The 144,179-nt window shown below is 40.6% G+C and overlaps 2 protein-coding genes across 5 annotated transcripts in view; one reads left to right on the plus strand and one right to left on the minus strand.

The window, feature by feature from the left end:
- Positions 1–60,168: 60,168 nt before the first annotated feature.
- Positions 60,169–117,942, minus strand: Sec23a (SEC23 homolog A, COPII coat complex component). Its single transcript, XM_070026944.1, has 20 exons — positions 117,822–117,942; positions 114,150–114,391; positions 110,787–110,844; positions 110,512–110,598; positions 107,297–107,533; positions 102,411–102,490; positions 99,366–99,510; positions 96,735–96,893; positions 94,715–94,830; positions 92,850–92,973; positions 89,612–89,692; positions 88,269–88,358; positions 86,262–86,368; positions 81,648–81,801; positions 77,643–77,720; positions 74,618–74,779; positions 72,018–72,104; positions 71,112–71,267; positions 69,189–69,254; positions 60,169–61,529 (listed from the first exon to the last, which is right to left on the minus strand). Exons 2-20 carry the CDS (start codon positions 114,368–114,370, stop codon positions 61,440–61,442), a joined length of 2,298 nt encoding a protein of 765 aa, XP_069883045.1. The 5' UTR covers positions 114,371–114,391; positions 117,822–117,942; the 3' UTR covers positions 60,169–61,439.
- A 12,944-nt stretch (positions 117,943–130,886) lies between these two features.
- Gemin2 (gem nuclear organelle associated protein 2) overlaps positions 130,887–144,179 on the plus strand; it is a 17,779-nt gene continuing 4,486 nt past the window's right edge. The window contains exons 1-9 of one of the 4 annotated variants that reach the window (XM_070026954.1): positions 130,887–131,074; positions 131,297–131,444; positions 132,577–132,666; positions 132,899–132,958; positions 135,664–135,777; positions 139,645–139,689; positions 141,318–141,386; positions 141,914–142,024; positions 142,667–142,725. In XM_070026954.1, coding sequence (XP_069883055.1) covers positions 130,890–131,074; positions 131,297–131,444; positions 132,577–132,666; positions 132,899–132,958; positions 135,664–135,777; positions 139,645–139,689; positions 141,318–141,386; positions 141,914–142,024; positions 142,667–142,725 — 881 coding nt within the window. In that variant the 5' untranslated portion in view covers positions 130,887–130,889. The remainder of the gene's footprint in view (positions 131,075–131,296; positions 131,445–132,576; positions 132,667–132,898; positions 132,959–135,663; positions 135,778–139,644; positions 139,690–141,317; positions 141,387–141,913; positions 142,025–142,666; positions 142,726–144,179) is intronic. The other 3 variants (XM_070026972.1, XM_070026962.1, XM_070026980.1) reach the window with 3 other exon arrangements.

Genomic DNA, 144,179 nt, shown 5'->3' on the forward strand with positions numbered 1-144,179 from the left:
CTTTTTGTGCTTATTGTGGGCTTTTTGTTGTTTTGGGGGAGTTGTTATTTTGTCAGTCCTGGGGCTTGAATTCAGTCCAGGACCTGGGCATTGTCCCTGAGCTTCTTTTGCTCAAAGCTAGCACTCTACCACTTAAGCCATAGCGACATTTCCAGTTTTTTCTGTTTATGTGGTACTAAGGAATAGAACCTCAGGCTTCATGCATGCTACACAAGCACTCTACCACATTCCCAGATTTTTGTTGCTGTTTTTTTTATTTCTGTACATTTTTTCTTGTCTGTAAGTTTATCTGTTTTATGGATGGTAAAAGGAGCACTGAAATGGAGAGACAAAAGGTGAACAAAATGCAGCAGTGACACTCAGCAGACACTGTTAAAAATGAACTATGCAATTTGTAGGGAAAGGGATTGGGTGGGAAAAAATGGGAGAAAACAAGGGAAGAGGTAACATTGCTCAAAAAGAAATGTACTCATTACCTAACTTGTGTAACTGTACATCACCTTTACAATAAAAATTTGAAAAATTAATAAATAACATCAGATGAGAGCATTCTGACATAGAACTATAATCCCAGCACTCAGGAGTATGAAGCAGAAGGATGATAAATTCAAGGCCATCTTGGGCTATATAACAGGTTCCAGGCCAATATGAGCTATATAGCATGATTCTTTCTCAAAAAAATGAACAAACAATACATAATGTATATGATTTTTTAATTCAGTAAGCCAAATGCTGGTAGTTCATGCCTGTAATTCTTGCTATTCAGGAGGGGGAGATAAAGGAGAGCAGGGAGGGAGGAAGGGGAGGGAGGAGGGAGGAAGGGGAGGGGAGAGAAAGGAAAGAAAGGAAGAAAGAAAGGAAGAAAGAAAGAGAAAGGAAGGAAGGAAGGAAGGAAGGGAAGGAGGGAGGAAGGGAGGGAAAGAAAGAAAGAAAGAAAGAAAGAAAGAAAGAAAGAAAGAAAGAAAGAAAGAAAGAAAGAAAGAAAGAAAGAAAGAAAGAGGGAGGGAGGAGGGAGGGAAGAGGGAGGGAGGGCAAGAGAAAGGAGAGGGGAAAGAAGGGAGGAAAAGGGAGATGAGAGGGAGGACACAGAGGAGATGGGAAAGGCAGGGAGGAGAGGGAAGGGGAGAGGAGGAGAGGGGAGGAAGAGCGGGAGAGAGAAAGGAAGGGGAAGGGAAGGTTAGGGCAGGGGAGGGGAGGAAAGGGGAAGGGAAGGGAAAGGAAGAGAAGGGAAGGGAAGGAAAAAAGAATCCATGTTTCTAAATAACTAAATTGTCAAATTCCTTCAGCTATTAGTCATAGCTAAGATTCAGGTCATCCTGTTTCATAACCTCCTTTTATTAAATCACAACACCATATGAGATTTAATTAACTGATAACAAAAAGGTAGTGTTTGGTAGTTGTGATATTACTAAATTGTCATATTTTGCTGGTTACTTGTAAAGCTGTTTATCCATCCATGGTTTTTTTTTCTATACCATTGTAGACTCTACAGACATAGCATAAAATAGACTGAGTAAAAATAGACACAGGCTCTTATCTACTGGAAGACATGGTCCAGATTAAAAAAGGAGCAAACTTGAGTTACAGAAAGAACTACAGGCAAGGTCAAGCAAAGATTTGATTTAAATCCATTGCCAGTAGTGGTAATTATGGAAGCTTATGGACAATAGAGAGGTTTTGAAGCGTCCAAGGCTGGTCTCTGTAATAGATTGAAGAGCCTCACTCTAAGCCCTGCAGCTCAGCTATAATCCCACTCCCATGACTCAAGCACAGGAGTGAGCACTATCGTACAAGCAGGGACTAGGGATAAATGCAACGATGCACTTTCCTGGCATAGGAATCTTTTTATTTTTTAATTAATAAGTTTTTTAATTGTGAAAATACCATACAGAGGGGTTACAATTACATGAGCAACGTAATGAGTACATTTTGTCAGTCGTGGGGCTTGAACTCTGGGCCTGGGCTCTGTCCCTCAGCTCTTCAGCTCAAGGCGAGCACACTATGGCTTGAGCTACAGAGCCACTTCCGGTTTTCTAGTGGTTTATTGGAGATAAGAGTCTCACGGACTTTCCTGCCTGGGCTGGCTTTGAACTGTGTGCCTCAGATCTCAGCCTCCTGAGTAGCTAGGATTACAGGCGTGAGTCACTGGCACCCAGCTCTGGCATGGGAATCTTGCAGAGTTTTCTGGCCACTCTTCCTGACAGAACCCCAATCTATGATCACACGATTCAATAGACTAAGGGTACACTTTCCTATGAAATAAGGAAGGCACACAGTGGTCAGTCACCTTTCCAAGACAACCTTACCAAGACAACCTTTGTCCTCTTCAGAAGAGAGCCTCATTCCTATAGACCCCTTACCTGCAGAAATCTTGGGCTGCCCCGCCTAAACAAAAGCATCATTTTACAGAGAGGAAAGCAGCATCTCTAAATCAATAATTTTATAAGCACCGTGAGCTTTGATCAATCCTACCATCAGAGACTGAATGAAATAGGCAATTAAGAATGATTTCTTTAAAATTAAAATCCTGTGGTCAGTCACCATGAATGGAATACAGAAGGTTTCAGCAGGACAGACAGATGAAGAGAAGCAGCCACACCAGAGCAGACCTGAACGTCATCTCACACTCACCAAGGAACTGTCCTTGTCAGCTACTTGGTGTAAGAAACTACAACTTGGCCAGGTGATCAATGGGTAGCCTGTATATATTATCTGTACCACTGTTTAGCTAATGTAAACTCAAGAGTATAAAAACATTCGGAAATATAACTTCAATCATGTTCATCAAATCATTCTGTCACCTTCCTAAAATCCAATCTAAGGACTATCTATCCCCCCTCCCCCCGAAAAAAAGTGCTATTTTATACAGATCCCTAGATAAAGAAATCAAGATTCTGTTCCCTACCCCAAAATGAACAGAAGGAGATGCATAACCTGTCATACAGACTGTGGCCTCACAAGTTGATTTCTCCTGGGCAAGCTCCATGACTCTTTCATATCTTTTTTTTTATTATTTCTTCCCTACAACAGACGTAGGAATTATACTGGGACAGATATTATTAGGCCCTCATTAAAAAAAGATGGAAAGATGCAAAGTGGATGGCTTGTCCAAGGACACACAACCTTGAGACTATGAGAGTCTGGCTGCTATTCAAGCACAAGCTCAGTTCTTTTTCATTTTATCAGGCTTTTTTACATTTTACCATACCATTGAAATATATATATGTATATATGATGAATATATATATGTAATTCCGTTCAATGAGCTTATCTTGAAACTTGCTTTTCAGAGTGGAAGAATCACAATTGGTCATGGAGGCTATAAAAACTCTCCTCATGGCTTTGAAAACCTGTTTACCGCTCATTGATCGCCATGACAATGCAACCATAAATAACCCCAGATAGATTGCTATGTATAATCACAGAAGACATCCATATGCATGAGTCACCTGTCAGCTCTCCAATCCCGTCATTCCCAATACCTGTCAACATGTCATCAAGAACTCTCTGAGTTGTGATACAAACAAAACTTACTCCCTCGGCAAGTGGAAATTCATGCTGCATTGCACAGACTTCAGGTTGAGGAAAACCAAAGAAGCAATAACCACACTACTGGGGGGAAACAAATGGGGTATAGATTTGTGGGGTCATTCAACGCTGTTCTTTTTCCCACCACCACAGTGTAAGAATACAGCCTTAAGGATGGAAACTCACTGGTAGTCACCGGCTCACATCATGTGAATCCCAAGCATCAAGACATAGAACTCTCTTTCAGTGTCTTCCAGGACAGCCTACCAAATGGCAAATTACCCAGATGTGTGCATCTCAGCCTCAGCAATTTTTCAGGAAAGATAGATCACATAGGCAGGATTAGCTGTGATGGTCAGGATGACAGAAAGATTAGACTGACGAGATCATTGATATCATTGGAAGTTGAGAGGAAGGGCCAGCTTCCAAACTAGCAAGATCAGCAGTAATTACTCAAGCCTAGGAATAAGAAGGAAGGTGAAATTCCAGCAAGGAAGAGCAAAGAATCAAACAGCTAACCAGAGTGAGAGGGAAGCAAGTAGGAAATCACTCCTGTACATAATTCACAGGTAAGAAGGAGCAAGTAGTAGAGGTCCCAGCAAGAAAGAAATTCAGATCCTGGGGAGACAAGGGTGTCAGCTCAAGGCACCATGATGTAAATTTGATTCTGATATGAGCTTTGTTTCATCCAAGAAGCTGTTAGCTACTGGCTGCCAAGTCTCAGTACACAGCTGCTGAGAGATAAATGGATTCACCTGTCTAGACAGCTTCTGGTAGTTCTGAAAACATGAGCCAAAAATAAAACCTCAAATAAGAGTATTGTTTGCATATTAATTGATCTACTAAGGATATAGGAATAAATAAATCTACTAAGGATATGTAAATAATGCATATCTACTAAAATATATGAATAAATAAACATCTAGAGATATATGTGTCATTTAAATATAAGGCTAATGAATGTTCAGTCTGTATCCTCGGATCTATTTCACTTGCATCTATAGAAATTGACCCATTTGGGTAACAATAACAATGACAGTGGTAATAAGAACGAACACTGCATGGGGAGGGAAGGGATGGTAGGGGAAAAACAAAGTATGAAGTAACAATGTGCAATAGGAAATGTACTCATTACTCTACTTATGTAACTGTAACGCCTCTGTACAGTATTTTTACAATAAAAAGTTGCTTTCCTGATTAAAAAAAAAAAAGAACAAACACTGCTATGTCTTAAGCCCTTTAAGGAGTAGTAAGAAAGTAACAGTAATAATTGTACTAGCCAATTTTATTGAGCACTTGTTGACCATCAGGCTCTGTTTCTAGTTGCTTTGCCTGTGACAGCTCTTACTGTTCTCAACAATTCTCAAAAAGATTCTGTTAGATTCAGTAGACACACACACACACACATACATACATACATACACACACACACACACACACACATACACACACACACACACACACACTGGTTTTACCTTTGATGTTGGCTACCCATATTTTATATATATATATATATATATTTCATAAAAATTTATGAAATAAGCAATTCATAAATTTTAAATTGTGGGTAAGAATGTTAAAAGGAGTAACAGATCAAGATGTATTTTATTCATGAACTGCTTTATTAAGTGGCAACATCTTTGTATACCTAATAAATACAATCAAATCAAAAAGAATTCTTTAAGCACATTAAAAAAAATAAATGTAGTCTGGTTTAACTAGCTTAATGAAATCTCACATTGTTGCAATCCATCCCATGAATCAGCCCATTGACCAGCCTTGTCTACAGACCCATCACTTAGCAGCCCCTGGTTATCAGATAAGTGGTAGATATACCAGTGCTTGTGTTCAAATAAGATGGTTCAAAGGAGCCTAAGGCTACATCACAGTATCTATGTCCTTACATCCCATTTTACCACAGGCATTTTATCAGCCCACATCATCACAAGGAGGTGAAGCACAGTATAGTATGATACTCTAAAAAACAGAAACATTCATATAACTATTATTATAGTTATTATTCTGCTAGTAATGATTTTCAATCTCTTAATAGTACTTAACTTATAAATTAAACCTTAGCATCAGTACTTATGCAGAGGAAAATAGAGAAAGCTGGGTCTTAGAATGCAACCTTCTCAGATAAGAGGAGATTATTAAGCATGAAGGTGCTACAGAATTTTTCTCTAGGCCACATAATTTCTGGATTTGAAATCATATTTTGTAACCTCTGCAACCAGGTCTAGAGCAAACAGGACTGTGATGCATCAAAAGAGAGAGAAAAATGCACACTCCACACTCCAAAATTACCATTCTTTTCAGTTTTGATTTCATCTAACAAGAAGTTGAAAACCCTCAATTAGCCTCCATATCATTTCCGTCTTCTGACACATTAAAAAAAAGTCAATGCTAAATGTAGGAATGTGGCAAGGAATTAACATTTTCAGAAAACCTACTCAGTGTCAGGCCTTACGCTCAGTACTGTATGTGTGATCCCTTTGGATGCCTTTCAAATGTTCAGTCCTTCCCCTCAACTCGCTCCAGAAACAAGAAAGATCAAAGTGTCCCATTACTAACACTACTGTTGCACAAAGTCAGAAGACAAATACCAAACCAATGTCCAGTGGTCATGGCCAGAAAAATGAGTTTTATAAGGTGAATAGGTCAGGAATGGAATATAAAACCAAGGAATATGTGACATTGAGCAGAACAATGAAACCTCCAGAGAATGAGCTGGAGAGTGAAGGCCTACACACTTAACTGCTCATGAGAACTCTCAATTAAAGCACCTGTAATTAAGCTGCCAAGTTATTGGAACTTCTAAAGATTGGGTCAAGCTTTCCTTCCACATATTCTATGTATATGTGAGCATTCCTTCCAATGACCAACATGTGAGGACAGAAATTCTTTGTCCATAATTAAGTACTGAAAAATTATAACTGATAGGGAATCTATTGAAAAGAAAATGAAAATCAACTATTACTGTAGAGAGTGAGAGCCAGGAATAGATTTGTGACTTTTTTCCATTCAATCTGTCTACTGTAACCTTTCTCACAAGGACATCTCACACATGAAGAAGGGACAAGAAAGCAACCAATTAAACATCTGTCACCACTTTCCCTTTAGTGTTTAATTTAAAACAACTTTCCATTTCCTTCTAAATGAGAGTTGATTATTCAAAGGAGAGTTGGTTGCACTGTACATGACTTCGGTTTGGCCCACACAGCATTAATCAGCCAATGCATCAAGAGAGAAGCTTGAAGTATCAACAAGATGGAAAGGGAGCGTGTTCACAATGGTTCCCTGAAGCTGTCTGTGCAAGCACTACGTTCATTGATAGCAAGAAGATGAATGGATTTAGCTAGCTGCTTGACACTTTGCACATTCTGTTCACGTTAATTTCAAAAACTGCTAACCAAGGAGCATCACACAATGAAGTATGTCATGTCTGATGTCCCCATAGCAGTGGAGCTCAGCCTATCGGTGAATGTGGGAAACACGTCGTTTTTCACTTGGATCTCTTTTTCAGATCACTATCAGAAGGGAGTGACTACCCCAACTGACTGTGTCATACAAATCTGCTTAGAACTCTAGCTGTGACTCCGTAACCCAAGCGGGTATCCAACCAAAAAGCCATTTTCTTCACAGGCATTCACAGAAACTCAAAAAAAGGCACTCCTTCCTCCTCTCCACCACATCCCCTTCCCGTGTTTTCATCCCCAGCCTCAAGGAGATGTTCATCTTTCCCTACATACATCAGGTCCACTCTACCTTTCCTCAGTATGTTGGTCTGCAGGGCCTGCCATGACAAAATACCACAGGCTAAGTGGCTTAAAAGACAGGAAATTATTTTCTTACACTTTTGAAGACAAGAATATCAAACACCAAAGTGCTGCGAATTTGGGCTCCTGATAAGAACGCTTTTCCCAGCTGGCAGATGGTTGATGGTCCCTTCTCACTGTGTCTTCACACAGCTTCTTCTCAGCCATACTTGGGGAATGAGTTTTATTTATTATTTCTTCTTCTCCTTCACCCCATCCTCTCCTCCTCCTCCTCCTCCTCTTCTTTTTCTTCTCCTTCTCCTTCTTCTTCTTCTTCTTCTTCTCCTTCTTCTTCTTCTTCTTCTCTTCTTCTTCTTCTTCTTCTTCTTCTTCTTCTTCTTCTTCTTCTTCTTCTTCTTCTTCTTCTTCTTCTTCTTCTTCTTCTTCTTCCTTTTTCTTTTTCTCCTTCTTCTTCCTCTTTCTCCTCTTCTAAGAACATCAGTCTTAATGATTAAAACCTTATGACCGGGGCTGGGAAGGTGGCTCAGTGGTAGAGCGCTTGCCTTGCATGCATGAGGTCCTGGGTTCGGTTCCTCAGCACCACATAAGCAAAACGAAAAAAGCTGGAAGTGGCGCTGTGGCTCAAATGGTAGAGCACTAGCCTTGAGCTGAAGAGCTGAGGGACAGTGCCCAGGCCCAGAGTTCAGGCCCCACGACCGGACCCAAAAAAAAAAAAAAAAGTAAATAAATAAATTAAAAAAAAAAAAAACCTTATGACCTCATTTATCTGTAACTTTCTCCTTAAAGTTTCTATCTCTAACTCGAATCACCTTGGGGATGAGGACTTTCACACATGAATTTGTCCGGGGACAAACGCACTATCACTTAGCTTCTCTCTCTCCGCCACTGAGAGACCTTCCACTTGGGCTTCCAGTTCCATCCAAGTGTTTCCTCCTTCTTGAGAAGTTTTCCTCAGTCCATTCCATTGTAACACATACTTCATTCTCCCCCACAGTGTGTATATGCCTCACTCCCGCTAATGTACAGTGAACTCTTAGAAACAAGGCTTCTGTGAGATTCGAAACACCTTGACAGTCTGGTCACTCATTCGTTCTGTTTCTGCAGTGGCTAGCCAGTGATAATACAGAGTACCCATTCAATAAATAAGAATAAATGAGGTTTTCTTTGCACTAACATTCTCTCATTTCCCTTTAACACATTTTTCATCTTGCTGAATTCTCTTCCTTTGCTTCTGTAATTCCCACATCAGTTACCATTTTTAACCGCCTCCTGAAAATAAAATTTCTTCTCTGCTCCCTTACTCCAATTCTTGTATTCTTTACAAATATTGAAAGCCTCAGGTATGAAGCTGTACCTGTATTCTAACAATTCCCAAGTGTGTGGGCAGCCCACACTTCCTGCTAAGCTTCAGTTCTACTGACTCAGATCCCTGCTTGCTGTCTCAACTACATGCCTATAAGCAGCCCAAACTCAACCATCCATCCAAATATAACTCTTCCCACATCAAGTCGCACTCTAAAATCAATAGATTTGATTATCTTAACGCTTCTCTTTCTTCCATTCCCTTTATTGAAACAGAATGCAATAACAATGATAGTGAGCAAAGACAGTATCAGAAATCATAAATGATCATGTGATGATGGTGATGATGATGATGATGATGACAGCGACGACAATGATGATGATGTCAACAATATAACATTTTTTTTCTAAATTGTGAGCCTGAACTCATTGCTACCTCTTCGTTGCATCCTCTTTCTGATCAGATCCCCCAGGTATGTGTGGTATTCTTGCTATGTTTCTCTCTATACAACTTTTTTCAGGCAGCAGTATTATCCTTCATCTTCTGCAGTTGGTTAACACTAACACATTCTTCAAAACTAAAGTTAAACCATCATCTCCTGTAACATGACTTTCCAGAATATCCTTTTGAGCTCCAATGGCAGAGCCAACATAGTTCTTCCAGTAAGCTTGTGTAGGGAAAAATTTGGGAAGCTAAACTCAGGCTTTTTCTTGCTGACTTTCTTGACTTTCCTCTTCCTCCAATGAGTCTATGTTTCTCCTTGCCTCTGAAAAGGAAGCACACGTTTCCCTGCGCGTGTACGCATGAGCGCACATACACACACACACACACACACACACACACACACACACATACCACAAACTAAGAGGCCTCATAAATGCCAAGAGATATCATATTGATTGCTTCAGAGACCACTAATATGGATTATTCATAGTATATTACTTTTGGCCCATGTTTTAAAACATAATTTCCATATTCAGTTATACTAAATATTTTCTTCCTTATATAGACTAAGTAGTGAACATCTCAGATACGGTCTTTCTTGGTAAAATGAGAGAGGTGAATCTCAAGTTATTTCTTAATACTGGGCTATTCTTAGGACTATCACAGTTACAACTAATCTGAAAATAAGTCTGAGAGCAATAGAAAATCTAATAGAGTCACAAGATACTTTAGGTTGAGTCCTGTAGGCCAAACCACTTATGTTTAAGCTCCAGTGTGACTGTAAGATCTACAACTACCGCTGCTGACTCATATGGCTCCTTTGGACAGTTTCATCAATGTTGCTAAACACTCGATGATGAAACAGATCACCAATACCAGGGGCCTGAAATGTAATCAATACTACAACACAGAAATGAGGTTTATTACATTTCGAAGTGACTGGGTTTAAATGGATAGCCGCAGAATACAAAACAGTTTTTTATGTACTTTTCTGAGCAGACACAGAAGAAACCCTTGACAAATGGGCAGAAGGGCAGCCTCACCAGCAAGCACAAATTTTGATTAAACAGCCTTTCTCCACTCAAGGACTCCTCTAGTCCTAAGATCTTAGATAACACTAAAAAAACAAATGTCAGCCCAAGCAGACCAACCCACACTGGTAAGGAATGTGGAATGTGTGGGTTCTGTGTGACAAAGATTCCACACTGACTACTCACAATGCAGCTTGAGAAAAATAGCCCTTAAAAGAGCTACACAAGAGTTGGAAAGGTGGCTCAGTGGCAGAGCATTTGCCTTGCATGCATGAGGCCCTGGGTTCGATTCCTCAGCACTACATAAGGAAAAAGAAAAAAAGCTGGAAGTGGCACTATGGCTCAAGTGGTAGAGTGCTAGCCTTGAGCTGAAGAGCTGAGGGACAGTTCAGACCCCCCCCCCAAAAAAAAAAGCTACACAAATGTCAGGGTTTGGGGATACAAATTTCAATCATCTCCCAATTCATTACAAAAACAACTACTTACTGACTAAGAATTGGGGAATTTCATTTCATTACACCAACTACTTTCACAATAGTGTTTGATTGCCCTTAACCTACCTTATCTTTTACTAGTGGATTTACTAAGGCAAAGGAAGACTGAGCAGCTGTGCTGCAAAGAGCAGCAGCCTACAGTTGTGATGACTCAAAAAAAATCACCCTTCTGGGAGCCAAGTGTGGAAGTGTTCCCACAGCCTCCCTTCTCTGTGCATAGAATAGTAATTATATGTCACAAATCACCTTCCCACACACACAGAGTAAGAGATCTGTGTACATAGAGAACAGAGAGAAAAACAAAATGACAAATACAGTTTCCTTGCCATTTTGGAATTGCAACAGATAAATCTTATACCAAATCATCCCAATCAACATCATGGCCTTCAAATTACTAAGAATTTTCATAGACATCATCTCAGGTGCTTAGAACATCAACCAGAGTTGGTCTTATCTCTAATTTCAACTGAAAAAGCCAAGTGGCTTGTCCAAGGTCACACAACCCATAAGGACTGAGCTGCAACTTCAACACTAAATCTTCTAAATCTGAAACATTTTCCCAGTGTATTGCTGATTCTTCAATATATCAATGCCTTTCCAACCACGTGTGTATCCTTTGAACACACTTCTTCAATAGACATTCCTTGAGCCTTTACCAGGTGCTTAGCGCTGTGTTATATGCTGTGTTATATGTGTTATTCAAAGATCAGTCAGAAACCCCATTGGCCTCTAGAAGTACAAAATCTCCTGGGAAGACAGTAATATCATGAACATTATCAAAAGGCCAGCTTTTTTGGTCTTTTTAGTATATAGCATGTGCCAGGCACTGTTTTAAACTCTTAAAATATTAATTTAATCTCTCAAAAACTTTATGATTTTGCTATGTTGAAAATGAACTATACAACTTGTAGGTGGGGATGGGAGGGAAAAACTAGGAGAGTCAAGGAAAAAGGGTGACATTGTCCAAAAAGAAATATAACTGTAATCCCTCTGTACCTCACCTTCATAATAACAATTTCAAATTTTTAATTATGATTTGGGTAGTATTAATAACACCAATTCTTTTTTTAATTTTATTTTATTTTATTTGTGAACATACTGTACAGAGGGGTTACAATTACATGGGCAGGATAATGAGTACATTTCTTACCAAGCATTGCACCCTCCTCCTTTGATTTACCCTTCACATCCCTTCCCCGCCTCCCCCCTCCCCCCCAATCCCAATCCTTCTCCTTCCCCCCCTTCCCCCCCCCCCACACCGACGTTGTAAAGCTCGTTTTGGACATGACAACTTGTTGCAACAGGTCCACCTGTATCCTTAAACAACTGGTTTTTCCCCATCTCCTCCACAAGTTATAATGACATCAAATATAGTGAAAGCAGGGGTTATACTGAATAACACCAATTCTTAAATGAAGAAACAAAGGCTTTCAAATAAAGGGTTCCAAAGATTAGTTAGTGACAAAGAAAGGTGGTAAATACCTGTAATCACAGTTACTCAAGAGGCATAAGAAGGAAGGAAGATCATTATGTTGAGGCCAGCCGTGGCCTATCTGAAAAACAAACAAAGGCAAAGGACTTACTCAAGTATTAGACGTATTGCTTAACAAGCTCAAGGCCCTTAAAGGTAAAAAAGAAGGCAGATATTGTAGGCAAAGGTATAGTACAAGAAATGATGGCAGGACTAGGGAGCTCCTCAGACATTCTTTGTGCTCTTTGACCTTCTTACCTTTGAGTTCTTTCTCTTGTCCAACCTAATATAGCAGTCATGGCTTATTGATCAATTCATTGTGATAAAGAAGAAGAAGGAAGTCAAGGATGATTCCTCACCATTTTCATGGAGCTGCATCTAACTTCAGTAGAAGGTGGTAGGTGCTGCTGTGTGAAGGGGAAGATAGGGAAAGCTAGAAATGTTCATGTGCACAGGTCAAATCCAAGTTGACCACTCAGCATTGGCTACTCTTGCCTAAAGGAAATTTGCATTAAAATGTTATGGTAACTCCTAAGAAAAATCAAGTTGGGTTTCAGACATATTCAGGGACCTATTAGATGCAAGCCATTTGTCAAGTAAGCAGTTGGATAAACAAATCTGGACAGCCCTGAATAGTTCCAGAAGGAAACTACAATTGGGAAGTTGCCAGCCTAATTGCACTATTTAAAACCATGCAACTGAATGAGCTCATCAATAGAGAGGGAACGAATAAAGGAGAGATCCGAAGACTTGTGTCTAGAATGTTCAATGTTAGAAGCTCAGACCATTGAGGAGAAACCAACCAACAAGGCCAAGAAAGAATAACGAGTGAAGCTGAAGGAACTCCTGGAAAGAAAAAGGAAAGGAGTAAAGTCAAATGCAGGCAATGGATCAAGGAAGGTAATAAGTGGGAAGTCACTTCTGCTGTTAACAAGAAATCTGTCAGTGGTGACTCAACAGGAGCAGTTCTGACGAAATACCAAGGAAGAAAACTTAATTGAACTGGATATAAGAGAGAATAAGAGAGGAATTAGAAATAATGAGAAAAGATTCTCTAAATGTTTTGCTATTTTTTAAGAACAGAGCACTTGTTAATAATAGTCATATTAACTACTATTTGTTATGGTTTGGAGGTTGTGTGCTAAAGAATGTGATCTGGTAGGAAGGATAAAAATGATGCAAAAGAAAGAAGAGAGAATTAGTGTAGTGCTATCCCTGAGCCCATAGAAGAGGATGGAAGTTAGGCCACAAGTGAGATAATTGGCCTCTGCTAAGAGCACAGACCATTCTATTCCTCCTAGATAATCGAGATGGCAGAAAGCAGGGCCCACTCATGCAGGTAGGCAGGCAGAAGGACAAGAGGAATTGGGTGTGTCTATTCAATTCTATTTTCTTAGAAAAATGGGAGGTAAATCAGTAGATAAGAGCAAGGCCTGCAAAATATCATAAGCACTACTGGAAAAAGAAATTAGTGAATTTTTTTGTTGGTCATGGGGCTTGAACCCTGGACCTAAGCACTGTCCCTCAGCTCTTCAGCTCAAGGCTAGTGCTCTACCACTTGAGCCACAGCACCACTTCTGGTTTTCTGGTGGTTTATTGGAGATAAGAGTTTCACAGCTTTTCCTGTCCAGCTGGCTTTGAACAGCGATCCTCAAATCTCAGCCTCCTGAGTAGCTAGGATTATAGACGTGAGCCACTGGTGCCTGGCTAGTGAATTCTTTTTATTAAAGGCAAACATACACATAGCTTATGACCCAGCAATGCCATTCCTAGTTATTTATCTTATAAAAATTCCATGTGTGCCAGGAACTGGTGGTTCACGCCTGTAATCCTAACTACTCAGGAGGCTGAGATTTAAGGATCATGGTTCAAAGCCAGTCCAGTCAGGAAAGTCCGTGAGACTCTTTATCTCCAAGTAAGCACCAAAAAATAAAAGCAAAGAAAATTAAACAAAAAAAATAGAATTAGAGCTGTGGCTCAAGTGATAGAACGCTAGCTTTGAGCAAAAAAGTACAAGGACAGCACCCAGGCCCTGAGTTCAAGCCCCATAACCTGCCAAAGAAAAATCCATGTGTATGTAATCATAGTTTCTGTTTTTGTTTTTGTTTTTTTGCCAGTCCTGGGGCTTGAACTCAGGGCTTGGGCACTGTCCCTGAGTTGCTTTTTGCTCAAGGTTAGCACTCTACCACTTGAGCCACAGCACCACTTCCAGTTTTTTTTCTGTTTATTTGGTATTGAGGAATCCAACCCAGAGCTTCATGCATGCTAGACAAGCACTTACTGCTAAGCCACATTCCCAGCCCTGATCATGGTTCTTTAAAGTGGTTAATTATGGTTTGCTTTATCTTATAAAAAGCCATTTTAAAACTTTTGAGCTGAGTGCTGATGTCTCATACCTGTAATCCTAGCAACTTGGGAGGCTGAGATTAGGGGAATTGTAGTTCCAAGCCAGCCCACCAGAGAAGTCTGCAAGACACTATCTCAATGGAAAAGATGATGGCATGATCTATAATTCCTACTATGATTGAAAACAAAAAACAAAAACAAAAACAAATGGATGGCTTGAGGTCCAGAGGTGCACCCAAACAAAAAGGCCCTATCCCAAAAATAACCAGTAAAGTAGGGAGGTCAGGTCTGGCTGGCACCATATTGGCCTTGTGGTGAATGGTAGGGTCTGGCATCTTGTCTTCATGCTGGGGAAGGTGATGCCCTGACTCCCAGGTGATGGGCGTGCCTGAATCCCTGGAGGCAGGGATGGGCACTTGGCTGATGGGTTACTGAATATATCAGTCCAGTGCCTGTGACTAGGAATTTCCTGTGACCTTGCCCCCTGCCCTAACCCTATTTAGGCGTAGAACAGCATAAGTGTCATTATGCCATCCCACGCATCTCCCGTCCCGTCCTGTCTCCTGGCCCTTCTCCAGTCATCATGGCATCCCAATTCAGCTCTCCATCAGAGCTGCATTGGTTTGTTGGTATTGTTTTTTTGTTGTTCTTTCTTTCCCCTCTGGCCTGTTTCCTAACTGTGTTAAGTGCATTTGTGGGCTGCAGGGCCTTGTAACCATTGGCTGCCTGCAGACTGCTCCTGCTCTAATAAAGACTCCAAAATTCGATCTTTCAAAATGTGGCTTCTCTGATCATTTACCTTATTACAAAAGAAGGACTGGCAAGATGCCCTACAACTGTGAGACTAGACTTCATCGAGAAGAATTATATGTAATTTTTAGAAAGATGGATGGGCCTAGAAGAAAAAAATCCTATTGAGTAAAGTAAGTCAGGCTCAAAGAGGGCACATGGATTCCTTAGATGTAAATTACAAACATATGTGAAAACTTATACAGGACTTTATGCACACAGATACCATCAGACTGAAGTGTGTATGGTATATGTAGGGGTAAATTTCTATGGTGCCTTGACAGTCTAACAAAATGAATGTAGGACACTGAAACATGTCTTGACTAGGGGAGTTGGGCCTAAAAGGATAGGTGAGCTGAGATGAATGGAAGGTGAATATCGTCATAATAACTCAAGATACATACGTAAAAATGGAGCTAGGAAACTTGAGACAGATGGAAGATGGGATAGATGGGAGGGAAGAATGATCAAAAATCCATTGTACACATAAAAGGACATGCTAATTGAAAACCTTCTATAAAATAATGAGAAAAAAAGAAAGGGAACTGAAGTCACGACTCATCAGTAGCATGCCTCTCCAGCAAGTGTGAGGCCCTGAGTTCAAACCTTACTAACACCAATTTTTTTCTTAGTTTAAAGACAATGTAATGCTTACCTCTAGAAAGAAAAGAAGAGCTAAAATCATGAAGTCCCGTGTCATTCTGGAGTACTGGCATTTCCTGTTTCTTAAACTTGATGCTTTGTTAAAATAGTCATAGTTTATGCATTTTTGCTTCAACTTTTTTTTAAACAGTACTGGGGATTGAACCAAAGATCTCAAGGTTACAAGACACATACTCTACTATTTGAGCTATGGCCTCAGCCTTTAAACATCGTATATGTTTGATTTCAGCATTGAAAATGATCATTCATTAACTTAGTCTCCTAATGTTAACTCAATTATACTATATGTGTGTGCACACACATGCATGTGCACATTCTTATACAAAGGCCTCAGCTCTTACTCAACTTTCCTGCTCAGGATTGGTGCTCTATCATGCCTATCATACCCATTCCTCCAATCAGCATGTTGCTGATTAATTGAGGATCAGAGTCTCTCCAGACTTTTCTACCTGAGCTGGCTTTGAACTGACATCCTCCAAGTCTCAGTCTCCTGAATAGCTAAGATTACAAGTGTGAGCCACTGACACCCAAATCTAGTCATTTTTCTGGTCAGGTCTAAGGCTTGAACTCAGGGCCTGGATACCGTCCCTGAGCTTCTTTTACTTTACTCAAGGCTAACATTCTACCACTTGAGCCACAACACCACTTCCAGATTTTCTGTTTATGTGATACTGAGGAATCTACCACTGAGCCACATTCCAAGTCACTTTTGATGTAGAATTGTCTCATTGGATAAAGATTCCATCAATTCAATATCCTTCTACTCTCCTGCACCTTCCTTCTCTGAAGATGGCATAATTTCCCTGGGAGAAGAGTAATGAGATTTTGACAGCTGGAAAAGGTTATCTTGTTCACATATCATAATCACTAGTACCAGTAAAGAGTCGCTAGCCCCACCTAGTCTATAGTTGACAACTCCCCACATAGGTATCTATGGGTTCAGTTGAAGCCTTGGCTCTATGTCAGTCTCCAAAGCAGTGCACACTGAATCCTCACTGAGACCTAGACCTTCTTCCAATCTGACAATTGTCTCTGCTTGTTTACTTAGACTCTGAAGACTCAGGGCATTGCAGCCAGTTTCTCTGCATTACCCTGCTGGAGCCTGAGTACCTGGTGAGGCTGCTGTAGGTGTATATCATCTAGCCTTCCTGCATCATGACATGGAAAACAAAGCACAACTCATGCCCTTACCTTCACTCCCTATGTGCTTTTCTCATCCCCATCAAACTTGTTTCTAACAGCATTCTGCATCCCCAGTGTTCAGGTCTATGTTCTAAATGTTGTCCTCTGAGTCCTTCAGACTCTGACTTAATATTTAACAGCTCTTGATCATCTAGAAGTGTCCAGTGTGTGCTATGACCCTTAATTTTGCCAGTTTTGCTTCATGTACTTTGAAGGCCTGTAAACAGACACTCATTTGTGATTGTCGGTCTTCTTATGCTTGACCTTTTGTTTGTTTGTTGGCTGGTTGTTTGGATGAAAAGGTGATTGATAGAGGATTGTGTGTTTGGTTGGTTGGTTGAGTTGTTAGTTAGTTGGTCTTTTTGTGACAGGGTTTTGCTATGTAGCCCAGGCTGCCTTCAAACTTGCAATCCTCCTTCCATTCCCAAATTCTAGGATTACAGGCATGAGCCACTATGACCAGCTATGTGGTCCTTGCTAACACTACAGGATTTATCTTAGGGTTTTACCTGATACTGATACAATTTACTCAACTTTTTCAAGCTTATCACCTACTTATCATGTATATTTCTATCCATTTACTTTTAAGTTGTTTTCGTATTACCCTATGGGTTATTGAAGCTCTGTTCACTTGTTCGCTCCAATCTTTTTTCTGTCTTTCAGATTGCATAATTCCTATTGATCTGTCCCTCTTACTTATGTCATCTTCAATCTACTCCTAAATCCATTCTGTAGATTATTTCAAGGTACATTTTTCAATTTTAAAATATCCATTCTGTTCCTTTGTATAGTTTCAATTGATTTCCTGGGATACATTAGCTACTTATTTATTTATATGCCACACACCTGCAAATGGCATACAAAATACATATGTACTTGTTCTGGTTTGATCTCTAATACTTTCAGATGATTACATTGTGCACACGCACACATGTGTGTGTGTGTGTGTGTGTATGTGCGTGCGTGTGTGTGTGTGTGTGTGTGTGTGTGTGTGTGTGTGTATACAAGGGCTTGAACTCAGGGCCTTTAAATCTCTTGTGGCTTTTTTACTTAAGGCTGGTACTCTACTATATGAACTACAACTCCACTTTCAGCTTTTGCTAGTTAATTAGAGATAAGTCTAACAGACTTTCTGCCCTGACTTTGAGCCTCGATCTCCAGCCTGCTGAGCAGCTAGGATTATCGGCATCAGCCTGGCACTCATTTATCATTTATGCAAATGCATAATTTTTTTGAGATGAAGTTACTATAATAGGACCTGCCATTCCATTACCAAAAACAAAAACTTGATTGTTGTTTTGGTTTGGTTTTCTTTATCTAGTTGGAAACACAATGAAATCTTTCTCTCTGTTCTTTTTTTTTTTTTCTGGTCAGTTGTAGGGCTTGAACTCTGGGCCTGGGCACTGTCCCTCAGCTCTTCAGCTCAAGGCTAGCTCTCTACCACTTGAGCTACAGCACCACTTCTGGTTATCTGGTGGTTTTTATTGAAGAGAAGAATCTCATGGACTTTCCTTGCCTGGGCTGACTTTGAACCGTGATCCTCAGATCTCAGCCTCCTGAGTAGCTAGGATTACAGGTATGAGCCACCAGCACCCAGCTCTCTCTGTGCTTTTTTGTGTCCTTTCTTTCCTGGGGCTAGAAGATTCAAACTAATTTTAATACTGAAAAGCTAACCAAAATAAGATACATACACAACTGAACCAAGGAAGATATAAAACATTAAAACAGTCATTTCATTAATAACTCATATCTGTAATCTTAGCTACTCAGTAGGGTGAGATCTGAAGATTGCAGTTCAAAGACAGCTGAGGCAAGAAAGTCCATGAGATTTTTTTTTAAATAAGTTTTTTATTGTGAAAATACTGTACAGAGAGGTTACAATCACATGAGCAAGGTAATGAGTACATTTCTTATCAAACATTGTTGCCTCCTCCTTTGTTTTTCCCCTACCATCCCTTCCCTCCCATCTCCACAACTTCACTACCTACCCCCTCCATGAGATTCTTATCTCCACATAAGTGGAGTTATGGCTGTATGTGGTAGAGTACTAACTTACCTTGAGTTTAAAAAAAAACAACTCAGGGACAGTGCCCAGGCCCTGAGTTCAAGCCCCAACACTGGCAAAATGAAAGGTCATTTTAACCGATTACCTGGCTTGTCAGAGTAGCCCTGAAGAAAAAGTACACACTAGAATAAAAAATGCAGAGGTGTTATAAAGACTAACACCCACACCCCAGTGAGCCGCAGATTAGACTGAATTTCTCCCATGAGGTACAGATGGAAAGAGATTTTTTTTTTAAATCCAGAAAGTAAACAAAGTGCCTCAAAAGGAGCCCAGATGAGCTTTGGAGAAACCTACATTTTAGATCTATTGCTGCCTGGCATTTGAACCAAAAAAAAAAAAAACTTGACAGGTCACCTAAATCCAAAAGCTTTATTTTAGAGACAAGGGAAATTAACTCACATTTGTTTCCCAATTTAGCCAGTTGCTCTCTCTCCTCAGCACACAGTGGGTACCATCTTATTCCTAGCAGCGTGTTTACTGAGCCATCGATGTTGTACAGGATGACTTTAGGCTTGAACCACTTATGCTGCACTTACACATGATAGAGATTGTAAGGCAGCACTTTTTGTGCTTTTTTCAGGCATATCAGAGTTGTGACTCTGATGGGTGAATGGAACCGGATGGATGCCTGTGTGGCAGATGGAACTCTACCTCTCTTTTATAATTATGATAAAGCTATGTGCCCTGGCTTGATAGAGTGTCCAGTATTCCCGGAGCACAGAACTCCTCAGAGACTCATGTAAAGCTTATTGAAGGTAGCATCTAGTGGGTGTTCCTGTCTGTCCTTGTGAAAGCTATTGACAATAATGAAGCAATAAGAGTTTCAGACCCCCCTCACCATGCTGCTTTCAGCTTTCATTAGTAGTGAGAATCTGCATCTTCACTGAGGTTTCTTTTATCATCTCACATAAGGATGCAAGCTGAAATCAATGGATCTTCTTTTGGGGGGAGGGGTCTTGGGGGGTTGTCAGCCATGGGACTTGCTTGGGCACTACCCTTGAGATCTTTTGCTCTACCACTTTGAGCCACAGCACCACTTCTGTTTTTCTGGTGGTTAATTGGAGATAAGAATCTCATGGGCTTTTCTGCCGGGCTGGCTTCAAACCAGGATCCTCAGATCTGGGCCTCCTGAGTAACTAAGATTAGAGGTGTGAGCTACCAGCGCCCTGAGGATAAGAGAAATTTTATTTACATTCTGCTTCCAGATTCACATGTTAATCCTCTCTTCTCAATGTTTGGATTATAAGAAAAGTTAGCCTCTTTTGGACACATCAATATACATTAAGATAAGAATTGTCTTTTTATGCAAAGGACAACACACGCTTCTAAAGACAGCAGTAGCTAAGAAAAGAGTAAACCATTCAAAATCCAAAATCAAAAATGCTAGTTTCTTTTAAAATGATAATAGAGGGGCTGGGGATTTAAATCATTGATATAGCACTTGTATAAGGTCCTGGATAATTTCTAACAACACAAAAATTAAATTAAATTAAATCATGATGTAATTTATCTCTGTGCCATTCAAGAGACTTTGTATGTAGATTCTATCACGTAAGTACTTATTGTTTGAGTGATAGCTTATAATTTGGTTCAAATTATTATTATTATTATTATTTTGTCAGTTGTGGGGTTTGAACTCTGGGCCTGGGCTCTGTCCCTCAGCTCTTCAGCTCAAGGCTAGCACTCTACCACTTGAGCCACAGCACCACTTCCAGCTTTTTCTGTTTATGTGGTACGAGGAATTGAACCCAGGGCCTCATGCAAACAAGATAAGCACTCTAGCACTGAGCCACCTTCCCAGCCCCTCAAATTATTTTTAATAAAAAAGTGACAACCACAAATTATTGTGGGGATTAGATAAATATAATCATACAAGATTTTTACATGGAAAATGCATTTTTACACATGTCTCAATGGTATTAGTACATAAATGACAGGTAAACACAATAAATGACAGAAACAACAGAAGTATTGATAGAATCTCAAGATGAATCATACTTTATTATGAAATTTTTTTATTCAGAGCCTGTCTTACCCTCTGAATAAGAGGCCTGAATAAATAGTCTTCAGTAAGATACATGTAATTTTTGCTCTTTTGATGCTTTAATGCCAAAACAAAAATCTGCTTTTCATCAATCGTAATTCTTTTAAGACTTTACTAATCCATCTTGAAATAAAATAGAAAATAAAATTGAGAGCTATAGTTGGTTGATTGGAAAAGAATACATTTATTTGTAGTTTGGCATTATAATTATATTTGTAAGTGCAGTGAATCCCTGAGGATATTACTTCAGAAAATATCCCTGAGAGTATACCTCATGATATTAATATATATATACACATGCATTTGTTACTAACATAGTACTAATAACATTAAATTATTAATAATATATTCATGAATGTAATATCTTACGTTTTAAGCAAACAAAATTAATTTAATCCCCCTTTCTTACATGTTATCTTTTGTAAATACTCTACAAAATGGTTCTAAATGTAATATTTATTATAAAAGTAAGAAATAGCAATTAAAGCAAAACTACCACAAACTCAACTTCTCAATGGTAAATTAAAAAAAAAAATAGAGACTCAAGCACCATTGGCTGAAATCCTAACTATTTAGGAGGTTGAAATCTAAAGATGCTAGTTCAAAGCCAGCTCAGCAGACAAATCTGTGAGAGTCTTGCCTCCATTTAAGTAGCAAAAAGCCAGAAGTAGAGGTATGGCTCAAGTGGTAGAAATCTACCTTTGGCGAGTAAAGCCAAGCAAAAGCACAAGGCCCTGTGTTCAAGCTATAGTATAGGCACAAAAGAGGTAGGGGAATAAAGCATGCTACCCTATTTCAGGTAGAAGCCAAATATGTACAGTGTTTAGCTGTTCCTACCACATATTTCTAAAATCAACTGAACAAGGAAAGGGAAGAAAGGGATTTCCTGCAGACAGAAGCAGGTTCTGTGGCAGGCCCTGGGGATTTTAGCAGGAAACAGAGCCAATATGCCCCCCTTCAATTCATGTGAGAGAGACTGAGAGAACTGAGAAAATACAGTATCACACTGCAAAGCAAACAGATTCAGTGAGAATAAACCATGAAATATCTGCTTTCAATCAGGACTTAGTCCTAGCTACCCAAGTTAACCCACAGAGCCTTTTCCATGCCTGTTTTAATGGGGGTTTCTTGTTACCATAGAGGGTATAAAAAATAAATGATACTGTGAAACTTTAAGAAATCTTACTTTGATCTTACCAACACTGGCTCTGAAATGTAGTTTCTGACTCCTTTTCTTTTTAATCGTTTTAATGAAGTCATACTGTGGACTTCATGCTGAAAATAGATTCTGTGAAGAAGCATAATCCATTTCAAGGATGGTTTGGATATATATGTAACATTGTAATAATACCACAAGGAACATATCACCTTTGGCCAACAAAGAATGGGCATCATATCATGTCTGTAGAGTTCAACCTGGCCTTTTAACCATCAGTTCCAAGCTCTGTAAAATTGATTCCATGAAGACAAATATTGATGGTGAAGACAGCTAAAGCAAAGAGATCAACTCCACTCATTTCTCCTCCTTTTCCCAGGAGCTTCTCCAAATCAGAAAATATGTCTGCTTCATTCTGTAAGTCTTCATTAAGCCTGCCACAAAGCAGGTGCACAAAGGGAGCCCTTTTTGGTGCCCTTGAAGGAAGAGCAGGTATTAAAAGCTTCAGTGAGTTCTTTCCACCTGAAAGAAACTGAAGCATCCTGCAACCGTGGATAGATAAGTCTGCAAATGAGTAGGGGCAGAAGGGAGAATGGAATGATGGTTGGTGGGGCCTGTCCAGGGAAGGCCGAAAAACCCAGGACAAGGAGTTGGAACGCCATAGGAAATGAAGGGGATATTGTTGGCATGGTTGTTTGGTTTGGGTTTTGGTGGTTGTTGTTGTTGTTTGTCTTTTGGAGGAGAGGAAAAGGAGTACAGGAATGGAAGGAGGAATGGTAAACAAATGCAGTCATGGCATTCAATATACACTACGTAAAAAATGAACTCTGCCTCTGTGGGCAGGGATGGGAGGGGGAAACTGAGGGAAAGCAAAGGAAGGGGTGACATTGTACAAGAAGAATTGTACTCATTACCTGACTTATGGATTTGTAAACCTTCTGCACAACTCCTTAATAATAACAATGAAAGTATATTTTTAAATGAAAAAAAGCAGAAAATGAAAGGGATTTCTGAACGTGTTTTGTTTCAGCTGGAAAGAAGCTACAGAGACATGGGATTTAGCTAGCCAACAGGATGTGACCAAAGAGAATATAAAAAAGGATGTAGGCCAGAGGTAATGGTCTTGGAGTTATAAAAACTAATGGTAAAAAGGAATCCAGAGAAGAAGAGGAAACTGAATTAACTCCTAAGCTCCCACTGGCTTTCCTGAAACAGTGGCAAGGCCACAGCCCTGTGGGGTATGAAGAAGATATCAAGAGGGTAGTTGGTTTGGAGTTGGGGGAGGGAAGAATGAGTTTTAAACAAATCTAAAAATCAAAATGAGAATACTCAGCAATTCGTTTTGCCTCCTTTTTGAAAAAAAAAAGACAGAGTTGTCTTGGTTAAAATAACACACCACAAGGATGGGAAGGGGAAACAAAGAGGAGGCAACAATTCTTGATAAGAAATGTACTGGTTATCTTGCCCATGTAATTGTAACCCCTCTGTACGGTATTCTCACAATAAAAAGAAAAATAACACACCACAAGGTACAATTGTTTTCTTTTTTTTTTTTAGCAGCAATACAAAAACTCACTTAAAAAATTAGGTAAATAAACTCACCAAATTAGGTCAATGACCATTACCAATTATCAATGAGTTATTGAGGAAATGATTGGAAATTCAGAGCTTGAGTACAAGAAAGGAGGAAGTTTGGAACTAAGTCTATCAATGTGATTTATGCACCCATAATCCTACCTACTCAGAAAGCTGAGATCTGAGAATCTTGGTTCAAAGCAGTGGGGGGGGGGGGGGGGAGAGTCTGTGAGACTCTTACCTCCAACTGACCAGCAAAACATGGGAAGAGGAGGTGTGCCCCAAGTGGTATATTGTCAGCCTTGAGTGGAAAAAGCTAAGGGAGAGTCCCAGTACCAGCATTTAAGAGATGGGAGAGGCGGGCAAGGAGAGAGGGGAAGAGAGGAGAGGGAAGGGGGAGGGAAGTAGGGGGCTTGTTAATACAGATTCCCAGTCCCTACCCCCAAAATTTCTTCCAGATTATCTCCCATCAGGAAACAATACCTTCCGATTTAGTCATTTGAAGAGAGTTTAATAAAGAGACTCGAGTAATCCCTGAGCTAGGAAGCCTATCTCCAAAATCTTTTCTGCCCCATCTCCCTGCCTAAGACTCCCTTTACAACATACAAATTAAACCAAAGATGGTACCCGTGGGTTTAGTGCCAGCGTTCAGAATTCACTGAGCTTTGATCTGGGGTGTTTTCTGCTGCATTATAAAATTCAAATTGTTTTTGCTATCCTGCATGATCTGCCTGGAAGGCATGATACAAATTAACCATAATGTAATTGCAAATGCTCTCACTCCAGTTAAACATACTTTTCTTTTCCAACAGGCTCAGGTAAGAGCGCTTGTTCTGGGTAATTTCATACACTAGCATAAAATTTGTACCATACTTTAGTCCCATCTCTTGCAGCTAGGGGCTTTACACTGGTAATTTCAGGGTATGTTCAGCACCATAGTTGTGAGTATTTTTAACAAAACTTCTGTATCCAAACAAGGTTTAGCTTTCTAAAACATCACTGTAAGAGGTCAAATACTTGGTCCACATGGCAGCATTTTTATGCCTGTCTGCAAATTTTCAGTAAAATACTATTGATACAAGTTAGAAGCAAAGCAGGCCTATCTAGCTTATAGTTGGCAGGAGACAAAACCTGCCTGACAAATAAATGAAAGCAGATGGCTACAAAAGAATGAGCGAGTAAGTAGGGCAATAAAGTTGGGACAGTAAATCTTTGGCCTCATAACCTTATAGGAAACAACAATGAGACCCACTAATCAGAAAGCCATCCAATTCTCACTGGTTAACCTGACGTCAAGCTCTGTAACAAGGAAGACAACCAAGATGGCTGACATGGATTGAAGTGCTGTCTTCCTGTGGCATGTCAATACCATAGGCTCTCTTTTCTCTGCTGTACTTTTTTTGCTAATAAATTTTTCTATTACCTTTACTTATGTTCATGTCTGCCTTAACTCATGTCTTTCCAGGCACAAAGACTGAGATTGTGTAGCTGCCCTAAACTTTCTAGTAACATTGTCTAATGCATGGTGCAGGAAGTTAGGGATTAACTTTTTCTGACTTGGACTCATTGAATGGTTACACTATACAAAGAAAAATCATGCAGAAGAGGCATCATCAGACAAAGATGGAGTGTTTCAGTTTGGGCAGCCAGTATAAAGGCCAGATGTATTCAGCCATCACAGGCAGGAGGACTGAACAGTGAGAGGACCCTTGGTTCTACTTTACCATCAGCTCCTTGACCTCCTTGACTGCTCCCTGCTGTGACTGAATGAAATTGTTTATTAATGGAAGTGTTTTCAAATAAGAAAAGTGGGAGTTACAGAGAAGGGATGGAAGTAGGCTTGGTATAGATCTAGATTCACTGACAGGGAACATTGTTAAGTGAAAAAGGCAGGTTACAGAATTTTACATGTGTATAATGTGACCTCATGTTTAAAATATATGTACAAGTAGCTGTGAATAGGTACACAGAGTGTGCACTGTGTGTTTAGGTGTCTAGAGAGAAAAGGAGAAAGCTACAGAGACAGAGAAGGACTCTACTAAACATCAAGATGTAAATAGGACTTGAATTCAGGGCCTCATGCTTTCACTCAGCTTTCTTGCTCACTGCTGGGGCTCTGCCACTTTGACCTCATCTCCAGCCCTAAGTGAGTATTTCTGAGAGGTAATAAATATGGCTGGGAGCCAGGCACAAGGGTCTCACACTTGTAATTCCAGCAAATTTTAGGAGGCTGAAACCTGAGGATCAAGGTTCAAAGCCAGGCCAGGCAGAAAAGTCCAGAAGTGCAAAACTCCAGAAGTACAGCTCTGGCTCAAGTGATAGAGAGCCAGCTGTGAGCAAACAAGCCAAATGAGAGCACAAAGTCCTGAATTCAAACTCTGTACCAAAAAAAAGATAGATCAATACATACATACATACATACATACATACATACATACATACATACATACATACACATACACATTTATATGAGTGGCTTTTTTTCTTTTTGCTTGTCTGGGTCCTAATTTTTCTACGAGACATATGACATAGTAGTGAAAAACTAAAGCAGGTTGTCAGAGAGAAACTGAACAGATGTGGCTAAAGTTTATCGTTCAATAGTTCCTTAGTGTTTCCTCTGTCCTTTCTAAAAGCCGGCACCATTATACCACTGACACAGCAATCTTTAGAGGGAGCCTCCAGTGCTCTTTTAGAATCTGATGATTCTTAAAGAATCCTCAGCATGCATCATTAACTGAAAAGCAAGATGAGCTTGCATTGTTTACCAAAGGACAGGGAAACCATTGACTTGTACATGCCTAGAAATTCTCTGCAAGTGTTCATAGGAAACATGTAGCAGGAGTTACTCATAGGGAGTGGCAACTGAGCAAAGGATGGGGATAAATCTCTATTTTATTGTATTGTCATGTATTAATTGTTCAAGCAAATGGAGCTAATGGTGACATGGTTATACCTGCATATAACCTAGTTCAATGATACCTACTCCTTACTCCCCTCTCTCATCCCTCTCCCTCCTCCTCTTGATCCCTATGTCTAACAGTCTCTGTTTTACTTTCTGGTTCTTTTTATTGTTTAAGATTATGCAAATCCAAAAGCATGATATATTTGTCCTGCATCTGGTTTATTTTGCTTAACATGATGGTCTCCAGTTGCACCCATTTTCCTACAAATGATGTGATTTCATTTTTATTTATGGGTGAATATAATTCTGTTGTGTTTATATACTATTTCCTCTGGCTTAAGTTTTTTATTGGTATTCATTAGTTTTTCAAGGAAAGGGACCATGGTGACATTTCCATGGAAACCTGCAATGAACCCTGTCAACATCACCCCCTCCTATACTGGCTCCCCATTTACTTAGAACAATTTCAAGTGGATGCATACAAAGTACTTAAAACCATATTCACCCTCTCCATTGGCCCTCTCTCTCTCTCTCTCTCTCTCTCTCTCTCTCTCTCTCTCTCTCTCTATATATATATATATATATATATATATATATATATATATATATATATATGTCACATGTGTGTGTGTATATATATATTCAGAAAAGCCCTCTTTTGTACTCTATTTCCCCATCCCCTCTGCCCCCTGTTGTTCAACACCTTTGGTGAGATTACTTATGCCATTTTTATATATAGAAACAACGTATTTCCATATTATTCACTTTCCATCATTCTCTTTCCATTTCTCCTCACCCCTTGAACCCATACCTGGTCCTGTGGTTCAATCAAGTTATAGATAGACAGATAAATGTGTTAGGTGTGTTATATGTGTGTATCTGTGTTTCATATACATATGTTATATATGCATGTATACCATATTCTCGTTACCTGTTTGTCCACTGATGGGCATCTACGTTGAGTCTGTAACTTAGCTATTAAAGTTAACTGACTTTGATCCTTTTGCATCTATACCCAGGAGTGGTATAGCTGTATTATATGGTAGTTCCATTTTTAATGTTTTATTGTCAAGGTGATGTACTGAGGGGTTACAATTACATAGGTAAGGTAATAAGTACACTTCTTGTCAAACTTATTACTCCTTTCCTCATTTTTCTCCTACTTTCCTTCCCCCAACCTCCCCCACAAGTTTTACAGATGATTTCTAACATATTGTCTTGTGTATATCACGGTTGCATTAGTTCCCCCCTTGTTCTTTGTCTACTTTTTAATTTTTAAGGCATCCTTACTGATTTCCATAGTGGAATTTACCCTCCTACCAACAGTATATTAAGTGCTCCTTGCCCCTGCATCTTCATGAACAAGAGTTTGTTTCCAATTTGACTGGGATGAAATGGAATCTCAGTGTAGTTTTGATTTACATTTCCTTAAGGCTGAAGACATGTAACAAGTTTTCATTTATGAGTTATGTGTATTCCTTCATTTGAAAAAATGTTGTTTATTTGTCCATTTCTTGATTATTTGTTCTTTCAGTTTTTGAGTACTTTCTGTATTTTGGATATCAATTCCTGTTCTGATAAACAGCTGTCAGATTTGCTCCCATTCTACGGGCTAGATCTTTATTCCATTGTTTCCTTTGCTATGCAGAGACTTTTTAATTTGATGCAATCCCATCTGCCAATTCTGTGTGTGTGTGTGTGTGTGTGTGTGTGTGTGTGTGAGCACACATGCACCAGACCTGGGACTTGAACTCAGAGCTGGACCTGGTGCTGTTCTTGAATTTTTTTTGCTCAAGGCTAGTACTCTACCACTTGAGCCACAGATTTACTTCCGGGTTTTGTTTTGTTTTTTAATGTTTAATTGAAAATAAGAGTCTCACAAACTTTCCTGTCTCAGCTAGCTTTGAACAGTGACTTTCAGATCTCAGTCAGCTGAGCAGCTTGAATTACAGGCACATGAGACACTGGTATCTGGCCTCTGTTCTATCCTTCTGAATGCTAGGTTAACCAAAAAGTTCAAATAGAAAATAACCACAACTGAGGTTTAGTTGTTAGCAGTCATCTAGAAAGCACATGTTCTCATTCATTATTCTGTTTTGGATTCAGTATTAACTTCTGTTGGATCATAATGTTGTCGCTATTGTTTCCCTATTAACATGGTGCATCCAATGGGAACATCTGCCCAACACTAATGAGCTATTCACAGGAGAAACAAGAACAGGGTATCAGGAGCCAAGGTAAAACAATTAGGGAGCAAGGGAGATGGTTGGCTCCTGACCTAAATTGAATTGCCTTTAAGAGACAGAAACAGATTTTTAATTATGTAATCCCTTTGTTTCTCATTTCCTCCAAAATGTAAAGGTCAAATTCCCCTTGTGAATGCCAAGAGCAGGATGGGCTATTGATTGTGCCTGTCTGACTGGCTTGACTAAAACCAGAGGAGATACCTCATGAAACCTGATTGGGACAAAGCATATATTTCTGTTTTGTGATCCAAAGCGCTGTTTAAAGTAACATGAACAACTGTTATCTTTCTCCCTTTCTGTCTCATTTTTATTTTTCAAATACTATTCTAAAGGAAATCAAGTCTGCCTTTACAAAGAACTGCTTTCATGCATAAAGATTTGAGATAAGCAGAAATCTTGTTAACCTACTTTTGCAAGACTTCACTCCGCTTTGAGGTTGCTTTAAGCTACACTTTTCTTTCTCATATTTTATTAAGATTGCCTTTCGAAAAAGGAAGAGAGTTCCCTCCTCATACATTTTTCTGTGCCCTTCATTCCATCTCCTTCTAAACTTTCCAATGCAGCCCTCTAGCTCCATCTTGCAAGGCCCAGCTAAGTCCACCCTTTCGAAACAGCTCCATTGGCTCCTCCCAACTTGCTAGTCTATGATTTCCTGTGTATTTCTGCACATACCACCCATTCTGGCACTTCAACCCACATGGCCTTGGCAAGAAATCTAACAAATGGGGCTGCACTGGGTCACACCATCAGCAAGAAAGCACAGCTGTGTCAGGAGACTTGGTCATTGTCACGGACTGCTTCCCTCCTCCATGTCTTGGCTTGCTTTCCCTTTGTGCAGATTCTGTGTCAACAAGCCCTCCCCGCCCCACCCCAGGTGGCTTCTATAAATCCCAGCACTTGGAAAGCCCAGGAAACAGAGGACATTGTTGCTTTATAAAAGATACTAAGACAGACTAGCCCTGAAATACCAGGTGGTTTCATCCTCTCCTCCACTTTGCCAAGTCCTTTCCTCTTGGCCTTAGCTACACAATACTTTCCCTCCTGTCATAGCCTCTGCTTCATAAATCAGCAGTCACATGCCCCAGGTGTGAGGCATGAACTGTTACAGGGCTCAGTAACCCTGAAGGCACACCTCTGCCTTCTCCCAGTCCCTCCAGAATCATGCCATTCACCAACATCCCTGACCTCATCCTAGCACTCGTGGTGCATAAAGAGCTCTTAGCAGACACCGGGCACTTGAATAAGGCTTGCTAGCCTTAACTGTTACTTAACAGCTCCTGTAAATGCAGTGTCACCAACTAGAAGGTACCTTTAGATACCAGTTTTACTGCCTTATATTCCAACCACTTTGTCAAGATCTCCCTCAGCAGGAATCATTGGGACTGCCCAACACACTTGTGGTCCTTAATGATCCATAACTCCCAGTATCCACACACTATGTGCTTTTCTCCCATTTAATTGAGGGCTCACCTTACAGCTACTTTTTTTTGGGGGGGAGGGGGGTCCAGTCATGGGGTCTGAACTCTGGACCTGGGTGCTGTCCCTCAGCTCTTCAGCTCAAGGCTAGCGCTCTACCACTTGAGCCACAGCGCCACTTCCGGCTTTTTCTGCTTATGTGGTGCTGAGGAATCGAACCCAGGGCCTCAGTCATGCAAGGCAAGCGCTCTACCACTGAGCCACCTTCCCAGCTGTTACAGCTACTTTTAATCACAGAATGTATCCTGATTCTAGGTATCCAACCTAAGACTTGAAAAGACCTGCACTTTCAGTTTATGAGCCCATGGGAGTTCTGAGCTACTGCAGTAGTAGGGAAAGCAGTAGGGAGAACGCTCAAAAGACTACACATAGAGTTCCCCTATTGACCCAGCAATACCATCTTTGGGCATTTACCCAAACAATCACAAAGAAGTCCATACTAAAGCTACCAGCATAACCGTTTCTTGCAGCATTATTCACCATAGCTAAAATATGGAACCAACCCAAATACCCCTCAGTAGATGAATGGATCAAGAAAATGTGGTATAATGGTATAACCTCTGTTTTCACTGTATTTGATGTTGGTGCCCTGCATCTTGTACATATACTTTTCTAATTTGGAGAGGAGAAGGGAAATAACAAAATGCTGAAATAAGTATACAGGTTGACCCATTGTAACAACTTTACAACTTGGGTGGGGGAGGAGGAATTGGGGAAGTGGGAAGGGAAGGGATGGTGGGGAAAAACAAAGGAAGAGGTATCAATGCTCCATAGGAAATGTACTCATTACCTTACTCATATAACTGTAACCCCTCTGTACAGTATTTTTACAATAAAAAATATATTAAAAAAGAAAATGTGGTGTATATATATATATGTGTGTATGTATGTGTGTGTGTGTACACACACACACACACACACACACACACACAAATAGAATTCTATGCCTACATCAGAAAGAATGACACCACCCATTGTTAGGAAATGGAAAGACTTGGACAAAATTATATTAAGTGAAGTAAGGCAGGCCCAAAGAACCATATGTCCTATAGTTTCCCTTATTTGCAATAACTAGTGCATATGTAGGACAAGCAGAAAAGGGCAAAAGCTATGTACATATGACCATATAAGATGATGTTAAGCAAAATGAACCCCAAGATAAGGACACAAGAGGTTTTGTCTTTGTTGCTATTGTTTTTAATGTGCTTATACTTAATGTAATTGTAACTATAATATAATATAACTCATTACCTTATTTACATAACTCTAACTCATACATTAAAAAATAAAACTGAGGCTGGGAAGGTGGCTCGGTGGTAGAGCGCTTGCCTTGCATGGCCCTCGGTTCAATTCCTCAGCACCACATAAGCACAAAGAAAAAAGCCAGAAGTGGTGCTGTGGCTCATGTGGTAGAGTGCTAGCCTTGAGCTGAAGAGCTGAGGGACAGCGCCCAGGCCCAGAGTTCAGGCCCCACGACCGGACCCAAAAATAAATAAATAAATAAATGTAAAAAATTGATAGAGAAAAAGTAGACAACTAAATGAAAAAGATGAGAAAATAACGGTTATTGAGACCTTCCTATGTTGAGATGCTATACCAAAGCATTTTCACATATACACTTCAATTTCTCACCAATAACTCAATAATCATATAATTATTTCCCTAATTTGTGGTGGTTGTTTTTGTTATTATCATTGTTAACTATTTATACAAACAGGTTTTGATTTTTGATTCAACATGTCTGATTGTGAGTGCAATGCATCTTGGTCAACATCACATCTTTCATCGTTCTCCTTCATCTCTCCCAACCGCATCTATCCCTCAAATTACCTGTTTCGTTTTCATTAAATATTATGTATATTCACCCACTCTTCCTCTCTCCATTTGTCAGCCCTCCTCCCCTTGACTTCTTTCCCATCTAACAAACACATGTTGCAACTTCCTAATGTTCATCTTGTTAAGCTGTAGGTTAGTTGTTCTAAGGAGTTGTACCATTGGAATCCTTCCCTGAATGTATCATATTTTAGTTAATATGTCTGTGTATGTATGTATATGATCCTGTACATGTTTTATATGTTTATAATTTAGATCTCACTTCCACATAGGAGAGGAAAACATGCAGCCTTTGTCTCTCTGAGCCTTACCTACTTCACATAATTTTTTCCAGGTCCATCCATTTCCTTTAAAATAACATAATATTATTCTTCCTAATGGATGACTAAAATTTCATTGTGTGTCTATTTTTTTTTCTTGATCAGTTTGTTCACTGTAAGGAATCTGAGCTGCTTCTGTAACTTCAGTATGGTGAATAATACAGCAATGAACATGGGTGTGCAAGTGCCTTTATTATATCCTGAAAATCAGACAGTTTCAAGGTATAAAACTTTGGCTTCAGCCGGGCACCAGTGGCTCACACCTGTAATCCTAGCTACTGAGGAGGCTGAGACCTGAGGATCATGGTTCAAAGCCAGCCCAGGCAGAAAAGTCCATGAGACTCTTATCTCCAATAAACCACCAGAAAACTGGAAGTGGTGTTGTGGCTCAAGAGGTAGAACGCTCTCTTTGAGCTGAAGAGGGCAGGGACAGCGCCCAAGCCCAGAGTTCAAGCCCTACAACCAACAAACAAACAAAAAAAAAACTTTGGCTTCAAGCCAGACATGTGAAGCCTATAATCCTAACTACTCAGAAGACTGAGATCTAAGGATTTCAATTCAAAGTCTGAAAAGGACAGTCCATGAGACTATTATCCCCAATTAATTGCCCAAAACAAACAGAAGTGGAGCTGTGGCTCAAACAGTAGAGTGCTAGCACTAGCCTTGAGCACAGAAACTCAGGAGTAAAACCCAGACTTTAAACCTAAGAACCAAGGGAAACAAATTCAATACAGATCTTCTGCCTACAACACCCATGTCTCCACCCCAGTATTGTGCTGTCTTCCTAAACATGTGTGGCCATCACTCTAGCCTCACCACTGTTTTCCATGGCATTCTGAGCTTGTCCCATCCCCCACATGCCCAATAATGCACTGGATTATCTAGTCCCAATTTCTGAATGGTTATGAAATTCTAGCAGCTCTTCAGTAAAGTCTGGCTCTAAAGAGTCCTTGGGACCAGTTCAGACTTGAGACCTGATTCAGTGATGCTTCGTGCCAAAATGGAGCTATGCTAAGAATGGTCTAGAAGTGGGGGTAGAGGTGAAGGCATGAATAGGGAGCATGCCACTGTCCAATGGTACCTCTTCAAAATGCACATTTATCATGAGGGCACACCCATGTAGGTACTGGCTCCATAAGCCAGTATAGCAGCAAATAATCATCCATGTTGACAATTAATTCTGACACATATCCAAGTCTGCAAAGCACTATGCCAATCCATTTAAAAATACAAGTAACTCTGAAAAAATTTGAGTCTTTACCCAGAAATCTGTCATTACAGATGGTATGTGAAAGGTGATACATTTTTAATTACATGGATTGCCTCTCTTGACATCTTCAATTCACTAGGTGTCATCAAACATATTCTTTAATGCTGACTTACAAAAATCAGTTTAATATCTGAAAATGTGAGTTTTTAAGAATATCAGTAGTCATCCTGAAAGTGATGTCGTTAGCTTTTATTATGACAAAGTACATTCAGATTTTGGTTCTTTGAACAGATACTAACATCTTTATTGCAATGGGTGTAGCCATATGCCAGGTGATTGTGTAGTTGTATGAACATCTTAGTGTACTTACACAAACCTCGACAGTATGGCCTACCACATATCTGGCTGAAGAGTAGTCACCGTTGTGTATGGGAACCAACACAGCCTGAAGATCAAGGTTCTAGCTAGCCTGGCCAGGGGGAGAGGGGGAGAAAAAAGGGGGGGTCACAAGTCTCAGTCTTAATAAAAAGAAGCTGAGTGTGGTGGCACATGCCTGTCATCCCAACCATGGACCAAGTGCATTCCTAGGCAGGAAATAAGACCTTATTTCAAAACTCACCAGTCAAAAAATGGCTGGATGTAAGACTAAGCAACAGGGGCTGGGAAGGTGGCTCAGTGGTAGGGCGCTTGCCTTGCATGCCAGCGGCCCTGGGTTCGATTCCTCAGCATCACATAAGCAAAAAAGAAAAAAAAAGGAAGTGGCGCTGTGGCTCAAGTGGTAGAGCGCTAGCCTTGAGCTGAAGAGCTGAGGGACAGCACCCAGGCCCAGAGTTCAGGCCCCACGACCGGAAAAAAAAAAAAAAAAAAAAAAACTAAGCAACAGAGTTTCCTTTATGCTTCTCTACTTTGCTAATTAAATGTTATGATGTCCAGAGCAACGTGAAATCTGGCTAGCATCCTCCAAAAAAGAAGCTGCTTCTATGTTTGCACAAAAAATATCTAAGAAATTATATGATATAATCTATAGCTGAGTCATCAGTAACACATGCACAGCTGAGTCATCAATCAATAACTTCACACCAGAATTTTAATGGAGACTATAGAAAGCCGCGGGGTTTGCATTTGCACTGAGAAAAACCTGCTTATTTAGTACATTGAATTCCTTGATTTACATCATGAAAAAGAAGCCATTTGAAGGTTAAAACAGTGCACAAACAAGCCATTGTGTGTACACAATGTGTGTGTGCTCATACATGCACGTGCGCTGTACTCAGGTTTGAACTCAGGGCCTGCGTTTGCTAGACAAGGTGCTTCACCACTGGTCCATGTCCACAGCTCTTTCTTGATGTAGTGATTTTTCAGATAAGAGCTTTAATTTTTGCCCCAGGTTCACTTCATCCCATAATCCTGCTACCTATTCTCCACATGTAGCTAGGACTGCAGCAGGGCTTCACAATACCCAGCTTCTGGGTTTGCTGAGATGGGAGTCTCAACAAAAAAACTGGAATCTCCCCTGCCCACCCCACTCTCCAATCTCTTCATCCAGACAAAGATGGAAGAGTCAAGAACACAGTGGGCAGCAGCGTTACTCAGTAGACACTACATCGAAAATGAACTATATACAACTTGTAGGCGGGGACAGAATGGAAAAACTGGGAGAAAGCAAAGAAGAGGTAACAGTGTCCATAAAGAAACGCACTCACTATATGACTTATGAACGGTAACCCTTCTGTACATGACCTTATAATGTTTTAATTTAATAATAAAAAGAACACAGTGGGATGATAAACATGTATACAGAAGCAAGAAGAGATAAAGGGCAGATTGGTGGTAGCTGTTGGCTCCTGCTGTGGGACAGTGCATGCTGGGTGTTACAGCTATCATGCCTTGCAGTGGTTTACACATCACAGAAGCAAGCATTGGAGATAGATACAATGCCAGCTGAACAAATGTCTAACCTAGAAAATGAGATATTGAGCTAAAAGCTCAATGCATTGAACTACCTTTTGAATTCCTGAGAAAAAGGTCATAGTAACACATAAATGCATTGCTATGAAAAATACAGGGAAGAGAGGACAAAGGGTCTACTTATTCTACCTCAGTACAGAGTCTGTTCATCTCACTTTATTCAAAGAAAAACAGACTGAAAATCCAAAAATGGACCCATGGAGGAACACTATGAAATAAGAAAAAGTATGTTAGAGGTCAGGAAAAATAATTTAACTTGAAGAGTCTTTAATTCTCATTTCCTTCATGAGGAACAGGAAACGCTTTTCCCTCTTCCTATTTCTCTCTACTTTAACTCTGAAATACTAAAATATGTCCTTGCAAAAACTTTTTAAAAAAACTAACCTGAATCTAAATTCTTCTATTCCAGGAAAAAGGATAAGGAGCAGTGAGAAGATGGGAAAATAGAGACACAAATAGAGACACGCCTTCACTTTGTTAAAGCTGGGCTCTGGTAGCTCATACCCGTACACTTAACTATTAGGAGGCTAATATCTGAGGATCACAATTCAAAGCCAGCCCAGGCAGGAAAACCTGTGAGACTTTTATCTCCAATTAACAACCAGAAAACCAGAAGTGGCACTGTGGCTCACAGTGGTAGAGCGTTAGCTTTGAGCTGGTGGCTCATGCCTGTAATCCTAGCTACTCATGAGGCTGAGAACTGAGGATCACAGTTCAAAGCCAGCCAAGGCAGGGAAGTTCATGAGATTCGTATTTCCAATAAACCACCAGAAAACAGAAAGTGGCACTGTAGCTCAAGTGGCAGAGTACTAGCCTTGAGCTGAAGAGCTGAGGGACAGCGCCCAGGCCCAGAGTTCAGGCCCCATGGCCAACAACAAAAAAAAAAAAAGCTCAGGGACAGCACCCAGGCCATAAGTTCAAGCCCCATGACTGAAAAAAAGGAAAAAGAAAAACCTTTAAACAAAAAAAAAAAAAATAATAAAACTTTTAAAACTAAGCCCTACTAGAATAATTTAAGTGTGTATCTTCCAAAGGAAGATGAAAGCGAAGAAAATGAGATGCATATTTCAAAACAATGGAAGTACAAAGGAATATGTAAACAAAACATGAAACAAGATGGCAAGTAGCACTAACGGGATTGGAGTCAAAGGGCTACAGACTGAATGCAACACCGCTGTGTGTAAGAGAGCCATGGAATATCAAATAATGGAAATGAGATACAAGCAAAAGAAGAGCAAAATATAGGAAGATGAATGGACACAGAGATGCAATGATGAAGAAATACTAATAAATTATCAGGACGTTAGTTAGACATTGATGGCTCACAACTAAAATCCTAGCTGCTAAGATCTTGGTTCACAGTCAGCCCAGGCAGACAAATCAAAAATACACTTATCGCCAATTAAACAGCAAGAAATAAAAAGCGGAGGGGTGATTCCAGTGATAAGGAGCCAGCTGATCAAGTAAGCTGTGCAAGTGTGAGGCCCTGAATTCAAATCCAAGTACCACCAAAAAAGGAATTTTTGTATTTAACCTTATATTAAAAAAATGACAAAAGTATTACATATGAAAGACATGGTAAATTTATAGTGTATTTATGATAACTGTATCTTTTTTGGTTGATTTGGTGGTATCTCTCCTCTCTCTCTCTCTCTCTCTCTCTCTCTCTCTCTCTCTCTCTCTCTCTCTCTCTCTCTCTCTCTCTCTCTCTCACTGTGTGATCAATCTGACTAAAGTACAGTATATGCATGTGTGATAAAGCCCATTTGGACACTGAACATGTAGTTCAACAAAAACAAATATGAGAAAGATTAAATGTTTCTTGTCTGGGGTGCAGGCATTAGTGGAGAAGCAGACAAATGGTGAGGGTGAAGGCGAACAGACAGACAAAACACTTAATATACATGTGTGAAAATGGAGCAAGGCTGGTTTGGGAAAGAGGAGGTTGGAATAGAAAGAATAGTAGAGGAGTAATTAAAATCAAGAAACACTGGAGTGACACTGATCATGATGCATGATACTCATAGACATGTTGAATAGAAACCCTTTTGTACTTAACAATAATATAAATAAATAAATAAACACAAAAAAAGCACTCTATACATCAATGGAATTGTTACAATGAAACGACCTGTGCAACTAATTGATGCCAATAAATTTCAAAACTTAATATCTAGCCATGTGTTAGCAAACTCTTTCTGAAGGAAAAAGAAAAAGGAGAGAAGAAAAGAAGGAAAGGAAGGAACAAAGGAAGGGAGGGAGGGAGGGAGGGAGGGAGGGAGGGAGGGAGGGAGGAAGGAAGGAAGGAAGGAAGGAAGGAAGGAAGGAAGGAAGGAAGGGAGGGAGGGAGGAAGGGAGGGAGGGAGGGAGGGAGGGAGGGAGGGAGGGAGGGAGGGGGGAGGGAGGGAGGGAGGAAGGAAGGAAGGAAGGAAGGAAGGAAGGGAGGGAGGGAGGGAGGGAGGAAGGAAGGGAGGGAGGGAGGGAGGGAGGGAGGGAGGGAGGGGGGAGGGAGGGGGGAGGGAGGGGAGAAAAAGGGAGAGAAAGGAAGGAAGGGGAAAGAGAGAAGAAGGAAGGCAGGAAAGAAGGAGAGAGGGAAGGAAGGAAGAAGGGAGGGAGGGAAGAAGAGAGGGAAGGAAGGAAGAAAGGGAGGGAGGGAGGGAGAGAAGAAAGGGAGGGAGGGAGGGAAAGAAGGAAGGAAGGCAGGCAGGCAGGAAGGCAGGAAGGCAGGCAGGCAGGAAAGCAGGCAGGCAGGAAGGAGGGAGGAAGGGAGGGAGGGAGGGAGAGAGGGAAGGAAGGAAGGAAGGGAGGGAGGGAGGGAGGGAAGTATAGAGGGAGAAAAATCTAATGTTAATCTACTGGTAATTAATGATTATTCATTTATTTATCCTATAAAGCAAAAATTGCCTCCTTAAAACTTTCTACATAAAAGAAACCTTCAAAATTGCCATGAAGATTAATTTAGAAATAGCCCAGATGAGAGCACTACTTGTGAAAGAGTGTGACATCAGTGGGGTAGCTGATTATCCATGAACACTTTAAATAGGAAACAGGAAAGTGGCAAATGACTGAGCCCTTGTTTTACAAATGCAATAAAGCAAGTTAAGAGTAAACACAAGGAAGAAATTAATATGAGAAGTAAATTATGAATAAGGAAATCGAAAAATATTGAAACTGATAAATAGCCTCTAAAAGATGGCTCATTGAAAGAATCAATAAAATAGACAAATGTCTACGGAGCCTAGCCAGCAAGCAGACAGAAAGATAAACACAGAGGATTGGAAATACAGATATAAAAACACTCTTAAATAAAAGATTAACATCTTTTATGAAAATCTGAATCAAAATAATAAAAGCCTTTCACACTGAGTAGCCTAGCAGAAGTCACAAACATCTCACAATTCAAAAGATGTGTTGTTAGATGCTCTGCCCAAAGTAGTGAAGAAGGCTGGACACAGTCTACCTGGGAGGCAGTGTCTTGTGGCTCTAGGTCACTTCCTGTTCATTCCATGATGACACACTGGAATTTCAGCCCAGAGGTCAGAGGATCATAGCAGGAAAGGCTCCCCGATCATCCCTCCCACCTACCCAATATTCAAATCCAGAAGCAATGTTCCTTATCAGGGCTTCAGGATTGAGCAGTTTTCCATCTATGTCTGATCTGGGGATTTTTGTGCAAAGACTTAGATGTCATCATCTTTCACAAGGTTTCACTAAGCGGGGCACGAGTGGCTCATTCCTGTAATCTAGATACTCAGGATCTGAGGATCACAGTTCAAAACCAGCCTTGTCAGGAAAGTCCATGAGACTCATCTCCAATTAACCACCAGAAAACCAGAAGTGGCGCTGTGGCTCAAGTGGTAGAGCACTAGCCTTCAGCTGAAGAGCTCAGGGACAGCACCTAAGCCCATAGTTCAAGCCTCATGAACAATTAAAAAAAAAATTAAATAAAGAAATAAAACCTCCAATCTCTCTTCCCTTGTTTTTTTTGGGGGGGTGGGGAGGTTGTTTGTTTGGTCTTTTTATACTAATTATATTCACTCAATGCATTCTACAAATATTTGCTGGTCTCTTCTATTACAGCAATGTAATAAGCCCTAGACTACAAAAGCTTTGGGCAACAATAACTACCCTAAGTAGACAGCCCGTTGGCATAGGAAAGACGTGTATGCAGAATAAAAGGTTTCTAATATTGGCTGTGTATAGTTAGCAGCAGGAGCAAGGCTGGGAAGTCAGCGTGGGCTTCGCTGGGGACACATCTCTGAGAATATGTTTGTGGAGAGGCAGGGGAGGGAGAGAGAAAGAGGAGGCATGGGAGGAAAGCAAGGGGACTGGGGACAGGAAAAAGGAATTCTCTTGCTGAGTGAAGTGATTCCAAGAAGAGCATCCTTTCTCTTCTCACAATGAATCTCCAGAGCCTCTTCCTTCCAAAATTATCCCTCTGGTCTAAATCACCACAGGATCCTTCAAGACAGCCTGCTTGCTGCTTACTCCAGCCTTACCACATTTTGGACTTTTCCCTCTATGATCATACATGTCCCTGTTTAAATCTTCCATAAAATTCTCATTACCTTCAGCCTGAAAAATCTAAACTCCTTAACTTGACTTGGATCTTCAAGACCTGACCCATTTTTATCTCCCAGTTTCAGAAATTGCCCAATTACAATGAACTCCTGCAGTCTTGCAGTTGAACTAATGAGTTAGACTTTTCCACTGGCACTAAAGTTCTACCAAAGAAGAGAAGCCAGGTGCAGGTAGCTCACATCTGTAATCCTTCCTACTCAGGAGGCTGAGATCTGAGGATTGAGGTTCAAACCCAGCCCGGGCAGGAAAGTTTGTGAGACTCGTATCTCTAATAAACTACCAAAAAGCCAGAAGTGGAGCTGTAGCTCACATGGTAGAGAGCTGGCCTTAACCAAAAAGAAGTTCAGGGACAGCACCTAGATCAAGTTCAAGCCCCAGGATGTGCACCAAGGAAAAAAAAAGAAGTTCAGGGACAGCACCTAGATCAAGTTCAAGCCCCAGGATGTGCACCAAGGAAAAAGGAAAGAAAGAAAGAAAGAAAGAAAGAAAGAAAGAAAGAAAGAAAGAAAGAAAGAAAGAAAGAAAGAAAGAAAGAAAGAAAGAAAGAAAGAAAGAAAGAAAGGAAGGAAGGAAGGAAGGAAGGAAGGAAGGAAGGAAGGAAGGAAGAAAGGAAGGAAGGAAGGAAGGAAAAGGAAAGAAGGAAAAGGAAGGAAGGAAAAGGAAGGAAGGAAAGGAAGGAAGGAAGGAAGGAAGGAAGGGAAAGGAAGGGAAAGGAAAGGAAATAAGGAAGGAAGAGAAGAGAAGAGAAGAGAAGGAGAAATGGGTAGGAATAAAAGAAATTTGGGAGGTGAGTATGAAGCCTTACTCCTCAGTCCAGCATTGGAATACTTGATGGGAGAAATGCAGAAAGCCTAGAGTAACATGGGAAGTCCTTATCAAAAGGAGTTTGGAAGCTGAGCACCAGTGACACATCTGCAATCCTAATTATTCAGGAGGCTGAGCTCTAGAGGATCATAGTTCAAGGACAGCCTAGACAGAGTTTTCTGAACTTCATCTCAAAGCAATCAGCAAAAATCTGGGACAGAGTTATGACTCGAGTGGTAGAACACTAGCCTAGAAAGAGGGAGGCCCTGAGTTCAAACCTCAGTACGATTTTTTTTAAGGGAGCTTAGATCTTCCTGTCTGGAATTCTTCTATTCTTCCCACAGGCAGTTAAAGCAGAGAGCAATGCAGAGGCCTCAGAGAATTTCTTCTACCACATTGATGTGCACAGGGTGTAAGCAGGAAACTAGAGAGAGCTTTAAGAGGTTTCAAAATCCTTAGTAAAGGATGAGGAGGGTATCTGAAAATTATGAGTCAACATGTGAAGTTGGGATGGCAGGGAACAGTCCATGGCCAGCAGCCCAGGGGCCATCTGGTAGCAGCAGAGGCAGAGTAAGTGATATGATCAGCAGGGTCATCGCTGAGCTGTCCTGAGCATCACCGAGAGAAACAATCCGCAGAGTACTAGGGCAACAGTGGGTAGGCTGATGGCTAACGGCCAATTTGAACAGCCTTCTAGTCAGAAACCAGTGGCCACCAAATGCTAGCAACTAACACCTGCAAGCACCAGGCGATTTGTGGTTATCTTCAAAGAAAAGAACAGGAAAAAAAAAGTCTGTCACCAAGTAACTACTGGATCCAAAGCAAGTTACTTAATCACTCTTTCTCAGCTTTCTTGTTCATAAAATGATTACCCTTAGCACAAAGAACCACAGGCATTTGGAGCATAGAAAGTGCTAGATTTGTATTCAATTACTATTATAGAGATGTGGATAGGCCAGGCAGCCATGGCTCACAACTCTACTCCTAGCTACTTGGAAACCTGAGATCTGAGAATCCAGACCAGACAGACAAATTCACCAATTAACCAGAGAAGGGGGGGGGTGCTTAAGTATTAGCGCATCAGCCATGAGCAAAAAAAGGCAAATGAGAGCTTAAGACACTTGAGTTCAAACCCCAGTACCAGAAGAAGAAAACAAAACACATGAGCAGTTTGCACTTTCTGGTGCATTTGTATTTGATCTGTACTGTGTAATCTGTAAGCCTTGCTCCCTACCACTTGCCCAATCTTTCATAAGGTCTTTAAGCCTTCATTGCCTTTTCTAGAAAAGGCAGGTGCTAATGGGGGCAGCCTGATAATGCTGACCAAGGCCCCCACCACAGTGATAGCAGTCAACACAGACTGGACACTTAGTAAGTACCAGGCAGTGATCAAAGCATATTCCAGACCCTCCACCATCTAATCCTCACATATATCAGTCGCGTAAGTGCTATGATTTACAGACAGGTTTGGACATGTACTCCCAGAGAAATTTAGCGAGATGGCAAAGCTGGGCCTTGAACCCCCAAGGTGTCCCAGAGTCTGTGCTCTTTGAGTCATGTTCCCTTTGCATTTGAGTAGAAATCATCATCCATGCATTTTTTTTTCTTTAAAAGATAGGGATTTGAAAAGAAAAAAAGATAGGGATTTGATCTCTTCTACACTCCTTGCTAAATGAAAATATGCTTGATTATATATATTTTTAAAGGAAAATCTCTGACTCTAAACTGCTGTGATGCCCAGATTGAAAATGGCCAATACTCAGAAACTGATGTGAGAAATGGCCGCAACACCCACTGCTTCTAGCATTTACCAAAGCTGCTTATCTGCACGGAAGAGAAGCGCCACTCACAAGATAAGTAGTTCACCTGAGCATGGATTTTCAGCACTCTGGAATCATCTGCTAAATATAACTTTCACACGTGAAGTGCCCTGGATATGACTGTAAACTTCTGCTGAATAAAGAATATCACCATACCTTAAACCCATATTTAGGGAGTGAAAGATGAAAATGTAGTCAAAATATTAAGTATTTTATAAGAAAGTATACATCAAAAAATAGTGTCCTCAAGTTTCCGCTTTGTTCTTCTTTGTTCAAGGCTGCCTCTCTGTCACCTGAGTCACAGCTTTTTTGCTGGTTCTTTGGAGATAAGAATATCACAGACTTCTCCACCAGGACAGGCTTTGACAGCAATCCTCACATCTCAGCCTCCTGAGTAGCCAGGAGTGTAGGCATGAACCACAGGGCCCCCAGCTTCAGGCAAGCCTATCTTATGCTAGCGTTGATCAGTTCCTACTTTTAAAAGAATCTGCTCCTCCAGCAAATAAAATGTTGTGTATTTAACATATCTTCTGTAAACTCAGACTTTGAAATCTTTCATGCATGGTATGGACCTTTTTTCTCATTTTCAGCAAACTGGTTTTTTTTTCTTACTTTTGGTGTCTAATTATTTCAGACAGGAAGAGGGATTGGTTTCTAAAAATCAAAGACTAACAAAGCATGTATTTGATAGGGGAAAAAAAATCAAAGAATTAGAAAAGTTCAGAAGTAGAGAAGGATCCTTAAAGTTCCCTGCTGTGTAGTAGCTACTGCCCCCATGTGGTTAAAAAAAAAGTTTAGTGCCTTCTAAGTGTATTTTTAACTCTATCCAATCAAGAGTTTAATTTAGTCAAACTCTTAAGTAAAACTCTTAATCAAACTCTTAATCAAAACTCTAGTTATTTCTCTTTGAGTACTTCATTCCTTTGCTTTTTCCTTAAGCAGTTCTATCTTTTGTTCCCTGAAGGTTTAGTAATACAAGAACCAGAGTACACTAGGCAAATCCTAGCTATTCAGGGGGCTGAGATCTGAGGATCAAGTCAAAGCCAGCTTGGGCAAGAATATCCAAGAGACTTTTATCTCCAATTAGCCATCAAAAAGCGGGGGCTTACCTGGGCACCGGTGGCTCACTCCTGTAATCCTAGCTACTCCAGAGGCTGAGATCTGAGGATCACAGTTCAAAGCCAGCCTGCGCAGGAAACTCCGTGAGACTCTTATTTCCAATAAACCACTAGAAAGCCAGAAGTGGTCCTGTGGCTCGAGCGGTAGAGCAGCTCGCCTTGAGCTGCACCCAGGCCCAGAGTTCAAGCCCCACGGCAGACAAAAAAAAAAAAAAAAATGCTGGGGCTTTTTGTGGTAGAATGCCAGCCTTGAGCAAAAAAGAAAGGTCAGAAACATTGCCCAGGCCCTAGTTGGTTGGGCCCTAGTGTCAACACCAAGAAGAAAGAAAAAGAGAAGGAAGAAAGGAAGGAAGAAAAGAAGGAGCGTGTGAACTAAAATGCTCACTCAGTTTTAGAGCTATTTCAGCAGTTTTCCCCATACATAAACAGTGGAAATAATAGAGAAACAGAATGACATGTCTCCCAACAGAGCAAATGAGCACAGAATAATCTGTGTCTCTTGACATGTTTTGTTTTACAATCCTTCTAATAGATAATAGTAAAGACAACTTGGGAGGAAATAAATTGTAGTACTCATTTCATCAAATCACAGGATTCAGAAATAAAGAACAACATATATAATTCATGAGTCATCTAACACATGAAAAAATCCTCAACTGATTATTTGGAATGAAATTATGAACTTCTTCTCTGAGAGTTTCGGGGAAGATAAATGATTAAATACTTTATGCCTATCTAGGCAGATAGCTGACTGGTGGGTTGATTCTATTTCTGACTTTCTAGAATCATCAGCAACTGATATTTTTAGCACAAGGAACTGCTCTGAAAGTCACTTTTACCTCAGCACTTATGCAACTTACATATTATTGTATATAAAGCGATTAAATAACATGATTCCTGGTCCATTTTTTTGGCCACAATTGAAAAACACACACACAAAAAAGCTGATGTTACTTAAGGTCAAATAGTGTTGTGCCCAGGATACTCCAAGCAAGGAGGGTCTTCACTGACATAGTATTCCCAGCCCATGGAGAATCTTCACACCACAGAGCGGATTCAGTGGGCAGAAAGATCATAAACTCCTTTCTGAAGAAAGTGGCAGCATGATGTCTCTATCTTTGTTACTAACAAGAGCATACAGATACCCTTGCCCCACATTTGGCTGGCTAGTATACACTTTTATTAAGTTGATAAAAGCCAGGCACTGATGGTTCATGCCTTTGATGCTAGCTACTCAGGAAGTTCAAAACCAGTGCAGGCAGGAAAGTCCATAAGATTCTTATGTCTAAGTAACCACCAAAATCTAGAAGTGGAGCTGTGACTCAAGTGGTAGAGTACTAGCCTTGAAAAAGAAAAAAAAAAAGCTCAAAGACTAGAGCCAGGCCCTGAGTTCCTATATACACACACACACACACACACACACACACACACACACACACACACACACACACACACACGCACACGCACACGCACACGCCAGGCCCTGAGTTCCTACATACATACATACATACACACACACACACACACACACACACACACACACGCCAGGCCCTGAGTTCCTACATACATACATACACACACACACACACACACAAATATACATTAGTTCTACATTGTCTGTACCTGCATTATCTGTGCCTACTTTCATTTTTTAGTAACCTGTCTAAACTTTTTAAATTATTTAATTAAATTATCTTTAAGTAGTTGTAAAGGGGGTTTCACTTCAACATGTGAGTTTCTGAGTACAATGTATCTTAAATCATACCATATTTTGTCTTTTCTCATTTCTCACCCTTTCCATTTTCTATGTCACATATTTCTGTTCTACCCTTTTATGTCTTGCCTTGCTTTATGTTTTACTCATATGCATATGAATGTGAGTGTGTGTGTGTGTGTGTGTGTGTGTGTGTGTGTGTGTGTGTGTGTGTGCTAGTTCAACAGATTGAATTCTTTGGGTATTGTTCTCCTGTATAGCTGATGCTCTACCACTTGAACCATACCTCCAGTACCGGTAAATTGGAGCTAGAAACTCACAGACTTTTTGGTCTTAGCTGGCTTCTAACCTTTATCCTCCAAGTGTCAGCCTCCTGAGTAGTCTCTAACACCTGGTGCTTTTGCCTGTGCTATTTTTCTAACATCATAAGTAGGTGGATAGTGATTTCTCCATCCCAAATAATGATTTTGTCTTTTATATAAAAATACAGCTTCCTTTCTGTTGATCAGGTATTATTTTATTTTATTCATTTACTTCCAAACATTTCTTGCCATCCTGTGTTGAATAGCTTTTGGAGCAATTTAAAAAAAAAAATTAAAAGCCAAATGCTGGTGACTCACACCTGTAGTCCTAGCTACCCAGAAGGCTAAGATCTGAGGATCAAGGTTTAAAGCCAGTGTGGGCAGAAAAGTTCATAGACTCATCTCCAATTTAACCACTAAAATGCTGGACGTGGAGCTGTGGCTCAAGTGGCAGAGTGCTGGCTTTGAGTGGAAAAAGCTCAGGAACAGTGTAAGCCCTAAGTTCAAGCCCAGTTCCAGCACCAACATACACATAAATAAATAATCAAATAATTCACTAAAATTCCAGTTACAGTTAATTAATTTAATTTTAATTAATTTACTTACAATTACTATTTTTATTCATGTTTAAACATTCAGGTTTTCTTCCCCTGGTACTGGGGTTTTGAACTCAGGGCCTTGAGCTTTCTCAGGTAACATTCTACCACTTGAGCCATGCTATCAGCTCTGATTTTTGCTGGAGATAACATCTTGTGGGCTTTCTTCTCAAGCTGGTTTCAAACCAAGTTTCTCCAGATCTCAACATCCTTAGTAGGTAGGATTATTGTACAAGCCATTGGTGTCATCTTTTTTTTTATTTGGCTCATTCTTCTCTTGTATTTTTTTCTTTTCAAGTTTTTATTTCTATACTTTTCTTACTATAATAAAATAATAATGTTAGCAAACACACATAAACAAAGTTAGGAATAACAAAAGCTCAAGCCAGGACATAAAATTTCCAAACCAAAATGTGTAACTTTCAAATCAGTAGAGAAGAGGGAGTAAATGTAATTGAAGCAGTCAAAAATGTCAACGAAATCTTTCCTTCTCTTCTCTTTCCCAGCTCTCTTCTCTTTCCTAGCTCTCTCTTTCCCACCTTTCCCAAACACCCTCTCTCTGCTCTTTCCTCTCTCTTTTCTAGCTCTCTTCTCTTTCTCAGCTCTTTCCCAGCTCTCTCTCTTTCCTAGGCCTTTCCCAGCCGTGTGGAGGGCCAACCTGGCCTGGTCCCAGCAGGTCTACTGAATAAACCTACCCCTTATCTGAAAAAAAAAAAAAAAGTCAACGATAAAGAACAGGAAAGGAGCAGTGAAGGAAAGGCATGGTAAATAAGCAAAAAAAGAAAAATAATGGACTGATACTTTTTATTTTTTTTATAAATTAGAAAGATTTGTAAGGTTCCTACAATAATAAACAGTAGTACTGCATTCACTCTTTTCCAGTCTTCCGCAAATTTCTTAAGACTTCATAAAATCAGTCTTCTCACATACTTATGTGATTTGCCAGTCTATCACTGCTTATAGTGAATAGCATTTTTCAATACTTTCAAAAATTTTAAGCAATAGTTACTTTTAGTTTAAGCAATAGTTACTTGAGTTAAACAAGACATCTGTAAATTGCTGGATTCTGAAGGACATTGAGACGGCTTCATGAAATATGAGGAAATATTTAAATCAATCTTACATGACAACACATTCTTGTAACTGCTGCCCTATGAAGTAATCTGGTACTCTCTGATTTTCTCATTTAAAGAAATGGTGACATGGAGCCTGGCGCTAGTGGCTCCCGCCTGCAATCCTAGCTATTCAGGAGGCTGAGATCTGAGGATCACAGTTCAAAGCCAGTCCAGACAGGAAGTCCATGAAATTCTTATCTCCAGTAAAAACCACCAGAAAACCAGAAGTGGTGCTGTGGCTCAAGTAGTAGAGCTCTAGCCTTGAGCTGAAGAGCTGAGGGACAACACCCAGGCCCTGAGTTCAAGCCCCATGACCAACAAAAAAGAAAAAATAATAATAATACTAAAGAAAGAAATGGGGGTATGGGCTAGGAAGATGGCTTATTGGTAGAGTGCTTGCCTAGCATGTATGAAGCCCTGGGTTCCGTTCCTCAGTACCACATACACACAAAAAAGCTAGAAGTGGCACTATGGCTCAAGTGGTAGAGCACTAGCCTTGAGCGAAAGAAGCTCAAGGACAGTGCCCAGGCCCAGGACTGGCCAAATAAAGAAAAAAGAAAAGAAACAGTGGCATCTGATAGTCCAGGTGTGTTTGCTGGTTATGAAAATGTTTCCAATCAGAACATCTTAGACCCACTGTCTGCAGAACTATTCTTTTCCCAGCTGCAATAACCAGAGGATTTCAACAGAGGAAAACCAGTAAAGCCTGGTATGATGAATGTGTTTCCTGTGGGAAATGATTCCCTGCTCTGCTGAGGAAGGAAACCAGGGTTCTCTGATCTGTAAGCTCTTGCTCACCTGTCTGCAGGGAGGAGATGCTTCTCCACAGAGCTCCTGTGTATACATTTAACATGGGCTGAGGACAGTACTGTTTGTTTTGGATAAATAGAGAAATCCATAAGATCAACAATTTTCACAGGAATTAGAAATTTTTTCCCATCAGAAACTCTAGAGATTGCTGATGAATAAAGATTACTTCTGAGCTAAGATATCACTGAGAAATGAGGAGCGTACCAATGAAAGAACTGCAGATTACAGGGTCACATTTTACTTTATTTAGTGGCTTAAAGTCGTTTCTCCAGAGCAATTTAAAAATAACAATCTTCAAGTGTCTAAAAATTAATCTTAAGGAAATCCTTGTGAGAAGCTGAGGTTAAGTATTCTGTGTGTTTGAAAACATACATGAAGACGTGAAATCTAGCAGAGAAGACAGAATTTCAATGCTTCTCAGACCTGACCATGCATTAGAACACCTATGGATCGTGATGAAATGATCTTCACCATTAAGACTGAGATTTGGCATTTCTGATAAGCTCCCAGATGATATCAATTAAATGTGATCTTTGCTATGTTTGGGGACTTTCAAAGGAAGAAATTCAGCAGTTTAGTGGCAAAAGTACATTTTTTAATTAGAGACTCCAGTTTGGGAACCATAAAGATGGAGTTGACAGCTTAAGTTATGGGAGAGAGAGATGCTTGTTTTACTATTCACTGACTATGAAGAAAACTGTCACTTTTAGCAAATTGTCTTGCTTAAAAGTTCCTGCTTTGGCCTGGTGGCTTGGCTCTTGTTGAGGAAAAAAGGAACTGCTTTGTGATAAAAAAGGATTTTTAACCTGTGAGGTTTTGTCTTAAACTGATTTCTTTTCAAGATAGAAATAACAGGGGGTATGAGTATGCTTTGAGATTACTTGTGAAGGGCTGGGAAGGTAGCTCAGTGGTAGAGTGCTTGCCTTGCAAGCATATGAGGCCCTGGGTTCGATTCCTCAGCACCACATAAACAGAAAAAGCCGGAAGTGGCACTGTGGCTCAAGCGGTAGAGCGCTAACCTTGAGCTGAAGAGCTGAGGGACAGCGCCCAGGCCCAGAGTTCAGGCCCCATGACCGGCAAAAAAAAAAAAAAAAAAAAAGATTACTTGTGAACTATCCATCTTATTTCAAAATTACCTTATGTAAATACAGACTACCACATTCAAACTAGCCAATCATGAGAAGATTGTGAACCTGAGCTCAACCAATCTGAGCAGAGGGGTGGGGACTGCTGCATTAGAAATAAATATCATGGCAGCCTGCCTGCTCTGTGTACTTGCTTGCCTGACCTTCGGCTGCACCCTTCTGGGAAGAAGTAAATTTTGCCATGCTGAGATAGTTCTGTATTTTCATATCTATCTTTGTGACTCCAATGGTTCTTGCAGAGCATATTTATAACATGACAAGGCATGTAGAGAGCAGTATTAGTCTTTTACCATGAGCATGGATTCAGCCCTCAAGTATGAGTCCTAAATGTTTAATTCTCAATTTTTTATTTTTTAATGAGAACAATAAATCTCTTTATTTTTTTATTGTGAGAATACGGTACAGACGGGCTGGGAAGGTGGCTCAGTGGTAGAGTGCTTGCCTTGCATGCATGAGGCCCTGGATTCGATTCCTCAGCACTACATAAGCAGGGGGGGAAAAAAACCAGAAGTGGCGCTGTGACTCCAAGTTGTAGAGTGCTAGCCTTGAGGTGAAGAGCTGAGGGACAGCGCCAAGGCCCAGAGCTCAGGCCCACGACTGGACCCAAATCTCCCTCCCTCCAAAAAATATATATATATTTGTGATAATACCATACAAAGGAGTTACAATTACATGGACAAGATAACGAGTACATTTCTTATCAAGCATTGTTGCCTCCTCTTCGTTTCCCCTTCCCATCCCTTTCCGTACTCCCCCCCTCTCCACACCCAACGCTCCCCCTACCACCCACCAAAGTTGTAAAGTTCATTTTTCGACATAACAACTTGTACATCTCATTGTTGCAGTGGGTCCACCTGTATCCCTAGTTAAACAATCTGTTTTTTCCCTTCCCCTCCACAAATTATATCAACATCAAATACAGTGAAAGCATGGGTTATACCATGGGCGAGGGACATACAAAGCAACATAGAAATCATCTTATGAATATGTTAGAAACAATTGCATGAAAGGAAAAACAAAAAAACAAAAAAATTTGAATACTTATCTTGGGGTCCATTCCCCTAATGTCAACTTATCTGACCTTTTCTGCTTGACTCAGACATATACTAGTTATTGCAAATAAGGGAAAAAATGGGACCTATGTTTCTTTGGGCCTGGCTTACTTCACTTAATATAATTTTTTCCAAGTCTTTCCATTTCCTAACAAATGGGGCAATGTCATTCTTTCTGATGGAGGCATAGAATTCCATTGTGTATATATACACCACATTTTCTTGATCCATTCATCTACTGAGGGGCATCTGGGTTGGTTCCATATCTTAGCTATGGTAAGTAATGCTGCAATAAACATAGTCATGCTGGTAGCTTTAGTGTGGTCTTGTTTGTGATCATTTGGGTAAATGCTCAAAAGTGGGATTGCTGGGTCATAGGGGAGCGCTATGTGGAGTCTTTTGAAAGTAGCAGGGTATAAAAGTAACCCTCAAAAATCAATGGCTTTTCTTTATGCCAACAATGAGAAAAGTGTGGCTGAAATTAGGAAAGCAACTCCATTTGTAATAGCCCCACAAAAAAATAAAATACCTAGGAATTAACTTAACCAAAGAAGTGAAGGACCTCTATGATGAAAACTTTAAAAACCTGGAAAAGGAAACCAAAACAGAACTTAGAAAGTGGCAAAACCTCCCATGCTCCTGGATTGGAAAGATCAACATCGTGAAAATGGCAATACTTTCCAAGGCCATCTACAAATTCAATGTGATACCCATCAAAATTCCAACCTCATTCTTCAAGGAAATAGAAGAGGCAATCCAAAAATTCATATGGAATAATAAAAGACCCCAAATAGCAAAAACAATCCTTAACAGAAAGAACAGTACTGGAGGAATATCAATACCAAATTTCAAACTCTACTACAAAGCTATAGTAATCAAAATAGCTTGGTACTTGCACAAGAACAGACCCAATGGAATAGAATTGAAAACCCAGAAATGAATCTAAAGACCTATAGCCATCTAATCTTCAATAAAGGAGCTAAAAAAATAGAATGGAAGAAAGACAGCCTCTTCAGTAAATGGTGCTGGCAAAATTGGTTAATTACTTGTAGAAAACTAAAGCTAGATCCTTATATATCACCCTGCACCAGAATCAACTCCAAATGGATCAGACCTCGGAGTCAAAGCAGACACTCTGAAAACATTACAGGATGGAATAGGAGAAACCCTAGGTCTCCTTGGCACAGGCCGAAATTTTTTTTTTTTTTGGGGGGGGGGTCCAGTCGTGGGGCCTGAACTCTGGGCCTGGGCGCTGTCCCTCAGCTCTTCAGTTCAAGGCTAGCACTCTACCACTTGAGCCACAACACCACTTCCAGCTTTTTTTTTTTTTTTTTTTTGCTTATGTGGTGCTGAGGAATCGAACCCAGGGCCTCTGGCATGCAAGGCAAGCGCTCTACCACTGAGCCACCTTCCCAGCCCCCGAAATTTTCTTAATAGAGACCCAGAAACACAACAAATCAAAGAAAGGTTGGACAAATGGGATTGCATAAAATTGTAGAGTTTCTGCATAGCAAAGGAGATAGGCTTGCAAGATCAATAGAAAGCCCACAGATTGGGAGAAGATCTTCACTAGCCATACAACACAAGGGTCTCATATCTAAAATATACCTGGAACACAAAAAAATTAAATCCCCCAAAAACAAATCCTCAAAGAAGCAACTGCCCAATAAATAAATGGGCTAAAGACATAGAAAGACATCTCTGAAGAGGAAATAAGAATAGCAACTAGACACATAAAGAAATGCTCAACCTCTCTAGCCATAAAAGAAATGCAAATCAAAACAACATTGAGATGCCACCTCACCCCAGTTAGAATGGCTATAATCAAGAACTCTAATAACAACAGATGCTGGAGGGGATGTGGATAGAAGGGAACCTTACTGCATTGCTGGTGGGAGTGTAAACTTGTTCAACCACTTTGGAAAGCAGTATTGAGTTTCCTCAAAAGACGCCACGTAGAGCTCCCCTATGACCCACCAAACCCACTTTTGGACATTTACACAAATGATCACAAACAAATCCCTTTATTTATTAAATATCCTTTTTCAGCAAGGACGTGTTTCTATTTTGATTTTTTTTTTAATCATTACAGAGGCTGGGAATGTGGCTTAGTGGTAGAGGGCTTTTAGCATGCATGAAGACCTGGGTTCCATTCCTCAGTACCACATAAACAGAAAAGGCCAGAGTGGTGCTATGGCTCAAGTGGTAGAGTGCTATCCATGAGCAAAAGAAGCTCAGGGACAGTGCCTAAACCCAGAGCTCAAACCCCAGGACTGGCAAAAAAAAATCATATTGTTGAAATATTAATGGTTGTACAATATCATGTAACTGAAAGTTTTCATTGACTTCTGGGTTCTGGTAACACCCACAACTAGGTTCTGCATTTAATAGGGATATTGAGGAAATAAGATCCAGAGTACTCAATTGTAAATGGGTCAATCATCATCTGTAAGAAAGATCCCAAGGCTGGGAAGGTGGCTCAATGGTAGAGTACTTGCCTTGCATGCATGAGACCCTGTGTTCAATTCCTATCACATAAACAGAAAAACCCAGAAGTGGCACTGTGGTTCAAGTAGTAGACCACTATCCTTGAGCCGAAGAGTTGAGGGACAGTGCCCAGGCCCAGAGTTTAGGCCCCGTGACCTACACAAAAACAAAGATCCCAAGCCAAGTGCTAGTGGCTCGCACCTGTAATCCTAGCTACTCAGTAGGCTGAGATCTGAGGATCAAGGTTCAAAGCAAGCCTGGGCAGGAACGTCCCTGAGACTTGACTTCAAATAACCACCAGCAAATCGAAAGTAGCCTTTTGGCTCAAATGGTAGAGTGCTAGCCTTGAGCTGAAGAGCTCAATGGCAGCACCCAAGCCCAGAGTTCAAGAACCACAATGACAAAAAAGAAAGATATCCTTTGTACAGAAAAGATTGACAAGAAAAGATTATGAAAGGTTCCTAATTAGGCATGCTCACTAATTGGTTAGATACCATTTATGGGGTAGGTAGTCTTGGCTCTACTTGGAGTTACAAATAAACTTGGGCTGGGTGCTGGTGGTTCATACCTGTAATCATAGCTACTCAGGAAGTTAAGATCTAGGGATCATGATTCAAAGCCAACCCCTGCAGGAAAGTCTGTATGACTCTTATTTCCAATTAATCACAGAAAAAGCCGAAGTGGCATTGTGGCTCAATACTATAGTGCTAGCCTTGAGCAAAAAGAGCTCACAGGGACAGAGCCTAGGTCCAGAGTTTAAGCCCCAGGACCAGCAAATAAACAAACTTGGAGCTGGATGCTACTGGCTCACACCTGTAATCCTAGCTACTAAGGAAGCTGAGATCTGAGGATTACGGTTCAAAGCCAGCCAGTCCATGAGACTCTTCTCTCCAATAAAACACCCAGAAAACTGGAAGTGTTGTGGCTCAAGTGGTAGAGCACTCGCCTTGAGCTGGAGAGCTGAAGGACAGCGCTCAGGCCCAGAGTTCAAGCCCCACGACCACAAAAGAAATAAGAACCTGGGAGTCTCTGAGCGGACTTTGCACCATAGAGACTTCTATATTGTTTGTCGTATGATAACTCATTTTCCTATTTATTTACAGAGCTTTCTCAATTATATTTAATTATTAAGTTCCATACATGCCCCAAAGTGGTTCCTGGTAAATGACTCTAATGATTAGGTTCCATTAGTGCTGCAAAGTCCTGCATAGTTTCAGGGAGTTAGTGGATTATTTTTCAGGTATTTAGACAAGAATATTCAGCACACTCACTGTGCTTAGCCCAACTATTTGATGAGAGCTACATCTGCTTCTCCATCTGCATCTGTCTCATCAGAGTTCTATCCATTAGCTGTCTATGACTGTTAAGAGTCAACCTGGAGCTAAGGAAAGAAACTACATTTTTAATTCTCTATCCCTCTGCCTAGACATATAATCATCATTTTGCAGTGATATATTTCTTGTGATTAAATAGACCACCAAGGCTGTGATTGTCAAATAGAAAGGTAACAGAGGCAAAGTTTACTTTTATTAAAAATGTAATCATATCCAGACACCAGTGGCTCATGCCTATAATCCTAGCTACTCAGGAGGCTGAAGTCTGTGGATCTCAAAGCCAGTGTGGACAGGAAAAGTATAAGATTCTATCTCTAATTAACCATCCTCCCCCCCACACACAAAAAAAAACCTGGAAGTGGAAGTGGAGCAGTGGCTTAAGTGTAGAGTACTGGCTTTGAGCAAAATGGCTCAATACCTAGGCCCTGAGTTCAAGCCCCCAAACACACACACACACACACACACACACACACACACACACACACACACACACACGTACAGAATATCATTAGTAATGTACTGATTCATGGTTTCCAAGATTGTCTTATGTGTTAAAGCCTGTCTGTCTCTGGGGTCCTTTTACTCCAAATGTGCTAACTCACAAATGCGCTTTAAAAATAGAGAGAGAAGGCTGGGAAGTGGCTTAGTGGTAGAGTGATTGTCTAGCATGCATGAAGCCCTGGGTTCCATTCCTCAGTAACACATAAATAGAAAAAGCCGGAAGTGGCACTGTGGCTCAAGTGGTAGAACCTTGAGCAAAAGAAGCTCAGGGTCAGTGCCCAGACCCTGGTTCAAGTGCCAGGACTGGCAAACAAAAACAACAAACGTAGATAGATAGATAGATAGATAGATAGATAGATAGATAGATAGATAGATAGATAGATAGATAGATAGATAGATAGATAGATAGATAGATAGATAGGCGTATCTATAATTTTATTGTTATTGAGGGGTTACTATTTCACAATTCAGGTAATGAAATCGCCCCTTCCTTCATTTTTCCCCCAGTTTCCCCCTCCCATCTTTCCCCATAAGTTGCATAGTTCATTTTCCACATCGTGAATACTGAGTACCAGGACTGTATTTGTTCATACTTCCTCCCTCCCTTTCTCCACTCTCCTTAGCCCCTCCAAAAAGCAGAAAAAGGGAAAAAGCACACACCATTATTTGAGGTGAACTATACTTACCTGAGCATGGTGACTCAAACCTGTAGTCCTGGCTACTCAGGAGGCATAGGTAGAGAGGTTCCTTTTCTGACCAGCTCAGAACCTTCCTCCCACCAAAAAATTGTTTTCAGACCCCTCAATGAATAAAAGCCAGGCACAGCTGCACACATCTGCCATAGGAAGTATATGAGGCTTACAGTGCAGCCCAACCAGAGCAGAAATGTGAAATCTTACTTTAAAAATAAAAATAAAAGAAGTGTCTCAAGTGGTGGCTCACGTGGTAGGGCATGGTGTACAAGGCCCTGAGTATGAACTGCAGTCCTGCCAAACAAATAAATGAACTTAGTCCTGAAACAAAGATTACAGCACCATGCTGATCTGTGATGTTTGTATTGTCAAGATTTGGTCTTCTTGCATCAAGTGACATGTGACACGTGACAGAGTTCTAGACAATGCATTGTTTCCCCTCTGCTATTGGCGCATGAGCTGGTGTCTCTCTCTCTGACTGCTTTTTGCACATGGCTAGTGCTCTACCACTTGCCCCATACCTCCACTTCTAGTTTTTTGCTGGTTAGAGATCACAATCTTTCAGATTTGTCTACTGAGGCTAGCTTTGAACAGTGATCCTCAGATTCCTCCTGAATAGGGATAAACCACCAACACCCAGAAAAATACCATTCTTGTTTGAGATAGGGTTTTTAATATATACTCCAGGTTGGCCTCAAATTTGTAACCCTCCTAAGGCTTCTGAGGTGTCAGGATAAAAGGTACATGCCACCAGACATACCCCAGCCACAGAATATTACCCTGGCTGATAGACTTTCCCCTCCTTTTCCTTAATTCAGAGACTGATTGTTACAAATGTAGTTGTGAAATTCTAATGAGAAACCAGAGAATCTTAACGATTCTTGGGATCTACATAACAGCTTCCTTGTCTACTTACTATTCTTCACCTTACTGTGCTAAACCTCCATCATTACGCTGGTCTGGGAAAATAGAAGCAGTCTCTGTACCTCAAACACTTTTCTCCCTCCTGCTAAAATAACAGTGTTATTGTGTGTGTGTGTGCACATGCGCGCATATACACGTGTGCATGTGCTGGCTTGAACTCATGGCCTGAGTACTGTACCTGAGCTTTTTTTTTTCTACCACTTCTGGCTTCTGCCTTTTTTAGTAGTTAATTGGAGATAAGTTTCACAAGCTTTCCTTACTACTCCTGCAGATCTTGAGACATGTGACTCTCCAACTCTGCTGTCTCCTGCAGTTCTCCCATCTTTTCCTGCAGCTGGTCCAGCTTCTCAGTCAGATAGCCCTGGACCTGCTGCTCTTGACTACAGTCCAGCAGTAAGTTCCTCACTTTCATTAGTCAGCCTGACCAGGACAGCCTGCAGATCAGCTAACTGCTCTAGGAACTTGGGGTTCTGCAATAGTATGCATTTTATGGCTTCATGGACATTCTCCAAGGTCTCCAGAATCTTATTGTGATCTTCTGTAGGTTGACTGAAATCTCCCCAACTCTCTAGTGACCACAACCTCGCCTCCTGCTCCTGGTTGAGGACAGAGACTCTGATTTTTCTTGCATTTGAACATGCAGCTTCTAGGCTTCTCCACCTGTAGCTGCCACTGCTTCCATAGTCCTGGGAGTGATGGCTCCACCAGCTGGCTCAATTCTGCCAGCCTGGCCTCCAATACCTGCCTCACCTCTTGCTTTTCCTCTTTCAGTGGTGTGCACATCTGTCACCATATATGCTGGACCTTTTCTTTCCATGTGGAGCTCCTACACCTTCAGGTCCTCTGCCTATTGGTCTCTCACCAGTTGGAGTTTTGTCTCCACCTCTGTCAAGCTCCAAACATGCCTGGTCACTACCTGGAGGCTCAGATGTGCTAGGGAATTGAAGCAGTTCTGACATCTAGGCCACCTCTAAAGATCCTTGAATTCTCAGCTTCATGTCTGCTTTGTCTGTCCGGACTCACAGCCTCTTCTGCAGCTCTGAGTTCTGCTCCTATAGGTCCTCCTTCCTTTCACTTTTGTCCAGATGCAACTTCAGTCCTCTCTTTTAGTCAGCTCTCTATTGTAGCTGAATGCCTGCTTCAGCTTGGTGTCTACTACAGATGGGTTCTCTCCAGCTTTGTGATGCACTGCTGGGAAGACTGCAGGCAGCCAGACTCCAAACTTTCCTGTCAGAATTCCAGGTGGCCCCCCCAGAAATGGGATATATACCCAAGAATGGGACAGGTGGATCATACAGTGGAATTATGTGTAGTTTTTTTTGAGGGACCTCTTACTTTTTCCATATCTATCCTAATTCACATCTCCGCACTCCCCCAGAAGTGTGTTCCATTTTCTGTAAACTCTCATTCATATTTCTCTTTGCTTCTTTGATAAAATCAATTTTTAATTAGAAAAAGATACTGGCTTTTTTTTTTTCAAAACTGGTGTTTGAGGGCTGGGAAGGTGGCTCAGTGGTAGCAGTGCTTGCCTTGCATGCATGAGGCCCTAGGTTCGATTCCTCAGCACCACATAAGCAGAAAAAACCAGAAGTGGTGCTGTGATAGACTGCTAGCCTTGAGCTGAAGAGCTCAGGCTCAGCACTCAGGCCCCGAGTTCAAGCCCCAGAACCAACAAAAAGAAAAAAGAAAACTTGGTGTTTGAAGTGGGCCTTGCATTTGTTAGGCAAGTGTTCTACCACTTGAGCCATGTGTCCAGCCCCACTGTGGTTCTGATTTGCTTTCCTTGATGATTAGTGATAGAGTATTTTTTCAGATACTAGTTAGTTAAGCAAATGTAGTTGTTATTGGCCAAGAAATGAATGTAGTTTATTAAACTTGGCTTTATAATTTTTATTTATTTATTTTTTTGAAACAAGACCTTGCTATGTAGTCCAGACTGGTTTTAAACTCTCAATCCTTCTGCCTCAGCCTTCTTAGTTAGAGTTGAACTTACAAATGTGTGCTACCAAACTTGGAAACACTTGGTTTGATGTTAAAGTATTTTTTCAGCTATTTTTCAGACAATATTGACCAATTAGTATTATTTCAACTATTCATGGAATTTCTATTTACATTTTCCATTTTTCTAGTATACATGTATATTTTGTAGTCTTGTGCTTGATTTGTATTCATCTCAATTATTTTACTAAGGGGCTGGGAAGGTGGCTCAGTGGTAGAGCACTTGCCTTGCATGCATGAGGCCCTGGGTTCAATTCCTCAGCACCACATAAGCAAAAAGAAAAAAAAGCCGAAGTGGTGCTGTGGCTCAAGTAGTAGAGCGCTAGCCTTGAGCTGAAGAGCTGAGGGACAGCACCCCCAGAGTTCAGGCCCCACAACTGGACCCAAAAAAAAAAGAAAAAGAAAATATAAATTATTTTACTAAGTAAAATTACAGACTTATGGGGGGAGGGCACACAAATCCCTGAGTTCAAGCCCGACACTGGCACCAAAATTAGTAATAATAGCAATATTCCTTTACAAAAAATGTAAGCATGCATCGATGAGTTTATATGGTTATTTTTTAGAAATAAGGTCAATAGTGATAATAGGCTCAAAAATGAATTCCAAAACAGTTCTGAGTAACAGCCCCAAGCCTCTCGGTGCTAACAATTTAGCAAATATATTTTTATATATCCTAAGTTCTTTATAATTTTTTCCCTAATGGCAGTGTCCTTGGAACCACAGACTTATGGATACTAAAAATCTATTGTGTCCTACATGACTATGCCAGGCAAGAGATAAAATTGTGTGTGTGTGTGTGTGTGTGTGTGTGTGTGTGTGTGTGTGTGTGTGTGTGTGTGTGTGTGTGTGTGTGTGTGTGTGTGTGTGTGTGTGTGTGTGTGTGTGTGTGTGTGTGTGTGTGTGTGTGTGTGTGTGTGTGTGTTGGTGGTGGTGGTGATGATGATGATGATGATGAAATAAATATTTAGGGGCTGGGAAGGTGGCTCAGTAGTAGAGTGCTTACCTCGCATGCAATGAGGCCCTACGTTCGATTCCTCAGTACTATATAAACAGAAAAGGCCAGAAGGGGCGCTGTAGCTCAAATGGTAGAGTGTTAGCCTTGAGCTGAAGAGCTGAGGGACAGTGCCCAGGCCCAGAGTTCAGGACCACGACCAACCAAAAAAAAAAAAAAGAAAGAAAGAAAAATGTGTATTTATATTATGTAATAATCAAATTAGGCTTATAGAGTATATATGTATTAATGATCACACTGCACCTCTTAAGTACATAGAAGTATTATGTGTCAATCAGAAATGTTTTAAATGCTCTAGTTCTACATTAGACTTCAAGTTTTGCTTGATTTCAAAGTAAGCAGGAAACAGAGGAAGTATATTTTATTGGCATTTTGACCCAGCATAGCTCAACTCAAATAAAATAGAACAAAGCAATTTAAACTAGTTGAACAACATATAACAGTAAGTTTCTGTTTTACTATCATATGATTGTGTTCATGCAAGTACAATCATCAAAACTATCTTTCAAAATATATGTCAGAGCACCACTTCCACTTGTAGTAAATGATAATGTAAATTCATTGTCAAATCTTATCTGGCTTTAGAAGTGTAAACATATTTGCTACAAGTAAACTTTAAAAGGTAAAAGTTAATGCTACTAATGAATAAATCAAACTAAAACCAAATATCAACACGTGACATAATTAAACATTATATAATACTGTTTCAATAACAACTTAATAATTTCACAAAAGAGAAATAGAAATAAAAAGTAATGTGTAAACTCCCCATATAGTGTTAAAATACTGAAGGATATAACTTTTACCTAACAAAAAGATGAAACATCAAAATGAAACACCAAAACTAAACCAAATCTGGCTTAGTAGCTACCACAGTCATTATACTTCAAAAGATCTTTTCATTCACTTTGAAAAAAATGCTTTATTTCCTACCTCTTGTTTAATTCATGTAGTTAATTATGTGAATTGAATATTTGGGGGAGATTTCACATTTATTGTCAGTTATAGGACTGTAACCCCCTAAAATTTTTCTTTTTTAAACAATTTTTCCAAATAACCTAAAATATTATCTTCATAAAAAAATTACCATTATAAAGTCAGGCAATTCCTAAACATTAAATCCATCTTAACAGAAGTAGAGAAAAAGTGTATATATAAATGCTGAAAATGACAGAAAAATATTTAATGAATAGGCAAAAATGTTCACATTTATCATTACTATTGATTTGTTCCTTTCTGGCTAAAATTCAATATGTTCTTAAAAGGTCAGCAAGGACATTCAGTGCCACTTTAGATTTTTCTATCTGTAATACAAGGCAGACTCTATTTTTATTCTTAAACATAATTAAATTATAAAGACTACAAATTTGTAAAACTAGTTATAATACTGTACCAAGCAAAACAAAGTTGTTCTCATTGCTCTCGTTACATTCCAGCTTAATCTATACAAGTAAAAATGTTTCTAGATGTTGTGTCAAACCATACTGGTACAAGGTGGGGGGAAAAGCCTAGAGAGAGATTTCTGTTGGCTCCTAGGATAAACTGAAAAGGGAAAAAAATGAAATTGAAATATTTCATCTCAAGTGTCCTTACGAGGCTTAGCATGTCAAGCAGCACTTGATACAGCAAGTTTCTTCAAATGATCCATGAACACTTGTAAACTAACATCATCTGTGAGAATAGGGGCTCCAGACTCCTAGAGGAAAAGGAAACATCTGTTAGAATCAAAATATGGGATGACACCTTGGAATGTATAAGCAATGTAGAAGCAAATTCTTAAGGCTATCATTTGAAGTAGAATAATGACTGATTCTGGTTGCAGAAAGGGAAACTCAATGTAAATCCTAAGAAATCCCTGAGTAACAGTACTGTAATTCATGGGCATACCTTAGCTTCTGCTAGGAGATGAACTGTCTCAGGAGGAAGGCTGGCTACCAGAAAGAGCAAGGACATAAATACTGGGTTGGGACCTTAATACAACATGACCTCCAGACCCCTGTTCCCTGTCATGAATACTGGGTTGGGACCTTAATACAACATGTCCTCCAGACCCCTGTTCCCTGTCACAAATGCCAGCTGAACAAAAAGAAAACTCACAATATCATTTTAAATAACTGGCGCTTATCGAATTTCTTTCTAGTCATTTTCATTGATTTCTGTGGGTTTTAAGGAACTAATAAGAGTTAAGGAAAATTCCTAATATGCATTTTAATCAAAACTGCATTGACAAGCTGGGCAACAATGACTCATGCCTATAATCCTTGTTACTCAGGAGGCTGAGATCTGAGGATCACAGTTCAAAGCCAGCGAGGCAAAAAAAAAAAAGAGGAGGTATTATAGCTCAAGTGTTACAGCACCAGCCTTGTGCAAAAAGAGCTCAGAGACAATACCGAGGCCCTGAGTTCAAGCCCCAGTACCAGTACCAAAACAAAAACAAACAAATGTTACATTGAACAACTATACTTAAAGATAATTAAAAGTTTTTAAATATGCACTGACAAAATGATAGCCTAATCCAATAACTATTAAGTATTATAATAGGAAAATATTTTCATAAGATTTCTGAATTTTAAATTCTTCTGATGCTCATACTTCATATAGTAATAAATAGAAAAAGTCTAAAAGCAGCAAACATTAAGTAATTTTGAGACCAACAAGTTAGTGGCAAATACAGCTCCTGTGAGTCTACTCTGGCACAGCCTTTTCTGGCAAAAGGGAAATCCTATCATGTTAATCCACTTTTTTAAACCAAGAGAAAAGCTGTATTTTTTTATGGCTGATAATATATATACTTTTTTATTATTATTACTTTTAAGTAGTTGTACAAAGAAGTTTCCATTTTACAAAACAGTATATGAAGACAAAGTGTCTGACAACATTGTCACCCATCTCTCCTAACCCATCCTTTCTCACTTTTTTTCTTTAATCGACATTAGATGATTACATAAATTTCATGTATTTTACAGTATTGTGGAATAGTGATACTTAAAGTCAACACATTTCACAAGGCAAACTGTCATTATCATGGTCTATACAGTTTGTGAATTCTATGAGCAGAAAAGCTGTATTTTAAGAAAAATGAAATGCAAAAGGAAAAATGCTGAACATGGCATGATATAGTAAAGGAACACTAAAGGTGCTTAACGTTATATACAGCTATATAGCAGCAGAGAATTTTTTTTAAAAAAACATACTGAATTAATAAACTGCTTTGTTAAATGACAACTCTTTTATACAACTACTAAAAGACAATAAAAAATAATTATTTTTGGTCATGGGTCTTGAACTCTGGACCTGGGTACTGTCCTTCAGCTCTTCAGCTCAAAGCTAGTGCTCTAGCTCTTGAACCACAGCGCCACTTTCAATTTTCTGGTAGTTAATTGGAGATAAGAGTCTCATGGACTTTCCTGGCTGGGGTGGCTCTGAATCATGATCCTCAGATTTCCACCTCCTGAGTAGCTAGGATTACAGGCATGAGCCACCGGCGCCCGGATTTAAAAATATTTTTAAAAGCCAATAGACTTGAAAGAAATAAGAGTTTAAAAACTGCCAAATATTGGGAATGTGGCTCAGTGGTAGGACACTTGCCTTGCACCCATGAGGCCCTGGGTTCGATTCCTCAGCACTACATACGCAGAAAAAACCGGAAGTGGCACTGTGGCTCAAGTGCTAGAGTGTCAGCCTTGAGCAAAAAGCAGCTCAGGGACAGTGCCCAGGCCCTGAGTTCAAGCTGAGGACCGGCAAAAAAAAAAAACAAAAAACAAAAAACCTGCCAAAGGGTTGGGAAGGTGGCTCAGTGGTAGAGCGCTTGCCTTGCATGCATGAGGCCCTGGGTTCGATTCCTTAGCACCACATAAGCAAAAAAGAAAAAAGCCGGAAGTGGTGCTGTAGCTCAAGTGGTAGAGCACTAGCCTTGAGCTGAAGAACTGAGGGACAGAGCCCAGGCCCAGAGTTCAGGCCCCACGACCAGACCGCCCCCCCCACAAAAAAAAAAAACTGCCAAATACTACAGGAAAAAACATGTTTCTTGGTTTGTAAAAACAAAATGCTACTTATCATGCTAATTTGTAAGAAGGGTTAGAATTCAGAGGAACACAGTCAGACTGCCTGGAATCAAATTCTGAATCTGCCACATCTTATTCATGTGACTTTGAGGATTACTTATTCTGTGTCTTAGTCTCTGCATCTGGAAAAAAGGGTAATAGGACCTACTCACACAGTTGTTGTAAGGACTACATCAGTTGAACACCACAATATAAACAGAACCACACCTGGCACACACCGTTTGGCTACATCCACTATTACTTCTTTTGGAAAACCTATTATTTTATGATACTAAAATAATTTCCTTTTACATTAGCAGTTATCCTGGAGAAACACAGATTTCAGATGAGACTTAAATCAATACAGGCTGGTAGGCCTTCCTAAAACTATGCCTGATTGTTTTTGCAATTTACATGTTTACCATCCCAATTCACCCAGCCCCAAATCTACTTCTAGTCAAGACAAAATATGTAACTTGCCTAATTTGGAGGCTGAGATTTTATTTGAAATTACAAATACTAATGCTCAGGCTTTATCAAAAATTAGCAGTTAAGATGATCTTAATTTTTCAAATACCCTTTTTTTAAATATATAATAAAATATATATATATATATATTAAATATTTAAAATATATGTAGCATTGTGGCTCAAGTGGTAGAGTGCTGCCTTGAGCTGAAGAGCTGAGGCACAGTGCCCAGAGTCTAAGCCCCACAATGACAAAAAATAAATAAATAAGTAAAATATATGTAGCATTAGACAGTGAGGCCCAAGGTTCACATCACCTAGTTCACAAAGCACTACATCCAGAGACCCCTCACTGTGACAGAGCAGTGTTACAGTGCTGCCCTCTTCAGGCCACCACTGTTCATGACTGCTGATAAAAAGAAAACTAAGAAACTAGATTCCATTAATCTTTACTAAAATGTTTGATGACTAATTCCCCAAATCACAATTACCAAGTTACCGTAATAATTAAGAATTTACAGGGAAAGATGGGGGAGAGAGATGAAAAGGGAGACATTAATAAAGAAATAATCTGGGGCTGGGAAGGTGACTCCGTGGTAGAGCACTTGCGTTGCATGCCTGAGGCCCTGGGTTCGATTCCTCAGCACCCCATAAGCAAAAAGAAAAAAAAGCCGGAAGTGGTGCTGTGGCTCAAGTGGTAGAGTGCTAGCCTTGAGCTGAAGAGCTGAGGGACAGTGTCCAGGCCCAGAGTTCAGGCCCCATGACCAGACCCCCCCCCAAAAAAAAGAAAAGAAAAGAAAAAAAAAGAAATAACCTAAGTTGCTAAAATAAGTAATCTCTCTTTAAGTTATAAAAATTAAAAAGCGCTGGACACTGGTGGCTCATGCCTATAATCCTAGCTACAGGCTGAGTTCAAGCTCCAGTACTGGTCAAAAAAAAAAAAAAGAAGAAGAAGAAGAACCTGCCAAATACTACAGGAAAGGACATGTTTCTTGGTTTGTAAAATCAAAATGCTACTTATCATGTTAATTCATAAGAGAGGTTAGAATTCAGAGGAACAGAGTCAGATTGCCTGGGCTCAAATCCTGAATCTGCCACATCTTTCTCAGGTGACTTCAAGGATTACTTATTCCGTGTCTTAGTTCAAAGCCAGCCCAGGCAGGAAAGTCCATGAGACTCTTACCTCTAACCACCAGAAAAACTGAAGTGGTGCTGTGGCTCAAATGGTAAGAGCATCTGCCTTGAGCTGAAAAGCTCAAGGACAGCACCCAGGCCCAGAGTTCAAGCCCCGTAGCCCCCCCCCAAAAAAAAATTTAAAAAGTTACATAAAATTAAACAAAATAATAATAAAGAATGTAGAATCTGTAATCAAGAGCCTACCACAGTTTAGTGATGGCATCTTAGGCAAGTTAATCTATATAACCTCAAGTTCTTTTTCTGAAATACAGGTCTTACTTATGCTTAGACTACCTTACTTCCAGGAAGTAATAATTAAACTTCAAAGTTTAAAATAAATGTTTTTGTGGGGGTTTTTTGCCAGTCCTGGGACTTGAACTCAGGGCCTGGGCACTGTCCCTGAGCTTCATCTGCTCAAGGCTAGCACTCTACCACTTAAGCCACAGCACTACTTCTGGCTTTTTCTGTTTATGTGGTACTGAGGAATGGAACCAAGGGCTTCATGCATGCTGGGCAAGCACGACCACTAAGCCACATTACCAGCCATAAATGTTCTTTTTTATGTTGAATACCTTTAAAGGGGAAAAACCTTTTTGACCAAAGATAGTGAAACTAAGCCAATATTCAGATTGTTATTGTACAAATCAAACACATTACTATTAAAACTGGACAACTAACTTGTCTGTATTGCAAAATTTTAACTGCTACCCTGTCTGCCAAACTTCTATACATTCATGTTTCCAGATCTATTGTATTCAATGTTCAGGATATTGTGGGAAGTTCAAAATGAAAGGAGGCAGGGAATTCCTTTTTGCAAAACCAAATATAAGAAGGATGAAGACAATAAATTAACATGATAACTGCCCTCAAGTAAAGTATAACCTAACAGCAAAAGAACCATAGGAAACAGGATGCTGGCGTGGGCGGCGGGAGGAGAATGATAGGGCAGGGACATTATACAAAATTACTCACACACTCATAGGAAAGGTTTCATGGGTTTTGTGAACTATACGCTGGGCCTTGAGAATAGCTACATGTGTCTCAGGCTGAAACTACAGAGAAGGGAACAAGAAAGAGAGAGGCCCAGGGGTTGACCAAGGGGTCTGTATGGTAGCTAACAGGAGAAAAGCACATTTGGGTCAGATTAGTAAAGAACCCTCAAGACAATACATAGGAATACTATTCAGTAACTGATCAAAGATTTTAAAGCTGATATTTAAAAAAACTAATGTTTTTTTTTTCTTTCATGCAATTGTTTCTAACACATTTATAAGATGATTTCTTTGTTGCTTTATATGTCCCTCCCCCATGGTATAACTCCTATTTTCACTGTATTTGATGTTGATATAATTTGTGGAGGGGAAGGGCAAAAACAAATTGTTTAACTAGGGACACAGGTGGACCCATTGCAACAATGAGATGTACAAGTCATTATGTCAAAAAACGAACTTTAGGGCTGGGAAGGTGGCTCAGTGGTAGAACGCTTGCCTTGCATGCATGAGGCCCTGGGTTCGATTCCTCAGCACCACATAAGCAAAAAGAAAAAAGCCAGAAGTGGCGCTGTGGCTCAAGTGATAGAGTGCTAGCCTTGAGCTGAATTGCTGAGGGACACTGCCCAGGCCCAGAGTTCAGGCCCCACGACCTATCTCCCCCCTCCCAAAAAAAAAGAAAAGAAAAAAAGAAAAACGAACTTTACAACTTTGGTGGCAGTGGGGAGGATCAGGCTGGAGAAGGTGGGGGGAGTATGGAAAGGGATGGGAAGGGAAACAAAGAGGAGGCCACAATGCTTGATAAGAAATGTACTAGTTATCTTGCCCATGTAATTGTAACTCCTCTGTATGGTATTTTCACAATAAAAAAGTAAAAATTAAAAAAAAAAAATCTGGTAACTGCCCTCCTCCCCCCCAGAAAAAGCTGAAAATACTAAGATCAGTGAGCAGGAATCCCATCAGTCCTTGTGAAAGCACCTGACTTTGATTAATGACATGGAAGGGAGAGAACAGACAAAAGAAACGGGGTAAAACATTTGTAATGAGGAGCAGAAAGAGAAAAAAAATTTAAGTAACTGACGTTTCAAGCCCTGGGGATTAAAGAGACTGATGAGGTCCTTTGTAAAAGTATAGGGAATCATGAAAGACAAGACCGTGTAAAAGGAGAAGTAGTAAGGTCTGGCATTCTGTGTGTGAAACTGTCTACACGAAGTCATGTGTAAAGGCAGTTAAAGAAAAAGTTTACAACTCAGCATGAAGCCAAACAAAAGGTAAAGATTAGCAAGCTAGCCTGCACATGAAAGCTGAAGCCATAACAGAGCCATTTCTCTCCCTCTAAGCCAGGATTCAAATTTTGTATACCGCTGTTGTACCCTGGAATAATTTTCCTCCAAAATCCAGTTACGTTCTATGGAGTCTTCTTTTGAAATATCTCTCAAATTTATTCCTTTTCACTACTTTGTCTTCATTTCCCCTAAGTTACATCACTATAATAAATAGCTTCTGCCTAGAGAGAATTCTAAATTAATCTTAGGATTAATGTATTAATATTAATATAATTAATATATTATGTAAGGCCCAAATTTGCCTGTCTGTCCAAAAACCTTGAACAATTAGCTCTTTATTGCTTACCAAATAAAGACAACTCCTCCGTCTTCAACTTGGCATTCAAGATTCTCACAATTTGGTCATGGAACACAGCTCCAGTTTTACATTCTACTATTGACTTCTACACATATTATCTTAGCCTACACTATATTTTACGGCAGAATTCCCCTTCTCAGGTACTTTCCACTTATTTAGGTAATAATCATTCCTTTTTACAGAGTTCTTTGGGGTCACATACCCTCATCTACTGTAACCATAATCTCTTCTCTCTTCTTCTATCCCTACAATACTTGATAGTTTTCTAAAGGCATATTCTGCCCATAGTTTATTTAGGTATGTAGTCTCCTTAGGTAGACTACAAACTCTTTAAAGGCATACTCCAAAGTGCCAACACACAGTCCTGTACATACTGAACATTTGATAGATGTTGACGTGGCATCAAGAGGGAGAGCTAATGAGGTCAGTAAATGAGAATAAATAGGGTCAAAGTAGTTCATTCACATGTATGAAAACAGAAAATGTATAAAAATTCAACAACTGCTCAAATTGTTTTAAAAGGGACAGGGACAAGGGAGTGTGACAGAGTGAGATCAATTGCAATACATTGCACACAAGAGTGAAATGTCATAATGAAACCCCTTCTGTACAATTAATGTATACTAATTAAAAGTGGGGGTGGGGGGCCAGACCTGTAACCAAGTTAAAATATGCCAAAAAACAATTTCTAGACTTCTTTACTCTCCAAACTTGTTGTGCCTTCCTTGTGCAGTTCACAGCCTTATATCAGACTCAAATCTTCCTTTCCTATTTTATTGCTTTTTGTCTCGGGAGGGTATGGGGCTTAAGGTGGACTATGATGAGGTTCTAGCTGTGTGACTGAATCAACTTGTTTTGTTTTTCTATGGTGCTACCAACTACTAATTCTATTTTCTTTCCTTATTTTCTCATAACTTTTTTTTAGCAGAAAACATCACTACATACACAGGGGAAAATGTGTTTTTTTACTTAAAGAACAAACGATGACAAGTGACTACACAAAGAAACAGTTTCAAAGACTGCTACTGACACTTACCTGCCCCCAGGCATACATATTATTATGCGTCTGTGAAGGGTTGACTTTTGAGAGAAGGAAACGAGCCTTAAAGAAGAAATAATATTATCCATCAAAAATAGATTTAGCAAATATAAACTAAATAAATATACTTGAAGTCAATTTAATCATTGCTAAAATTAATTTTATTAAAATACAACATCTAAAAAGATTAAGTTTTCAAATGTGTAGGCCATTATGTGCTATAAATAATGTTCCCTCTTCTCTTCCAATCATGTATCCTAACATTAATAACAATAATAAATTGCTGCATCTAAAAGTCAGCATATAAAAATTATGTGTGTAACAAATATGACAAAGTTTAATGTGAAATTATAATTTTTGCAAAGTAGTCAAAAATATAATTAGAAGTCTGAAGTCTCATAAAATGATACAAATAAAAACTCTGACAATCTACACTGTTTCACTTTCAGAAATGGTGTTCCAAGTTAAAAACCACTGGTGATTCCATGGGACAACTTAACAATCACTCTCCATCAATCCATCACAGCTTATCATGAAAAAAATAAGTTAAAGAGAAAAATAGCAAGACACATTGAGACAGTATTGAGAGTAGTCATATATCTTAATTATTTGAGAAGAACATATAAGTATGTAGACTCACATAGAATCTGTTTTCTAAGTAAGCAGTTCATACAGTATCTGAGCATTTCTGAACTCAATTCCTAGAGCCAAACTAAGCATGGTGGTGATACCCTATGATCTCAGCACTTGGGACACTAACACAAAGTATGGAGAGATTGATGCCAGCCTGGATTACACATTGAGTCACTGTCTCACAAACAAATTTTACATTCTTCATTTAATGTGCTACCCTGTCCACAAGTACTTCAAATCTCAATTTTCTAATCTTCAAGGTAGAGATAGAAACACAGTTCTTATGAGAATCAAATGAAATAAGGAATGCAAAGTGCACACACATTCTCAGTACATGATAGTCCTATGAAAAATACAGTAAAAGGGGCTGGGAAGGTGGTACAGTGGTAGAGCGCTTGCCTTGCATGCGTGAGGCCTTGGGTTTGATTCCTCAGCACCACATAAGCAAAAAGAAAAAAAGGCGGAAGTGGTGCTGTGGCTCAAGTGGTAGAGCGCTAGCCTTGAGCTGAAGAGCTGAGGGACAGCGCCCAGGCCCAGAGTTCAGGCCCCACGACCAGACCCAAAAATAAAAATAAAAAAGAAATAAAATTTAAAAAAGAAAAATACAGTAAAAGCAGAATAATTGGTATAATTTCTATGTAACTGTCACTAATACTTTTATAATATTGGGGTTGAAACTAGGGATGTAGCAATAAACAAACTATAGTCTCTGCCACTAAGAAGTAAGTAAAATACATCACAACTTAAAGTTCAATGTACTATAACTGATCACCACTGCAAGGCAGAAGTGTCTCAGAGACATGTGTTAAAGACCATAAACCTGGCCTTCTGGAGAGCTCAATAAGCCTGGGTATATATGTACCTATCTACTTAAATCTTAGTTCTAAAAATCACAAAAGCATTTTCTAATACAATGCTTTTCTTTTAGTAGAAAACTAGAGCAATATAATGAAGGAGTAAGCTAACACAAAGTTTAGTATTTTACTTTAAGGAAAGTTCACTACATCATTTCCCAAGGATTCCTGTTCCTATCTTCTTGCTCACTAAGGCTAATATACCATTGGAATGCCATTCTGGCTTTGTTACAAGAGGGAGTGGAGGTGGAGTAAAAAATCAAGTGCCAGCCTCAGGCAACTGGTTAATTTTATTGTTCTGCTTTTAGAGCCACTGCAAAAAGCAAGCATTGGATACCCTCCCATCTCCTTCCATCTGTTCTGTGAGGCAATCTATTCAAATTCCTCCCAGAAGGCAATCAACAACATGGGCATGTGTATATGAACTACTCACCTGGCTGCCTCCATGTTCTGTGTCAATGTATCTTGGCATTGGAAACCGGGAGTGAAGAATCTCCTGGGCGTCATCCACTGGGGCTTGCAGAAGGTGGCGGAAATTTTCATATTCTGGCATGTCCTGATATCCTGACTTTCGCCACTGGGCTATGGTCTAATTTTAAAACAATTAAAGGAATTTTAAATTTTCCTGTCCATCTAAAAATCTTGAGTTTTTTTAATAAAAGGATGTAATCTTCAGAAAACAAGAAAACGGTTAAAAACTGCATTTATCTCCATTTTTATTGTTTTTATTTTATCACTATAAAGGTGTTGTACAGAGGGATTACAATTACCTAAGTCAGGTAATGAGTACATATCTCAATTTTTTAAAGTTACAAATACTAATTTCAATAGAGTGGAAAAAACAATTTAAATGCTGAGTACTAATGGCTGACACTTGTAAACCTTAGCTACTCAGGAGGCTTAGATCTGAGGATCATTGTTCAAAGCCAGACAGCCAAAAAGTCCATAAGACTCTGATTGCTGCCAGGTGTCAGTGGCTCACACCTGTAATCCTACCTACTCAGGAGGCTGAGATCTGAGGATCATGGCTCAAAGCCAGCCCAGGAAGGAAAGTCCGTGAGACTCTTATCTCCAATAAACCACCAGAAAGCTGGAAGTGGTGCTGTGGCTCAAGTGGCAGAGTGCTAGCCTTGAACTGAAGAGCGCAGGGACAGCGCCCAAACCCAGAGTTCAAGCCCCACAACCGACCCAAAAAAAAGTAAAAAAAAAAGAAAGTTTATCCCTGACCAAATACTGGCCACATAATAGAGAGGGAAAGCCTCCCCAGAATAAACAGACTTCACACACACAGCATGTAAAGCATTTACATGCACAGAGTTTAAACACCACAGACTCTTACCTCACCATGATAAATCAGAATCTGGAAGAATGTGTCCATGAGGAGAATTCGATCTGCAAGAATGCTGCTGCTATCAAGAAGAACTGGCTAATGAAAAGAAAACAAAAAGACATGAGGAAAAGAAAGTACCTGAAGATACAAAATAGACCTTTCCAAGATGTTTTCTAGATTTTAGTTTCACAGTTCAAGTCTTTGTCATGAATTCTCAGTGTGTTTTAATGTTCTAAGGATTCTCTCTAAACAATAAAAACAATAACAATAAAAAATAAGCATCAAGAAGAAACTGGGATGACTCCTAAATCTGTTAGTAGTAGTACTGAGTGCAACCAGAAAGGCTTGAATAAAACAGATTTAAGGAACATGGAAAAATAGTTCTGTACATGAAATAAACAGGAAAGGCCTAGACGGATGAATAATTTGGATCTCTCATGCACAAAGATGGTAATTAAAACTATGGGGTTAGATTACATCATTTAGAGGCACTGAAGATAAAGCCAAAAAAATGAACTTTCAAGTATGCCATATGTAGAGATCTGAAAGGGAGACGCTAGCAAAGGAGACTGAGCAGGAGCTGCCACAAGTAAAAGACCAGGTTAGAAAGAGTAAGTGTCAGGGAAGCACAGGTTCTTTAAGGAAAGGATCCTTGGGCAAGTGCTGAGGAGAGTTTACTGAGGCAAGCTGGAGGTCATCGGTGGTCTTGAGAGGAGCCATTTTAATATAATATTAGGAACCAAAGTGTAACTCTGGTAAGTGGAGAAGAAAATGTAAGGATAGAAAGAACATATAACAAATAATTGGTTTTAATGGTGATAGGGAACAAAGAAATTATGTGATAATGAAAACATACAGATAAGCTGAAGTTTTTAGTTGGTTTGCTTCTTTAATGAGTATTATTAAAGTTTCTATGTTAATGAGAATAATCCAGATTGACAGAAAGTGATGATACAGGGCAGAAATAAGATTCAAAAGCAAAGCCTTAAAAACATGGAAGCAAGGCTAGGAAGGTGGCTCAGTGATAGAGTGCTTGCCTTACATGCATGAGGCCCTGGGTTCGATTCCTCAGCACCACAAAAGCAGATAAAGCCAGAAGTGGGGCTGTGGCTCAAGTGGTAGGGCGCTTGCCTTAAGCTGAAGAGCTGAGGGACAGCGCTCAAGCCCAGAGCTTAGGCCCCATGACCAGCAAAAAAAACAAAAATCAAAAAATATAAAAAACATGGAAGCATGGCTGGACACTGGTGGCTCACGCTTGTAATCCTAGCTACTCAGGAGGCTGAGATCTGAGGATCATGGTTCAAAGCCATTCCAGCCAGGAAAGTCCATAAGACTCATCTCCAATAAACCACTAGAAAACTGGAAGTGGCACTGTGGCTCAAGTGATAGAGCACTAGCTCTGAGCTGAAGAGTTGAGGGACAGCACCCAGGTCCAGAGTTCAAGCCCCCCCCCAACAACAACAACAAAAAAAAAAAAAAACAAGGAAGCAGGACTGGGAATGTGGTTTAGCAGTAGAATGCTTGCCTAGTATGCATGAAGCTCTGGGTTCAATTCCTCAGTACCACATAAACAGAAAAGGCCAGAAGTGGCATTGTGGCTCAAGTGGTAGAGTGCTAGCCTTGAGCAAAAAGCAGTTCAGGGACAGTGCCCAGGCCTGAGTTCAAGCCCCAAGACTGAAAAAAACAAACAACAAAAAAAAAAAAACATGAAAGCAACTGGTGCTCATGCATGAAACAGAATGGCTTGAATTAAGTCAGGAACAGGCATTCTAGGTGACAGGATTACAATTCTTCTAACTAGTAACCTACATTTTCCACATATCTGAACTTAAAAAAAAAAGTTTGTAAAATTTATTTTTCTGACTCAAAGAGCACTAAGACATAATTTTTTTCCAGAAAAGGAATTATCAAATTACTAAACAAATTATAGCAAAAAAAAAAAGTGTAATAAAATGAAAGAATTTACCCACTATTTGACAAAACCTGAGGGATAATTAATCAAAATAAGTAGTCTTTTAATGGTAACTCTTCCTAAAGAATTACTTTCAAATACAGCCATCATATACTTTTATGTAGTAAACCAGGCAATTCAAAGTAAAGAATAGGACATTGTTCATTTGGTAACAGGTTAAAATAAGTAAGACAATTTGCTAAGGAAAATCAGTGCTGACTTTATCACTCTTCTACATATATATCTTTTTAGTCAACTATATCTCAAAGGGTCAAAGGAAAATAGGATTACATTGTAACAGGAGACTTAGTTTAGAAAGAGGATCACAAATGCAAGGAGCTGAGTCAGAAAAAAGCCAGGAACTTCTCTAGAGAACCACAATCTCTTCTGGACACAGTTAAAGACTGGATAAGATGATCTGCAAGTCCTTCTACCACATTTTTAATATGATCTGTTAAAGATTTCCTAATGAAACCTATCAAGATACTTAGTATATAGGAAGCACTTACAAATACTTTTAAAGTGCTTGAGATAATTAATTTAACAAATGCTTATATTTTACAACTCTATATTTTTAAGTTGTTTTCATTTCTAAGTGCTGTTTAATGCTTTTAATACATCACAATAACACAACAATTAACTCTTCTGTTCCTCTTACCTCTGGTGGTCCACTAAAAGAATATGCATATAAAATAGGCTGAATCATGATTAGAGACTGTGTCAGATCTTGACGCATAAAATGGTGACGATAATATGAACTCTCATCAGGACTGTTGTTAAAAATTTGCAAAAAAGGAGATCTTCTTAAGTGAAACATAAACTGTAAGGTAAAACACGGGAGACAGCTCTTATGAATTTCATTACTGTAACAGGATTTTAGTATTAACAAAGCATGTAATTACAACTATTAGTAGCACAATAAAACACTTTCTATTAAAAAAGTGTGTTGCTTGCCAGGCACTGTGGCTCACGCCTGTAATCCTAACTTCTCAGGAGGCTGAGATCTGAGGATCGTGGTTCAAAGCCAGCCTGGACAGGAAAGTCCATGAGACTCTGATATCTCCAATTAACCACCAGAAAACCGGAAGTGGCACTGTGGCTCAAGTAGTAAAGCGCTCATGTTGAGCTGAAGAGCTGAGGGACAGCACCCAGCCCAGAGTCCAAACCCCATGATCAACTAAAAAAAAAAAAAAAAAAAAGAAAGAAAGAAAGAGAAAGAGTACTGCTCAAAAAAGAAACCTATTCATGCTAATTATCAGCTGCTTAAAAATGCTATTCTGGAATTAGAGGTATGGCTCAAGTATGTTAGAGCACCAGTCATAAGCAAAAAAGCTCAGCAAGGGTACAAAAACCCTGAGTCCAGACCCTAGTGCTGGCACAAAAAAAAAAAAAAAAAAAAAATCCGTATTAACACTTACATCTTCCTTTCCCAAAAAAAAAAAATTTTCACCAGACTTAGATTCTTCACTTCCTTCTCCTTTCATTTTTTCCCCAGCTATATAGTCTTCACATAAAAACAGATGAAAAGGAAGAAAGGCAGGCCTGAAAGGACCAAACAAGAGTCTGTCCACTTTAGTCATGTTTCTTAAATTCTTTCATCTCTACATGTTGCTCCTGCCTAGGAATAGTCATAGTTCTCTCCACATACACAGCACTCACTGCCGTTGTATTCTTTTTCCTTTTTCATTGGTCCATAATATACTAGTCTCTTTCATCTCTTATTTCAGTCTCTACTGTTGACTCACAAAAATATCTAACTGGTAAATTTTCAGGTAATATTTTAGGGATGAAGACTTCCTTTTACAATGATCTTTTTACAAGATGGTAGATTTTGAAAACCCCATATAAAAAACAACATTGAAATGCTTTGCCTTTTATTTCTGGGAAAGCAGAAAAGATGAGACAGCAAGAACTCTGAAGATCTAAATGCTAAAGAGAAGGTTTGGGGCATAGACAGAAAAGGAAGTGTGAAGAATTTACCCTAATATATATTCTAACACCCCCAATCTTTGTCCTGGTTTTGTCTATTGCAAAAAATGAAGACACGGAATTCCTCAAACAGAAAGGATTTTACATGCCCCAAGACATACCTCTTCTTCACGGTTTTTTAAAACTTCACCAGAAGTAAACAGAAGTCTCCTCTACTATAATGGAGCTTCTTAGGAGGATTATAAAAGCCGGTGCTAGTGGTTTACACCTGTAATCCTAGCTACTCAGGATCACAGTTCAAAGCCAGCCCAGGCAGGAAAGTCTATGAGACTCCTATCTCCAATTTAATCACAGAAAAAGCCAGAAGTGGCACTGTGGCTCAATTGGTAGAGTGCTAAAACCCTGAGCAGAGCTCAGGGACAGGGCCCAGGCCCAGAGTTCATGCCTCAGGACTGGGGGTAAAATAAAGTAAAATAAAGCTCTACAAAGAAAGCTCAAATTTTAGGACAGGGGCTAGGAAGGTGGCTCTGTAGTAGAGTGAGTGCTTGTCATGCATGCACGAGGCCCTGAGTTCAATTCCTCAGCACCACATAAGCAGAAAAAGCCGGAAGTGGCACTGTGGCTCAAGTGGCAGAACACTAGCCTTGAGCTGAAAAGCTGAGGGACAGCGCCCAGGCCCAGAGTTCAGGCCTACAACCAACAAAAAAAAAAAATTATGATAAAGGTTTTATAGGCAAAAACAAAATTTCAGTGTGTGTGACAGTACACACCTATAATTCAGTTGAGGCAGGAGGATCACAAGTTCAAGGTCAGCCTGGGCTACATAATAAAACAATGGCTCAAAAAAAATAGATAAAATGAACCTGATAGATGGGTAGACTCTATTACTTCCAATTGAAGAAAGTTCTACAAGTAAATCAGTAAATTCTACAGGGTAAAAAATTAGTTTCCGGGTTGGGAAGGTGGCTCAGTGGTACAGTGCTTGCCTTGCATGCATGAGGCCCTGGGTTCGATTCCTCAGCACCACATAAGCAGAAAAAGCCATAAGTGGCGCTGTGGCTCAAGTGGAAGAGCGCTAGACTTGAGCTGAAGAGCTGAGGGACAGCGCCCAGGCCCAGAGTTCAGGCCCCACGACCAGACCCAAACAAAAATTAGTTTCCTAGGGCTGAGAATGTGGCTCAGTGATACAGTGCTTGCCTGGCATGCATGAAGCCCTGGGTTCCCTTCTTCAGTACCACATAACAGAAAAAGCTGCAAGTGGCACTGTGGCTCACATGGTAGAGTGATAGCCCTGAGCAAAAGCAGCTCAGGAACACTGCCCAGGCCCTGAGTTAAAGTCCTATGACTGGCGCAAAAAAAAAAAAAAAAAAGTTTTCTTTACCTGATACAGCCAAATAAAATTGTTCTCAGGTGATGATAGCATGCCCTAAGACTAGCTCATTGGTCAGATTATCTCACATAAAGACCTTCCATTAACACAGTAATTTAATTTGAAGCTCTTGACTCACATGGAAAGATAATCAGCTTTACACTTATTGTAAAACTCTGCCAAATAAATACAAAATAAGAATACCAAACACAATTCATTGACTAACCACAGCACAGTATTAACTACTTAGCTATACCAAAAAATTGTCTAACAAAATGAGTAACTCAATAAAACAAGTACATAGTAAAGAGAAGACAATTACTAAAGGTGAGACTCAGTGCTACTAGCAGCCCAAGAAAAGAATATGGACCTTTTATCTACTCACCTGTGGATAGAGAGAGAAGGTTTCTGAAAATCTAAAGGAACTTGGATCGTCTTTGTGATACTCTCCAAATTTCTGACACTGTAAAACACAAAGTGTTAGTGACAGACTTCCTGGACTACTAAAAGCTAAAATTCTTGCCCATATGTGTTGTAGTTTACAAAAAGTTTTTAGGAAGCAAATACAAAAATGGAACATTACATACAGACTTAGCAAGATACTGATTACAACGCAAAAAAAAATAGCCAGGCACTGACTGCTCATGTCTATCACCTTACCTACTCAGGAGGCTGAGATCTGAGGATCGCAGTTCAAAGCCAGCCCAGGCAGCAAAGTCTGTGAGACTCTTATCTTCAATTAACCACCAGAAAACCAGAAGTAGAGCTGTGACTCAAAGTGGTAGAACACTAGCCTTGAGCAAAACAGCTCAGGGACAGAGCTCAGGCCCCAAGTTAAAGCCCCGTGACCAAAGGGGGAAAAAAATAAGAATACACTTAATTTTTAGGAACAAACAATACTCAGCCCCAGTACAAATGAAAACTCATCCTAAGATGTTTGGATTTAGGGACAGATGGGATATGTGGAACTCAAACTAGTAAAGTGCTTGCCTAGCAATCACAAAGCACTAAATTCAAATCCTAGTACCACCAAAAAATTAAAATAAAATGTTTGGATTTGTTTTAACTAAGTGTCTATGGTAACATAAAAAATTCTTAAATGCTGACCAAAAGCTTGAGCTTCCTAGGACTTTACAAAAACAGATACCTGACAGAAAGATGCACTATTAAAATACCAAAATAGGGGGAAGGATGGGAAGGGATGGGAAGGGGAAACAAAGGAGGAGGCTACAATGTTTGATAAGAAATGTACTTATTATCTTGCCCATGTAATTGTAATCCCTCTGTACAGTTATTTTCACAATAAAAAACTTTTTTTTAATAAAAAAATAAAATGCCAAAATAGGCTGGGAATGTGGCTTAGTGGTAGAGTGCTTGCCTAGCACACATAAAGCTCTGGGTTCGATTCCTTAATACAACATAAAAAAAAAAAAAAGCTGGAAGTAGCACTGTGGCTCAAGTGGCAGAATGCTAGCCTTGGGCAAAAGAAGCTCATGGTCAAAAAAAAAGAAGCTCATGGTCAGCGTCCAGGCCCAGAGTTCAAGCCCCAGGACTGGCAAAAAGAAAAAAAAATTAAAATACCAAAATAGCTACAAAGGTAACTTGCTAATATAAAATCTGGCATACAGAAATACCAAGAAAGGCCAGGTACCAGTGGCTCATGCCTGTAATCCTAGCTACTCAGGAGGCACAATGAGGATCTCGGTTCAAAGCCAGCTGGGGTAGAAAAGTCCCCATGACACTCTTGGCGCTGTAAGTCAAGGGGTAGAGCATTAGCTTTGAGCACAGAGACACTCAAGGACAGTGCCCAGGCCATGAGTTCAAGCTCGACACCAATAAAAAAAAGGGGAGGAAAAGAATATCAAGAAAAAGAAGAGCTGAAGAAAAGAAAATCAGAGAGAATAACAATCTGGTAACAGACAAACTCTCCTGATGACAGAAAATGAAGATCTATAGAGAGTCTAGCTACTCAAGATTCTGAGATCTGAGGATCATAGTTCAAAGCCAGCTGGGAAGGAAAATCCACCAGACATATCCAATTAACCACCAAAAAAACTGGGAATGGAGTGGTGACTCAAATTTAGATGCCAGCTGATGAGAATCTGCTTTGCTCTGGTACTTTGATGTGGCCCACTGACCACGGTCACGCAGGGAATCTCCCCCTGGCAATCTCCTCTGTCACCTCCCCTCACCCCTGGGAATCTTAACAGAATACCCATCCTTGAGCTATCCTCAGCAAAAAAATCACTATGGCCTTATCTGAAGGTACAGTACTGCTAAGCCATCACAAACTCAAAATATGACCTTTTGTTACAACAATGAAGACATTATAAATCTAAAACTTTCACATCCTACTATTTTTAAATCTCAAAACTCCCATGCTCCTAACTCCTTGTTTCTCTGACTCTGGTCAGTGTTACTTGGGGTCCCTCTGCAGCACTGACTAAAGCCTGCTGTGATCTGCTGAGGTCTCTGTCTTCTTTCCTTTTGCCTGCTTGAAATTTTCTAACATCAGCCTTCTGGCACGCACACGCACGCATGCGCACACACACACACACACACAGACCTAAATGAAATTCTCACTATGTCATAATTCATCCTCTGGCCCAAACATTTTACTGTTGTTGTAAATGTTGCATGATGCAGAAAATGTAGATGAGAGATTAATTATATGGTAAGGCTTTATACTTTCTGCAATTGTTTCATTTGGTTATTTACTAGGCCCTATTTTATATTTTATGAGTGTAATTTACAAACATGTCAAACAACATGGCAATTTTTGAGAATAAGGTGTGAGGAAAGAGAGCCTAAGCTAACTCAGAACTCAAAAAAATTACAATCCTCTAGATCATTTCACTGCATTCATGCAAGGAACATAGAAATGTCTATCTTTGAAATGGAAGGTACTAAATGGTTTTTACGAGGCTGATAACTCAAGATTGTACTATTCAATTCTATGTTGTATGTAGCAACCTACAAATACAATAGCTCTAAGCAAAATGGAAAAAGCACTTTACTACAAATCATAGCCACTTGACAAGTAAAAGTGCTGATTACTTCTCAAGACAAGACTAAGTCACTTGCAATGAAAAGGCTCAGGAAGCAAGCTCTTTCAGAACACAGTTATTACCCAGAAAGTGAAAAGTCATACTAATGTCCACAAGTTAAGTGAAATGTCAGCAGACACAAGGCTTTTGATCCAATCACCAGAACCAAAAAGGAGGTTCCATTTAAAACAATATAATAACTTAAGGCATCGACAACATATCAGATGATGCTGAAGATTTATGTATCTGTGATTTTAAAAAATAGTTTATTGGCTGGACACTGGGGCTAACACCTGCAGAAATCAAGGAGATTGCAGTTCGAGGCCAGACAGGGTAAAAAAGTTACTGAGACCCCCCATTTCAATCAAATAAGCAAATATCTATAATCCATCTACTCAAGAGGCTATAACGTAGAAGGATCAAGGTCCAGCCCTGTCCAGATAAAAATTTAAGACCTACAACTGAAGCAGGAAATGGTAGAGTGGTAGAGCACCTGCTTAGCAAGTACAAGTCCTTGAGTTTAAACTCCATTAGGATAAAAAAGAATCTGAGTTTAATATGGTTTTCTAGATCAGAATGTAACTAATGGGTTCCTAAAATGTTTTTTTAAAAACTCAAATAAAGTAATATTACCAATAAGTTTACTAGTATACATCTGGTGATCTATATCAGATAATTTTAAAACTTGTATATAGTTTTTTGTATGTGTAATTTTATATGAAGGTTTACATATTTTAAACATTCCATTAAAATAAAAATAGAAAGCAAAAACCAAGCTGGGCTATGGTGGCTCACAACTGTACTCCGAACTACTCCAAAGGCTGAGATCTAAAGATCTCAGTTCAAAGCAGCCCAAGCAGGAAAATCCATAAGACTCTAATCTCTAATTAACTACTAAAACAACCAGAAGTGGAGCTTCTGTGGCTCAAATGGTGGAGCTCTAGCCTTGAACAAAAGAAACTCAGGGACAGCAAACCAAGCCCTGAACTCAAGCCCTAGGACCAGCACAGAAAATAAAACAAAAACCATAGTAGCAATTAAAAAAACACTCAAAAAAAATTAAGAACAGTTAAGAAGATAAAATTAAATTTCAAACCAGCCAAATTAAATAGAAAAATAATAGGTTACACATTTGCCATTCCATCCTTTTAAGGAAATAGGTATTAGTTTATTGTAAATGACAAATTCTAATAGTTATTATTGTGCTACTATCATGATAACTAAACAGGAGTCCATCATACCATTCTTCAGGTATACTAAATACTTCAAAGGTGATTATCCACTAAAAAAAAGTTATTACAAATGAATGACACAGACTTGGAAAATTTACATTTACTTCTTACCAATCGAATGAGCTGTCTGTCCAGCCATCTCAGCACATCTGGCCCTTCTTCTGTCTCTGCTCGATATATTGCCAGCCGGGCCATCAGAATAGCAGCTGCCTCCTGGTCAAAAGAAGCAGCAATGTTCTGGATTTGAGTTTGAGCATCTGCCCAGCTAGAGAGTAAAAAAGCACAGAAATGTCACTTGGTTATATTACAACACTGTAGCTGGGGGCTGGGAAGGTGGCTCAGTGGTAAAGTGCTTGCCTTGCATACATGAGGCCCTGGGTTCGATTCCTCAGCACCACATAAGCAGAAAAAAAAAAAAGCTGGAAGTGGGGCTGTGGCTCAAGTTGTAGAGTACTTGCCTTGAGCTGAAGAGCTGAGGGACAGTGCTCAGGCCCAGAGTTCAGGCCCCACGATAGACCAAATTAAAAAAAAAAAAAAAAAAAAAAAAGCCGGGCGCTGGTGGCTCACGCCTGTAATCCTAGCTACTCAGGAGGCTGAGATCTGAGGATCGCGGTTCAAAGCCAGCCCGGGCAGGAAAGACTGTGAGACTCCTATCTCCAATAAACCACCAGAAAACCGGAAGTGGCGCTGTAGCTCAAGTGGTAGAGCGCTCACCTTGAGCTGAAGAACTGAGGGACAGCACTCAGGCCCAGCGTTCAAGCCCCACGACCAAAAAAAAAAAAAAAAGAAAAACCAAAACACTGTAGCTGGACACCACAGACATTTACATTTAAGATACATAAGACAACTTCAATATTTCAAATTACAATGGTTCCTATACAAACTCTCATTTTTTAAAGAAATCATTAACAGTAGTTTTACTACTGCTTTTTTTTAAATAACCAAATCTAAAAATATTTCTTTGAATTGTACAGTCTTGTCTCCTGTTACATTTCCTGAAAACATCAAGACTTTCACAAGTAAAAATAACAATATGCACATACCTCAGACATACACATCTCTAATCAGATTTTATAATTTTACTTCTTCAATTTTATAAAAATAGAAAAGTAAAAGTTTCTTCTCAGCCTAATAACCATTTGTTCCACAGAAAAATTAATAACATGAACAACTCAGAGACTTTCAATCAGTCAATGATTAGTGGTAAAAATCACATAATTGAAAAAACTTTGAGCTGGGCGCTTGTCTCATGCCAGTAATTCTAACTACTCAGGAGGCTAAGATCTAAGGATCACAGTTCAAAGCAGCCTGGGCAGGAAGGTTTATGAGACTCCAATTAGCCACCAGAAAACCTGAAATGGAGCTGTGGCTCAAAGTGGTAGAGTGCTAGCTTTATGCAAAAAAATCTCAGCAACCACTGCCCAGGCACTTAGTTCAAGCCCCATGACCAACAAAAAACAAAAAATTTAAGTGAGACTATGGAAATCAGTATAGAGGTTTTACAAAAGTTAAAACCAGAATTACCATAATCCACCTATAACATGTCTGAGTATATATTACATCCAGAAGAATCAAAGTCATCTTACTAGAGAGATTATGGCATAACCTTTTTTATCATATCACTATTCTTAATAGCCAAGGTATTGCAATTATACATACTGTATATTATAAGTATACACACTAGAATCATATTAAGTCACAAAGAATGTAAAAACAATGTTACAGACTCGTATTGTAATCCTAGCTACTTGGTGTAGGTAGGGGTGCCAAGATTTAGAGGACTGTGGTTGAAAGCCAGCCTGGACGGAGAAGTTCACAAGGCCCCCCTTCTCAACCAAGAGCTGGATGAGGAGACATACCCCTGTTATCCTAGCTATGACAGGAAGCCTAAAATAGGTGGCTCACAGTGCCCAGGCAGGAAGCAAAACCCTATCTCAAAAATAACTAATGCAGCCTAATGCTGGTGGCTCACACCTATAATTATATTAAGGAGGCTGAGGCCTGAGGACTAAAATTTGAAGCCATCCCAGGAAGGAAAGTGCACAAGACTTATTTCCAATTAACTTCCAAAAGCCAGAAGTGGAACTCTGCCTAAAGTGGCAGGATGCTAACCTTGAGCTCAGAGACAGAGCTCAGGGTAATTTCAAACTCCAGGATTGGCACCAAAATAAATAAATAAACAAGCTGAGATTTTAGGATTACAGTTCAAAGCCAACCAGAGACTCTTATCTCTAATCACCAAAAAGCCAGAGGGTATGCTCAAGTAGGAGAGTGCTATGCTAGCCTTGAGCAAAAAAGCTAAGAGACAGCTCCCAGGCCCTGAGTTCAGCCACAGTACCAGCAAATAAAATAATAACCAGCGCAAAAGAGGCCTGCAAGTGTGGCTCAGTGGTATAGCCGCTGCCCAGAAAGTCAAGAAGCATGAGTTCAAAACCCTAGTACAGCCACACATACATACAAAAAGACTAGGAAAATGGATGGAACTGGAAGCAATCATGTTAGCAAAATAAGCCAGACTCACAAGGGCAAGTAGAATAAGACTGTCCTTATTTGTGAATTTATTGCACACAGTTCTGACCAACCACAGTGAAAAAAATAAATAAATTTTGAAAAGACCAAAGGAGATCTCAAAAAAAAAATTTTTTTAACTCTCATGTGGGCATTCTATAGCTCAAGTTGATTCAGAGATGCTCTCAGTCATACTTTATCATCAGTTGTGTTTAAATTGTTTCCCCACCCTCAATTTGTGAAAAATACCTCCCAAAAAGCAAATGGTAAAAAGCAAAAAGCAAAAAGTAAAACTTATAGAAATCCTAAGCCTAAGAAATCCTAAGAACATGTAATGTGCTTATTTTAAGTGCTTAAGTGAAAATCTAAGATTTATTGAAAGGCATGTCTTTGGTGCAAGCTGGGTGATATTATGAGAAAAACAAATCAAGAATCTGCAGAATTCTTTAAGATCTGGTTTTTCATAACCATGTCAATGTGAACAGCAGAAGTTGTAGTGATAGTCCTCCATGTGGCTTCAAGTTATAGATGCTCAGAACTACTCAAAATACACAGAGGTAATGATTTATCCTCAACAGCAGTCTCTAGACCCATAGGCCTGCAGACATCAGTGGCCTATTGAATAGGCCAATTGTTTTCTCCAATATGTAATTTAGGAAAAACTTATAAAAAAAGAACATTATGTCAGACACCTTGTATTCATATACTGTTTTGTAGAATGGGAACTTCTTTGTACAACTACTTAAAGATAATAATAATACAACTTTGGGGGGGGTGAGGGTGGTGGGGGGGGGAGGGTGGAGTGGGGTGGGTAGAAGTTGGGAAGGGATGGGAAGGGGAAACAAAGGAGGAGGCTTGATAAGAAATGTAGCCCAGGCCAGAGTTCAAGTCCCATGACAAGGGGGGGTGGGGGGTGAGGAATGTACTCATTACCTTGCCCATGTAATTGTAACCCTTCTGTACAGTATTTTCACAATAAAAAAAATAATAATAATAATGAATTAAATAAATTAAAAAAACATGAAAGTACAAAAAGGACTATTACAGATGTGAAAGAAGAAAGAAGAGGGGGAATAATAAAGTGAATACAATACAAATGTCAACAAAAAGCCAAGACTTTGTACAATTAATATGCACTAATAAAACTTTTAAGTAATAATTTCAGTCTAGGAAATTAATTTGATAACTATGTATGAAAGAGCAGTAATTTATTAAGTGGTTATCTATATAAGCCCAATCTAGTCAAACTCCTCCTGGGTAAACACTGATTTTTATTTGATTTACTTAATATTTCAAAGTCACTACTTTTTGGTCATATTTTAGCTGATCCAAATTTGTAAAGGACCTCACTTCAGACACAGCTCTTATGGACTTCTGAACAAACGTTGAACCAATTATACATAAATTTTTCATGTAATCAATTCTGCTGTGATCCTGAGAGAATTCAGGTAGTAACAGTTTCAAAATTTTCCTCCTATATTTTTAATTTTCTGGTCTATACCACACCATCACAAGGCAGACCCAGTATGGTTATTTGCATTCACACTATCTTGTAAGAGTCACAAATCCACTGAACAGAAGCTGAATGACAACTTCACAGATACATTAAGTAGCTAATATATATACATATACATGACCATCACCAACTGAAAAATAATGTGATTTATCACTTTACTATATAAAATATATATGGTGGATTTGACATGTAAATATGTATATAAGTATATATATTATTGCCTATTAAGTAAAATGTTTATTTGATTTTTTTTCCTCTCATGGGAATAAAGTAAATAAAAAATTTTGAAGCATGTGTCTAGGAGTACTTTTAAAATTTGCTTTTACAGGACTGGGAAGGTCACTTAGTGGTAGAACACTTGCCTAGCATGAAGCCCTGGGTTCGATTACTCAGTACCACATAAACAGAAAAGGCCAGAAGTGGTACTGTGGCTCATGTGGTAGAGCACTAGCCTTAAGCAAAGAAGCTCAGGGACAGTTCCCAGGCCTGAGTTCAAGCCCCAGAACTGACACACCCAAAAAAAAAAAAAAATGCTCTTACAGTTTTTATCAATGGATATTCTAGCTAATACGAAAATAAAAGAAATTAAAGGCTCTGAATTACAAATGTTCACTTTCTAATAATGAATTTCACCAAGACAAGAACTGGGAAGGGGAGCGTAACATACAGTAGTTTAGCTAAGTAAATTAAATACAACTTACTTCCTGGCGATGGTGGTCACTCGGATGCGCCTCTGGCCACTTGAATGCTGATACTGTGTCACAAACTGGATTGCACCACGTCCACCTTGAGGAATTGGAGCATTATGCTGTGTAAAAGAAGTAAAACCTAAGCAAAATATACTACACTGTCATCATACAATTATATTCTTCAATACTTATAAATGTTCATTCGAAAGTTGAAAGTCTCACATCAAAGAAAAGCTCAGGGCTAAATGGCTTCACTATAGAATTCTACCAAATATGTAAAGAACGAATACCAACTCTTAAATGAATGAGATTTTTCCCAGGGATATATGGATTAGGTCAACCTATGCAAACAAAAACTGGTATCTCTTAGAATGAAGGACATCAGAATGAAAGATAAAAACTGTATTATAATCATCTCAATAAATGCAGAAAAGGCACTTGATAGAATTCAACATCCCTCTTCCTGATGAAAAAACTGAACAAATTTTTTATTAAAAAAAAAACCTCAACATAATAAAAGCAATACATACCAAGCCCATGACTATCATTATATCAAGAGGTATAATAGAAAAAAAAACTGAAAAATTTCTTTCAAGAGCTATAATAAGAGTGCCCACCTTCACTACTTTTACTCAACATAGTACTACATGTTCTGAGCAGAGCAATCAGGCAACAGAAAGAAAAAAGGCATTGAAACTGGAAGAGAAAGTTAAACTGTTACAGTTTGCAAATGACACAATCTTTCATATATGCAGAAAACTCAAAACACTTCACTCCAAATATTAGAATAAATTCAGCAAAGTCTCAAAATACAAAGACAAAAGATACAATTCAGCAAAAAAAATACAAAAATAAAATAGCAAACTCTCTATAATAGAAATCAAGGGCTAGAGATGTAACTCAGAGGTAGAGCATTTGCCTACCAATTGAGATCTGGGTTCAATCCCTATCATGGATAGGAAAGGGAGAAAAGTAGAGAAAGGAAAAGAGGAGAGGGAAGGAGTGGGAGAAAATCAAGGAAGAAGAAGAAATCAAAGTTATTCCATTTGTAACAACTACAAAAATACCTGTGAATAAATTTAACTACAGATGAAAAGTTCAAAATATTAATGACAGAAATTTAACAAGACATAAACTGAAAGACCGAAAGAATAAATATTGTTAAAAGGTCCATAGTAAGAATGCAATCTATGGATTCAATATAAATCAATAAAGACGGGTGCCAGTAGCTCATACTTGTAATCCTAGTTACTCAGAAGATGAGATCTAAGGACTGCTATTCAAAGTCAGCTCAAGGCAAAGAAGTACTAGAGATTCTTATCTACAGGTAAACAGCAAAAACACCAGACCGGAAGCATGAGTCTAGGGGTAGAGCACCAGATCTGAGTGGGAAACCGCTAAACAAGAGTACATAGCCTGGAGGGCTGGGAAGGTGGCTCAGTGGTAGAGTGCTTGCCTTGCATGCATGAGGCCCTGGGTTCGATTCCTCAGCACCACATAAGCAGAAAAAAAAAAAGCCGAAAGTGGTGCTGGTGGCTCAAGTGGTAGAGTGCTAGCCTTGAGCTGAAGAGCTGAGGGACAGCGCCCAGACCCAGAGTTCAGGCCCCAGGACCAGACCCAAAAAAAGAATACATAGCCTGGGCTGAGAATATGGCTTAATGGTAAAGCACTTGCCTAGCATGCATGAAGCCATGGGTTTGATTTCTTAGTACCATATAAACAGAAAAAGCCAGAAGTGGTACTGTGGCTCAAATGGTAGAGCTAGCCTTGAGCAAAAGAAGCTCAGAGACAGTGCCCAGGCCCTGAGTTCAAGCCCCAGGACTGGCAAAAAAAAAAAAAAATAGAATGCATGGTCTGAGTTGAAGTCCCAGTACCTGCACCAAAAAAGAAGAAAAACAAAAAATACCATTGACATTATCCACAGAACTATAAAAAAAAATCCTAAAATTCAGAAGAAATATTCACTGCCTAAATTAAATATTTATTTGCTTGTCAATATTAAAATACAGGACGGCGTACCTGATTAACCACCTCAAAATAGATGGCTAAGGTTGAAGTAGGACTGAGCCCACATATCTTCCACTGACAAGTGCCACCTGTTCCTATCTCCTGCAAAACAAAACACAGCATAGAACAACAAAACACATTTTATTAGTATAATTTATATTAAAAAGAAAATGGGGGCTGGAGTCATGGCACAAGGGGTAGAGCACCACTCTGAGCTAAAGCAAGTGCCAGATACTGAGTTCAAGTCCCAGTCTCAGATTTAAAAAAAGGAAAAAACTTCCATAGGAAACAAAGTTTTCATGTCTAAACTAATTCAATGAACGTGAAAAGCTTAAGACTTTTAAGACCATATCACAAACACATTATGAGATAAAAATCGAGCCATTTTTATGTAACAAAATTGTTCAGATACACAAATTTTTTGTTAAGTAAATTAAAAGTACTGATGCAAGGTCTTTTTACTCTGTTGTCTTTAAAAGCATATACCTTTTAGTGCATTGTTTTTAAGTATGTGATCTATGGAAATGGACACTTAACACAGGGCATAGGTATGTATGACAAGACGTATAGTCAGAATTCCAAGCAGAGTCCCGAGAAAATTGACACATATGCAAACTGCTTATAAATTAGTTTGGTAGGGCTGGGAAGGTGGCTCAGTGGTAGAGTGCTTGCTTTGCAAGCATGAGGCCCTGGGTTCGATTCCTTAGCACTACATAAGCAAAAAGAAAAAAGCCAGAAGTGGTGCTGTGGCTCAAGTGGTAGAGTGCTAGCCTTGAGCTGAAGAGCTGAGGGATAGCGCCCAAGCCCAGAGTTCAGGCCCCACTACCAGACCCAAAAAAAAATTAGTTTGGTAACTGTCATTTTTAAGGCTAATTACCTATTTTGTATTATTTGCCTCATTGACCTCTTTAGAGCTACATGATTCTATGATTTGGGATATATCACACTTCCTCTAGATAAGAAAAAAAGAAATAAGGGAATAGAAACTTCAATCTTGCCAAGTTGGTAATTTTGCTGCTTATTCTAGTAACAGAAATTCATATTGAATTGATTTTTACTTTCAGAAGTACACAAATTTCCAAACCTTAAAAAAAAAGTTTTAAGAAACACTAGGGCAAGGAATAACAAAGGCATAGGAAACAAAGGACTGATATAAAGTATGAAAGTTTTAATTTAGCCGTAGATGGGAAATCCTATGTGAAAAGAACAAACACGAACAGAAATCGACAAAGAGAAGGTGAACCATATAAAACAACTCATACAATAAATTCAAAAGGAATGCTAAAGTCTGCCTCTTCAGGTTTAGTGCTGTCTGAGAATTAACTGTATTTTCTTTTACAATAAAAGTGACTTACATTTTCAGACACACAGGGTCCTTTAGAATTAAGAGACACACAGGGTCCTATAGCTCCTGAAATCTTTATTTCCCTTGAGGTCTGCAAAATAAGAATATACTATGTTTGATTTCCCCTGACAAGACCAGATGTCCGTAAGTATTTAAGAATTTAAGCTACCCCTCCATATTTAATACTAGGAAGTCAATGAAAATAGACTAACATTAAAAAATAACTGGTTGTTGAGTACTTCTACACTGATAAATATCAGATTTAAAAATCAATGCCTAGGGCTGGGAAGATGGCTCAGTGGTAGAGTGCTTGCTTTACATGCATGAGGCCCTGGGTTCGATTCCCCAGCACCACATATGCAAGCAAATAAATAAATAAATAAATAAATAAATAAATAAATAAATAAATAAATAAAAATCAATGCCTAATTTTAATCCTCTGTTTCAATCAGCCATAGTCAATCTCCATTTGGAAACCTGACCCTGAGTTCAAACTCAGCATACTCGTAATTCACATTTCCTCCTCCCAAACTGTAAACATCATATACTGTTGTTCCTTGATAGCAGGTATAGGAAACCATTTTTCTGCCAAGAGTCATTTGGATATTTATAGTATCATTCTAAGGCCATACAAAACTGTGAATACAGGAAGGAGGACCACAGACAGCTGGAGAGAAGCATTAAGTGTCTGTACCAAATGATTTTAAGAACCTTATAGGGCCTGAAGGTGGATGTTTTCCACCTCATCTCTACAGAAAATTAAATCTTCAAGAATGATCTCTTTCCAGGGGCTGGGAAGGTGGCTCAGTGGTAGAGCGCTTGCCTTGCATGCATGAGGCCCTGGGTTCAATTCCCCAGCACCACATAAGCAAAAAGAAAAAAGCCGGAAGTGACACTGTGGCTCAAGTGGTAGAGCACTAGCCTTGAGCTGAAGAGCTGAGGGACAGTGCCCAGGCCCAGAGTTCAGGCCCCATGACCGGACCCCCCCCCCCCAAAAAAAAAAAAAAAAAAAAGAATGATCTCTTTCCAGTCTCTACAGCCACCAAAATTTAAGCTTCCATATTATGGCCTGAAAACATTAAAAGGCCTATGTGTGTTCTTGAGATTATTTTTACTGACCAATCCTGAATACCACTGTCAGATTTATTACTCAAAACACAGTTCTCAGGGCTGGAAGTATGGCTCAAGTGGTACAGCAATCAGCCTAGCAAGTGCAAGATCCTGAATTCGAATCACAGTTTTATTTAAAAGAAAGGTTCTTTATTAACCTACAAATGATTTCTGTAGATATATGTATCTTCAAACAACAACCTACCCACAAAATTGACACTGTTGTTGCTTTTATTTCCCCAAACCTACCAGCTATTAGCTACTATCACTTAGCATTTTCCTCAAGCATTTCATGTTAATTCTCACCTGACTCTTCACATTTAAGTTCCTAACTAAAATGCACTCTCCTCTTATCCTGAAAAAACAAAAAAGCAAAACAAAACTCCCCTAGAATAAATAATGTCCTACATATGTTCCCTTTTTTCCTTTGAACTTTGAACTTTTAGAGTACTTTTAGTTCCTACTGTTATTTCATTCTTTTACATGTTAGTCTCATTTCTCATCACTTACAATAAGACCTTAACTTTAGGTATCCTGACACCTCTACAAATTCCTCATATAATGCTAGATAGGCAGAAAGTATTCAATGATATAAGAAGATTAACAAAAATAGTGATGGGCACTGGTGGCTCACACCCGTAATCCTAGGTACTCAGGAGGCTGAGATATAAAGATCACAGTTCAAAGCCAGACCATGCAGAAAAGTCCATGAGACTTTTATCTCTAATTAATCACCAAAAAGCCAGGAATGGAGCTGTGGCTCAAGTGGTAGAGTGCCAGCCTTTAGCTAAAATAGTTAAAGAAGAGCACTGTAATCCTGAATTCAAGCCCCAGTACTGGTATCAATAAATAAATAAGTAGTTTATTTATAATTTATGTATTATACTTTATATAAACACACATGTATATAAATGCATTATAATTAATATATTTATATTTTATTTAATAAAGCTTCAAAATCAGTGTTTATGCATATAAACTATCTGCATATAACTGTCGTTAGATTTTCTTTAAATCCAAATTTGAAATGAATTAATAACTGTGTAGCTAACCCAAAATTGTTTTGTATCATTTCAAGTTTGAAATGACATTTTTCAAGTTTAAAATACATAGAGAGCTGGGAAGTTGGCTCAGTGGTAGAGCTCTTGCCTTACATGCATGAGGCCCTGGGTTCCATTCGTCAACCACATAAGCAGAAAAAGCCAGAAGTGGGGCTGTGGCTCAAGTGGTAGGGCGCTTGCCTTGAGCTGAAGAGCTGAGGGACAGTGCCCAGTGCCGGAGTTCAGGCCCCACGACCGACCAAAAAACAACAACAACAACAACAACAGAAATGCCTGGAAGTGGCATTGTGGCTCAAGCGGTAGTGCACTCACTAGCTCTGAGCTGAAGAGCACCCACGCCTAGAGTTCAAGCCCATGACTGACCAAAAAAAAAAAAAAAAAGAATAGTTTCCTCTTAAGTTAGATAATTTATGCACCTAAAAAGAGAAAACAACACTAAATTACATCAATTTGGTTGGGAATGTGGCTCAGTGGTAGAGTGCTTCCCTAGCATGTACGAAGCTCTGGGTTCAACTCCTCAGTACCACATACACAGAAAAGGCCAGAAGTGGTGCTACAGCTCAAGTGGTAGCACGCTAGCCTTGAGCAAAAGAAGCTCAGGGACAGTACCTAGGCCTTAAGTACAAGCCCCAGAACAGACAAAATAAATAAATAAATAAATTTAGCAAGAATAAAAGATAAAACATACAACTGGGTGCAGTGAAAGTATGCCTGTTCCAACATTCAAAAAGCTGAGGCAGGAGGACCAAGAGTTAAGAGGTCAGTCAGCCTTGACTACACGGCAAGACCCTGTCTCAAAAATGATCAAACAAAAACACTTTAAAAAATTACATCCAATATAAGTAAACAATAGAGTTAAACGAATTTTTATCTATTTAATTCTACTTTATTCACAAATGTCCAGAAATGCTTAGTCTCACTGCACATATACAATGTTGACAGATCTTCCCAGTGAACCAAATTTCCCACTTAAGGTTTCAATACATATATTGTGTTTGACTAATATTTTTACAGTAAGATCAAGCCTACAAATTCCTCTTGATAACCATAACACACATTTCAAGTTTGAGTTCTTACCTTTATTTCTAATGTACCACCAAAGCCCATTTTAAACTGTCCATGCATATCTTTGGTGAAGACTCGTTGAAAAGTTTGCTTAAATAAGGAAGTGTTGAAAGAGTCACCCATCACCATATACCCGCTGCACAGAAAAAAAACAAAACACAATGTATGTAATAGTTATCTAGGTCACATGCTACATATGCATATATTACCACCCAAGGTTACAAGAAACTTTCAAACTATTTCCAAAAATGTGTGTGTGTGTATGTATGCATTTGCATGTATGCATATGTACCTGTACTGGGACTCAAACTAGGGCCTACAAGCTGTCCCTTAGGTTTTTCACTCAAGGCTGGTGTTGTACTACTTAAGACACAGTCCCACTTAGGCTTTTTAGTGGTTACCTGGAGATAAAAGCCTTATGGACATTCCTGCCTGAGCTGACTTCAAACCATGATCCGGAGACCTCAGCATCCTAAGTAACTAAAATTACAGCTATGAGCAACCAGCAAATGGCTTATTTGGCTACGTTTTAGAGTCTGGAAATTATAAATAAAAAATGCAGTCCATGAGACTCTTATCTCCAATAAACCACTAGGAAAACCAGAAGTGGCTCTGTGGCTCAAATGGCAGAGCACTAGCCTCAAGCTGAAGAGCTGAGGAATAATGCCCAGGGGTCCAGTTCAAGCCCTACAACTGACCAAAAAAAAAAAAAAAAAAAAAAAAGCTACTGAAGTAATAAAACTTTGGGATATTAAAATTTTAAAACACAGCTAGGCACTGGTAGCTCACGCATGTAATACTAGCTACTTAGTAAGCTGAAATCTGAGGATCGCAGTTCAAAGCCAGCCCGGGCAGGAAAGTCCATGAGACTCTGATCTCTATCTACCAGAAAACTGGAAGTGGTATTATGGCTCAAGTAGGAGAGCACTAGCCTTGAACTGAAGAGCTCAGAGACAGTGCCCAGACCCAGACTCAAGCCCCATGACTGAGAAAAAAAAAAAAAAAATTGAAGCAGAACTTGTGATTTTACAATTCTGTGTTTAAAAAAAGTCAAAGTGTGGGCTGGGAAGGTGGCTCAGTGGTAGAGCACTTGCCTTGCATGCCTGAGGCCCTGGGTTCGATTCTTAAGCACTACATAAGCAAAAAGAAAAAAGCCGGAAGTGGCGCTGTGGCTCAAGTGGTAGAGTGCTAGCCTTGAGCTGAAGAGCTGAGGGACAGCGCCCAGGCCCAGAGTTCAGGCCCCACAACCGGACCCAAAAAAAAAAAAAAAGTCAAAGTGTAAGCTGGGCATTGGTGGCTTATGCCTGTAATCCTAGTTACTCAGGAGTCTGAGATCTGAGGATCGTGGATCAAAGCCAGCCCAGGCAGGAAAGTCTATGAGACTCTTATCTCCAATAAACCACTCAGAAAAATGGAAGTGGCACAGTAGCTCAAGTGGTAGAGCACTAGCATTGAGCTGAAGAGTTGAAGGACAATGCCCAGCCCCAGAGTTCAAGCCCCATAATCGACAAAAAAAAAAAAAAAAAAAAGTGAAAAAGACACACTAAAATCATTAACAGGGGCTAGGAAAGTTGCTCAGTGGTAGAATGCTTGCCTCGAATGCATGAGGCCCTGAGTTTGATTCCTCAGCACATAAACAGAAAAAGCCAGAAGTGGCCCTGTGGCTCAAGTGGTAGAGTGCTGCCTTGAGCTGAAGAGCTGAAGGATAATGCCCAGGCCCAGTGTTCAAGCCCCACAATGGACAAAACAGAGGTTGTTCTGAAGTAGTGAGACAACAAAGATACTTTTATTTTCCTGAACTATCATTATTGGTTTATATTTGTAAACTGTCATTATTAACTTATAATTATATAACTTCTACAAATTCCCATACATACCCAGTAAGGTTGGGACAGCACTTCATCTCCAGGAGGCCTGTCTGATCTAATGCACAAGCATAGATATCGATAACGTGGCCAGTTGTAGCAGCCCGATTAGCTAATGCTTCAAAATGCTGTAAGAGATGTTTTAATTAAATCAAATTATTTTAAAACATTCATTTTACATATCTTTTTCCTATTAACAGATCAAAATAATTTAAGACTTAAAGAAAAATCACCTAACTTAAATATTTGTTATTTGATTTTCTATAATGTTTCATAAAAATGATACAACTGCTAAAATATGACCATTTCATGTTTTATTCAAAGCCACAATTTCTTTTTTTGTTTGTTTGTTTGTTTGGTTGGTTGGTTTTTTTTTTTTTGGGTCCAGTCGTGGGCCTGAACTCTGGGCCTGGGCGCTGTCCCTCAGCTCTTCAGCTCAAGGCTAGCACTCTACCATTTGAGCCACAGTGCCACTTCCGGCTTTTTTCTTTTTGCTTATGTGGTGCTGAGGAATCGAACCCATGGCCTCATGCATGCAAGGCAAGCGCTCTACCACTGAGCCACCTTCCCAGCCCTAAAGCCACAATTTCTTAATAAAATAATAGGAACATATTTATTTTTCATAATAAGCATGATAGAACAACACAGAATTCCTTTTTTCTACCTTTGTCAAGTTGACAAAATCATCAAAAGAAATAATAACAAAAGCAGGAAGAAAATTTCAACTATTTTCTGTAGCTCTAACAAAGAAAAATTACAAGTTCAAAAGGAAAACTAGTTTGCAGGGGGAAAAAAAGCATTTAAGCCAGGCTTATACCTACTGTAACTATTCAGAAGGCTGAGAACTGAAGATCACAGTTTGAAGCCAGCTATGGCAGTAAAGCCCATGCAACTCTTTATCTCCAATACACTACTCAGAAAAAGCTAGAAGTGGTGCGGTGACTGAAGTGGTAAAGCACTAGCCTTAAGCACAAAAAGGCTCAGGGACAGCACCCAGGCTCAAGTTCAAGCCACAGGACCAGAAAAAAAAAAAAAAAAAAGGCATTTACTAACAGTGACAAAATTGTCATTAAATGTTTTCAAAAATATAATGACTGTTAAAAATATGAAATAACAGCACAACTAAACCTGAACTAAAAATTAACAGGGATATTAACAAGCATAACCAATATAAAAGAGACCATAATCATCATTAATGAAATATCCTTGCACAAATTCCAAAATGTAACATTAGAGGAATAGAAAAGAATTCACGAGAAAAAGATGCCACCCTAGCACCAGTGGCTCACACCTGTAATCCTAGCTACTGAAGAGGCTGAGATCTGAGGATAGTGGTTCCAACCCAGCCTGGGCAGGAAAGTCCATGAGACTCTTATCTCCAATTAACCACCAAAAAAACAGAAGTAGCACCATGGCTCAAGTGGTAGAGCTCTGGCATTAAGATGAAGAGCTCAGAGACAGCGCCCAGCCAGAGTTCAAGCCCCATGACCAACAACATCAAAAAAAAAAAAAAAAAATGCCAGTGAATTCTAACTATGAACAGGAAACAGTAGAGACTGCCTAATGCCTAAAAGAAAAACTGCAAAATGTACTAGACTTTCCTAAAAAGAAAGATATTCTGTAACACAAAAAATTTTAAAACACACAGGATTTCTCACCGGAGTATCTTTAGAGATACTTATTCAGACCCACTTCTAAGTTTTTCAGTATTTCAAACCAGAGCCATGAAGACATGGCTCAACATATATTCACACAAATATATATATTCACACACATATGCAAATATTATGCCTTTGAATAGTATTATAGTATCATACTTCATACCAGATTACTGTCAAAAATGGTGTATTCTTCCCCTCCCATAAAAAGAATACCTGTTTTTAGGAGGTGAATCTCAAAGGGGAGACTGAATGCCAAACAAGTTCAAGGCCTAGAATTCCTTCTCCATCAACACCATAAGGGGGTGGGTGGAAGTGTTTAAAACTATACTCATGTTATAATAAGTTTTTAAAAAGTTACAAAACAACATTACCTTAGTTCCCTTCTTAACATATTTGGCATTATCTTTATCGATGTCATGCCAGGATCTTATAGGTGTCTTCAATTCATCTCCCACCACCATTCCAGGCCCCTGAGTAGCAGGACCACCAATGAACATCATGATGCGAGCACCAGTGTTGGGAAAAGTGCACTGTAGGAAACAGGGAACTCATCAAAAGAGGTTCAAGAAAACAAAAACATGCAGTTATTCATCTCTGATAATGAGTTGTAATATATTTTTTCTAAAGAGAGAAAAGTATTATTTCTAAGGACTTAGCATTATTTCTAGGAAATCAATGTTTAAAACCAATTTTTAAAACCAAATTAAAGTTGGGCACCAGTGGCTCACGCCTATAATCCTAGCTACTGAGGAGGCTAAGATCTGAGGATCATGGTTCAGAGCCAGCCAAGGCAGGAAAGTCCATGAGACTCTGATTTCCAATTACCCACCAAAAAACCAGAAGTGGCATTGAGCTGAAGAGCTCAGGGACAGCATGCAGTCCCAGAGTTAAAGCCCCATGACCAGCCGGGCGCTGGTGGCTCACGCCTGTAATCCTAGCTACTCAGGAGGCTGAGATCTGAGGATCGCGGTTCAAAGCCAGCCCGGGCAGGAGAGACCGTGAGACTCCTATCTCCAATAAACCACCAGAAAACCGGAAGTGGCGCTGTAGCTCAAGTGGTAGAACGCTCGCCTTGAGCTGAAGAGCTGAGGGACAGCGCCCAGGCCCAGAGTTCAAGCCCCACGACCGACAAAAAAAAAAAAAAAAGCCCCATGACCAGCAAAAAGCAAAAAAAAAAAAAAAAAAAAAGTTGTTCAATTCTCTTTTAAAATCCTAAATAGGGGGCTGGGAATGTGGCTTAGTGGTAGAGTGATTGCCTAGCATGCATGAAGTCCTGGGTTTGATTCCTCAATACCACATAAGCAGAAAAGGACAGAAGTGGTACTGTGGCTCAAGTGGTAGAGCACCAGCCTTCAGCAAAAGCATCTCAGGGACAGTACTCAGCAAAAATAAATAAATAAAATAAAATTCTAAATACATTTTTTTTAGGTCGATTGTGGGGCTTCAATTCTGGGCCTGTGCACTGTCCCTCAGCTCTTCAGCACAAGGCTAGTGCTCTACCACTTGAGCCACAGTGCCACTTCTGGTTTTATGAGTGGTTTATTGGAGATAAGAGTCTTACGGACTTTCTTGTTGGCTTTGAACTGTAATCCTCAGATCTCAGCCTCCTGAGTAGCTAAGATTACAGGTGTCAGCCACTGGGGCCTGGCAGATATTTCTAATTTTAAAAGAATCTATAACCAAGTGCTAGTGGCTTACACCTGTAATCCTAGCTACTCAGGAGGCTGAGGTCTGAGGATCACTGTTTGAAGGCAGCTGAACAACAAAGAATTTGAGACTCTTACTTCCAATTAGCCACAAGAAAACAGAAGTGACACTGTTGCTCAAAGCGGCAGAGTGCTGGACTACAGCAAAAGAGCTCAGGGACTGCACCCAGGCTCCGAATTCAAACCACAAGACTGACAAAAAAATGCTAATAAAAAAATAATCTATAAACCTAATCCCTATAAACATTTCTCTTGCTTAAATACATAGCAATAAAAAGAAAAGGCATCTTTTTCTGCTTCATTATTCCTGTTGCTCTAGTTTTTTTTTTTTAATTAATATATAGCATGACATACTTGAAGATGATACATTGAGTACTCTAATCTACTTATTCTTCTTCCTACAGCCAGTGAAATGGCAGAAAAAGTACTGCTTAAAAAATAAGTCAACAGGAGCTGGGAAGGTAGCTCAGTGGTAAGTCAACAGGAGCTGGGAAGGTAGCTCAGTGGTAGAGTGCTTGCCTTGCATGCATGAGGCCCTTAGTTCAATTCCTCAGCACCACATAAGCAGAAAAAGCCGAAGTGGTACTGTGGCTCAAGTGGTAGAGTGCTAGCCTTCCTTGAGCTGAAGAGATGAGGGACAGTGCCCAGGCCCAGAGTTCAGGCCCCATGACTGGCAAAAAAAATAGTAAGTCAGGGGCTGGGAAGGTGGCTCAGTAGTAGAGCGCTTGCCTTGCATGCATGAGGCCCTGGGTTCGATTCCTCAGCACCAAATAAGCAAAAAGAAAAGAAGCCGGAAATGGCGCTGTGGCTCAGGTGGTAGAGTGCTAGCCTTGAGCTGAAGAGCTGAGGGACAGTGCCCAGGCCCAGAGTTCAGGCCCCGTTCCACGACTGGACCCAAAATAATAATAATAATAATAATAATGTCAACAGCCAGGCACTGGTGGCTCATGCTTATAATCCTGGCTACTCAGGAGGCTGAGATGTGATGATCATGATTTCAAACCAGACTGAGCAAGGAAGTCTGTGAGACTCTTAGCTCCAATAAACTACTAAAAATGCCAAAAGAAGTAGAGCTGTGGCTCTACTGGTAGAGCACTAGCCTTGAGCAAAAAGTTGAGGGACAGAACCCAGGCTCTGATTTCAAGTCCTAGGACCAGCAAAAAAAATAATGTAAGTCAATAGTGCTGAGGAGTTCAGTGGTGAAGTGCTTGACAAGCATCATAGGTTTGACTTCCAGAAACACACACACACACACACACACACACACTACATGCCAAAAAAATTGCTCCTTGCTACCTCAAGAAGTCCTACAGCTATGGAAAGAGCCACTCCTGAGGAACGCAAAGGTCTCTTTCCCTGTGGGACAGGCCAAGGGTCTCTCTGAAGTTCTCCCAGAAGATCTGTGAGGTTCATGTCTATTTTCTGTACTGGCTGTAAGAATCTGCAAAATAAAATTGAATAGAAAACCATTTATAATTGGGTGCAAGTGGCTCATGCCTGTAATCCTAGCTTCTTAGGAAGCTGAGATCTGAGGATGGCAGTTTGAAGCCATCCCAGACAGGAGAGACTCTTATTTCCAATTAACCACCAGAAAACCAGAAGTAGTGCTATGGTTCAAAGTAGAGCACTTGCCTTAAGAAAAAGAACTCAGGGACAGCCCACCAGCACCATGATCGACCAAAACTAACCCAAAGAATTTTTTTAAAAGAAAGAAAAAAGAAAACCATGTATAGATGTAAGGATTTAAGATTTCCTAGAGAAAAATACTTGTGATATACTATAAATCAATAGTACTGAAACTTCAGTACATCAGAATATGATGAGGGCTTCTTTAAAACCAGACTTGTTTTAGTTTGTTTCAGTAGGTCTGGATTAGGGCCCAAGATCGTTCTTGAAAACAAGTTCCCAGGTGATCCTGATGGCACTGGTACAGAAACCAGCAGCACAATTTTTTTCAATGTTTCAATTTTTTTTTTTAATTTTAAAATTTTTAATTAAAAAAAACTCAAATCAACTATTATTTCAGGACTTCATCTTTCATTTATTCTATTAAGTTCTAAGGTTACTAAAATAATTATGAGAAAATATACCAACTCACTTTTAGTTACAGAATTTTTGATTAGAAGGTTTAAGAGAAAAAGCTACCAACAAGTTTAAAATAAAAAGCTTTTGGGGCTGGGAAGTTGGCTCAGTGGTAGAGCGCTTGCCTTGCAAGCATGAGGCCATGGGTTCGATTCCTCAGCACCACATAAGCAAAAAGAAAAAAGCCGGAAGTGGCCCTGTGGCTCAAGTGGTAGAGCGCTAGCCTTGAGCTGAAGAGCTGAGGGACAGCACCCAGGCCCAGAGTTCGGGCCCCACGAGTGGACCCAAAAATAAATAAATGAATAAATAAATAAAATAAAAAGCTTTTTTTTTTTTTTTGGTCAGTTGTGGGGCCTGAACTCTGGGTCTGGACACTGTCCCTCAGCTCTTCAGCTCAAGGCAAGTGCTCTATACCACTTCAGCCACAGGGCCACTTCCGGCTTTTTTCTTTTTGCTTATGTGGTACTGAGGAATCGAACCCAGGGCCTCATGCATGCAAGGCAAGTGCTCTACCATTGAGCCACCTTCCCAGCCCTAAAATAAAAAGCTTTTGAGCATTATTTTGACTTGAACTCCAACAAACCTCAAAAATTGTTCTGTTTTTTCTTTTTTTTTTTTTTTTGTCGGTCGTTGGGTTTGAACTCTGGGCCTGGACACTGTCTCTCAGCTCTTCAGCTCAAGGCTAGCACTCTACCAGGTGAGCCACAGCACCATTTCCAGTTTTTCTGGTGGTTTATTGGAGATTAGAGTCTCGAGGACTTTGCTGCCCCGGCTAGCGATCCTCAGATCTCAGCCTCCCAAGTAGCTAGGATTATAGGCGTGAGCCACTGGCATCCAGCAAAAATCATGTTTTTATGAAGTTAAAAATAGGAAGTCTTGAAGTAGCGCTATGGATCAAGTGGTAGAGCACTAGCCTTGAGCTGATGAGCTGAGGGACAGCGCCCAGGCCCAGAGTTCAAGCCCCACAACTGACAAAAAAAAAAAAAAGGAAGCCGGGCGCTGGTGGCTCACGCCTGTAATCCTAGCTACTCAGGAGGCTGAGATCTGAGGATCGCGGTTCAAAGCCAGCCCGGGCAGGAGAGACCGTGAGACTCCTATCTCCAATAAACCACCAGAAAATCGGAAGTGGCGCTGTAGCTCAAGTGGTAGAGCGCTCGCCTTGAGCTGAAGAGCTGAGGGACAGCGCCCAGGCCCAGAGTTCAAGCCCCACGACCGACAAAAAAAAAAAAAAAGGAAGTCTTGGGGCTGGGAAGGTGGCTCAGTGATAGAGTACTTGCCTTGCATGCATGAGGCCCTGGGTTCGATTCCTCAGCACCAAATAAGCAGAAAAAGTCAGAAATGGTGTTGTGGCTAAAGTGGTAGAGCACTCACCTGGGCTGAAGAGCTTAGGGATAGTGCCCAGGCCCAGAGTTCAGACCCCACAAGCGACGGAAAAAAAAAAAAAAAAAAAAAAAAATAGGAAGTCTGCCAGGCAGTAGTGGCTCACATCTATTATCCAAGCTACTCAGGAAGCTGAGTGAGATCTAAGGCTCACAATTCAAAGCCAGCCTGCTCAGGAAATTCCTGGAGACTCTTATCTTCAATTAACCACAAAAAAAGGAAAGTGGAACTACGGCTCAAGTGGTAGAGCACTAGATTTTGAGCAAAAGCAGCTCAGAAACGCACCCAGGTCCTGAGTTCAAGTTTCAGGAGTGGCACTAAATTTTAAAAAATAAAAAAGCCAGGAAACATCTAAACTAAATTCCTTACATTGCAATGAAGAAAAATGAGTATTTTTTTAGCCAGGTGCCAGTGGCTCATGCCTGCAATCTGGAACTACTCAGGAGTCTGAGATCTGAGAATGATGGATCAAAGCCAGCCCAAGCAGGTATATCCATGAGACTATCTCCAATTAACCACTAGAAAACCAGAATTGGCACTGTGGCTCAAGGGGTAGAGTGCTAGCCTTGAGCTGAAGAGCTCAGGGACAGAGCACAGTCCCAGAGTTCAAGCCCCATGACTGACAAAAATAATAATAATAATAATTTTAGTGATATTACTCTGCCTTAACTCCATATTGGGTGCATGACTTAAGTTGTACCATGCCTGCCTAAAAAAATGAGGACTTGAATTCAATTCCTAATACCAAAAGATTATACTCCTGCAACACAATTACATTCCTAAAAACACTCGTATAGTATCATGAAACTCATATGCTCAAGGGTATGAGATGCTCAAAATAGCTTCATGAATTATAAATCCTGTTTGTCATATTATTACCTATTGGAAGGAGGCGGCTGCTGTACCTGAGGACCACGTGTTGCTTGAGTTACTGGTACTTTAGCAAGCCCCAGCATTTCCTGTAAAGAGATTATATATCTAAGTGATATTCATTGTTTACAAAGAGTTATGAACCTATTTACCATGTGCAAGGTGCTATACTAGAAATTAGGGACACAAAAATAAAGAACACAACAAGGTCTCTTTCCTCAGAAGACAAACAGTACAGCTGGAGACACTGTAAAGGAAGCAATACTAATTCAATGAAATTATCATGATGAGAGAGAAAGTACAAGGTATATAAGAAAAACAGATTAGGGGCTGGGAAGGTGGCTCAGTGGTAGAGCGCTCGCCTTGCATGCTCAAAGCCCTGGGTTCGATTCCTCAGCACCACATAAGCAAAAAGAAAAAAGCTGGAAGTGGCGCTGTGGCTCAAGTGGTAGAGCGCTAGCCTTGAGCTGAAGAGCTGAGGGACAGTGCCCAGGCCCAGAGTTCAGGCCCCATGACCGGACCCAAAAAAAAAAAAGAAAAACAGATTATTAATTTAGAAATATTCATATATAACTCAGAGTCAAAATAAGTTAATGTGGCTGCATATGGAGCACACACCTGAGTCCTAGCACTAGAGAGTCTGACTGAAGCTAGATCTTTTCTTTTTTTTTTGGGGGGGGGGGGGGGGATCCAGTCGTGGGGCCTGAACTCGGGGCCTGGGCACTATCCCTCAGCTCTTCAGCTCAAGGCTAGCGCTCTACCACTTGAGCCATAGCGCCACTTCCGTCTTTTTTCTTTTTGCTTATGTGGTGCTGAGGAATCGAACTCAGGGCCTCAGGCATGCAAGGCAAACGCTCTACCACTGAGCCACCTTCCCAACCCAAAGAAGATCTTGAGTTAAAGGCCACTGGGTACATAAGAGTTCCAAGTCCGCCGGGCGCTGGTGGCTCACGCCTGTAATCCTAGCTACTCAGGAGGCTGAGATCTGAGGATCGCGGTTCAAAGCCAGCCCGGGCAGGAAAGACCGCGAGACTCCTATCTCCAATAAACCACCAGAAAACCGGAAGTGGCGCTGGAGCTCAAGTGGTAGAGGGCTCACCTTGAGCTGAAGAGCTGAGGGACAGCGCCCAGGCCCAGAGTTCAAGCCCCACGACCGACAAAAAAAAAAAAAAAAAAAAAGAGTTCCAAGTCAACTTGAACTATATAATGAAACTGTCTCAAAAAAGCAGAACAAACAAAATACTTAGTCTTAGAGTAAAAATATGTAATAATCACAGTCTACAAACCTACCTCCTATATACCAGATTCTGAGCTTACCTCTTTATATCTATTATTGATATGATAAAATATGACAAAATAATGAAAAATCAGGCACAGTGACACACAACTGTAATTCTATCTACTTAGAAGACTGAGGAAGGATTTAGAGTTTGATACCAACTTGTGTGAGATGCTATCTCAGGAGAGCCCTCCCACCTAAGATAAGGAGGTACGAGAAGGGTAAATATGGTCAAATATCCTAAATGTATGTAAATTTTAACAATAAAATATGTTGATCTGTTCCAAGGGAAGGAGGAATGAGAAGAGATAGGCGGGATGGGTTTGATCTGGATACACTGTATACATATATGAATTTGTTCCAAGAGGAGGAGGAATGAGAAGAGACAGGAGGGATGGTGATCTGGATACATTATATACACATATGGAAACAACACAATCCTTTTATATGATGAATAATGGAGGGAGCTGGGAAGGTGACTCAGAGGTAGAGCGCTTGCCTTGAATGCATGAACCCTGGGTTCGATTCCTCTGCACCACATAAGCAAAAAGAAAAAAAGCTGGAAGTGGCACTGTGGCTCAGTTGGTAGAGTGCTAGCCTTGAGCTGAAGAGCTGAGGGACAATGCCCAGGCCCAGAGTTCAGGCCCCACGAACTGACCAAAAAAAAAAAAATTAATAATGGAAATGAGGGAAACAGGCTGTAGGTTTGGCTTACTGAACTAAATTAGACTAGTAAGCTCAAGGTCACTAGTTCAAACCCCCTGAACCACCAAAAAGAAGAAGGAAAAAAAAAAAAAAAGCAGCAGAAGCCTGTTTAAAAACTACTAAAACTGGACTGGGAAGGTGGCTCAGTGGTGGAGTGCTTGCCTTCCATGCATGAGGCCCTGGGTTCAATTCCTCAGCACCACATAAGCAGAAAAAGCTGGAAGTAGAGCTATGGTTCAAGTGGTAGACCACAAGCCTTTAGCTGAAAAGCTGAGGGACAGCGCTTAGGCCCAGAGTTCAGGACCCATGACCAGCAAACAAAAAACAAAAAGCTACTAACATTTCCAGTTTTTAATTTTCCTTTTTCTTTAAAGTCTAATACAGACATTGATTCACAGAATCATTACACAATAATATCCAGTATTTACTTTATTTAAGGCTGGACAGTGAGCAGCAAATTTATTGAAGACTCTAAGGATCACAATTTCAATATGAAGCAGTAAAATAATGCTTGGTAAACTGCTACTTGTTAGGTGATACCTTTGAAAAAAATGTTCCTATGAATGTGTAGCCTCTGTGTTCATGAGTCAGTAAACACAGAAAATCACAATAATGAGGCATGTTTCTAAATTTCTACTTTACACGTGAAAATTGACAGTAGAAAGACTGTACAACAAGTCATGTCGAAAAACAAACTTTAGGCTGGGAAGGTGGCTCAGTGGTAGAGTGCTTGCCTTGCATGCATGAGACTCTGGGTTCGATTCCTCAGCACCACATAAGCAAAAAAAAAAAGAAAGAAAGAAAAGAAAAACGAACTTTACAACTTTGAGGCGGGGACGGGAGGGGGGGGAAGGGGAGAAGGATACGAAGGGATGGGAAGGGGAAACAAAGCAGGAGGCTCCAATGCTTGATAAGAAATGTGCTCATTATCTTACCCATGTAATTGTAACCCCTCTGTACAGTATTTTCACAATTTATATATATATATATATATATATATATATATATATATATAAAGAAAGACTGTACAGAAAGAGAAAGAGAAAGGAAAAAAGAGAGAGGGAGGGAGGAAAGGAAGGGAGGGAAGAAAGGAGGAAGGGAAGAAAGGAGGAAGGAGGGAAAGAAGGAAGGAAGGAAGGGAAGAAGGGAGGGAGGAAAGAAAGCATGCAGGCAGGCAAAGATAAAGTAATGTGTGTAATGTTGTACAACAAAGCAAAATTTTAATCCAGGTTTTCCTACAAAACCCTGTAAAGACTTACACCATACTAGGTACATTAATAAAAAAAAGTGATGCAAAATTATACAAATAGAAAAGTTTAGGTTTGAACCACAGGACTAGAGGTGTAGAATAAGTGGCAGAACATTTGCCTAGCAAGCACAGTGTCCTGAATTCAAGGCCTAGTACTACCACCAATTAAAAACAAAAAGTCAAACACTGGACTATTCAGGGAGAAGGTATGGGTTCTTTTTCAATCAAACACAGAAAGAAGATAAAAATGTTCTGATGAGGAAAAAAAAAATTCCTCTATAAGCATTTATTTGCCTATTGCAAAAGGAAGGTATTTTATGCACTACATATGTATTATAGCTTAAATAAAAGGTACTCTATGATCAAAACTTAACTACTCAGGGGCTAAGAAGGTGGCTCAGTGGTAGAGTGCTTGCCTTGAGTGCATGAGGCCCTGGGTTCAATTCCTCAGCACCACATAAGCAAAAAGAAAAAAAAGCCAGAAGTGGCACTATGGCTCAAGTGGTAGAGTGTTAGCCTTGAGCTGAAGAGCTCAGGGACAGTGCCCAGGCCCAGAGTTCAGGCCCCATGACAGGACAAAAAAAAAAAAAAAAACTTAACTACTCACTTAGAAATAACAAAATCCACAATCTGACAAGTGCATGTGATCCTAATATGCTATATATAACTCCTTTGCCCCAGAAGAAAAGGCATGTTTTCCTCAATGAAAAACATTTTATGCGTAATATGTATGCGTCTGCATATGTACTCATAGTTCATCTATTAATAACTCCCATGCCTGAAAATATATTTCCCTTTGCCAAACATAGCCAAGTGTTCAGTTTCTACTTGAAATGTCAAAAGCAAAAGCAAGCTGGGCACCAGTGGCTCATATCTATAATCCTAACTAGTCTGGAGGCTGAGATCTGAGGATCTTGCTTCAAAGCCTGCCCAGGCAGGAAAGCCTATGAAACTCTTTAATAAACTACTCAAAGAAAGCCAGAAGTAGAATTGTGGCTCAAGTGGGAGAGCTCTAGCCTGAAGTAAAAGCAGCTCTGGGACAGAGCCCAGAACCTGAGTTCAAGCCCCAGGGCAACAAATCAAAAGGTGTGTGATTGCTCTCTATTTGCCTGAAGCACTACTCTTTTCTAAACCCTTTAAATCTCTAAAAAAAATACCTTCAACTATTGTAAAGATACAATTAAAAGACTCTTCAATCTGCTGCTGGGGGCTCCTGGTACAGCATCTTTTTTTTTTTTTTGTAGGTCCTGGGGCCTGAACTCTGGGCCTAGGCGCTGTCCCTCAGCTCTTCAGCTCAAGACTAGTGCTCTACGACTGGAGCTACTGCACCACTTCTGGCTTATTTCTGCTTATGTGGTGCTGAGGAATTGAACCCAGGGCCTCATGCGTGCAAGGGAAGCTCTTACCACTGAGCCACCTTCCCAACTCCTAGAGCATCTTTCTTGAATGCACAAGGTCCTAGATTAAATACTACAAAAAAAAGTCTTCAATCTGAGTAATAGCAATTTAAAGCACACAGGACAAAACTGATGTCAATATTACCTATGTGTTATAATACAATTATATTAATCAATTTTTTAATTTCCAGAAACATATTCAAAAGACATTTATAAACACATATATTGATATTCACACATAATTAAAAACTATCATTCTTCTTACCTGCAGTTGTTTGGCAGATAGATCTTTTGTTCCTCTAAAGACATAGCTTTTTGAAATGCCTTCACATCCAAGCTCATGAACCTGTACCATTCTCCCAAAAGTAATAAGTCCAACCAAAGCTGTTGGTGGCAAGAGACTTAATGACATCTGCATGGATTCCTTCAAGGCTTGTAAGTCTTCATCTTCCATGCAAGTATCAACCACGTAGAGGAATATCAAAGGCATTTGAGGACCACGCTTTTAAGAAAATTTTGCAATAAGAAAAGATATTAACACTTCAATGCAATATTTAAAACATTCAAGGACTCATTAATTAGTACAAATTCTAATATGTGCATACAATGCAATAATAACTAAGCCATAACAGAAATAAAGTAGGTTATATGTGTTGTTATTGAAAGGTGGCTCAGAAGCTGTAATGAGGTAAAAATTAAGTTTAATACAACATAAGCCTGGTACCAGCAGCTAACACCTGTAATCCTAAGATCTGAAGATCCCATTTCCAAGCCAGCCCAGACAGGAAAAGTCTGTGAGACTCTTATATCCAATTAACAACTAAAAAGTCAGAGGTGAAGCTATGGCTCAAGTGGTAGAATACTAGCCTTGAGGGGAAAAACAAACAAACAAGCTCACAGTCAGTACCCAGGCTCTGCACCCAAAAGAAAAGAAAAAAGTCATATTATTACACAGAGGGAAATTTATTTTCTATTTAATTACAGGAAGTTAAATTTGCTTTTGTGTCTATATGTCACAAGCTCTTACTTGCAAATCAACATTTTCTAAGTCTGAATTTCATGTAAAAAGTATTTGTTTACTTTTAAATAATAAATCAGTAACTATGTAGCTTAAGCCAGGCATGGTGGTTCACACCTGTAGTTTCAGCTACTTAGGGAGGAGTACTTGAATCAGCAAGTTCAAAATGAGACTGGACAGCACAGCAAGACCTCAATCTCATTTTTTTAAATTTTTTTAAGTTTAAAAAATATGTATAAAGAAAGTGACACGGTAGCTCAAGTGGTAGAGCAATCGCCTTGAGCTGAAGAGCTGAGGACAGCGCTCAGGCCCAGAGTTCAAGCCCCACAACTGAAAAAATAAATAAATAAATAATAATAATAATAATCCCTCATAGCATTTGGGGCTGGGAAGGTGGCTCCGTGGTAGAGCACTTGCCTTGCATGCATGAGGCCCTGGGTTCAATTCCTCAGCACCACATAAGCAAAAAGAAAAACGCTGGAAGTAGCGCTGTGGCTCAAGTGGTAGGGTGCTAGCCTTAAGCTGAAGAGCTGAGCAGTGCCCAGGCCCAGAGTTCAGGCCCCATGATCATACCAAAAAAAGAAAAAAAAAGATAAAAATATGTATAAAATAACTACTTAAACATTAATGCCATTCTTGAAGAATCTTTTTTTTTTTTTTTTTTTTTTTTTGCTGGTTATGGGGCTTGAGCTCTGGGCCTGGGTGCTGTCCCTCAACTCTTCAGCTCAAGGCAAGTGCCCTACCACTTGAGCCACAGCGCTACTTCTGGCTTTTTCTGTTTATGTGGTACTGAGGAATTAAACAAAGGGCCTCATGCATGCAAGGCATGCATTCTACCACTGAGCCACGTTCCCAAGCAGCAGAATCTTAAATTAGTCAGGAAGGCCAAATTGCTGAGTGGCTCCAATAAACCATAATTCTGTTTTCTATACAACACTCAGGAAAACTATTATTTCCACTATGTGAAACTGTTCACAAACGGAAGAAAAAACGATCTTCCCAATGCAAAACAGGTTCATTAATTACAGTTAGGGGGTACATTAACGGATTTAATTATCATAGTAACTAAGTATCTGTGAAAAGACTTTCCAATTACAAAACAAAATATACTAACTTACTCCATACAACAAATCACACATCCTACCCAGTATCTGACTATCCATCAAATAACTATATCAGAGAAATTATCTACAAAGGTAGGTTCTTACCTTTGAAAGGCTCTTTAATTCAGTGAGCTATAATGCATTTAAAGCCATCTGAAGCCAGACACAGTGGCTTACACCTTTAATACTAACAATTTAGGAAATGGAAATAGGAAAATGTAGTTGGTTCAAGGCCAGCCTAGGCAAAAAAAAATTAGCAAGATTCTATCTTGCCAATACTATAATGCCTGCCTGTAATCCAAGCTATGCAGGGAGCATAGACAGGATGGCCATACTCTGGGGATGGCCTGAGAAAAACGTGTCAGATTCTGGTAGTAGTTCGCATCTAAAAGCCTAACTACTCAAGAGGCACCTGGTAGTTCAAGACCAGGCTAGGCAAAAAAAAAGTTCATGAGATTCTACCTCTAAATAATCAGCAAAAGCAGGGCAGGGCAGGCACCCAGTGGCTCACACCTATAATCCTAGCCAATTAGAAGGCTAAGATCTAAGAATAGAGGTTAGAAGCCAGCCTGGCAGACAAATCTGTTAAGACTTTTATCTCCAATAACTAGGGGAAAAGAGCAGGAAGCAGAGGCATGGCTCAAGTTGTAGAATATTAGCTTTGAGCAAAAATGCCTAATGTGAACGTGAGGACCTGAATTTAAACCCCAGGACAGGCACTAAATAAATATTCTATGACCCTATCTGAAAAAAGTTAACAAGACTGGGAGAGATTGGCTACTACTGAGTAGTAGAGGGCCAGCTTAACATGCACAAAAACCGAAGTTCAAGCACCAGTACTTTAAAAAACAAAAAAACTGGGCTAGGAAGGTGGCTCAATGATAAGAGGGCTTGCCTCGCATGCATGAGGCCCTGGCTTCAATTCCTTAGCACCACATACATAGAAAAATCTGGAGTGGGGCTGTGGCTCAAGTGTTAAGAGCACTGGCCTTGAACTGAAGAGCTTAGGGACAGTGCCCAGGCCCAGAGTTCAGGCTCCATGACCAACAACAACAAAAAAAACTCAATTGGACAATTACTTTGACAAAAATTATTGCATACTTAAAACTTTCTACGTGGGGCTGAGAAGGTGGCTCAGTGGTAGAGCGCTTGCTTTGCATGCCTGAGGCCCTGGATTTGATTCCTCAGCACCACATAAGCAAAAAGAAAAAAGCTGGAAGTAGTGCAGTGGCTCAAGTGGTAGAGCGCTAGCCTTGAGCTGAAGAGCTGAGGGACAGTGCCCAGGCCCAGAGTTCAGGCCCCACAACCAGACCCAAAAAAAACCCAAAACTTTCTTCTTATTTGCTCTCATGTTCTTACCAGAACTACATATTCAATGCTAGAAAACTGAGGCAAAAGTTCAGCAGGCTGATTCTGTTCAGATATCCCAGCATAAGTTGGTGGAAACTACAAATAGAAAAACAAAAATTTTTAATTATTTGCCAGAAAGAGATAATTATAAACTGAAAACTATTTCACCATTTAATTATTAAAAGTTTCAAAACATAAAACATAACTATTTCATCCTTTGTAAAAGTGCATTTTCCTATATGACTAGTACTACACATTAGCATCTGCAATGGGTATTTTCTTACCTGATTCCTTTGATAACAGAAGTTGCAAGCCCAGAGTTTTGCTCTATAATCCACTTGACTGTTTTAAGAAAAAGACGTATTAGATTATAATTCACTTCAGTTTCACAAGGATCTTAATTTTTTTAATTTCTTTTGAGGGGGTGGGTTGAAGGGCTTGAACTCAAGGCTAGATGCTTGAAGCATCAGCTTCAAGAAAAAAGAGCTTTGAGTTCAAGCTCCAGTACAAGACAAGTAGATGTATAAACACAGAAAATAATACTAGCACTTAACACGTGGGAAGCAGAAAGACCTCTGGTTTGAGACAGCCCTAGGTTACATGGCAAGTACAAAATCAGCCTGGAAAAAATAGCTAAACCCTAGGTCAAAAAAAAATAGAGGCTGGGAAGGTAGCTTGGTGGTAGAGTGCTTGCCTTGCATGCATGAAGCTCTGGGTTCAATTCCTCAGCACCACATAAACAGAAAAAGCCGGAAGTGGCTGTGGCTCAAGTGGTAGAGCACTAGCCTTGAGCTGAAGAGCTGAGGGACTGTGCTCAGGCCCAGAGTTCAGGCCCCACAACAACAACAAAAACAAAAAAGTAAAAAAATATAGATAGATATAGATATTATGAAAAAATAAAATTCTTGTAGATAGAAATAATAAAGATTAAAGAAAACAAAACAGACTATAATAGCAACTTTAAAAAAGAACATGTTTTTCTTTTTTTTTCCTTTTTTTTTTGTGCCAGGTCCTAGGGCTTGAACTTGGGGTCTAGACTCTTAAAACTTTTCATTCAAAGCTAACACTCTGCCACTTGAGCCACAGCTCTACTTCTGACCTTTTTGGTAACTAATTGGATAAAGTCTTTTAGATGGTTAGTTGGAGTAGGTCTCATAGATTTTCCTGCCTGGCCTGGCTTTGAACTGCAATCCTCAGATCTCAGCCTCCAGAGTAGTTAGGATTATAGGTGTGAGCCACCAGTGCCCAGCTAGAGAAACTTCTTTTTTTTTTTTGGGGGGGGGGGGGGAGGCGTCCGGTTGTGGGGCCTGAACTCTGGGCCTGGGCGCTGCCCTCAGCTCTTCAGCTCAAGGCTAGCGCTCTACCACTTGAGCCACAGCGCCACTTCCAGCTTTTTTCTTTTTGCTTATGTGGTGCTGAGGAATCCAACCCAGGGCCTCAGGCATGCAAGGCAAGCGCTCGCTCTACCACTGAGCCACCTTCCCAGCCCTAGAGAAACTTCTTAAACTGAAGGTTAACCTGAATGAAAAGAAACCAAGAGGAGAGTAATTCATAAAGTATTCATATCTGCACAAGTTCCAAGGTAGGAACAAATCTGGTATATTCAAGAATGAGAAAGACAGCAGGATGGCTAAGGTACTATGTAGATGAGAGTAAGAAATATTCATTATACATGATGAAGGCAGAAATATGCACAGACTAGATTATATAATGCTTTACAGGGGCTTGGAAGGTGGCTCAGTGGTAGAGTGCTTGCCTTGCATGCACGAGGCCCTGGGTTCAATTACTCAGCACCACATAAGCAGAAAAAGCCAGAAGTGATGGAGTGCTAGCCTTAAGCTGAAGAGCTGAGGGACGGTGCCCAGGCGCACAGTTCAGGCCCCATGACTGACTAATAAACAAACAAAAAATAATAATAATGCTTTACAGGGCTCGATAAGGGTTTGAATTTTTCATTCCAAGTATTAAGGGGCTAGAGGTGCACCTAAGGGATAAGAGTATTTGCCTAGCACAAGATCCTGAGTCCAATCTCCAGCACTGGGGAAAAAAAAGAAAAGTTGTAGATATATGCATATTTGCTGGCATGATGGCACATGCCTGGAATTCCAGCACACCAGAGGCTGAGGAAAGAAGATTTACAGTTCAAGGACAATCTGTTTTGTAGTGTGATAGTGATAGTGAGAACCTGTCTTAAAAAATGGGAAGGGGCCCTAGGAATATGGCCTAGTGGTAAGAGTGCTTGCCTAGCATGCACAAAGCCCTGAGTTCGATTCCTTAGTACCACATAAACAGAAAAAGCCAGAAGTGGCACTATAGCTCAAGTGGTAGAGTACTAGCCTTGAGCAAAAGAAGCTCGGGGACAGTGCCCAGGTCCTGAGTTCAAGCCTCAGGACTGGCAAAAAAAAAAAAAAAAAGAAGAGATATTAATAATCTGATTTACACTTATAAAATTCCAGCTTCTGAACAGAGAACAGACTTCTGAGACAAAAAATGGAAACAAGGCCGGGTGCTGGTGACTCACGCCTGTAATCCTAGCTACTCAGGAGGCTGAGATCTGAGGATCGAGGTTCAAAGCCAGCCCTGGCAGGAAAGACCGTGAGACTCCTATCTCCAATAAACCACCAGAAAACCGGAAGTGGCGCTGTAGCTCAAGTGGTAGAGTGCTTGCCTTGAGCTGAAGAGCTGAGGGACAACGCCCAGGCCCAGAGTTCAAGCCCCACGACTGACACAAAAAAAAAAAAAAAAAAATGGAAACAAGGAGATCAAGACATTGACATTACCTAGGAAAAAAAATGATGACATCTTTAAGTAGGTAGCAAAGTACAAGTTATAAAAACCTGTAGCCAAGTGCCAGTGGCTCCTGCCTTGTAATCCTACCTACTCAGGAGGCTGACATCTAAGGACCATAGTTCAAAGCCAGCCGGGGCAAGAAAGACAGTAAGACTCTTATCTCCAATTAATCACAGAAAAAGCCAGAAGTAGAGCTGTAGCTCAAGTGATAAGAGTGCTAACCTTGAGCAAAAAGAAACACAGAGACAGCACCCAGGCCCAGAATTCAAGCCCCAGGACCAGAAAAAAAAAATCTGGAATAGTCTTGAGGTAGAACTCACCAAATTTTCTCCTAAAGTAGGAGGGAAAGACTAGAATGAGGAATAAGAAATGATTCCTGAGATTTAGACTTTTTCTGTTTAAAACTACAGCATCTTTTGACATCATGTCACTCAATTATTATTTTTCTAACAGAAGTTAGGTTGATACATAGCTAGACCAGTGCCTAGGACAGATAGGATATATCAGTTCTTATGTTAGAACCTTTAATACTTGATCAAACTTTTATATTTTGATCTTATATTAGCACCTCGCTATAACCTGAATGATTCTCCTGTCCTGGGGCTTGAACTCAGGGTCTGGGCACTGTCCCTGAGCTTCTTTTGCTCAAGGCTATCACTCTACCACTTGAGCCTCTTCCAGCTTTTTTTGTTTAAGTGGTACTAAGGCATCAAACCCAGGGCTTCATGCAGGTGAGGCAAATACTTTACCACTAAGCCACATTCCCAATCCACACAAGTACTTTCATATAAATGAGCAAGAAATAAACTACATTTTTAATGGTATGCTATAATTAGTTTTCTATGTATTTTCATTACCATAAAGGATTCAAAACAGCACGGCAAGTGGTCCTACTGCACAGAACCGGCTCATACTGAATGGGTGGTAGGTCAGGTCTCTCCTTAAGAGGTGTAAACAAGGCTGCCACTGGAACAACCATTCTTGTAGCTTCCAGTCTACTTGATGGCCAAACATTCCAACTAAAGCGGACTCCATCTCGTTCTTCATTTTGTTGGATAAATTCCAAATAGGTCGTCATGATTGAGCTTGATGCTTATTTCTGAAACAAAATTAAATGAAACTTGAAAATCTATGACCCTCTTATTCTTACCTTCCTACTTCTAGGGGTTCTAGTATGCTATCCCATATGCAGCAATATTAACATATTATAGATCATGACCAAATGAAAACATCTATCTCAGAAAAGAATCAGCAAGCAATAACTCTAGAAAAAGAAGTAAGTAGTTGGGCACTGGTGGCTCAAACCTGTAATCCTAGCCACTCAGGAGACTGAGATCTGAGGATATGGTTCAAAGTCAGCCTGGAGAGGAAATTCCATGAAACTCTTTTTTTTTTTTTTTTTTTTTTTGTCAGTCGTGGGGCTTGAACTCTGGGCCTGGGGACTATCCTTCAGCTCTTGAGCTCAAGGCGAGCACTCTACCACTTGAGCTACAGCACCACTTCCGGTTTTCTGGTGGTTTATTGGAGATAGGAGTCTCACGGTCTCTCCTGCCCGGGCTGGCTTTGAACCGTGATCCTCAGATCTCAGCCTCCTGAGTAGCTAGGATTACAGGCGTGAGCCACCAGCGCCGGGCTCCACGAAACTCTTATCTCCAATGAACTACCAGAAAACCAGAAGAGACTCTGTGGCTCAAGTGGTAGAGTGCTCAAAAAAAAAAAAAAAGTAATGTTGCTCCACACATTCATGCCTATTAGACCCAATACTGGGGATTTTTAACCTTTTTTATTCACTCTTCTAAAATCTATGGCAAAAACAGTGGTAATATTTATGTAAAGGTGTATTTAAAAAGGGGCAAAAATTGGGGCTGGGAAGGTAGCTCAGTGGTAGTGCGCTTGCCTTGCATGCATGAGGCCCTGGGTTTGATTCCTCAGCACCACATAAGCAGAAAAAGCTGGAAGTGGGGCTGGGGCTCAAGGGGTAGAGAGCTAGTCTACAGCTGAAGAGCTGAGGGACAGCAACCAGGCCCAGAGTTCAGGCCCCATGACCAACCAAAAAAAAAAAAAAAAGAGGCAAAAATCGGGAAGGCAGACTTAGATCTATGCTTTCTATGTTGTTTGCAATATATTCTAGTAAAATAAACAAGTATCAAAATCAAAATGTTTTAACATTTTGGTTCCCTATCTCAAGAAATGGCAAGCTCCACTAAACTTCAAAAGAAGAATGGCTAATAGAATGCAACAGAAAAGAATTGTTCCAGGGGCTAGGAAAGTAGCTCCGTGGTAGAGCACTTGCCTTGCATGCATGAGGCCCTGGGTTCGATTCCTCAACACCACATAAGCAAAAAGAAAAAAGCTGGAAGTGGCCCTGTGAGTCAAGTGGTAGAGTGTTAGCCTTGAGCTGAAGAGCTGAGGAACAGCACCCAGGCGCAAAGTTCAGGCCCCATGACCGGACCCAAAAACAAAAAACAAAAAACAAAGAATTGCTCCAGCTTTTTGTCAGTCACGAAACTTGAACTCTGGACCTGGGCACTTTCCCTCAGCTCTTCAGCTAAAGGCTAGGACTCTACCACTTGAGCCACAGCACCATGTCCAGTTTTCCAGTGGTTTATTGGAGGTAAGAGTCTCACGGGGAAGCCAGGCACCGATGGCTCACACCTGTAATCCTAGCTACTCAGGAGGCTGAGATCTAAGGATCACGGTTCAAAGCCAGCTCGGGCAGGAAAGTCCGTGGGACTCTTATCTCCAATAAACCACTAGAAAACCAGAAGTAGCGCTGTGGCTCAAGCAGTAGAGCACTTGCCTTGAGCTGAAGAGCGCAGGGACAACGCCCAGGCCCAGAGTTCAGGCCCCATGACCTGAAAAAAAAGAGTCTCACAGACTTTTCCTGCCCCAGCTGGCTTAGAACTGCAGTCTCAGATCTCAGCCTCCTAAGTAACTAGGATTACAGGCAGGAGCCACTGGTGCCCAGCAAATTGCTCAATCTTAAAATTACAAAATCAAGTATAAAAATCCTTTTACAAACTAACTTTACATAAAAATGGCAATTACTTGACAAGCACAGGGTCTTCTAATATTAACATGTTTACATAAAAACATAAAACCAAACCAGCACTGCTGGTGGCTCTTGCCTGTAATCCTAGCTACTCAGGAGGGTGAAGATTGCAGTTTAAAGACATCCCAAGCAGAAAAACCCATGAGATTCTCTAATTAACTACCACAAAACCTAGAGAGGGAGCAGTGGTTCAAGTGGTAGAATGCTAGCCTTGAGCAAAAAAGCTCAGGGACAGCACTTAGGCCCCAAGTTTGAATCCCAAGACACACACACACACACACACACACACACACACACACACACACACACACACACACACACACACACACACACACACACACACACACACACACACACACACACACACAATTACTGTCATACTATGTTAGCGTGCAGACTTAACATGGTCATCTTACATAAAGTAACACAGAACACAAGCCCATCCTAAAGAAATATTCCACCTTTCAATATAACAATCTGTGAACTGTTTCAATTAACTTCTCCTGGCACATATCAGGTCACTCTAACCTAGTATATCAAACATTTCCCCACAGTATTTAAAAGGCTTTCCTTAGGACTGAAGCCTGGGGTTGTTTTTCACTATTTTACTTTGGTCTTTTTATACATATCTAACGGAAAAAAAAAAAAACATAGAATTCTGGGTCAAATTTCATCTTCAATGAGATAAAAGTGATGAGTAGCTGTAACAGGTTTGATTCATATCAAGTGAACATGGATGGACCTCTAACTTGATTCCCCCTATACTATCAAAGAGAGAGAGGAAGAATTCACATGCCTTTATATTTAAATCTAAAACTTTGTGAGCAAGCTGGTGTTGCTAAGGCATTGGTGGCTTGGGGTGGGATGGTGAGGGAGGGGGGTTAAGGAGGTTCTGTGAACTCAAGACTCTCCACTTAGTAGATTACAAGTGGGTTTCCTCTGACTTCTGGAACACACTACAGGTGGAACGGGGGCCCAACAACAAAAGAAAAAAAAAAAAAACAGTGGTCAGATCTGAACTCCACTAGTGATCAAGGGGTGCCCTTGACCCGTTGGGGCTCCAGAGGCTGAATTGGGGGTGAAGTCACCAGGGTTCAAAGTCTAGGGCACTGATGGCCGGGGAAGGAATGAGCCAACGCGCCCAGGCACCAGGAGCGAGAGAGAGCAGGGTAGACCTAGGCGTGTGGCCCGGGAGGGTGAGGTGGGTGCGGGGCGCGGGGCCTGGGGGTGCGGGGAGGCCGGGGAGCCAGACCCGGTGCCTCGGCGCCGAGGGCGACAGCGGGCTCGGGGGTCGGCGCTGCCCACGCCGCGGCCTCCCTCCCTCCGGCGCGCCGCCGCTCCCGCCGCCGGGGCACCGAGCCGGGACGCCCTGAGACCGCGGCCCGCCGCCGCCGCCGCCGCTGTCCCGGCTTCCGGCCGAGCGCCCCGCACACCCCCGGGACGCGGCCCGCGGGCGCCCGTGAAAGTCAGTCCTTACCGCAGCGCCCTTCCTGCGAGAGCGGCGCCGGTCGCAGCCTCTCGTCAGTGCTCTGGGCCGCGCCCGAGCCGCCGTGGCACCGCAGTCCCAGGGCCCCGCCCCCCGGCATCCGCGAGGACCTCGGCCGGCCAACGAGGCACGGGCGGCCTCTGCCACGTCAAGGGGGGCGCGAGGGGGCGGGGCTACCGGAGGAAAGGGCGGGGCTGTGAGAGGAAGGGGCGGGCGGAAGGAGGGGCGCTGGGGTCGAAGGGGCCCGGGGCGCTCGGCCTTGGGTGTTTGTTAAGGTTAAAATGCTCTCCTGGAGCTCTGCGGGAAAGCCGGGGAAAGAAAAAGAGGGCCGAGGACCATTCAGTTCGAACGGTTGTCACAGCCGGGCGCCGGTGGCTCACGCCTGTCATCCTAGCTACTCAGGAGGCTGAGATCTGAGGATCACAGTTCAAAGCCAGCCCGGGCAGGAGAGACCATGAGACTCCTATCTCCAATAAACCACCAGAAAACCGGAAGTGGCGCTGTAGCTCAAGTGGTAGAGCGCTCGCCTTTGAGCTGAAGAGCTGAGGGACAACGCCCAGGCCCAGAGTTCAAGCCCCACCACCGACCAAAAAAGAAAAAACAGTTGTCACGTTCCTCAGCCATAATGAAATAGCTGTCACTGCGAAACGACTAGAAAGAACCACCTGTCAGGGAGCTGGGAAGTGGGGTGGCCCTGGTGGAGGGTCCTTCCCCTCCCTGCACGTTGTAGAAATGGTGACCAACTGTTGTAGACTCAAGACCAAGAGAAAAAGAGGCATCCTCCAGAACTCCATCTTTCCTGGGGACCTGGTTGATGTCTGAAACCTTGTGGTTCTTTCACCTAGTATGACTAGTACTGAACACCTACTGTGTTACAGACAATTGACCTGATGATGACAGAATGGCCTGGTGGAATTCACACTCTATTTAGGTATCTCTTGCCAGTCTATCTCTTTTCCTTCTACATCTTCTCTGCCACCTCATCTCCTCCTCCCTACAATAAAGTACCATCTTTCGCTGGTTGTTGTTAACGTGTTTGCTGCAGTTTGGTGGCTGATCTTAGGCAATCACATCCTTCAGCCAGGGATCAAGGCTAATTCCAAACACAACAGCATCTAAAAGTCCTTTGAAGCTTAGGCTTATCAGCGTTTTATGGAGTAGCCCACAGCCTACATTCATGAGGCCATAATACCATACATAAATTTTCCTTTCTATAATCTATGTGCTACTATTATTTTAGAAGGTGGAAAAGAATGTTTGCTTGTCATATTTGAAATAGAATCCTAAAGAGGAAATCGAAATCAAGGTAAAAATCAATGTAGACCTTCAAATAAAGGAGGCCCAGGAAAGAGTAACCTTAACAGAACAACATAAAAGCAGTATGGACAATGTCATAAAGTTGGAATGAGAACATTCACAGAAACTAAAGATCCAAGAATGAGAACAAATAGACAAGTGTTAAGGTGCTGGGAAGGTGGCTCAGTGGTAGAGTGCTTGCCTTGCATGTATGAGGCCCTTGGTTCGATTCCTCACACCACATAAGCAGAAAAAGCCGGAAGTGGGGCTGAGGCTCAAGTGGTACAGCACTGGTCTACAGCTGAAGAGCTGGGGGGCACTGCCCAGGCCAAGAGTTCACACTCCACAACCAACAGAAGAAAAAAAAATAGACAAGTGTTAAGTCTGTAGGGTTATTTATGCCAAAATACCATATAAACAACAAAATTTTTCTCACACTTCTAGAGAAGTCCAAGATCAAGACAGGTACTATTGGTTCACTCCTGTAACCCTAGCTACTAAGGAAACTGAAACCAGGAGCATAGTAGTTCAAAGCCAGCCAGAGCTGAAAAGTCTGAAAGACTCCATCTCCAACCAGTAAATTTTAATTTTTCAGATTGTTTTATTCCAGTTCAGTTTGTCTTTCTTGGAAGCCTCATAAACAATGAAGAGAATTTATTTTGTTAATTCATTATATTTGCAATTACTATATGTATAAATTGGACTTGTACATCTAAGATACACACCGGTTTTGAGTGATTTTGCTTCTCCTATGTTTTGTTTTGTTTCACTTTGTTTTTTGAGACAGAGTTTCACAATGTAGTCCAAGCTTGTGTCAAGCATTTCATCTTCCAGTCTCTACCTCCCATAAACTATGCTTTCAAGCACTCGCTACCAGGCCCAGGTACCATGCCTATACCTTGAAACACACTACTTACTACTTCATCATGTACAGAGTGATTTCATCATTCCTCCACAAAAATTCCAAATTACTTTAAAAAAAAAAATACTAGGGGCTGGGAGTGTGGCTTAAGGGTAGAGTGCTTGCCTAGTATGAATGAAGCCGTGGGTTTGATTCCTCAGTACCACATAAACAGAAAAAGTCGGAAGTGGCTCAAGTAGCAGAATGCTAGCTTTGAGCAAAACAAGCTCAGGGACATTGCCCAGGACCTGAGTTCAAGCCCCTGGGCTGTCAAAAAACAAAAAACAAAAAAGACTAATGAGTGGGTTTGGAATAAATGAGGAAGGGGAAACAAAGGAAAGGGTGACATTGACCAAGGAACATTGTACTCATAAACTAACATGTTGGAAACCTTTGTACAACTACTTAAAGGTACAAATATCTAATGATTTTTTTTCTTAAAAGTAAGCCAGATGCCAATGGCTCATACCTATAATCATAGCTAGTCTAGTCAGGAGGCTGAGATCTGAGGATATTGGTTTGAAACCAGCCTGAGCAGTGAAGTTCACAAGACTCTTTTTTTGTGGTAAAACACCACAAAAAAAAAAAAAAAAAAAGCCAAGCTGGGCACCCATAGCTCACACCTATAATCCTAGCTACTCAGGAGGCTGAGATCTGAGTTTCAAAGCAGCCCAAACAGGAAAGTCTGTGAAACTCTTATCTCGAATAAACCACCAAAAAGTCAGAAGTGGTGCTGTGGCTCAAGTAGAGAGCTAGCGTTGAGCTGAAGGACAGTGCCCAGAGTTCAAACCCCATGACAGACAAAAAAAAAAAGTGGAGCTGTGACTCAAGTGGTAGAGCATTAGCCTTGCTCAGGGCAGCACCCAAGCCCTGAGTTCAAGCCCCAGGACCAGTATGATCAATTGATCAATAGATAGATACATACATAGATAGATTTTAAAAGTTTTTTAAAAAAACAGAAAAAAAGACTAATAAGAAAAAGGAAGAATGGTAGCATTCCTAAGCTGATAGTTAAAAAACAGTACAGTAAAAAAAATAGTAAAACATGATGTTTTATTATATTCTCCAAAGGTTCAAGAAGAAATGATTGATAGAGTGAGTAGTAAAGGAAGGAATAAGAAAATCACTCTTTTTATTCTTTTTCTTTTTTTTTTTTTTTTTTGTTGGTCATGGGGCCTGAACTCTGGACCTGGGCGCTGCCCCTCAGCTCTTCAACTAGGGCTCTATCCCTTGAGCCACAGTGCCACTTCCAGCTTTTTCTGCTTATATATCATGCAGGAGGGCTTCATGCAGGCGAGGCAAATACTCTACCACTGAGCCACCTTCCTAGCCCCAGAAATCACTCTTTGAAAGACACATACTTTGCTGGGCACCAGTGGCTCACACCTGTAATCCTAGCTACTCAGGAGGCTGAGATCTGAGGATTGCAGTTCAAAGCCAGCTTGGGCAGTCCATGAGACTCTTATCTCCAATTAACCACCAGAAAACCAGAAGTGGTGCCGTGGCTCAAGTGGTAGAGTGCTTGCTGAAGAGCTGAGGTACAGCACTCAGGCCCAGAGTTCAAGCCCCATTGACCAACAAAAAAAAAAAAAAGAAGAAGAAGAAAGAAATCAAGAAAGACACTTCTATCTGTGTGATGCATATTTAATGCATATATTTTGGGGGGGGGGGGGGTAGAAGCAGTAAGATTTGAAATGCAGGGTTTTTACTTGTTAGGAAAGCACCCTACAACTTAAACCATGCCTCCAGCCTCAATCTTTTACTTTAAGGTCAATTCCATTTATAAAGGAAAGTTGATTTTGACTAACAGTTCTGGGGGTTCTGACCATGCCTTGTTGCTAGCAGAGTCCTAAGACAAGGCAGGACACACAAGGCAACAGATAATAAGCCTATGTGTGCAAGTCTCCTTCCTTCAGTTTTCTTCTTGCAATGCCTAAAGTATTTCATTATCTTCCAACAACTATTATGCTTTTAACTTTCACTAAGTATAGTTGAAAGACAGATGGAAGAGACAGAAATTTTGATCCAATGAGAACTGTGAAATCCATGAGTCTTTACATAATCACATGCAGGTGGATTTCTCAAGCACAAAAAAGTGAGTGAACAATGTATTTTTCTCTTTTTTTTTTTTTTTTTCAGTGTCTGGAAACTGTCCCTGGGGTGCTTTTGTTCAAGGCTAGCACTCTACCACTTGAGCCACAGCTCCACTTGCTGTTTAACTGAAGAATCTCATAGACTTAAGCCTGGCACTTGGTAGCTCATGCCAGTAATCCTAGCTACTAGGAAGCTAAGCTCTGAGGATAACAGGTTCAAAGCTAGCCCAGGGGAAGTGGCGCTGTAGCTCAAGTGGTAGAGCGCTGGCCTTGAGTTGAAGAGCTGAGGGACAACGCCCAGGCCCAGAGTTCAAGCCCCACAACCGACAAAAAAAAAAAAAAACTCTATAAGAGCACAAAGCTAGCCCAGGCAGGAAAATCCATGAGATTCTTTTCTCCAATAAACCACCAGAAAACCAGAAGTGGTGCAGTAGCTCAAATGGTAGAGTGCTCACCTTGAGCTAAAGAGCTCAGGGACAGCACCCAGGCCCAGAGTTCAAGCCCCACAACCGATAAAAAAAAAAAAGGGGGGGGGGTGGCTAGGAAGGTGGATCAGTGGTAGATTGCTTGCCTCACGTGCGTGAGGCCCTGGGTTCAATTCCTCAGCACCACATAAGCAGAAAAAGCCGGAAGTGGTGCTGTAACTCCAGTCATAGAGCACTAGCCTTGAGCTGAAGAGCCAAGGGACAGTGCCCAGGCCCAGAGTTTTGGCCCTATGACTGACAAAAGAAAAAAAAGAAAAAAAGAAAAAGGAAACAGCTTACACTAAGCAAAAGGAACGAAATGTACATATCACCTGATTTGGAAGAAACAGTTGTATTGTCAAAGTTTGTAGAGTTCACAAGCTTTATAGACCATGATAATGACAATTTGCCTTGTCAAAATTAAAATGTGTTCCTGACTTTAGCTAAGTATCACTATCCCACAATACTGTGAAATTTATGTAATCACATATTTTTATTCTTATCATAAAGATTATATAAAAAGGGATTACAGTTATATACGTCAAGTAATGAGTACATTTCTTTTTGGACAACATCACCCCTTCTCTCGCTGTCTCCCAGTTTTTCTCTCTTGTTCCCACCCCCAAGTTGTATAGTTCATTTTCAACATAGTGTTTAGTGAGTACCACTGCTGCATTTGTTCACCCATTGTCCCTCATTTCTGTGCCCCCTTACTTTCCCAAAAATAGTAGATGAACAAACAAGACAGAAAGAAAACAAAAACAAGAAAAAACCTCCTGTTTCCATCTCCAAGATCGTGCTCTTCTAATAACACAAATTACAATATTCATTCACACTTCAAGAGATTTCCCTGCATAAGTTTAATAGGTATGATTCTTTTTTTGTTGTTGTTTTTTGTTTTTTTTGGGTCCAGTCGTGGGACCTGAACTCTGGGTCTGGGCGCTGTCCCTCAGCTCTTCAGCTCAAGGCTAGCACTCTACCACTTGAGCCACAGCACCACTTTTGGCTTTTTTCTTTTAGTTTATGTGGTGCTGAGGAATCAAACCTAGGACCTCATGCATGCAAGGCAAGCACTCTACCACTGAGCCACCTTCCCAGCCCTCTTTTTTTTTTTTTTTTTTTTTGCTAGTCCTGGTGCTTGAACTCAAAGCCTAGATGGTGTCCCTGAGCTTTTTTGCTCAAGGCTAGCACTCTACCACTTGAGCCACAGCACCACTTCTGGCTTTTTCTATTTTATGTGGTACTGAGGAATCAAACCCAGGGCTTTGTGCATGCTAGACAAACACTCAACCACTAAGCCCTGATATGATTCTTAAGTAGAAAAATGCTGCCAGGCACTAATGGCTCATACCTGTAATCCTAGCTATGCAGGGGGCTCAAGAGGTTGAGATCTGAGGATCATAGTTCAAAGCCAGCTTGGGCAGGAAAGGCCATGAGACTCCTATCTCCAATTAAGCCCCAGAAAACTGGAAGTAGAATTGTGGCTTGAAGTGGTAGAGCACTAGCCTTGAGCAAAAAAGAGCTTAGGGATAGCATCCAGACGCTGAGTCCAAGCCCTACAACACGTTAATGAATATAAAAAGGTGTATATAAAAAATGTATATTAAACAATGCATTAAAAAAAAAAGATGTATGGGGCTGGGAATATGGCTCAGTATGGAGTCGTTGCCTAGCATGCATGAAGTCCTGGGTTCCATTCCTCAGTACCACATAAAAAAAAAAAAAAAAAAAAAACAGAAGTTGTGCTGTAGAATGCTAGCCTTGAGCAAAAGAAGCTCAGGCTCAGGGACATTGCCTAGACCCTGAGTTTAAGTCCCAGGTCTGACAGAAAAAAAAGGACATAGATAGATAAATAGAAAGATAAATCGATAGATAGATGACTAGTAGCAGGTGTAGTGGTGCACACCTGTAATTGCAGCTGTAGGGAGGCAGAGGCAGAAGGAACATCAGATCCAGACCAGCATGGGCTACATAATGAGAACCACTGGAAGAAGAGGGAAGAGGAGGGGAGGGGAGGAAAGGGGAGGAGAAGGAAAGGAAGCACAGAAGGAGAGAGAGGACTAAAAGAAAGAAAAAAGTTTTTGTTTTGTTTTGTTTATTGTCGGTCATGGGGCTTGAACTCTGGGCCTGGATGCTATCCCACAGTTCTTCAGCTCACAGCACCACTTTTGGTTTTCTGGTGGTTAAATGGAGATAAGAGTCTCACAGATTTTCCTGCCTGGGCTGGCTTAAACCGTGACCCTCAGCCCCCTGAGTAGCTAGGATTACAGGCATGAGCCACCAGTCCCAGATAATGATTCAAGAGAAAGAAGAAAAAGAAATGACATGAATCCATGATCAAGTAGTTATGATTTGCTGTTACTTCTTATAGGATGGGAATTTTCTCATTCACTTGAAACAGATGATATGAAATTATACCCCGAAAGCACTGAACATTTGGGGTATACATCTTCAAAACCAGGAAAATTTGGAATGGAAAGCGAGGCTTAGATTTTTATCAAAATGTCTAATAAAGTCTTTTACTTAAAAATTCATTGATTATTCCTTTACTCTAATTTGTATAAATTATTGGTAATATGATATGACTGAAATGGCAGAGAACCAACGGTGAACAAAAAAGGAAACCAGGAGGGAAGGCCCTGAATTCAAACCCTAATGCAAGCAGCAAAAAAGTAATTAATGAAAGAGCAAGGTTCTATCATCAAATAATGTCAGGAAACATAAAGTTAAAACAGGTTTCTTGCTGGGCCCCAGTGGCTCACACCTGTAATCCTAGCTACTCAGGAGGCTGAGATCTGAGGATCACTTTTCAAAGCCAGCCCAGGCAGGAAAGTCCATGAGACTCATGTCCAATTAACCACCAAAAGCCATTCGTGGAATGGCCCAAGTGTTAGAGCAACTAGCCTTGAGCAAAAATCTCAGGAACAGCACTGAGATAAGCCCCAGGATTGGCGTGAGCGCGCGCGCACACACACACACACACACAGAGAAAAAAATAGGCTTCTTAATTCATCATGGATTTGAATATCATAATATTTACTGTGGGGGCTGGGAATGTAACTTAGTGGTAGAGTGCTTGCCTAACATGCATGAAGCCTGGGTTTGATTCCTCAATAACACATAAACAGAAAAGCCGGGCGCTGGTGGCTCACGCCTGTAATCCTAGCTACTCAGGAGGCTGAGATCTGAGGATCACAGTTCAAAGCCAGCCCAGGCAAGGAAAAGTCTTATAAACCACTAGAAAACTGGAAATGGTGCTGTGGCTCAAGCGGTAGAGCGCTCGCCTTGAGCTGAAGAGCTGAGGGACAGCGCCCAAGCCCAGAGTTCAAGCCCCACAACCAACAACAAAAAAAAAAAAACAGAAAATTCAGAAGTGGCACTGTGGCTCAAGTGGTAGAGTGCTGGCCTTGAGCAAAAGAAGTTCAGGGACAGTGCTCAGACCCTGAGTTCAAGCCCCAGGACTGGCAAAAAAAAAAAAAAATGTATATATATAGTGAATCTTCAAGAGTGGGATTTAACTACATGTATCAAAGATACCTGAGCTTCCATTTTTTTCAGGGACTATCTTAGAGCAGGTATTCTAAACACCCTATGAAAGACTGTCTTCCACATTACCTTAAATACTAGTTAGTAAGTAACAACCAATAGTGTCTTCCAAACTCAAAATCCACAGATGTTTCTAAACCAGAGATTCCAGTACTAGTCAGATGAAAGATGATGAATTGTGTACGTTAACCATAAGATGGAGCTTTCACTTCTACTATTCATTTTGAATTTTATTAGATATAAAGCAATCGTAATTGTTTGTTTTGGTGCCCATCCTAGGGCTTGAACTCAGGCTTGGGCATTGTCCCATAGTGTTTTTACTCAAGGATAGCTCTCTACCACTTGAGCCACCATTCCACTTCTGGCTTTTTGGTGGTTAATTGGAAAGTAGTTAGGGTTACAGTCATACGTCACTGGCACCCAGCTTCTTTACTAACATGAATTCTTTTCCATCTGTGTAACATGGAACAGACCAAATACAGACAGCAACCTTTGGAGTACTCACTAAAAAAAAGAAATGCTTAGATTCTTCTGTTTTGAATTTTCAGTACCAATAACACGCCAATCATCATTGCAACATAGCATTTGTCTGATTTCTATTCTGCACTAATAGTGATGATAACTATAGTACATCTAAGATTAAAAAAAAAAAACATGTTTGGCACCAGTGGCTCATGACTGTTAGTTATCTTAGCTACTCAGAGGACTGAGACCTGAGGATTGTGGTTTGAAGCCAGCCAGAGCAAGAAAGTGCATGAGACTCATCTCCAGCTAACTAGCAAAAAACTAGAGAGGAACTATGGCTCAAGTAGAAGAGCAGTAGCCCTACTACAAATATAAATAAATAAATAAGACTAATAACTCTCATAGAAATTATAGAATCCTAAATTTGACCACAATGATCAGTGATCAGCCTTCTGTGTGATAAATGAAGGTAAGGAGGAGAGGTTAAAAGGAACAGACACTGAGCACTGACCACTGACTTATCCTACCTACTTTGAGGCTGAAATGTGAGGATCATAGTAGCCAGCCCAGGAAGGAAAGTCTGTGAGTCTCTTATATCCAATTAACCATCAAAAAGATAGAAAAGGGGGGGTGGCGGGAGGGAGGGGAGGATTGGGGGGGAGGGGGAGGCTGGGAAGGGATGTGAAGGGTAAACAAAGGAGGAGGCTGCAATGCTTGATAAGAAATGTACTCATTATCTTGCCCATGTAATTGTAACCCCTCTGTAGAGTATGTTCACAAATAAAAAAAAAAAAAAAAGATAGAAAAGGAGCTATGGCTCAAATGGCAGAGTGCCAGCTAGCCTTGAGTAATAAAGTGCAGAGACAGCACCCTGAGCCCTGAGTTCAAGCCCCAGGCCCAGCACACACACACAAAATTCTGCCTAGTATGCATGAAGCTCCAGGTTTGGTTCCTCAGTACCACATACACAGAAAAAAAAAAACAGAAGTGGTGCTGTGGATCAAGTGGTAGAGTGCTAGACTTGAGCAAAAGAAGCTCAGGGACAGTGCCCAGGCCCTCAGTTCAAGCCCCAGGACTGGCAAAAAAAAAAAAAAAAAAAAATCAAAACTTACAAAACAAAGGAGGGAAATTTCTTTTAAAAGAAGACCCTGATTTCTATTTTTACAACGAAAGAGGAGTGTAAGTTTTGCTTGCCATTCCCATGAATAAACTAAACCTTATCTTGGTTTTCTGACATCAAGTCAGCCACCTCGCTTCTTTGTGGATGTCCATCTCAGAGGCAATGAACAGCATTCTCAGTCAGGATCTGAAAACTGCTCACACCCAAAGTGTGCAGGGATTATCTCAACATTGAAGGAGCCTCCAGATTCTAGCTACAGGGGAGAAATAGGAGAGAAAAAGTACTGGTAGTCAGAGAGGGTAAGTTTCCAGATAAGGATATCTCCAAAGGAAGACACCTAGGCTAGAAACACAGTGATACATATGAGCATTGTTGGCCAACAAGGATGGTGCAGGGCAAGTCACTAACTGCAAGTCCAGGTTGGACACTGGCGCACTGGTAAGGGGGAGAGCAGCTGTCAGGGAAAGCATCTGTAATGTCTGAGGACAGGATTAAATAAAACTCCTCCATAACTTGTTAACCAGAAGCTCCACACCTCAGAATTATCCCAGTTTCCTAACATCAAAGCTCCACTTTCTCCAATTTGCTTAACAAAGCCCAAATCTTATAAGTGAGTTCTGATTACCTCCTATTGAGTTACCACCTGGATGCCAATCATGTAACCACAGGAGCAACCAGACCATAATAGGAGTGTGTCATAAATATTAACCACACATATCTAGATTTCTACATTCAGCACCATTCACTACCTATTCTCTGTGCACCAGCCATATTGACCTTCCAATTTTCCAACAGGACCTATTACCTCCAGCATCAAGTCCTTAAATCTTTCTTGACTTGCTGAGAAACTGAATATGCAAGCACTCAATGGTGAAATCACAAACACACACAACCACATAAACAGAAAAAGCTGGAAGTGGCACTGTGGCTCAAATAGGAGAGTTCTAGCCTTGACCAAATGAAGCTCAGGGGACAGTTCAAGCCCCAGGACTGGCAAAAAAAAAAAAAAAGATGCCCTACTTCTCATAAGCCCATTGTCTTCATTTATTTTCTGCTGCTGTAACAGAATAATACAGATTGTGTAATTTTTGTTGTTGTTAGTCATGGGGGCTTGAACTCTAGGCCTGGGCACTGTCCTTCAGCTCTTCAGCTCAAGGCTATCGCTCTACCACTTGAACCACAGCATCATTTCCGGTTTTCTGGTGGTTAAGTAGAGATAAGAGTCTCATGGACTTTGCTGACCAGGCTGGCTTTCAACCACAAACCTCAGATCTCAGCCTCCTGAGTAGCTAGGATTACAGGCATGAGCCACGAGCACCTGGCCAGACTATGTAATTTATAAAGCACAGAAGCTTATTTGGCTCATAGTCTTAAAGGCTGGGAAGTCCAACACCATGGCACTAGCACCTGTTGGGAATCTGATGAGGACCTTCTTTCTGCATAGTAATGGTGCAGAAAATCACATGACAAGTGAAAGCAATGCGACAGAGACAGTGGCTGACACCTTTAATCCCAACTACAGAGGTAGAGATAGGGACAGGGAAGATCAGGGTTTGAGGCCCCATAGCAAAAAGTTAGTGAGATACTATCTCAACAAAAAATCTGCGTAAGGGCTGGGAAGGTGGATCAGTGGTAGAGTGCTTGCCTTGCATGCCTGAGGCCCTGGGTTTGATTCCTCAGCACCACATAAGCAAAAAAGAAAAAGAAAAAAGCCGAAAGTGGCGCTGTGGCTCAAGTGGTAGAATGCTAGCCTTGAGCTGAAGAGCTGAGGGACAGCACCCAGGCCCAGAGTTCAGGCCCCACGACCGAACCCAAAAAATAAACTAATAAATACATAAATCTGAGTAAGGGGGCGAGGAATGTGGCCAGTGGTAGAGTGCTTGCCTAGCAAGCATGAAGCCCTAGGTTCTATTCTTCAGTACCACGTAAACAGAAAAAGTAGGAAGTGGCACTGTGGCTCAAGAGGCAGAGTGCTAGCCTTGAGCAAAAGAAGCTCTGGGACAGTGCCCAGGCCCTGAGTTCAAGCCCCAGGACTGCGCACGCACACAGACACACACACACACGTCTGAGTAAGGTGTGAAGCATTAGTACACAGGTAAGGAAGAAGAAAGATTGTGGTTCCAGGTCACTCTAAGAAAAAAAAAATCCCTAAAAAATAACAAAGGACTAGAATATGGTTCAAGTGTGAGGTCTTGAGTTCAAACCTCACCACTACAAAAAAGACAAAGAAAAAAAAAGTTGGAACAATGGTGTTAGCTTGGGACTGACTCTCTTCCTCTTTCTAAAGCCATTAATGTCATCATTAAGGACCTGATCCTCATAATCTCCTAATCCTAATTACATCCGAAGGGCTCCACTTCCAAATATCATTAACATTGGTTTGGGGATCAAATTTCCAACACAGAAATTGTGAGATGCATTTAAACCATAACACCCACTTCTATCTTCCCCATTTTCAATAGCCAGCCTTTAATAAGAACATTCCTAAAGGTTGCCTTTTTTTTCCCCACAACTAATCCTTCCCAATCCCTGCCTGCAGAAAATGCAAGTGGGCGGTGGTTGGTGACTCTCTCCTGTAATCCAAGCTACTCAGTAGGCTGACTCGGCAGGAAAGTCCATTGAGCCTCTTATCTCCAATGAATCACCAGATTCGCTTTGGCTCAAAGTGATTGAGGGCTAGGATGGTAGAACTCAGGGAGAGTGCCCAGGCCTGTGAGTTCAGGCCCCACAACAATAAAGTCGTTCCTAAAATTACTTCTGATTATCTCCAGTAGTTCGCACCAGTAATGGAAACTATTCAGGAGGCTGAGAACTGAGGATCAGGGTTCGAAGCCAGTCTGGGCAGGAAAGTCGGTGAGACTCTTCTGCAATTAACCACCAGAAAACCGGAGGTGGCTCAAAGCGTTGGGGCTCTAGCCTAGCGCAAAAGAGCTCAAGGACAGCGCCCCGCGACCGACAAAAAAACCCCACAAGTTTAGAAGAGAGAACAGAAGGTAAAGCGCTTGCCTCGCGCACGCAAGAGCACCTGGGTTCGATTCCTCAGCACCACTTAAGCAGGAAAATCGGAAGTGGGCAGGTTTGCGCATGCGCAGTCACGCCCTCCTACCCAAAGCTCTGCCCAGCGCCAAAAAAGTGTCCACTTGTGCGCCTGCGCCACTGCCAGAACCCACGCGCATGCGCTGTGGTCGGGGCTGTTCGGGACCCGCCGCCGGATTGAAGACCATGGCGTGGGTCCCCACGGAGTCTGCAGTGGAAGAGTTGATGCCCCGGCTGTTGCCGGTGGAGCCCTGCGACTTGACGGAAGGTTTTGATCCCTCGGTACCTCCCAGGACGCCTCAGGAATACTTGAGGCGGGTCCAGTGAGTGATTTGGTGCTGTGCTACGGGTGGCCCCGCCCACAGGGTTGAGCGAGCTCGGAGCGTGCGTTAAAGACCCGCGCGTGTTCCCGTCCCTGACTCTCGCGAGGCCTGTCCGGAGTGGGGGGAGGAGCGCGGGCGGTTCTGACTGCAGGTGTGCAGGTGCGTGCTCGTGCGCGCTTCTTTCTCATCCAGATGATGGCAGGCCTGTGTTTGGTTTTCCAGAGTTGGAAGTCTGGACGAGCAAAGCACGATCGTGATGTCGTCCGTTTGTCGCTTTGTTGGCAGGATCGAAGCTGCTCAGTGTCCAGATGTTGTGGTAGCTCAGATTGACCCTAAGAAGCTGAAAAGGAAGCCAAGTGTGAACATTTCTGTGAGTTTTATCTCCGCCTGATGATAATCTGGATCCCACCCCTTAAAGGATCCACCCGTATCCATATGGTATAGGTAGGGTCTAGACTTTTTTACTGTTTCTTCGGACGGACATTTGTCTCCAAAGTGATCTTCAGTAACTGGGCTTTGTGGAGACTTGTACATCTTAATTTGGGAACATGATCCAAAAATCCCAAAGAAGTCCTTATAAAAATAAAGGCGTCTTTTTCTTATTCTGCCTTGATAAATACTATTGGGCTGGTGATTGTTCAGTGACGTTCTCACGTTCCGAACTGGAACTGGTATAATTTTTTAAGAATGGCAAGCCAATGCCTTAATACCTTTCTTAGCTCCTTGCACACTGGGAACATTTTCATTCATTTATGGAGCACGCTTTTCATTATGCGAGGAGGTCCTTCCAGGCATAAGAGATAAGACAGAAAAGAGCCCTATAGTTGTAGAGTTAATACTGTCATGAAGAACACGGAAAGCAAATAATTCCATGGAGAAGATAAACACAGAATGATCAGTAAGCAACAGGAATAAATAAGGTAGTCACAGAATATTTCTCTAAAGGGGCTGGGAAGGTGGCTCAGTGGTAGAGCGCTTGCCTTGCATGCCTGAGGCCCTGGGTTCGATTCCTCAGCACCACATAAGAAAAAAGAAAAAAGCCGGAAGTGGCCCTGTGGCTCAAGTGGTAGAGCGCTAGCCTTGAGCTGAAGAGCTAAGGGACAGCTCCCAGGCCCAGAGTTCAGGCCCCATGACTGGACCCCCCCCCAAAAAAAAAATAATCCGGGTTTTTTTTTTTTTGTACCAATATCAGAGCTTGAACTCAGAATCTTGCACTCACCTGGCTTTTTCACTCAAGGCTGACATTCTACCCTTGAGCCACATCTTGCTCTGGCTAGCATCAAACTGCATTCCTCAGATTTCAGCCTCCTGAGTAGCTGGGATTACAGGCATGAGCCATCAATACCTGGCCATCCTTCTTTTTGTGCAGTTGTAAAAGTACCATTTTTTAATGTAGATGTCATGTTTTACTTTATTATTTGCCCTTCATCTAGTTTTATGTTCTGCATATGCATGCGATTTCAGTTCTAACATTAACATTGGTTCTGTGAGCTGCTTTCCAGCTTTCAGGATGCCAGCCTGCCCCTGAAGGTTATTCCCCAACACTTCAGTGGCAACAGCAACAAGTGGCACAGTTTTCAAGTGTTCGACAGGTAAGTGCTATATTTCTTCAGTTTTTGTTCCTAGACAATGATGAAAATGTATGATCCTCAAGTATACAGAATATTTGTGAATCAGCTTGCTAAGTTATTGTTATAAGTATTAGGAATATTATAGCGTGTAGTAAAATATTTTCTAAGTTTTATGGTGGCTGGAATTTGCATAGGAACTGGCCTCTCTTTAGAAATGCATCCTCTAAAGACCACTGTCTAAATTTTCTTTTAGAGTGTGAACAAGCATAGAAGTCACTGGAAAGCACAGCAGTTGGATAGTAATGTAACTATGGTATGTAAGTTTCTCTATGTAAATTGGATGATGTATACCTGCATGAACTTTATTCATATATTCAGTCATATTATTTTCACTTTAATCAGACCAATTCTGTTATAACAGTAGATTGAACAACAGAGTCAGTAGGATGGATTGTTACTATTTTGGCTATTTAATTCCCCATACCTTGGGAGAATTGTGAAAGAAATCAAAATGGTCTACTAAACAAGAAGGGTAAATTATTCATGAGGCCAAATATTACCCAAAACATCTGATATAATATTCCTAAGTTTTGTCTTTACAATTCCCAAGAGCCAGGTACCAGTGGTTCACACCTATAATCCTAGCTTCTTAGGAGGCTGAGATCTGGGATGGCATTTCCAAGCTAGCCCAGACAAGAAACTCCTTGAGACTCTTTTTTTTTTTTTTTTTGTCGGTTGTGGGGCTTGAACTCTGGGCCTGGGCGCTGTCCCTCAGCTCTTCAGCTCAAGGCGAGCGCTCTACCACTTGAGCTACAGCGCCACTTCCGGTTTTCTGGTGGTTTATTAGAGATAGGAGTCTCACGGTCTCTCCTGCCCGGGCTGGCTTTGAACCGCGATCCTCAGATCTCAGCCTCCTGAGTAGCTAGGATTACAGGCGTGAGCCACCAGCGCCTGGATTCCTTGAGACTCTTGTCTTCAAACAACAACCAAGAAACTGGAAGTGCTATGGCTCAAGTGGAAGAGTGCTAGCCTTGGACAAAAAAGCTCAGGGGAAGTACCTAAGCCTTGAGTTTGAGCACCATGACCAGCACATATATACATACACAACCAAAAAAAAAAAAAAGATCAATAAATTAAAACAAACTTTTACTAGTCTCAGCCTCTTTGAATACACCATACTTTACTGTGGCACATATTCTCATTGTAGTGCTCTACTATACCCAAGTAAATACTCTGGAGAATTTTTTTTTTAATTTAGTTTGGCAAATAAGTGATTCTTTGGCCTGTATAGGTTATTCAGGATTCTCCTATACTGTTATTTTATGAAATATGTTACCAATATTTAAAAGATGGTATACAACCTTATTAGACTTTCCTGATGAAATAATATGCCCTACAGTAAACTCTTTTGTTGTTTTGGTAGAGGGGTTGTTGTTTTTTGTGTTCAAGGTCTTGAATTCAAGGTCTGGGCATTATCCCTAAACTTTTTTGCTCAATGCTGATACTCTTAACACTTGAGCCACATCTCCACTTTTGGCTTTTAGGCAGTTCATTAGAGGTTAAGTCTCATGGACTTTGCTGTACCCAGTGGCTCTGAACCATAATCCTCAGCTCTTGGCTTCCTGATTAGCTAGGATTGCAGACATTACACCATGAGCAAGTGGCTCCCAGTAGTGAATCTTGATATATTCAGTGTTATCTGCTTCACAGTAATATGATATGACACTGTCATATATATTGGATCTCATCTTTGTTTAGTTAATTTGATCAGTCATGGGGCTTGACCTTGGGGCCTAGGTACTGTTACTGAGTTCTTCTGCTCAAGTCTAGCTAGCACCACTTCTGGTTTTCTCATAGTTAATTGGAAATAAGAGTCTCCTCGTGGCCTTTTCTGCCCAGGCTGGCTTTGAGCCTTGATCCTCAGAACTCAGCCTCCTGAGTAGCTAGAATTACAGGCATAAACCACCAGCACCCAGCTTGAATCTCATCTTAACAACTTAGTTATCGTTGTAAGCTCTTCAGAAGGTACATTAGCATTTCCAAATGAAAAGAACAGCTAGGAAATTATTTTTAACTTTTTAAGGAATCATATTTCTGAGCTGTTGTTCTATTTGCATACATTAGATGTATTTGGAGGTAATTATGGCATTTCCACACATGTGTACAACATATCCCATTCAAAATCAACTCTGCATCATTTTCCCTTACCTACCTCCCTGGCTTTGAAAATAACTCAACAAGTTTTATTCTAGTTTTATACGTGAAAACAACTACTTCCACTGTGTTCATCTTCATTTACATTCTACTCTCTCTGGTATCCACCTTCCCAACAGAACCATTTTACTTTCCTGTCTTTCCTAATGAAAACTATTGATCTTCTGTTGTGTCCAAATTTCCCCTAATAAAGACACCACTTTAAGTGATTTAGAGTCAGGTACTGGCTGCTCATGCCTGTAATCCTAGCTACTCAAAAGGCTGAGATCTGAGGATTGCAGTTTGGAGCCAACTTGGGCTGTTTGAAAGTCCATGAAACTCTTAGCTCCAATAGTCACCAAAATAGTCAGAATTGAAGCTGTGGCTCAGGGAGTAAAGTAGAACCCTAGCCTTGAGCAAAAAAAGCTCATGGATAGTGCCAAGGTCCTGAGTTCCTAAATTCAGTCCTCGGGATTGGCAAAAAAAAAAAAAAGAGGTTTAGAGCTCACATAAATTTAATCACTTTCTAAAAAATAAAAATAAAAGATAAAATAAATAAATTTAATCACTTTCTTAATGGCCCTGTATCCCAGTGCAGTCACAGTCTGAAATACAAAGGTGAGGGCTTCCACATAGGAGTCCAGAGGGCATATAGGTGTGTCTATGACTGGCAGCATATCTTTGTGTTGAGGTGTGGGAATGTAAGGGTGCTCACTTCCTTCTATGCTGTTCAGTATAAAAATAAGTACATATATATATATATGTAATGTAGTATATAAATGCAATATAATATTGTAAAATAAGTAAATTTTTTTTCCCTTTCAGCCAAAATCCGAAGATGAAGAAGGCTGGAAAAAATTTTGTCTGGGTGAAAGGTTATGTGCTGAAGGGGCTATTGGGCCAGCTACAAATGAAAATCCTGGAATTGATTATGTACAAGTACGTGATAAGTGCACATGCAACACAAAGAATGTTCTCATTCTGGTATGCCAGTAGTGTAAAGGTGTCAGCAAACTACCAATTGGACCAAATTTGAACCACAAACTATTTTTGTTGTTGTTGTTGTTAGTTGTGGGGGCTGAACTCTGGGCCTGGGCGCTGTCCCTCAGCTCTTCAGCTCAAGATTAGCGCCTTATCACTTGAGCCACAGTGCTACTTCTGACTTTTTTCTGCTTATGTTGTGCTGAGGAATTGAACCCAGGACCTCATGCATGCAAGGCAAGCACTCTACCACTGAGCCAACTTCCCAGCCCCACAACCTATTTTTGTATATCTCATGAGTTAAGAACAATTGTTCGGCCAAGCACTGGTGGCTTCTACCTGTCATTCTAGCTACTTGGGAGGCTGAGATCTGAGGATCGTGGTTTGAAGCCCACCGGGGCAGGAAAGTCTATGAAACTCTTATCTAGTTATCTACCAGAAAACCAGAAGTGGAGCTATGACTCAAACTAGCCTTGAGGAGAAAAATCTCAGGGACAGTGCCCAGGCCTGACTAAAAAAAAAGTTGAGTGAATGGGGGAAGAATACCTGTTCTGGGACTTTAGTGCTGGGCCTGAGTACTGTCCCTAAACTTTTTTTGCTCAAGGCTAGTGCTCTACCAGTGGAGCCTCAGCTCTACTGGTAGCATTTTAATGGTTAATTGGAGGTAAGAGTGACAGTGGAGACGAGACTTTCCTGCCTGGCTGGCTTCAAACCTCACATCTGTCTCCTGAGTAGCTAGGAATATAAGTCACTGGTGCCCAAAAATCCAAGCTGTGAGACCCTGAAAGGATTGGGAGTTGGATTGCCTCCTCCCAAATGCACTGTGGGAATGCTGAGCTTTCCTGGAAAGGTCAATCAATCTGGGCATAACAGGAACTCAGATTCTACCCTAAACCTTGCAGAAGCCTAAGGGTAGACTTAGATTTATGCAAATTGAGGGCTGTTTACTGTTTAGTTCCTTTTCCCCTTCCCCTTGCCATGAGGGACAGAAAACAAGAATTTGGGAGGTCAGACTTTCCAGTGTTAGAAAAAAAGAAAAAAGGAAACAAGCAAAATGTGACTTGTAACTGAGATCCTCTGTGACAGAAAGCCTGAAATAGTTATTGTCTGACTTTTACAGAAAATGGTTGCCAAGCTTTATTGGCTTATTAACATAGAAAGCAGCAGCCCACTTTCTAAAATAATTTACTGTGGAGTTTGGCTTCATATCTCTTTTTTTTGTTGTTTTTTTTTTTGGGTCCGGTCGTTGGGCCTGAACTCGGGCCTGGGCGCTGTCCCTCAGATCTTCAACTCAAGGCTAGCGCTCTACCACTTGAGCCACAGCACCATTTCCGGCTTTTTTTTTTTTTGCTTATGTGGTGCTGAGGAATTGAACCCAGTGCCTCAGGCATGCAAGGCAAGCGCTCTACCACTGAGCCACCTTCCCAGCCCCTTCATACCTTTTTTTATTATTTCTTTACTGACTTTAAGTGATTACATAAATTTCAGTTTTCTGGGATAGTGATACTTAGCTGAAGTCACAAACACATTTTAAGCTTCACAAGGTGAATTGTCATTATCTTCATCTCTCTTATGTTTTGGCTCTATAATAATTTTACAAGTTGTATAGGATTCAGTTCAGAGGTTTTGGGTGTTTCTTGGTCAATCCTGGGGCGTGAAATCACCAGTCTGGTCACTGTCCTTGAGATTTTTTTGCTCAAGGCTAGCACTATACCACTTTAAGCCGCAACTCCACGTACGTGTGTGTGTGTGTGTGTGTGTGTGTGTGTGTGTGTGTGTGTGTGTGTGTGTGTGTGTGTGTGTGTGTGTGTGTGTGTGTGTGTGTGTGTGTGTGTGTGTGTGTGTGTGTGTGTGTGTGTGTGTGTGTGTGTGTGTGTGTGTGTGTGTGTGTGTGTGTGTGTTCGTTCTGTGGGGCTTGAACTATGGACCTGGGCGTTTCCCTTCAGCTCAAGGCTAGGGCTTGAGCTAAGGGCTTCAGCTAAGGCTAGTGGCTACAATGTGTGTGTGTGTTTGTGTGTGTGTGTGCTAGGGCTTGAGCTAAGGGTTTCAGCTAAGGCTAGTGGCTACAATGTGTGTGTGTATGTGTGTGTGTGTGTGTGTGTGCTAGGGCTTGAGCTAAGGGCTTCAGCTAAGGCTAGTGGCTACAATGCTACTACCAGCTTTTTCTATTTATGTGGTGCTGAGGAATCAAACCCAGAGCCTCATGCATAGGAGGCAAGCACTCTACCACTGAACCACCTTCCCAGCCCTTCTGGCATTTTTTATGGTAAAATTTATTTAGTCACAAAATATAAAGGGCTTTTAAAAACTACAAAAAAAGACCAAGAATACTCCATTTGAAAAACAAAATTGGGATATACATAGATATCCCACAGTAATGAAGTATAGATTATTCTTACAGTGGAAGATGCCCCACCTGGCTCATAATAGAACCATAACTTGCTCTGGTGATGACTTAGCATTTTTCAGATACACTATGTTGACAAAAACTGAGGAAACAAGTATTCAAACACATGATGTAGAAGTAGAAGTAGACATTTAAGCTTTTCTGACACTTTCTTATACAACGTGTTGTTCTTTTAGATACTATCCACTGCTACACTTTACAAAATGTAAGCCAGCTGGGCCCTGGTGGCTCACGCCTGTAATCCTAGCTACTCAGGAGACTGAGATCCGAGGATCGTGGTTCAAAGTCACACCCACCAGAAAAGTCCATGAGATTCTATCTCCAGTTAACCACTAGAAAACCAGAAGTGGTGCTGTGGTTCAAGTGGTATAGCGCTTGCCTTAAGCTGAAGAGTGTAGGGATAGCACCCAAGCCCAGAGTTCTAGCCCCACAACTAACAGGAAAAAAAAAATTTAAGCCAGACATTAATGGCTCATGCCTGTAAATCTAGCTACTCAGGAGACTGATTGCTTAGGATCACAGTTCAAAACCATTCTGGGCAGGAAAGTCTGAGAGTCTTTTTTTTTTTTTTTTTTTGCCAATCCTGGGGCTTGAACTGTTAGGGCCTGGGCACTGTCCCTGAGCCTCTCTGGGCTCAAGGCTAGCACTCTACCACTTGAGCCACAGTGCCACATCCGGCTTTTTTTGTGTATGTGGTATTGAGGAATCAAACCCAGGGCCTCATGCATGCTAGGCAAGCACTCTACCACTAAGCCACCTTCCCAGCCCAGTCTGAGAGTCTTATCTCCAATTAATTACCAGAAAACCAGAAGTAAAGCTGTGGGTCAAGTGGTAGAGCACCAACCTTGAGGAGGAAAACCTCAGGGACAGCACCCAGACCCTAAATTCAAGCCCCATGACCAACAACAAATAAACATTTAAACTTACTAAAGAGTTAATATTTGTTTGATTTGTTGTCACAGTAAAATACGCAAGTAAAATATGTTGTCTCATGGTGTCTCGTGATTTCTGTCTAAGCTTCTTTGTCTTTTTCTTTTTTGGTACTGGGGATCAAACCCAAGACGTTGCACTTGCTAGGCCAGTGCTTTGCCACTGAGCTACATCCCAGCCCTATCTAAGCTTCTTTGGAGGTAGAGAAGGATCGCAGTTTGAGGCCAGACGGGAAAAAAGTTAGCAAGACTTAGTTCGTGACTTAGAATGGACATGAAGGACTTTTGTTTGATGCAGTACTAATGATTGAATCCAGTATGTCAGGCATATTAGGCAAACACTGAATCACATTGTCAGCCCCAGAAGTCATCTTTTATCTGTTCTTTTTCCCAAACAAGGAGTATGGAAAGGAATGTACTATTTTGGGAGAAAAAGTAAAAATCTTCCTTGTAATTCCAATTAATAATTCTCAGTCTTCTTTCTTTCAGATTGGTTTTCCTCCCTTGCTTAGTATTGTAAGCAGAATGAATCAGGTAAATTATAGTAAAATAATAGTATCTACATTCTTTTGTTTACAATATTATGGAAGTATTTGAGTATATTTAGTGTATTTAGTGTGTGGTATGCAAGAAGTTGTTCTAAGCTTCTTGGGGTTTATATGTAATCCTTACTATATCTCTTGTAGGGACTTACCTTATATTTAATCCTTACTATATCTCTTGTAGGGACTTACCAATGATGGTTTTTGGTTTTTGTTTTTTTTTGCCAGTGAGTTTCTTTTGCTCAATGCTAGTGCTCTACCACTTCAGCCACAGTGCCACTTCTGGCTTTTTCTGTGTATAAGGTACCGAGGAATCGAACCCAGAGCTTCATGCATGCAAGGCAAGCACTTTACCACTAAGCCACATTCCCAGCCCCTTATAATGTTATTGTTTTTTTTTTTTTTAATAGACGAGGAAATAAAATCCAAGGCTGAATTACTTGCATGTGGCTTTTCAGAAAATAAGTGACAGCACTGAGAAAAAAATGGCAGGTTGATTTGATTCAAAGTTCTTGTTCCTGATAGGATGCTAAATTAGTGATGTGTGTATATTTCAGTTTTAAGTCTGAGATTCTGAGGCTTACAGTAAATATTACTTCTAGATTGGCATTTGTGTGTGTGTGTGTGTGTGTGTGTGTGTGTGTGTGTGTGTGTGCGTGTGCGTGCACGTGCTCATGCACACACTACAACTGGGCTTGAATTCATGACCTTACACGCTTAGCTTTTTTGCTCAAGGCTACCACTGGAGCCATAGCTCTACTTGGGAGTTTTGGTAGTTACTTGGAGATGATAAGGGTCTCATAGACTTTTCTGCCCAGATTGGCTTCAAACCTCAATCCTCAGATCTCAGCCTCCAGAGTAGGATTACAGAATTATTTTTATTTTACTTTTTTTTTGTCAGTGGTGGGGCTTGAACTCTGGACCTGGGCATTGTCCCTGAGTTCTTCAGCTCAAGGGGAGTGCTTTACCACTTGACCTACAGCTCTACTTCTGGTTTTCTGATGGCTAATTGGAGATAAGAGTCTCATGGACATTCTTACCCAGGCTGGCTTTGAACCACAATCCTCAGATCTCAGCCTCCTGAGTAGCTAGGATTAAAGCTGTGAGCCACCATACCCAGCCAAGACTTGTTTTTTTAAGAGTATGAACTTGCTGGGTGACACTGAGATTTACTATATTAATAACCTGACTTCTGGAATTGAAACACTTTTATACAGCTACCTAAAATTAAAACAGTCTGAAGTTTCTCAGTAGTTAAACACTAAATTAGTTGTTATAAACTAAGTTCTAGGATTTAAATAAAAGCCTTGATACTTAAGCGTGTAAGATTATTTCTCAGGGCTGGGAAGGTGGCTCAGTGGTAGAACACTTGCTTTGCATGCCTGAGGCCCTGGGTTTGATTCCTCAGCACCACATAAGCAAAAAGGAAAAATTATTTCTCTTAAAAGCCTCTTCCAAATAGATAATTATCTAATGAAGTTTCTAAGTAGGGCCACAGTTTTCTTTGAAGTTCTAAAAAATGTAAACATCAGAATTGCTAACTTTCTGGAACACTTGTCAGTGTTTTTTACTAATACAATTCTTCTGCATCCCATCTTTTTAATTTTTTTTATTTTTTAGGCAACAGTAACTAGTGTGTTGGAATATCTGAGCAATTGGTTTGGAGAAAGAGACTTCACTCCAGAATTGGTAGTATTGCATCTTTTTGTTCTCTTAAGGCAGGCAAAATTATGTATACAACTACAGTAAGAATCTCAGTAATGACCCATTTGATAGTCAGAGAATATTTTGAAGTCTACAATGCCCTGTACCTATTGTGACAGGACAGAAGAGACATCACTTGGTTCTCCAGGTGATCCTTTGTTGTACATATCATACCACAGTTAAATGTCTTATGAACTTACTCATGGCAAATTGGCAAGTACAATCTCAGGCCTGTAGATAATAAATGAAATTTATGGTTCAAGAGCTGTCTGCTGAGGGCTGGGAAGGTGGCTCAGTGGTAGAGTGCTTGCCTTGCATGCACAAGGCCCTGGGTTTGATTCTTCAGTACCACATAAGCAGAAAAGGCCAGAAGTGGCGCTGTGGCTCAAGTGTTAGAGCACTCACCTTGAGCTGAAGAGCTGAGGGACAGCGCCCAGCCCCAGAGTTCAGGCCCCACGACCAACAAAAAAAAAAAAAAAAGCTGTCTACTTACTTTTTAAATTTTTCTTTAGGGACGGTGGTTTTATGCTTTGTTGGCTTGCCTTGAAAAACCCTTGTTACCTGAGGCTCACTCACTCATTCGGCAGCTGGCAAGAAGGTGCTCTGAAGTGAGGCTTTTAGTGGTAAGTTACTCCTCACTGTTGCAAATTAAAAGCATCTGCCAATCTGTATGGTACAATATGTCTTAGTTGGAATTAGAGGCCACAAAAACAGAAAGATGCCAAATTATAGTAAGTCCAATTAAGATGTTTTCCTCAGATAAAGGAAATCTAAAGGTGGGCAAATGAGATCTAAAATGACAATGGTCTTTACCTTTCATTCTTCCCTTTTGATTTCCATTCCTATTTTAGTCCATTTTGTGTTTTCCATTCAGGGGATTAAATCCCATGCTAGGCAAGCCTTCTCTCATTAGCTTCTTTCCCAGCCTGAAAAGAGGTACTTCAGTTTTGGAGGCTGAAAGCTCAAGGTCACAGGCTCCATCTGTTCAGTCACCACATGGCAGGAGTGAGTGCAAGCGCAGCTAGCGGGGAAGTACCGGGCTCACTTTGTAACACCCCCTCACCCTTGGCAAAGCTAATCTCAGAGATAATCTTAAATGCTTCTTTTGTGGTCGTTAACTCTGGGATTTTTCTCCTCTTCCTTGGAGGGTTCTTTTTGCCACATAATGATTGTCATAAATTAATGTTTCATATTTTCAATAGAAATAAAAGGAAACTTATTCTAAAACAGCCCTTTTTTTGTTTTTTTGTTTTTTTTTTTTCCAGGACAGCAAAGATGATGAAAGAGTTCCTGCTTTGAACTTATTAATCTGCTTGGTTAGCAGGTATAGTTTAAGTAAATTTGAACTTCTTATTTATTAATGAGGGTAGAACATGTTTAATTTTGTTGCATTTGTATTTTTTAATTAATCTTTGGTTCACTTCAATTGATGAATTCATGCTCTGTTTTTGGTTGTTTTGTTTTGTTTTGTTTTCCCCAGTCCTGGGGCTTGAACTCAGGGCTTGGACACTGTCCTTGAGCCTCTCTGTGCTCAAGGCAAGCACTCTACCACTTGACCCACAGTACCACACCTGGCTTTATCTGTTTATGTGGTACTGAGTGCTAGAGTGCTAGGCAAGCACTGTACCACTAAGCCACATTCCCAGGCTGTCCCTGAGCTTTTTCCACTCAAGACAAGCACTCTATCTCCTTGAGTTATAGTGCCACTTCCAGTTTCCTGGTGATTAACTGGAGATAAAAGTCTCATGAACTTTCCTGCCTGGACTGGCTTCAAACCATCATCCTCAGATCTCAGATATATATCCTCAGATATATAGATATATAGATATATAGATATATATTTTTTTGTGTGTCATGGCCTGGGCACTGTCCCTCAGCTCTTCAGCTCAAGGCTAGGGCTGTACCACTTGAGCCACAGCACCACTTCCAGTTTTCTGGTGGTTTATTGAATATAAGCATCTCACGGTTGTTCCTGCCCAGGCTGGCTTTGAACCATGATCCTGATACCAGCATCCTGAGTAGCTAGGATTATAGGCATGAGCCACTGGTGCCCAGCTTGAACAACTATTTTCTTTTTGTTGTTGTTGTTTTTTTGGGGGGGTCCGGTCATGGGGCCTGAACTCTGGGCCTAGGCACTATCCCTCAGCTCTTCAGCTCAAGGCTAGCGCTGTACCACCTGAGCCACAGCACCACTTCTGGCTTTTTTTCTTTTTGCTTATGTGGTGCTGAGGAATCGAACCCAGGGCCTCAGGCATTCAAGGCAAACGCTCTACCACTGAGCCACCTTCCCAGCCCCAACTGTTTTCTTAATCAACAATAATTATGTTGTTAATAATAGTTTACATTTACTAGGCACTTAGTGCTAAGCATTCTTTTGTATTATAATATGAACTTATTTATTCCCTACATGGAAGGTACAACATCAGTTTACAGATAAGGAAAACAAGACAGAGAGGGAAACAGCTTTCCTACATTTCTACCATCCCAGAGCTAGCAAATAGTACAGCTGGCAACCAGATAGCTTATCTCACAACTATGCTGTTTTGTTTGTTCTGATTGAATTCAAAGCTCTACCACTTGAGCCACACTCTCAGTTGCAAAAGCCAAGGAAAATAGTACATTTCTTTTTGGACAATATCACCTCCTTCCCTCACTCCCAGTTTTTTTTTTTTTTATGTGGTGCTGAGGAATCGAACCCAGGGCCTCAGGCATGCAAGGCAAGCGCGCTACCACTGAGCCACCTTCCCAGCCCCTCCCAGTTTTTATAACTAGTATTTT

This window comes from Dipodomys merriami, unplaced genomic scaffold (genome assembly GCF_024711535.1).
Source record: "Dipodomys merriami isolate MVZ:Mamm:240054 unplaced genomic scaffold, mDipMer1.0.p SCAF_1, whole genome shotgun sequence".
Classification (NCBI taxonomy): domain Eukaryota; kingdom Metazoa; phylum Chordata; class Mammalia; order Rodentia; family Heteromyidae; genus Dipodomys; species Dipodomys merriami.

What these genes read in the sequence shown, in the direction of transcription:
- Sec23a (XM_070026944.1), bottom strand. Translation starts at nt 114,370, where the DNA reads ATGACGACCTATTTGGAATTTATCCAACAAAATGAAGAACGAGATGGA. An exon ending in GTGGTACATTAGAAATAAAG is followed by an intron (nt 89,693 to 92,849) that starts GTAAGAACTCAA and finishes CTTATTTTGCAG; the next exon opens with ACCTCAAGGGAAATAAAGAT. An exon ending in GTGACCACCATCGCCAGGAA is followed by an intron (nt 81,802 to 86,261) that starts GTAAGTTGTATT and finishes TTTACTCTCTAG; the next exon opens with CTGGGCAGATGCTCAAACTC.